This window comes from Malaclemys terrapin, chromosome 12 (genome assembly GCF_027887155.1).
Source record: "Malaclemys terrapin pileata isolate rMalTer1 chromosome 12, rMalTer1.hap1, whole genome shotgun sequence".
Classification (NCBI taxonomy): Eukaryota; Metazoa; Chordata; order Testudines; family Emydidae; genus Malaclemys; species Malaclemys terrapin.
Window position 1 is genome coordinate 19,609,479 of NC_071516.1, and position 132,907 is coordinate 19,742,385.

The window sequence follows — 132,907 nt, forward strand, 5'->3', positions numbered from 1 at the left end:
CATTTAGATCGCTTAAGCCTAGGGAATATCTTGAACCTGAAACTGTGTGGCTCACACAAATTCTTTACAAACATTGCTAGCCACAATCAATATCCTGCGTCTATTAAATCCTGTTTCCCGTCAATCTCATTTCAGCCAGGAATTTCTTTCAATTACTGCTGGGTTTATTTTATTTTAAACAATTCCTTGTTCTGAATTATTTAGAGGGAAATTGTTGATGATTGGGAAGTATGGATTGCATCTGGTGTGTTACTGACTTAGCCAGTTCTCTTAGGACCTTTTACAAATGTCTACTCAATCTGATTATCCTGAGTGCATTGCTTCAAAGTACCAGGAGACTATATTGGAAGTAGCATAGTGTATCATGGACAGGTGTATGAAGAATGGAGAACACAGCTTCTGCCAAAATTTATTAGAATACCACTGTCTCTTCTCTGAATGAAGGAGAGCTTCTAGGGGCACAATGGGACTTATCTATCCCTTTAGGTGTTTCAGTGAGTCAGGGATCCAGCTTTTACTAGACAAAATTATTCAACTTCCTTCTTTTTTCTGTAGCTCAATTCCAGGCTGAGGTAGATTGCCACAGCTCAGACATCCCTCATAGATGGGTGTCGTCTGTTCAAGGTCTCTCATTGGTCACCCAGCCAAGATACAGCCCACAATCGGGCTTGGTTCTTCCCGACCTCACACAACTTGTCCCTTATTTTTGGTGGTGACTCTGCCTGTTCTGAAATGTCCCTGCCACACCTTGAATTCTGGCCACATTCATCCATGGCATAAACCTAATGAGGCTGGAGGAATTGCTACAGGAAGGAGTAGTGAGGTCAATAGTTCCTTTCATGACTGCTTGGTCCAAGACAGCACAAAGGGAAACCTGGTGTGGCAGGCAGCACACAGTCTGAGTCCAGCAGCCTTGGTGAATATTTATATTTATTTATATTTATATTTAAATATTTAATATTTAAATATATTTATATTTATAAATATTTATATTTAGTACTAATGTAACCCCTCTGTATTTATTACAGCAGCGTCCTGTCTTTACACAGGCATAGGAGACATCCAGGATGAAACTGACCCTCTGCACTTACCCTGACCCCAAATAATCACAATTAGTAAAGAGCTGTAACCAACCAAATCTCCTCTCACGGTTCACAGTCACTTTTCTGATTACTAATGTCTTGCCAGATGTGGCGGCTGCTTCACTTCCTTAAGGTTCCTGGCAGAATGTGTTCCTGAAGTAAGGGTCCACACAGCTCCTGCTGTCAGTCCCGTCTACTCTGCCTCCAGCATCCTGGCCTCTGCACTTACAGTTTCTTGCTCCTTAGAATAATTTTGGTGCCTTTTCAGCTGGCCCTGTTTTTCCAGCTTCATAATTGAATAAGCCTTCTAACAGCCAACAGTGTCATACACTGGTTTCATCCCCATATACACTTATTGCTAACGTGTTTTACAAGATGTTTTTAATAAACCATTAAATTACACAATTGCATGTAGCAATCAGCTACAGATTGTTAACATGTTCATAAATGGAAACTTAACTGATTCTTAAACAAGCCGAGTTTTGAACTCCCATTTCCTGTGTCCTCAGTGTCACTACTGCAATTTCCTGGTGTGCTGCTTATTTTTAAACATGCCAGTGAAATGCGATGTCTCAACAGACCTGGTATTCATACCAGAGCCTGGAAGCTCTATCACCAGCGACTGGCAGAGCAGCTATATTTCCATTGGTAATGTTTAAAGTGAGCAGAAAGTCATTAAAACCCCAAGGTCCCTTTAATCTCTAGACACAAGTCAGGCAGCTCTTGGCTTGAGAAGCTGCTTGGAATTCTGCCCTCCAGCAATTTTATAGTTCATTTGTTATTTGATTGGTTTACAAGGTAAAGATGAAATCCCCTGTTTGGGTGGCACAAATAATGGATAATACAGAAACTTTTGGGGCAAGAAAGGACTCTTGTTGAGAGGCTTTCAATAGAGATACTTGAAATGAAAATTGATCAAAACACCAGATTTGTGATTGGTGCACCCTGGCTCACAGGGTCACATTGTTTGCTCTTTGTGAATTTTCAGGTGACTGCCGGGTACATGTGAATGTATGTGTGAATCCCAAAAGCTCCACAAATGATTCCCCTGAGAAATCTTTTTGAAATTTCATTGCTCGTTATTCTGCTGCTTATGAGTTTCAGTCATCCAGACAGAACGCAGGATCAATACCATGTGATGAGGGAGACCAATCACACACCATGACAGTGGATATCGAGTATTTGTAGTGAAGAGTTGGCATCTGTAAGTGATTCTGGTAACCACTCAGGCCCTGCTTGCGACAACTCCGCTAGCTCAGCACCACATGGGGAAAAAGGGACATCTAGTGCTCCCTGAACTGTGAGTCTAGGCACGTGTATACAATACATACCCGCTCACCCAGAGAGGAGTGGGGAGTGGCTCCATTACCCATCCATGATATGGCCAGCAGAGCTGCGCTGTTACAAGCAGGGAGGGGAAGTTGTACCCTTTTGAGGGCTACAGTAAATTACTTTTCCCCATAGAGCAAGGGTGGCAAGCAAGGAAAGAACTGGGTCCATAATTCCTTCATTTGTTATTTTTGACAGAATCCAGGAGTGTGCTAAGCACTTTGCAGAACAACAAACAAACAAAAACAAGCTCCCAGAGCATAAATTGCTAACAAATGGATGTGATTAGGGAGGGACAGGCAGTTGAGGATGCAGGGAGGAAGGGTACCACCCACTGTTGGAGAGAAGCTACTGAACTAGATGAACCAGGGGTCTGATCCAGTTTGGCAATATCCAGTTTGGCAATATCTCCCTTACAGTAAAATGAACACATGGTAACTGCTGTGACCCAAGAACCTCTTACTGCCAACCGGCAAGGGGGTTACAGGAATATCTTGATTCTGGGATGTACATTCTGGTTCACCAAAGAACGTTATGTGAAGTCTTAAATGAAAGCTGGGGTCACTCTGGTCACTCATATCATTGTGAAATGTATGTACTGATACTATGTAAGGAATTATCTTTACCTCCGGGCAATATGGTTTTAAAGTCTATATCAAGGCAGGGTGAAAACCAGGTTGTCCTCCAAACAGGAGGTAAGAAGCGTATGTCTCTCTCTGTCAGAATATAAATTAAGCATGATAAGCTAACACAATGGATGTCAGTTTACATACAAAGTCAGAAGTTAGCAAAGAGATGTGAAGTCAACAGTGAAGGAGTACCCAGGAAAAACAAACCATAGGTGGCTATCCTGGCTGTGTGCAAAAATAATAAGGTTTGGGGATATATCTATGAGGCAAAGAAGACACCCCATCATCCTGCACCTAGGAAGTAAACAGGCAGTGTATTTACCAGTCATGAAAACAAGATCTCAGCCAACCTGGACTGAAAAGCTGCAGAAGAAAGATATGCGTCTGATGAAGTGGGTATTCACCCACGAAAGCTTATGCTCCAATACGTCTGTTAGTCTATAAGGTGCCATAGGATTCTTTGTTGCTTTTTACAGATCCAGACTAACATGGCTACCCCTCTGACACTAGAAGAAAGATAGTGAGCCTGTGAGAAAAAACTTCTTTAGACAGGAGGTTAACCTGTTAAGTTTTGTCTCTAGAAAGTGTTTTATGATTTTGTTGCATACATAACCATTTGTTTCCAATATTCTTATTCATTATCAATTGAATCTTTGATAATAAACTTCATATTGGTTTTCACTATAACTATATCTAAGTGCTGTGATATTAAACAGAGTGCTGATCCTGAGCTGAATCATACAACTTGGTGTGTACACTGCTCCTTTGGGGACAGCAGACCTAGGATTTTTGTGAGTGTTCAGTGGATAAGGGCACTGGATGCTACATGGGAATGCTTTAAAGGGACTCAGGGACAGGGGTGCACCTATTGTTAACCTGCAAGGCAAAGTAAGGACTGGCTGGCATGCTTTGGGTGTCCCTAAACCTCTGATTGCCAGAAGCTGGAACTAGACAACAGGGGATGGATCACTCGATAATTGTCCTGTTCTGTTCATTGCCTCTGAAGCATCAGACACTGCCCACTGTCAGAAGACAGGATACAGATCTAGTTGGACCATTGGTCTGGCCCAGTATGGCCGTTCTTATGTTCTGGTGAGAAAGAATGGACTGTTCATTATTTTAAGGTGCAACTGGCAAATAAATTGTTTCAGCAGCAAGAGACATCCACAGGGATGCTGGTAAACTAGTCAGAAGATTAGATGGTCTATAGTTGAGGTGTCCTCCTTAAATGAGACATTGTGTTATGCAAGACAGATCTGAAATATCAGAGTCCAGTGCAGGATCTGTTGCATCACATTTAAACCTCAGCTAGGCAAAACTCTGGAGAACATAACTCACAGGAATAATTCTGCATTGGGTGGTGGGATGGACTACACGGGAAAAGAGATGTATTCATCATTTACTCCTATGATTCACCATCAGCAGAAAGCTAGTGGGTCCAAGTCTGGATATGGCAATTTCCTGCAGTATGAGATGCAAAATACAGTTCCATCAGCTGCTGTGGGTTAATTTCCCTCAAGGCAAAGCTTACAGGGCATTAACCCTGATTTTGTGGTGGCATTTAGGCAGTTTTAATTTGCGTGGGAAAGGAAGTTGATGACCTTCAGCTCACAAAAGAGGATGTTGGTGAAGGGCACCTGTCTGGTCAAAAAATAAATTATTGTCAGGAGGGAATTAAAATAATTGAGATGCAGGAGGCTATTGATGGTGACTCTCAAAGATTTCACTGGTAAATGGAGTATCACAAGTAAATGGATGTAATTTTACACCAGGCAGACAGTGCCGGAGACCTGTCACACTGGTTGACAAATTTCACATAATCACCATCAATTCAACTATCAATGAAAATCTAAAAACAATTCAGCTCTGAATTGACATTGCATGAATCAGTGGGAGGATTCTGAGTGGATTCTGTTGCTAGCTAAATTGAATACCACTCTCAGCTGGCCCAAGCTGTCAGTCTAGTATCTCCTTTCTTTGTTTTTAGGGGTTTGTTCTTTTCGATACAAGAAAGTATCAAATAAATGCGCAAAAAGAAATGTTTTAAGAATACTGATAATGAGCCATGAAACATAGCAAAGGGAACCCCCTCTCTGGAAAGGCCCTGGCTTGGTAAAGATGGTTGCTCTCCCTTGTCTTGCTACCAGCACATAATCTACTGTAGGCATTTAGAGTACCTGTAACCATACTTTCTGCTCTGGTCTCTCTTTCTGCATTGGTCCTTTCCCTTTTCCCCCTAGTTACTCTCATTATCCTTCCCCAGAATTTAAGCAAGAGCTATTCAAGAGAAACACAAAAGAGGGCCTGGTGACTGGTGTTGAAAACACAAATCCTGCATGGCTACCTGCTCGGAAGTTCTAAAACCCACAGCCCACCTGCGTGTACGTCCTGTCTTCTCTCGCATGGCATTGCAATGGCTCCTGCCCTTAGGCTGTAAACCCTGTGGGACAGGGGCCCACTAGCAGTTATGTGCTGAGCTGCTACGGTACAGCAGCACATACACTTTTGGAAGGCCACTGCTCCCAGCGATCAGATTATACTCAGGTAGGTGCAAGGCAAAACGTCATCTTGTGGCTTCGTAAGAGGCAATTAGCTGGGATAACGGCACAAGACTGAAATTCCCAGCCACGTTCCTGAGCTCCATAGAGTTACTCCATTGCTGTTCAGCTTTTATTAAAGCCAGCATGCTAGGCATTAAAGCACAGGCTAAAAAAGGAGATTTCTATCCGTCTGGGGCAGCAATTGCCTCATTCTGCCACTCCCGGCAAGGGGAAATGACAAGAAAGAGCTGAGATGCATTTGAAATGCTCTTCCTTTCTGTTTGCTAGTTACATCCGCCACTGTCTGACTGTGCTATGGTTCTCTTTGCTGACACACCTGGAACATAGCATCAGGAGAAGTCTTCCTACAGAGTCTGCCCCCTATCAATTAGCAGTGAGCTTGACATTCCTCTTGATTTCCTTTATAAGGGCAGAGATCTGACATCAGCTCCTCCAATACATTTTATGCATGACTCTCGTGGCCACCTCTTTGATCTCTTAACCCCACCTCTCCCTCTCATTACACCCGTAACCCCTCTGTGCTATCCAGTTGGTTTAACCCCAACCAGTCTCATGCAGCATTTAGTCGCAACTCAGGCATGGGTATTGTGGAGATAGGAGCCATAGAAGTAGACAAACTGAATTACCTGGTGTTGACCTTAACACCCCTCCTTTTTAAAACAGCTGCTCCACTGGACACCTGCCCTACGTATTTCTGTATTTTATCAGCACTGAGCTCAGACTGATGTTCTGTGGTGCAGGGAGTCTGTTTTCTCTTTATCTGTACAGAGCACAGCTTACTTATGATGCTCTAAAAATGAATAAAATAATCCTAGGGGTTCTCTTTTTCTTTTTAATGGGAGAAACAGATATTTGTACCATCTGATCCCTGTTTGCAAAACAAATAGAAAAGCAACCAAAAGGCAGAGGTTGCAGGAGATGGAAAGGTGCACAGATTGAAGGCCAGAAAGGGCCATGCCAATCACCTAGTCTGATCTTGTGCATACCACATCCACTGAACCTCACCCAGTCAACTCTGCATCAAACCCATAAGTTATGTCTGAGCTACAGCATGACTTTTAGAAAGATCCCATGTCTTGCTCTAAACAAAGATGAGACTAGGCCTTTTAGAAGTCGCATTTAGGAAAAGGCAGAATCTCTAGGAGACTAATATCAAAAGGCATGTACCAATATGCACAAGCAGGCCAGAGCAAAAACCTCTGTAGGAAATTACATTGCAGAGAGCAGGAAAGCAATCTGTCTTGCTAAACCAGGGATGCTTTGACCACAGACTGCTAGTGTTTTGTACCCAGAATCTGGCACTCGCTTTTACATAAGCAGGCATCCCCCCTCCCTATTGTGGCTGTTTGGGAGAATGGTGTTTCCTGGACAACCACTACACTCTAAAGTATTAGTGTGCCCTGGGGTAGTCCATACAGTAGTGTTTTCTTGCTGCAGCAGCAGCTTTTGGGTCATGGCTGCAAAGGCCCAGCAGCCACACCCGCAGACTCAGGTTGGGTGGCTTGGTAATAGGGTGACCAGATGTCCTGATTTTATAGGGACAGTCCCGATATTCAGGGCTTTTTCTTATATAGGTGCCTATTACCCCCCACCCCCGTCCCGATTTTTCACATTTGCTATCTGGTCACCCTACTTGGTAACGTTTGAGAACTCTTAATGCAGACCGTGGAGGGAAAAGGCTCTCTGCAGCCAGCACCCAAACAAATAAGAGAGGAGCAAATTCCTTCTTCCAGCCACATTCCATCCACCAGTCTTGGGAAGTTCAGCTCAAATGTTAGTTGAGTCACATGACCAGGAGGAAAGTAATAGAGGGAGATAAATGAGATGCAAAGTTGATCAAGAGCAAAATACTCAGGGAGAGAAATATTCTAGTGTCAATACCCCACATAATGGGCATCCCTGATGCCAGCCTACCTTTCAGGGAACTCCTTCCCCCACTACTCCATACAAGTTTTCCTTTAATGACAGGAAAACATGTACTCTGGTGTTTTCCCTCTTTAAATTCATAGGCTTAAGTGATCGGGGAAAGGTTTATCTCTAGAGCTGCTTTTACAAACTTCAAAAAAGTAGCTTAATGGGGGAGGGGAGGGGAGAAAAAGGGATGTGTGAAAAACCTCAGCCTCTCCAATCTCATTGTCCCTACAACAATGCTGACCAGCTGCATCCATCCTCCACCACAGAAAACACCCCCCTACCTACCTACAGCATCTTCTAGTCACAGCCCCCAGCTCTGGTTTATATTTCCTCTTGGAGAAGTTGGGGCTAAGTCACACTCCTGTCTGGCAGTCCTGCAGCTGAGCCATTAACATTGATTAGTAGTAGATTGCAGGCAGCCAGGTGGCTTCATTCTCCTGCAATTCTGGAAGCTTTTTCAAAGCACTTGTTTGGAGAAGGGTTTTAACCCCAACCCTGCCAGTTCCTGCAGAGGGTTCATTCATTCTAATCTAGGGAGCTTTTCAAAATGGGCCTTTTGTACCCTGGGGTGAAGCTCACTGCTCTGCACTATGGAGCGGTCGGGTGTGCAGTGGATCTGGACATATTCTATTCTCATTCAGGCATTAAAGGAAACTCTGAAGGCAGATCAGGGGAGGAATACGCTATCAAAATCTATACATGTGGTTGAGAAGAGGATAAGAAGAAAAGAAACAAAGGGGGGGAGGGATAGCTCAGTGGTTTGAGCATTGGCCTGCTAAACCCACCATTGTGAGTTTAATCCTTGAGGGGGCCATTTAGGGATCTGGGGCAAAAATCTGTCTGGGGATTAGTCCTGCTTTGAGCAGAGGGTTGGACTAGATGACCTCTGGAGGTCCTCTTCAACCCTGATATTCTATTATTCTAATAGGGCAGACAGTTACTTATTCAGTTATATCCTAGGGCCCTAGAGTAGCTATGAGATGTACAAATGGCAGGATCATGCCCAAAGATACCATGTGAAATACTGTTCAAGTCAATTGGGCCATAACCTGGATGTGGAACCACTGCTTGGGAATTCCAGTCTTTCAGCAGCAGGCTTCCCCTTTCATATTGCTCATCCCTGCAGTGGTTCTCATCACTGGATCCTCGTTTGCACACTTCCCTTTCAAAAAGATCTGCTTATGTGTGTGCAAATACTAGCAATCTCCTCATTTACCAGGATAGGCTCTCAGATTTACATGACAAGAGGTAAGCCCAGCAGTGCACACCGCAACTATCTAAAATAATAATATCAAGTTCTCATCAGTATATCTCAAAGTGCTTTGCAAAGGAAAGCAAGCATCATTATTCCCATTTTACAGATAGGGAAACTGAGGCACATATATGTTAAGTGACTTAGCCAAGGTCACCCAGCAGGCCAGTGGCAGGGTCAAGGATAGACTGTGGTACTCCTGCATCCCAGGCCAGTGCTCTATCTACTAGGCAATACTGCCTCTCGCTTTACCTGTTGTATGACTGGGCTTGTAGATTTTACAGGGGAATTTTGAATTGTCTTAGGACAAAACTTGACATTTGCCTCAAGAGAAGTCCTACTAACTCATCCGAGGAGTTGCCTGAATTTTTCTCCACCCAGGCAGGCTCCTCAGTTAAGGTTTGTTAGTTCTTTCTGAACCCTGCTTTGAAATAGTTACAGCCTCTCATCAAACTCTGCAGTCTCTAATCGCTGCTGTAAAGTGGACCAGAGACGGTTTGACATCTGTTTTGCAGCACCTACCCATGCATGTGTCAAATAGTGTCCACTACCATACACACTCCCCGTTGCTGATCTAAGGCCTGGATCCACAAAGGTATGGAGGCATCTAAGTCCCATGTTTGCTCAAGTAAAATTCCCATTGAAGTCAGTAGGCGTTCTGCCTGTGTAAGGTCTATGTGAAGATTGGAGTGTACGGCCCCAAAGTAGTTTTGATGTGCACCAATTCCTTCTGAACATTGCTACTGGACCTTGGTGCCATCAAGGTAATTACCTCCCCGGTGTTCCAGGCTGGCAGGCGAGGAGAATGTCCTCCGTTCTAAATATCTAGTATAAAAATGTCCAGGACTTGGCTTAGTTAATGCATGAGCCAGCAATATTATTGCTCTCTAGCTACAGAACAGCCAGCCAGCCAAGAGAGCAAACGTTAAATAAGCAGCTGTCAGAAAAATATTGGTGAAGATGCAATTGAGATGAGGCCAGGATGAATCAGTGTTTGTCAAGTAGGTGCAACTGAGCCAGTAGGGGGCGTGTTATATTAAAGCATCGGGTGGGGCGGAGGTAGTTATCAGAAAACATGGAAGCTAAAATAAATTCATAAAACTATGCTTAAAATTTTGGTAGTTTCCCTTTAAATTGGAGGGAGGAAGAGCTCTTGGTACTAACCATACTCCCTGCAATAGGAGCAAATCATCACAGCTCTTGTTTAACTCTATGGTCGAGGCATCTGCTTTGGGTGTTCAGGGCTCATCCTGGCAAACCTTTCCTCCCACAAGCTCGTCCCCCGGGACCTTGCCCCACTGACCTTATTGGGGCTGGTCGCTTACAGCAAGCTTGGCAAGATTGGGCAGTTAGTAACTTCGAGAGGAATCGATAACAGAATCAAGTCAGAGTTATTCAGGGTTCAAAGCTGGTATGTTTTTTAACCTTTCCTCCTGCAGGTAAAGATCCCAAGATCAATCTGCCTAAGAAATGAAGCCGGTAATCATGATGCATTTTAACTACTGGATTAACTTCCTTGTTAATCAGCTATTCCATGTTCACGGTACTTCTTGGAAATGGGTCGGGCACACTCCTTCCCTCTCGTATAACAGATAGGACATTCTCTCACCATTTTTTGCTCTCCCCATAGAGATCTGCCTTCATTCTCTGTTAATTGTTTCACTCTACAACAGTAATACATTTATCTTAGAGCTCGATCCTACAAACCCTTCTCAATGTGATTACTTGCCCTTGTTTCATATCCCTGCAGCCAAATCATCCGATTTTTGGGTCTTTTTCTTATATAGGCTCTTATTACTCCCTACCCCATTCCCGATTTTTCACAGTTGCTGTCTGGTCACCCTAGCTAGGCTGAATTTGGCCTATGGTGCCCATAACCTCAATAGAGATTCCAAACCGCTGCCATCCAGGATCTGCAGGCAGAGAGCCGAAAGGCAAATACTGCTGAGATCCTCTTTGTGGGACTCAGACTGCAAATTTAATAGCTCTCCTTGGTCCATTTAAAATCCCATTAAATTAGGCACCATTAACAGAGACATAGCCACAAATCAGGAACAAACACCCTCATAAAGAGCAGGGAACGCATTATTAAAAATAAGTAACAATACAGTTCAATTATAATGCTCAGGCTCCGTAAGGCTGTGCTGGAGATCTGAATAACTGGACAGCCACTAAGCTTTGTCGTGGGGGAAGAGTGGATGAACCTCAAGTTCAATAATAAAGTAAAATATGGCTCATTTGAAATTATCTGGTCCCAGATTGCTTCTCTGAGCTAATTAGTTTAGAGACACAATCTGGGAGCAAATGAAATAGCTGCAGTTTAAGGAGCAGCCACTAAGCTTGGGAGGCGTAAACCTGTTGAGAGAAGATGGTCCCAGCCATTTAATGTAATCAATCAAACATTATTTGTTTAATTTGCAATCCCGATTTTGAAAGGACTCCTGGGGAGCTTTCAATCAGCATATACACCTTGGCACCCTTGTCCTCTGATTTTGAGTGCTCAGCGGTAGCTCTTCAGCACATTTTTTAATCAAAGCATTCAATTTCACAAGTATATTTAAATATGTCATGCGTCAAACCATGTGTATATATAGGAGCCCTTCTAATACAGAGTAATTTAATAAAGGAGCTGAATAGTTTTTCTGAGCCCTCCAGCTGCATGAGCAACACTCCCCAACACTGAGCTCAAGAGGCTGTTTTTACTCCGGTAACGTTCAGGCTGGCTGATCTGTTTGAGCAATGGCTGGCTACACAGAACCACAGTTGGAGAATCACCTTCCTAGGAGAGCTGCAGAGGGAAGATGTCACAGCATCAGCCTCCCTTGCAGCTATGTTGCTGTCTGACTGCACAAGCAAGTGGCTGCCCTGGGTCTCGAGCCCCCACCCCAGGGTGTGTGTGCATGTTGTACCCCCATCAGAGTAGGAAGCACACTCCCCTGGCGCACGTGGGCATTGTGCCACCTTGAGGTTACCTGTCCACACCTTTGCTGTGTCACTGAGATGGCAGGAGTGAGTATTTAGTAGCCACTGTTTGCTCTGGCCATACTCCTATGGAAATCTCGTTTCTATGGGCCTGAGCTGGAGCCCACTGATGTCAGGGTGTGTCTTTCCATTAGCTTTAAAGAGCTTTGGACCAGCCATGTATGGACTGGCCTGATGCAGCCTGTATATCATGCATTGCAGCAGAGCACCTGAATTTCTGACTGCCTCCGGCATATGGCTTGGCTCCTGACTTTAAGACTGCATCACTGTTGTGCAGTTTGTTTCCTGGACAGGGTTGTTCCCCTGGCAGCTTAAAGGCAGCTAGAGAAGCGGAGTCCATGGAGCTTGTATTGCTTCCACCATCACAATATCTGAATGTCTCTTCCCACCTCCTTTCCAGAGGGAGGAAGCACTTATCTCTAGCCCCAGACATCAGCCAGGGCTCGGCTCGCGTTCACCAACATTTCCTTGAGTCATGCGCACACATGGTGCCTTGTTCCTTGTGTTAGCTAGTTGGGAAATGGAAGCATGAGGTGATGCTTTAAAGAAATGAACCCCCACCTCATGGTAATCTCACCCCTCTGCTCTTTTCTTTCTATCCCTTGGGCCATTGACTCCCTTTCCTTGCTGCCTTTGGGCCCAGTTCTCCCCCCTGTATGTTGAGTAGCACGTTCCCTTGGGAGTAGTCCCATTCATTCATAACCCAGGCTCTTATGGAATCCGTAGAGTGACCTCCAAGTCAGGTACATACTACTCGGTGTAAATTATGGTGGCAGAATCAGGTCCTTTGAGTCTCAGTGGGGCTGAGCTGGGTAGTTAGGAACACAGGAACTGCCAGACTGGATCAGATCCAAGGTCCATCCAGCCCAGTGTACTGCCTGAGACAGTGGCCAACACCACCTGTTTCAGAGGAAGGTGTGAGAATCCCCCAGTGCGCAGATATGGACTAATCAAAGTTGACCCTGCTGGGGGCCAAGGAGGGAGGATCTCCAGCGGTCAAGGTCTGCATTCAACTTTAGAGGGCTGAATAGTGTGAGGGGTTGTTATAGATACGAGCATCTCTCGTCAACGCTGTCTGATATACAGGCAAGGATAAAAAGCACCTGTAGGATGCCCTGCACTGTCTTACATCAGCGGCATGTTCACAGGTATTTTTATTGACCCTCTGGACGGAAACTCCATATCAAAGTAGCAGCTCCATGGTGCCTTTGGCCAGCCAGCGTATCATGTTAATGAGGCTTCCCACTTATAGCTGTTTTTCTAAGTACACGATTTCTTTTAATATCCACTCCACAAGTTGTGCGCCAACTGTGCTGTTGCTATAGAGACAGGGGAAAGGACAAACACTTTACCGCTTCTCGTTATTTCTCTGAAAGGGAAGGGATGTTGCCATTAGCAGTGAAGCACTTTAGACAGAGTAATAGGTTCTCCAAGCATCTCAGAGCAATACTTTTAAGGAAAGTTTTATGTTCCATTTTGTAGTGGAATAAACACTTATGCCCTTGCTTTCTATTGTACTCTTATGATTAGCCCTGCTTCTACCCAGCAACAGTTCCCAGTTGCTTTACAACAAACATGAATTTCAAACGGTGAGGGAAAGGTTAGGGTTGTGCATGAATAGCCAGCCGTCTGGATAAATAGCTGTGTCAGAGCCTGAGTCTTTAGACTATGTGGGAAGCTGTCAGCATCTGAAAAAGTTGGTCCAATAAAAGATATAACCTCACCCACCTTGTCTCTGGAAAAAAGAATCAGTTCAGAAGGAGATGTCTGTCCATCTGTCTGTCTTTGCAGACATGAGGCAGAGGCTGTTCCAAAGAAATAAGATAAGGGCAACTCCATCCACCTCTGCTAGGGACTCCAGACACCCCTAAAATCCTCATGATCAATGGCATCAAAAGCTGCTGTCAGATCTAAAAGAATCAACATGGGCTGTCTCCATCCCTCATTAGCAAGAGATCAGCAACCAAAGCAGGCAGTGATGTCTCAGTTCAGAGTAGCAGCCGTGTTAGTCTGTATCTGCAAAAAGAACAGGAGTACTTGTGGCACCTTAGAGACTAACAAATGTATTTGAGCATAAGCTTTCGTGGGCTACAGCCCACTTCATTGGATGCATAGAATGGAACACACAGAAAGAAGATATTTATACATACAGAGAACATGAAAATGTGTGAGTAGCCATACCAACTGTAAGAGGCCAATCAATAGAGATGAGGTATCATCAGCAGGAGAGAGAAAAAAACCTTTGAAGTGGTAATCGAGGTGACCCATAGAAGGTGTGAGGATATTTTAACATGGGGAAATAGATTCAATTAGTGTAATGACCCAACCATTCCCAGTCTCTGTTCAAACCTAAGTTAATTGTATCTAATTTGCATATTAATTCAAGTTCAGCAGTCTCTCTTTGGAGTCTGTTTTTGAAGTTTTTTTGTTGCAAAATTGCCACCTTCAAGTCTGTCACTGAGTGAGTGGTTAGAGAGGCTGAAGTGTTCTCCCACTGGTTTTTGAATGTTATGATTCCTGATGTCAGATTTGTGTCCATTTATTCTTTTGCGTAGAGACTGTCCGGTTTGGCCAATGTATATGGCAGAGGGGAATTGCTGGCACATGATGGCATATATCACGTTGGTAGATGTGCAGGGGAATGAGCCCCTGATAGTGTGGCTGATGTGATTAGGTCCTATGATGGTGCCACTTGAATAGATATGTGGACAGAGTTGACATCGGGCTTTGTTGCAAGGATAGGTTCCTGGATTAGTGTTTATGTTGTCTGGTGTGTGGTTGCTGGTGAGTATTTGCTTCAGGTTGGGGGGTTGTCTGTAAGCGAGGACTGGTCTGTCTCCCAAGATCTGTGAGAGTGAGGGATCATCTTTCAGGATAGGTTGTAGATCTTTGATGATGCACTGGAGAGGTTTTAGTTGGGGGCTGAAGGTGACAGCTAGTGGCGTTCTGTTATTTTCTTTGTTGGGCCTGTGATGTCTCAGATCACTCACTACCCAGGCCTGAAAACCTGATTGACTGAAGTCAAGGAACTTTAGCTGAGGTGCAGCCAGGCTCTTGGGAACACCTTTGGGGAACAGTATCACCAGGGCATAGAGGAGGAGGGGGAAGGGGAAGAGAAGTGATGGGGATTCTAGGCCTAGACCAAGCTCAGGGTTCAGTGGATGCAAGGATGTGGGACACCCAGCAATGCAAACACTCACCGACTGATACCATCTGTTATTTAAAATAAAAAGCGTTTATCTCAGACAGGCAGTGGCAGGGATTTGCTACACTTCTCAGACACAGAAATAGATCAAATTCAGACAGCTGCTCTCAGTGCCAAGCCCCTTCCGAATGCCTCATAAGTTCTAGCCTGCAGCTAGTCCTTAGTCCATCAAAGGATTTAATTTGTCAGCCCTGGGCATCTGTGAGGGGTTTTGCTCATGCTGGAATGCACATATTCGCACGTCGCCCATGGCTGCTGTTTGTAGTGCAGAGATCAGATGGGGGCGGGGCTGTCAAATTGAAGGGGATGAGCTCTTTCAACAGCCATAGCAAAGCAGCAGGTATCACCACAAGGAGCACTTCCCTTCTCCCCACCACATGGACCCCGGAGGATATGGCTGAAAGAGCAAAGCAATCCATCCATTTCATATTTACTGTTATTCTTTGCGTTACGGTGGCATTGAAAGGTCCCAGCCGAGATGAAGGCCCCCTATGTGCTAAGCACTGTACATACACATGGTAAGAGACAGTCCCTGCCTAGTGCTGCATTTCTCTACCAGGGAAAGCTAACAGGGGAATAAGGTGTACCCAGATTTGAATGTATGGCTCTGGGGAGTCTAGGTTTTCTGAAACTGATACATAGGTCACAAAGCCATCCCATCTGCCTCTCCAGCTGCCTGCCTGATTCTAGCAGGTCTGACCAGTACCACTGCACACTGGCCCACTCTGATCTTGCTGCAGGCACACTTGTTCCCCCACAGATCGACTGCTCGCATGCTGGCAGCCCTGCACTGGCAACTGGAGGGTTGGCACCTCCAAGGTAAGTTGATGTCAAGCCAGGACTCCCTTGGTGGCTGATTATTGTGTTGTAGCATCCATGGGGTCATCTGTTCCCAACCCTAGTCCATAGCAAGGGGTGTGAAAGCAACATTTGCTATTTCTCTCTTCTCCTTGCGGCTGCAATCCTCACCCCTTCCACCCCGATGCATTTGCAGGAATTTGATGCATGCTCCAGTTGGCTCCTGTGGCTTCTCCTGCTCCCTCCTCCCTCACATGCAGCGGGAGTTCTGTTGTTCCAACTAGTTGCTCCTGCTGGGGATCTCTGGGCATATGCCTGACGCCAGGGCTGTCAGCTCTGAAGGTCTCCAGGGGCTCCTTATAAAGTCATTAGATGGGGCCAGAAATAGCTTATTCTGTTTATAAGTTAAATCCAAGAGGAAAAAAACCTTAGATAAACATGCACTGAGTTGCCAAATGGAACGAGGACCATGATGGAATCTCAGGGCTGAATCCTGCTCTGTGCTGGGCAGGTGGGAGAGGTGGGAGCCCTCTTCCCTTTTTCCTCTCCACCCTCCATCCACAAGAGAGTGCTAGGAAGGGAAGCTGGCTCTCTGGCCCCCTGAAGCACCATGGACTTGTGAAGGAAGGCGTGGCCTGTTGGCTAGATGGCATGGCCAGGCCCTTGGCTGGCCAATGCTCATGTTGCAGCTGGCAGCACATTAGCAAGGGAGACATCCTGCTCCTTTACAAAACAAGCGCAACATGCACTTCCCCTATGCCCTTGCCAGCCTGCCCTGGGCCAGCAATCACCTCCCTGCACAAAAGTCTGTCTCTGGGAACATTCAAAGACAAAGAAACAAAAACATGATCCATCTCCTGCCTTGTCTTCATTCTGTCCCTCCATCCCCCTGGCCTGTCCACCTCCTCCTGCATGAGATTTCTCTGGACACAGTGAGCTGAGCTGTGTGCTGACTCCCTATCTCTGAGCAAGTGGTGCCTAGCAGAGCTGGGTGAAATGCTTCAGTTTCCCTTACAGGGGTTTGTGCAAATTATTCTCTGTGAGTTTGTTCCACCTGGGTTTGCAGCAGGATTCTCTTTTCCTCCCCCTCTTTTCATCACCCATCCCTGGCTCATGTCCACTGAAGTTTTACACTGTGTCACAGACCCAAAAAACGCAATCAAAACTGCCAAGATTCCCCAGGATTCATGTAGCAGCCAGAAACGGGTAGGATGGAGAATTTCACCTGGTTTGGTGGGGATGTGAAACTAGCCATCAGCCCCAAAGGCCAATCTTTTGACAAACCCTGCCTGGTCTGTATTAAAGTTTATAACAGAACAGGAATTCAGGTGGGGTTCACATAGTTTTATTATAAACATTCCATAGAAACAAAGAGACAATAGGCCCAGGCCATCTCATAGACTCATAGACATTAAGGTCAGAAGGGACCATTATGATCATCTGGTCTGACCCCCTGCATGCTGCAGGCCGCAAGACCCTTCCCTGGACTCTACCGTTGAAGTCCCCAATCCTGTGTTTTAGTGACTTCAATCGGCTGAGACCCTCCTGCTAGTGATCCCTGCCCCATGCTGCGGAGGAAGGCGAAAAACCTCCAGAGGCTCAGCCAATCTACCCTGGAGGAAAATTCCTTCCCGACCCCAAATATGGCGATCAGTAATACCCCGAGCATATAGGCAAGAGTCTCTAGCCTGACCCTTGTTGGCCATTATGCTGTTCATGTACCATTGCTTGGTTTTCCTTGGCTACTATGTTTTATCATTAAACCATTCCCTCCATAAACTCATCCAACTTAATCTTAAAACCAGACAGGTCCGTCGCCCCCACCGTTTCCCTCGGAAGGCCGTTCCAATATTTCACCCCTCTGATGGTCAGAAACCTTCGTCTAATTTCAAGCCTAAACTTCCCCCCGGCCAGTTTGTATCCATTCGTTCTCGTGTCCACATTAGTACTAGTCAGTAACCTCTCTCTGACAGGGGTCAATGCCAGATGCTTCAGAGGAAGATACAAGAAGCCCAGACATGGATGTTTATGGAATAACTTGCCCATGTGGGTAAACAGCTCCAGGGCTTAAACTCAAGAGGAAGGACTGAATGCCTGGGACTGAACGACGCTCAGGTCAGTTTGTTTGCAGAGGTCCAAGAGCTGTTCCATGGGGCACACTGAACAGCCATTGCCTGCACTGCTCAGTGTGTGGAAGGAGCCCTGGCTTCCATGTGCTGGCTGATCCCTAGGTTGCTGCTGTGATTGAAGATTCAGGGCAAGTCTACACTACAAAATTAAGTTGACCTAAGTTACATCGACGTCCAGCCACCGCAGGAATTACATCGCTTTTGCATGTCCACACTACACTCCTTGTGTCAGCGGTGCACGGCCGCACCGGGAGCACGTGCACGGATTTAACTGTCAGCGTGGAGCATTGTGGGATGGCCTCGGAAAGGCAGGACCAGTTGATGTAAGCAGCGCAGTGTCTACCTGGCACTGCGTCGACCTAGCTACATCGACCTAAGTGCTACACCTCTCACTGAGGTGCAGTTAGTAAGTCAGTGTCATGGGCGAGTTACATTGGTGGGAGCGACATTTTAGGGTAGACACTTACAGAGTTAGGTTGACTCAAGCTACCTTATGTTGACCTAATTCTATAGCATAGACCAGGCCTGAAAAATCAAGATGGCAAATCTCTCTCTCTCCACAGTCTATATCCTTAGTAAGTATTTTAAGCTTTTTAAACAGTGGCACTCATCACTTGTGTCCAGTCTGCATAGCTCTGCTGCACTGAGCTGTCTGGCTGGCACAATCCACCCTATTTCCATGCCTACAGGCCCTGCAACTGGCAGCTTCTTTAACTGCAGCATTTCGGATGGAACTGGGCCAGGGTCACTTTACAGCTGCAGAGCCCTTCGTTATCCACTTCTCAACACACCTTGACTTTGCAAGCCAGAAGGCATTCCAAACTCTCTTGGGAACATCCTCACTGGAAGGGAAGGGCATCGGGATAGCTCCTCTGTGCAGTGCAGCCTTAAAGCTTTGATTTTTAGCTGAAACAAAATCACTACAGTGGTTCAGCTAGTACATATAGAGAATATGATAGATGGGCCCAATCCTGCCCCACTCAGACAAAACACCTCAGTGACTTCAATGAATCAGCACAGTTTAGTGGAGAGCAGAATTTGGCCCCTTGTAAACGGAGGTGTTTGTCTGCAAGGAGCAGCCCTCGCTGTTTTGCTGGCCAGGGCAGAAAAATGTTTCTTGCACCCCCACTCTCAAAAGCTCCCCCCCCCAACAAAGATTGGGTGGTACAATGCCCCTCCCCCTGGAAGTTTCTGAGTGGTACAGTGGCCCCCTGTTCACCTGCCCCTAGGATTTCTTTGTCTGCGTGTTACTGTTGGGGTAGTGGTGTTTGTGCTTGAATCTGTGTGTGTACCATGAGCATTACAGAATAGGGGACTGATTCGCCACTGCACGGCACCTTGGTAAAAAAATCAGAAGTATCTAAGTGACTTAGGAGCTCAGGCACTTAGCACCAGATTTTTAAAGGGATTTAGGCACCCAACGAGGCAGATAGGTGGAGAGTGAGCTTTTCAAAAGCAACCTAAGCAGGTTATGCACCTAACATGTACATCTCTGTAAGCAGCATCTGTTTGAGTTTTGTTGATACCAGGGCTGGGTAAGATCTGAACAAAGTGTTTCACCTGGAGTATGTCAATACCCTTTTGAGCTTTCTTTCTTTCCTGGGTGTTCTGTTGAGGTTAAGGTTGTTGACAGGCACATGCATGGAAACAGCAACTCTTATATGAATACCACAGAACATTCATAGACTACAAATTCCTACTTGCAAGAGTTCCAACTGGAAACTGATTCTACGAATTACATTCATCAAGTCAGGGAGCAGAGACAGGTCATGTGACCTACTTGTCCAATCATAACATTAATCTGCCACATTAATCTGCCAGTGGTAAACGACTAATGGCTGTTAGTCTATTGGTGAATAAGTGAAGTACTAGAGAGTGTCAAAAAATGGAATTTTGTGTCCTGTGGGAAATTCTGAGATTTTAAAATTTGGTTTCATCCCAAATTGGGACAAATGTCAAAATCTGGAAATTTTTTGCTAAACAAAATATTCTGAACTGTTTTGGTTCAACCTTATCGAAATGTTTCATTTCAATGTTATCATCTAGAATATTATATTATATTATATTATATTATATTATATTATATTATATTATATTATATTATATTATACATGTTTTGATCATTTCCTACCCAAAGTTTCAATGAAATCAATACATTCCCACTAAATGTTTCAATTTCATCAAATCAGCATTTTCCGACAGGGGGTTGATTTCGGCCAGCTCAATAAAGTACCTTGCTATGATTTTCTATACGGTCTGCTGCCTATAGAGGGCACTAACTCCATGTTTGTTCCCTCATTCTCTTTATTGTCCCCTCTGAGTAAAGAGCTCACTTGCAGAATAAGAATTGTTTGCATTTCAGCTAGGAAGAAGAAGTTGGTTGTTTTAGACATGCATGTTGGAGGAGAAGGCACTGGCTTGTGGCTGCTGAAGCTCAAATGCAGCTAGAAATTCCACTAAAGAACTGATTCAATAAAACGAGTAGAGATGGAAACAGGGCAGCAAAAAGGCCTTTTCTGTGAGCTTTAGACATGTTCAGAATCTCTTGCCGTGCAGCCCCAAGACATACAAAGCTCAGAGCCGAAGGTGGGCATTGCCAAAGTTCCTTTGACTCTGCTGAAAGCCCTGCTTAATGAAGCAACAAAACTACTGGGCCGCCACCACCATTCCCAACACTGTCACCTCAAGCCTGGGTGGAACTGTCAGGATGGGAAGTGACTTTTCCCCAGGAAGTTCCAGTCATGGTGATCAGAAGACAAATTCCCAGCCAATTACAGCATCGCTAGCCTCGTCAGCTAGGTCAGCCACCAAGCAGCTGGTCAGACTTTTGGTCTCAAGCAGTTCAAGGTGAAAGGCGAAGTTCTAGGGGTTGTGGCCCATCACCCAGGGTATGTCTATACTACCCGCCGGATCCACGGGGAGGGTTCGATGTATCGGGGATCGATTTATCGCATCTCGTCTAGACGCGATAAATCGATCCCCGAATCGATGCCCGTACTCCACCTCAGCAGGAGGAGTAAGTGGAGTTGATGGGGGAACCACGGCGGTCGACTCGCCGCCGTGAGGATGGCCAGGTAAGTCGAACTAAGATACTTCGACTTCAGCTACGTGAATAGCGTAGCTGAAGTTGCGTATCTTAGTTGGACCCCCCCTCCTCCCCCCACTAGTGTAGCCCAGGCTCAGTCCTGCAGGGTCACTGCTCACTGAAGGACAAGGCTGAGTAAAAACAAAGGTGAGGAGAATGCAGATGAGATGGCTGGCAACTTAAATCGCTTCCTGGCAGAGAGACCTTTCCAAACATGTATGGGCGGGAGAGGCAGGGCTGGGGGGTGTAGCTGGTTTGGGATAGGGAATTAGTAGCATGTTTATAAAAGGATTGAAGGCAAACAAGAAAAAGAAAAAAAGAAAAACCTGCCAGAGGCAGGGCCGTCCTTAGGATTTATGAGGCCCTCTGCAGTATTATTAAACTGGTGCCCCTATGCCCGACGGCTCGCGTGTGTATTTTAGATAAGGGTGGACTTTTGAAGGATTTATTTTAAAAACTATATGTCTGAAGATCCAAGCATTTAAGGCTAAAGATCAATACTCAGATTGTGCATCTAAAAATCTATGCAAGACTCACCAGGCTTCAGCAGCCAGCTGTGATGGGAGCCTGCAGGAAGGGTCAGAACAGGGATGGGAAGAGGAGGGAGGGTGAACACTAAGACCCAGAGGTGCCCCAAATTTTTGGGTGTCCTAAGCAGCTGCGTATGCTGCATATGCCTAAGGACGGCACTGCAATTTGAGTTACGTGAATAGCGTAACTCAAGTCGACATAGCTTAGATCAGTGGTTCTCAAAGCCGGTCCGCCACTTGTTCCGGGTAAGCCGGGTGGGCCGGGCCGGTTTGTTTACCTGCCGTGTCCGCAGGTTCGGTCGATTGTGGCTCCCACTGGCCGCGGTTCGCCGCACCAGGCCACCAATGGGGGCTGCGGGAAGCAGCGTGGGCCAAGCAATGAGTTAGTTGCCAGGAGTACAGCGATGGTGTGGACAAAAACAGCAGCCATCTTGTGCTGAGAAATAGCTCACATGCACCCGAGGCATGGGAACTTGTTAGGTTTTGTGAGAGAGGGAACATTGGCTAGGACACTGGGTTTATCCTGATTCTTTCCAATAATTGCGGTGAAAGCTTTTTCTTCCAGAAAGCCAATGGGAAAGAAGCAGAATCCCTGTAGCAGCCCCACTCCTGGCTAGCCTGGAGCAAGCAAGTGGATCTCGGTTTCTCTACAATGCAGAGTATTAGCCGCATACCCAGTGGGGATGCCTCCGAAAGCCAGTGGGACTGGTTATGAAAAACATCTTCTTCAGGCCTTTTATGCAGCTGGAAACGAGACAGAAAAGACTCCTGTGTCTGCTGAAGCTTTGATGTTACCCAACTTTACTGCGCAACAAGAACTGAGCATGGCAAATTCCTGGTTTAATCTCTGATTCCTGGGTGTGGGGAGAGTATGCTTTGTCTGGATTTTTTATCCTGACAATTTAAGAGACTGATTTCTAGAGCGGCCAGGAGGGGCTTTGGGGAGGCAGGGCAAGGCAGACATTCCTCTGTGCTCAGTCACCTTGGAGATGAGCTGTTGGCACCCAAAGCAACATAATCTCCCTGAGATGGGCACAATGAGCTCTGCTGGAGGCTACCCTTGACGACCATTTGAGGACAACACCTACTGCAGCACATGACCGTTCAGTTAGGGCCTGAGCCAGCTCCCATAGAAGTCAATGGGAGTAATTCCATTGGCTTCACTGGGAGCTGGGCCAGGCTCTTCAATAGCCATCTGCTAGGGTTACCATATGTCCGGATTTTCCCGGACATGTCCGGCTTTTTGGGCCTCAAATCCCCGTCCGGGGAGAAATCCCAAAAAGCCGGACATGTCCGGGAAAATAGGGAGGGAGGGCCCGGCGGTGCGGGGCCGGGGGCCGGCGTGGTGCTCGGCAGGGGCTGGGGCCAGGGGTGAGGGGCCGGGGGCCGGCGCGGTGCTGGGCTGGGGGCCGGCGTGGGCACTCGGCCGGGGGCGCGGGCACTCGGCTGGGGGCCAGGGCCAGGGGCGCGGTGCTCGGCCGGGGGCACGGGCACTTGGCTGGGGGCCGGCGCAGTGCTCGGCCAGGGCCGGGGGCCGGCGCAGTGCTCGGCCGGGGGCCGGGGGCGCGGGCACTTGGCCGGGGGCTGGTGCGGTGCTCGGCCGGGGCCGGGGCCGGGGCTGGGGGCGCGGTTCTTGGCCGGGGGCCAGGAGCCGGGAGCCGGGGACCAGGGCCCGGGAGCCGGGGGCCGGAGCCGGCGCAATGCTCGGCCAGAGCTGGGGCCGGGGGCGCGGGCACTTGGCCACGGGCCAGCGCCTCAGGGCCTGAGCCGGGCGGGAGACGCCGGGGCCAGAGCCTCATGGCCTGGGCCGGCCGGCCACCAAAGGGAGCCGCTCAGCCAGGGGGGCTGGACTGGGCCGCGCCGCCCCCCGCCCCAGCCCCAGCTTACCTGTTGCCTCCCTGTTTCAGGCTTCCCGCGAACATTTGATTCGCGGGAAGCAGGGGAGGGGGAGGAGCAGGGGGCGGAGCGTTCAGGGGAGGGGGCAGAGTTGGGGCGGGGCTGGGGGCGGGGAAGGGGCAGAGTTGGGGCGGGGTCAGGGCCCCGTGGAGTGTCCTCCTTTTTAAAAATTAAAATATGGTAACCCTACATCTGCACCATATTATCCTGTTCTCCAGAGAACTGGCCTGCGATTCACTGCAGCATGGAAGCCAAGGGGGTTGATTTTTCCTTGCACTAATGCCTGTTTATGCCACTCTGGTGGCAGGCCCATTCCTTGGAAAAATGCCCTCTGCATAAGGGACCTCTCTTCTGGCACCGAGCTGCCAGAGTAGCCCTACATCAGCCCAGCCCTAGCCTGCGGTGTAAGGGGCATGTCAGGGAGGGAGGGGGCAGGTTTAATAAGATAAATAATAAATATTCATTGTTTCCCATGGCCCTTATACCACAGCTCAACTGACGTGAAGGACCATGTCTGCCCCAGCTCCGTTCCTGTGCTTAGTTCAGGGAGTAAGTGACTGGGACTGAGGGCCGAGGAGTGGATACTGCTATGTAAGCCCCTCAATGGATTGGTCCCAAGAAAGACCAGCTGACCTCCATAGACCCTGTCATGACAGCTGAGGTCAGCTGTTGCATTCCCTAGGTTGGCTGCTCAGGGCAGGGCATTCTCAAAGGACAGCAGCTCTGACATTCACCCCACCTGGTCTGAGCCAGACGCTGTTGACCTTCCCGGCTCTCGCTTGCTGAACTCCTTGCTCGCCTTCTCTTCGAGGTGGCACAGTGGCATGAAGCAGCAGGGGTGAGCTTGTCCTGCAGCCCTCAGCTTCCAGGGCTAGAACCCAGCACTGTTTTCTAGCATGAAAGTCACAATTTTTACTTTTTAATTATTAGCAGTTGTATAGCAATTTTTCACTGCTTTAGTAGCAAGCTCAGTCCCCACTCCCCTGCCACCCCCATGCCCTGCCCTGGTTATGAGGAGTGGGAGCGGCTCCATTCACCAACGTGTGATTTATTAGGTGCAGTCCAACTCATATTACTGAGCCCTCCCCCAACCCTTCTCACATGGTGTGGATGAATGAGAGGTGGCTGGTTGCTCTGTTATTCCAGGGCAAATGCTCCTGAGAAGGAGAGAGAAATGATAATTTCATGCAATGTGAATGATTTCCTCTCCTCTCAATCTTAATTAGAACATCCATCCTCCCACCAGACCCCCCCACCAGCACCCCTGAGGCTTTCTGAAAGCTGCATGTGCACCTCCCTCCCTGCACAAGCTAAGCCTGTGTCCTTAAACTCAGGCGGCACGGTTACTCTGTCTCGACTGGCTGGTATCCGCGTCGGACACTCCAGAAATAGAACATGAATCTGAGGTTCCAGCTACTCTGGATTCCTCCACAGCTGTTAGCTGATCCGCCCCTGCTGGGCCCAGGAGGGCGGGGCTAAGCATTGCTCTCCTTCCTCACCCATAAATCTTCCCGCCATCTTCATGTTGATGTCATTGTTGCTTGGAGGGTTAGCAAACAATTCACAGCCATGGGGTTGTTTGGCAGATTGGGGTAAAAACCATCTCCCCAAGAGGAGCTGATATAGCGGCGAGTGCGGTGCACTGCATGGATTAGATTCATCACTGATTTGGAGATGCCTAGTAAGAGCAATGGTGATATCCTGTTGGTTATTAACAGTGCAGACTTGCCACTGGACCGAAGCCAAACCCCCAGGTCCAAATGCTCAGGACGAGGGTATGAATTCGATTAGCTCTTCCTGCTGCAGCTCAGTTCCATCTCTGTTTGCAGAGAGAGCCATGTCGGTCCCATGGCCTCACAGCACTGCACTCACTCACCCCGCCTTTCCCTGCGATTTCACCCACTGTTTCCTATGCTGCCCCTTGAATCTGTCTGTTCGGTGGCCCCTGGTGTATACGCTCAATGTCTGCCTAGCAGGTTTGGGGCTGTGTCTAACTGGACTAGGTGGGACACCTTGAGAAGTTGGCATGCCCTGGACGTGCATCACTGAGTTGCATGCCACTGGCTGAGGGTTGAAAAGCAGAACAAACACTTGGTTGCTAGGAACCAATGTGAGACTGGGCAGGGAAAGGAAGAAGCAGCTTCTCCCACTTGCTGGTAGAATCAAGGCACCACTATTCAGTGATCAGAGCAGGTTCCTGGGTTAAACGTCCAGCTTTTCCACTGATTTGGACACCTTACTCACTCTGTGCCTCAGTTTCCCCATCTGTAAAAGGCCAGGATAAGGCTCAAACGTGGCCGTCTTGCACCCAATCACACCCCTGTCTTGCAGCTGCTGGGGATGCTATGGCACTAGGGCCGGTTGTCCTAAATTGAAGACTGTCCTAAATTGTGTCCTGGTTGTCACAGCCTCTGTGGGCCTTGGAGAAGCTGGGGAATTGGTGGGGTGTAGGAATATCCTGCCCAGGCCTCCTCCTGCCCCTGGTCTGCCCCCAACTCGCCTTCACTCCCAAGCCAGTCTCTGCACAGACATATACCCTGGGACAGAGGTGTGATGCCAGCTCATGCCAAGTCCCCAGGCCTCACTGAACACTGACAAATGCATAGCTGGAACCAGTCTGGCTCCCCGGTGGGTTAGTATAGTTACAATAGATATTAGTTTTATAAGAATGTGTTCAGACTTTATGAAATGTCTGTAGGTTGCTGCATGTGTTAATCCTACTTATAATATCTGTATCCCATGCTATAAGGTAATATTTAAATGTTTGCTCTGTAACTTTAAAAATGTTTGCTAAGACTATAAAACCCCCACAGTCAGGGGAGAAGCATTTCCAAGAGTGAAATACTAGTTTACCACAAGAGGTGTCATCTCCTCCCCAACAAGAGAAGGTCTACAGACATCCAACAAGCCATTTTGGGCCTAAGACTTTGTTGATTGCTTCCCCCACACACCTGAAGAAGGCATGTGCACAAACCCTCATCCCCTCACAATCTGAACACTAGGGGAAGAGAATAAAAATTCCTGTTATGGAGAAATTGTTATTCTTATGCTGCTTGAACTCTCAGGGGTGAAGATTTCTAAGCGTAAGCAAGGGATCTACAGCTATTAAGCTTGGGTTAGCCCTCAAGGACATATAAAGCTTGCATATTATAGCAGCTATTATCATCTTTTGGTACCTAAGACTATATCTCATTTGAGTATGTATGTTTACCTGATTTAATCTTGTAAATAACCCACTTATTTCTTTTACCTAGTTAATATGTCTTTAGTTAGTTTGTTACAGGATTGGTTACAAGTGTTGTCTTTGGTTTGAGATCCTAGTATAACTGACCTGGGGTAAGTTATTGGTCCCTTGGGACTAGGAGTAACCTGAATATTGTTGTGCTTTTTGGTGTAAGGGGCCATCTATCACAGAAACAAGCTTGCTAGGATGGCAAGATAGACCGGAGTGCCCAAGAACAGTGTCTGTGACTCCATGTTAAGGCCATTAGCGTGCTATAGGAGTTCACACTTGATACTTGGTTGGTGAAATCTAATTATAGAACATAAACCCAGTTTGGGTTTGTGCCCTGTTCCTGGACAATCTGCCCTGAGGTTGGCACTCATACTCCTGAACCACTCCAGACAACGTGACAAGAGGGTGGAGGGGCAGTCTTACAACTGCTTTGTGGCTCCTTTGTGCTCACATCACCTTCACAAAGGGGCCACAGGTCACCAAGGACCCAAGCCATAGCATTATTGAGCACTTTACACTTTCTCACCACACAAATAATCACTCATTCATGTTCACAGTCCTCCGGAGTAGTACCACAGTACGATTATCCCCGTTTTACAGGTGGGAAAACGGATCCTGGAGAGGTGAAGTGACTTGCCCAGGATCACACAGAGAGTCTATGGCAGGGCCAAGAACAGAATCCAGACATTCCCATTCCAGAGCTTCTCTCCACTAGACATACTGCCTCCCTTGCATATTTGCAAAGCATGGAGGGATGCTCACATTACAGACATCTATGCAAAGTGATATTATACATGTGTGTGTGTCGGGAAATTTGCTTCACAGCATGTTCAGCTATTGAGTGGGAACATTTGCTTAATGACTAGAGTGCATGGTGTTTGGGCTGCTAATGCATCCTAAATCCTAGCAGCTAACTAGCTGTTGTTTTTAATTGCCATTACAGTGGAGGTAATTAAAGCAGTGGGTTCAGATGCTAACCTTTACTCCAATACTTTTAGAATAAATTTGTTGTTTTCTCTCCCTCTCTCGCCTTTGCTCTTTTACATTTCAAAGTCTTTCCCCTGCATTTGCTGCTCACCTTCTCTCTTTCACAAGCTTCCCCAGGGCCCTGCGGTGTGACTGCCTGTCTGGGAAAGAGATAAAGCCAAGCAACCATGAGGAACCCAAACTGCCAGGTTTTTCTTAGCAACAGTTACATGAAACATTCCACTCTTTCCTCTGTATTTCTGATCTCTTGGATGGTGCCGAGATATCAAGGTGATAGGTACCTTAATACTCTAGACAGAAAGGTTAGACAGACCATAATTGCAAGTGAATTATCCATGAGAAAGAGGGTGGGTTGGTTTGTACCGGTGCCCTGATTTTCCCTAATTCGGACAATGCCTGTTAAAGCTGAATGAGGAAGAACTTCAGGTACATTTTAAACATAGTGAATAATATTATCATAAAATGTTAACAATATTTTGCCCTTCTACAGCACCTTGACTCAGAGGCTTGCAGACTTAATACTCCCAGTACAAGCACTCATTAACTTGAGGCAATTAATGAAATACATTTCAGAGCTCCCCTGTGAAGTAGGCAAGCTTACACCCATTTTACAGAGGGGGAAACTGAGTCATGCAGCAGGTAAGGCTCCCATTTTCATAAATGGCCACTGATTTTGGTACCTCCATTTTTGGGTGGCTAACTTGAGACACCTACAGCCTGATTTTCAGAGGTGCTAAGCACCCACTGCTGGCTTCATTACAAACAAAATCATTGCCTGAAATATCTTTAGTGACTAATTAGTGCCCTAAATATGGCTATAGTGTCTTTAAGGAAGCACAGCCCCCACCTACTGTGAGGGGCTAATTCCAGGACAGTTTATTAGTATGGGATGGGCAGGCCTGTTGTGTGGTGGTAATGTTGACTACCTGAGGAACCAAAAGTAGATGGCAGTTAAGGGTAGCACTTGGCAAAAGTCTTCACTGAAGTGTCTTCACTGAAGCTGTACAGTGGTACAGCTGCAGCTGTGCGGTTGTAGCTTTTTAAGAGTAGACTTACCCTGAATTGAACACACCAGCCTTTTGTCTTGCAAATAGGGTGACCAGATGTCCCGATTTTATAGGGACAGTCCCGATATTTAGGGCTTTTTCTTATATAGGCTCCTATTACCCCCACCCCCTGTCCTGTTTTTTCAAACTTGCTGTCTGGTCACCCTACTTGCAAAACACATGACCATGGATGCCTTCCTATTGCAACCCTAAGCGTAGTCAATCTAGCAGATGAGCAGGGGTTTGCCATGAATTGGTCTATTCACCACTGGGAATGCAGGTGTGGATTCCAATAAGCTCTTTCAGAAAGGCATCTGGATAGTTCATTTTTCTTCTCATTCATTCCCCAGTTGTTTTACCCAATGTTTAATTAGTTCCCTGAGTCATTAGTTTTAAGACATGGCTATACACCATTTCCTGATGCAATTCAGCAAGGAAGCATCAGAAAAATTTTTATTAACCCATTGACAGCTCTGGAGTCTCTTCAGTCTGTATGTCACAGAGACTCCCTCCTCTTCCTTTGTAACCTAGGAAACAAAAGGATTCCAGTTTCCCTTTGGTGGACACACACACTTCCACCAGTACTTTGCAGGTATATAACATATGCTTCTGTGTATTAACATCTGTTTGTGCACCGTAGTCTAATCTCAGAATTGAAGGGGATAGCTTTGCAGATGCAAGTGCTAATATTTCTGTGTTTGCAGCTGTTGGGCTGTAGATGTTTAGCAACAAGTATGTCTGCATACAAAATTGGGCAGTGATGTGGAGTACAAGTAAGGCCCCCACTGAAAATTGACCTCTTTGTCTGTCTTTCATATGAGATGCAAGACTGAGGCGCTTTTCACGAAATGAGAAATGTGAGCAAGGCTAAATTCCAATCAGGTAATTACATTCTGCTGACCTGCTTTCTCCCTGATTGAAACTATCAAGGAGATTATTTTCCATTTCCCCTTGTAGCAACAACTGTGTGGTGAATTCTTGCTATACTTCACTCCAGAGGATTGTGAATTTCAATGGTGAGTGAATAGTCCCTATCTATATTGTGTGTAAAGCACTTCGTGATCTTTAGAATGAAAGGTGTTATACAAGACTATATATATAAACTGCTATAATTTAAAATTGCAAGTACTGCAGGTGAAATGCAACCAGAGCATATGATTTCACTAACAAGTCTTGAAGGTGCATTGATATGAAATTCTAAACTAATATCAAATCTCCGTTCCTATCTGAATTTGACCAATACAGCTGTCTAGTTGGTTGTCAGTACTAGGGTATTGACTACATCATAAAGCCCTTAAATCAACCCACAAACTGGCTTTAAGGCAGTAGTTCAGAGAGAGAAAGAAAATTACTGTTCCACTTTATCTCTTCTCTGTAAATCCAGAGAGATTATGGAGACGAAGGAGTAAACTGAGAGCCAATGGTAAATTCCAATGTAATAGAAACCAAAGCACAAAACTGTCTCAGGAAGCCAGAGAGCAAGATACTCAGGAAACCGGTTTATCGGCTTTGGGATTGTTCAGTCCCCGCGGTGCAAAGAGGGATTGATGCTCTATTTAGAGCATTCTTCAGTCACTGTCCCAGAACTATACATATGTGCCTTTGGCCCACATTTATTCCTCCCAATTCAGCAAATCACTTCAGATATGTTTACCTCCTATAAAAGCACACATATAAGTGGTTTGCTGAATGGAGTCTAGGAGCCCAGTAGCAGTGAATATGAGTAGCAATTTTAGATGTCGACTCCCACCCGTTCTGCCAATGATGCCAGCCTTCATTGCCCCTTAAAACATTTTTAAATCGGCGCTTTCGTGCTTTCTCGCATGCTGCCCGTCACGTCTCCCTATGAACATGTGGAAAGCCACCTCATTGTGCTCCTTAAAACCCTTCCAAAAAGCTCTCCTGAGCAGGGATGCCTACAAAAACTTGGCAATGGTTAGACAGCTGGTTTGCAGAGACCACTGCTTTTCTCCTGACCAGTATTGTCTTTCTGTTTCCTTGTGTTCTCCTGTCTATATGCACCAGCTGTCTCTTGTTTATACTTAGACTGTAAGCTCTTTGGGGGCAGGAACCATCATTTTGTTGTGTTTGTACAGTGCCTAGCGCAATGGCTCCTTGGTCCATGACTGAGGGTCCTAGGTGCTACCATAATACAAATCCTCTTCTTTCGTATGTGTCACAAGTCGCTATCTAGACTGATCCAGCAGTCAGATGACTGAACATCGAGAGCGGCACAAGAGTGCAGTCCACTCATCTGTCAGGTTGTGTGTGTTCAGAATAGGTACCAAGGAGCTGGATGTAGTGTCAGGACTGGGCCAAGGACAGTGCTGAAACTGAGGCCAGGGGACAGGCTGTGGGTCAGAACCTGGGTTACCCTCCATAGACAAGCCAAATCCAGATGCAGGCCAAAGGTCAAAACCAGGTTGGAGTCAGTCCAAGGGCCTCAGGGTCAAGAGCTGGGTGCGGGGCTGGAGGGGTTCAGGAGCAGGGCTGAAGTGAGTTGGAATAGGTCCTGGATACGGTTGAAGCAGGCTGGAACAAGACTGAGGTAGGATCAGGGACAGGATTGAGGGAAGGCTGTAAACCTAGGAAGTTTGTAACACCACAAGGCAGTAGGAGGGTTCCTAGCGGAGTGGTGCTATTGCACAGACTAACTCATGGTGCTGGCGGTGAGAATGAAATACCTGTACCTGGCGGGGGGAGGGGGGGGGGGGCTCATCTGATCCAGGCCCTGCCCAGGGATAGGCTGCTGCAGCATGTCTGAGGGATGAGTCACTGCAGGCTCTGATGGAGGGGGGTGAGTCATTGAAGCTGAATGAGCAGCCCAGTTCTGGCTGCAGGTTTGCCTCACACCTTCAATCGTACACTTCTCCACCACATGTATGACTGTCTGCATTGCTACCATGCAGTCAACAGGGGTGAATGAGCTTCCGTCGATCAATGTCTACGAGCCTCCATCCAGCAATACAAATAATTAATAGTAAATGAACAGCTGCAAGTGGCAGCATTAAATAATGAGAGGCTGTGAAGTAACCATCATCTTCTTAGGGTGTGGAAAGATCCTGGGGACTGGCAGCACTTGCAATATCCAGATACTTCCAATGAGCCTCTCCCTGGGACACATTCCTCCCAAAGACTCATCAGAGAGACCAATGAAGGAAGCTAAGGAATGGCCTAATACAGGCACTTCACCAAGCAGGCAGAAGTGACAGAATGGCAACAATTGCAGAATAAAGGGAGACAAACCAACAGGACTCTGTCTTTACCAAGATTATATGAACCGTGCCAAAGGCAGCGCATCGGGACTTCACAATATGCAACTGAGCATGTGAGGCCAGTGTGGGAATTCAGATGTTAGAAGTAAAGTGCTCACGACTGGCACTAGGACTGGGGATCCTGTCTTTGATAGAAATAACTCTTGTGGGGGAAAAGACATTCAGACGAGATTTTCCTTCTTTAAGCTTGTACCTTGTACAATGAATAATAATTAAGGCTGAGTGTCTGTCATGGAGATTGTAGAAGTCACGGATTTCGTGACTTTCCGTGACCTTTCTGACTTCTGCAGCAGCAGGTGCAGCTGGCTGTGGGACTCCCCGAGCAGATCAGGCAGCCCCTGGGCCAGCCACACTGGCTGCTGCTGGGGCAGTTTGGGTGGGGGAGGGGGCTCAGGGCTGGGGCAGGGTGTTGGGATGCGGGGTGATGCTTACCTCGAGGGGGGAGGGGAAGGCTCCCCGGAAGTGGCCGGCATGTTCCTGCAGCTCCTAAGCAGAGGGGCCAGGGGGCTCTGAGCGCTGCCCCTGCCCACAGGTGCCACCCCCGCAGCTCCTATTGGCGGGACCCCCCTAGCCTTTCCCACACCCCGAGGAGCTGCAGAGACATGCGGAGCCGGGTAGGGAGCCTGCCAACCCCACCAATTCTCCCCCCCCCCAGCACCAGTGGGGTTCCCGGGCCACCCCCGAGCACCTGGGGTGCCCCTGGACTACTCCCCCTCAGAACGCCCCCGGCTCAAGTTTTAGTTAGAGGTATAGAGTACAAGTCATGGACAGGTCACAGGCCGTGAATTTTTGTTTACTGCCCATGACCTATCCATGACTTTTACTAAAAATACCCATGACTAAAACATAGATCATTTGACACCACATCCATTATTATTAAGGCTGTCTTCTCACAAACTCCATTTGTGTTAGAAAAGGCTATGAAGTCTATCTGTGCAATGTGTGGCTGTGAAATCATAGGAGCATAGAAATTTAGGGCTGGAAGGGACTTTGAGAGGCCAGACCACTGTGCTGAGGCAGGACCAAGTAAACTTAGACCATTCCTGGCAGGTGTTTGTTTAACCTGTTCTTAAAATTCTCCAATGAGAGGGATTCCATAATCTCCTTTGGAAGCCTATTCCAGAGCTTAATTAGTTAGGATTTTTTCCTCATACCTAACATAAACCTCCCTTGGTGTAAATTAAGCCCATTACTTTTTGTCCTGCCTTCAGTGGACATGGAGAACAATTGATCACAGTCCTCTTTATAACAGCCCTTAACACATTTGAAGGCTGCTATCAGGTCCTCTCTCAATCTTCTTTTCTCAAGACAAAACATGCTCAGTTTTTTTTTTAATCTTTCCTCATAGGTCAGGTTTTCTAAACCTTTTATCATTTTTGTTGCTCTCCTCTGGACTCTCTCCAATTTGTCCACATCTCTCCTAAAGTGTGGCGCCCAGAATTGGACACAGTGCTCCAGCTGAGGCCTCATCAGTGCTGAGTAGAGCGGGACAATAACCTCCTGTGTCTTACACACAACACTCCTGTTGACACACCCCAGAATGATATTAACCTTTTTTGCATTTGCATCACACTGTTGACTCATATTTAGTTTGTGATCCACTGTAACCCCAGATCCATTTCAGCCTAGCCAGTTATTTCCCATTTTGTATTTGTGCATTTGATTTTTCCTTCCTCAGTGTAGTACGTTGCATTTCTCTTTACTTAATTTCATCTTGTTGATTTCAGACCAATTCTCCAATTTGTCTGTGGCTAAATGCTAGTACTTCAGAGAACTTTCTTTTTTTCTGCTCTTCGTATGAAGTGGTTGGGCTGTATAAATGTTAAATAGACATGTTCTCATGAATCATCTGTTGATTGTCCACACTGCTCTCCTGTCCCATCAATTAGATTCTCCTGTAAATATGCAAATGGTGGTGTTAGCCATCCTTGAAGACCACATACCCAACTGAATACATTAGCAGTTTAACACCCTATTAAAACCATTATCATCCACAGAGTGGTAAGAATTGAATGACAACAGAAGAACAGTGAGGTTTGAAATATTCCTGTTATGATGGAGGAGGGGAAGTGAGAATGACATAGCTGAAGAGAAAGATATATATGGTAGAGCTAATGAGAAAAACTTCAATGGTGCCATCAAAACTAAAATGTTTCATGAAATTGTGTCAATTTAGCTGAAATTTTGTTTTGGAAAAAAAATTGGAAAAAAAAAGTTCGGAAGGATTTTTCAATATTTCATTCTAAAATGACTTTTTGTTTCTTTATTTTTTCATTTTGTATGATACTATATGCTATTATAATATTAAAATAAAAAAAAAGTCAAAATGAAACATTTCGGTTGACCCAAAACAATGTAAAAATAAACCCCTTTTGCTTTGCGAAGAATTTTCGGGTTTCGTTCTGATTTGGAATGAAGCCAAATTTTGAAATGTCAAAATCCTTCATGAGATGGAATTACCATCCTCTGCACAACTCTAGTATATCTGTATCCAGAGTTATAGCAAATCAGTCTGAACATGGGTGGTTGTGGCTATGCACACACAGCATGATATGATATTTCCACTGTGTATTATTGCTGTCAAATAAATAAATATATATATATATATATATATATATATATATACATGTACACACATTTGTGAGTGTGACATTGCACCCCATATTCTTCACAGTGATATTATTATGATATGATTATGGCATAATTCTGATGTATTTTATGCAAGCTGGGTCATGTGAGATATCATTCGAAAAGTTATGATTTACTGAACATGAATTTGTATGCATGTATCATTTTTGTACCTGAAGTTAGGAATATTGACTATATATCTGTATTACAAATGTGTTTACATCTGGGGAATGCCCACTAGGCAAAAGACTCTCAGGCCTTGTCTATACTGCCACTTACAGTGCTGAAACACCCCTCTGAGTGATGCAAGTTTCAGCGCTGTAAAGTGGCAATGTAGATAGTGCTACAGTGCTGGGAGCCATGCTCCCAGCGCTTGTAGTTATTCCCCTCATGGAGGTGGCTTTATTACAGCCGCAGCAGTGCTTTAATGTCAACTGTGTAGACCAGGGGTGCCCAACGCGGTGCCCGTGGGTGCCATGGCGCCCGCCGGGGCATCCATGTGCGCCCGCCTACTGGCTGCTGGACAAGCAGCTGCCGAAATGCTGCCGAGAAGCGGCAACATCAAGAAGCCTTGATAACGCTGCTTCACGGCGGCATTTCGGCGGCGACGCCTCTTGACGTTGCTGCTTCACGGCGGCATTTTGGCGGCTGCTTGTCCGGTGGCCACGGTCCTCGGCGGCTAGTCGTCCGGCGCCCGCCCTACAGAAAAGGTTGGGGACCACTGGTGTAGACATAACCTCAATCTAGATGGCTGGCTGGGAAGGGCCCATTCAGGTTAATGAGCCATTAGGAAAACAATAGGCCTTAGAAGAAGCTTATATTCCTGAACCTGGGGAGTCTTTCTGAGGATGCTACAAACAGCCTCCGACTCATGGCCGCTGTGACACTACCAGATCAACTGGTGCCGGACTCCATCTTGGAATACCAGTGTTTTTCCACTATCTGGCGTGGGAACCAAGCTTTGAAACAAAGAGTTCCCACCATAGGCAAAAGCTATATAAGGCAGGGGAGTGACATCATCAAGGTTCTTCACTGACTCCCCACCCAAAGAGACTCTTGGCAACACCTAAGGAACAGAGAGACTGAACTGGGGGATGTGCTGGACCCAGGCTAAAGGGATTTCTAGCATGTGAATGGAACACCTGGGGATTTTAAGCTGTAAATTAGTGCAGCTTGCCCCTTAAGAATTTGCAGCCTGCTGGTATCACCACTTAGGGTGAGAATCTGCTATTCATATCCAGTCTCTTTAGTATGTTAAGCTTAGTTTGTGTGTTTTGTTTATTTGCTAGGTAATCTGCTTTGATCAGTTTGCTATCCCTTATAATCACTTAAAATCTATCTTTTGTAGTTAATAAACTTGTTTTTGCTTTGTCTAAAACCAGTGTGTTTGGAAATTATAACTCGGGGCAGAAAGCTGTTGTATATTTCCTCTCCACATTGAGGGAGGGGGTGAATTTCATGAGCTTATGCTGTACAGTTCCCTGTGCAGCGCAAGATGGTATAATTTTGGGTTTACACTCCAGCGGGGAGTGCGTGCCTGAGTAGCTGGGAGGTTCCTTAGCTGAAGCCTCCCCATGCAGAGCTGATTAGAGTGTCTGTATGTAACTGCAGCTGGGTGTGTCCCTACTTGTATGTGTGCTGGTAAAAGTGCAGGCAGGAACCTGGGAGAGGGCTCGGCAGGCTGGTCACAGCAGTACAGTGTAAAGGAAGCCCAGGCTGATGGATCGGGGGGCTAAGTGGTACTCCACTTACTTGTGCAGATCAACCATGGGGGCATGTGGTGGGTGATTAGACCTTTAAACTGTTTGCATTTGCAAGTCTCCTATGAAAAAAGGCACATGGACCTTGGGTCTCACTTTACATTCATGGTGAAGGAGGGAGAAGGGAAGGAACGGGGGTAAGAGTTAGAATGAGCTTTACAGAAATGCACAGTGGACAAGTAATAAAGCCAAGTAACTGTAACAGGGAATGGGATTCATGACCTAATTACAGGCCTGTTTCAGAGCAAAATAACCTGGATCAAGGGAGAGCTGTAAGTTTACCCTGTCTGGAGGCTATGGTGAGCTAGTCCCAGGAAGGTGTTGCTAAGATTCTGATTCCACTCAGCCATTTGGGTTGGAGAATGTACATACACAGTCACAACTGCTGCTGAGAGAAAGCCACGGGGCAAACATGGTTACTCTTATACATGAGAGGCTGCTGCCCAAAGACACCTGTAGGATAGAATCTGCTGTAGGAAACCAAGGTTCTGTACATTGGAGAGCGCAGTCTGTGCACATCTTGGCTGCAAAACATCCTTTGTGCCACCCTGTGGCAAGGAAGGAGAAGAATCCAGCTTTCAGGCCAACGATTTCAAAAGTCAAGCAGTGAGCACAGGGTTTGCCAGCGGCCAGTGTGTGTATGGGAGGAAGAGAGGTCATCTTTTCAGGGAGTTAAGGATGGAAGGTCAGCCTCAAAAGTCACCATCCAGTTACACCTTTAACATTACCCTGTGTTGTTCTGTTTGTGGTTTTAAGGGGTGATTTTTCAAAAGGCCTGAAGCCAGGCCACCTCCCGTCATGGGGGTGCAATGAATTCACACCCATCGTCTTCTGCTTGCAAAATGAATTGTGAGTGCCAATCAGACCACCTGCCCTGTGCAGTTTTTATAGCCTCTTTAGATTCAATTTAAAAGCCTACAGGCAAGCCCTAGGCATCAGGACAATGCACAAAATTCATAGTCCAGTTGGAATGATCACCCAGCAACAGAGCAGCCTTCCCATCAAATAAAGCAAATTAATCTCACTGGAAACGATGTCATGAAAGGAGCAAGTGCCCAGATTTGTTCCTTTAGGTACAAAAATGTGGGCCCCAATTACACCCACAAGAAGGGAGGTGGGGCCTCAGCTCTTCTGAAACTTTGGTCCTACAAATAAGTATCAGAGAAGCCTCCGTGTGTGTCTATGTGTGTATGTTAGATATTAGGAGAAACATCAAGGACAGTTCTGCACCAGAATAGGTTGCCCAAGGAGGCTGTGGGATCCCTTCCCATGAAGGATTTTAAGAACAAGTTAGACAAACACCTGTCAGGGATGAACTAGGTTTACTTTATTCTGCCTCAGCATGGTGGGCAGGACTAGAGAACCTCTTGAGATTCCTTCCAGCCCTACATTTCTATAGTGTGTGTGTGTGACATATTTGTACAATTGTGTGTCTGTATACCCATTGTCTGTGTGTCTCAATGTACAGGACGGGTTTGCATCTATGAGTGAATGTCCTGGGCTCATCACTGTAAAGTTGAACTTTATTGCATTTCCAAACCACAGTATATGAGTGTTCTAATTATGTTTACTGGCTCTATTCTTATTCTAGTCACTACTGTAGTTCTCATTCTAAACGTAGGAGAACACTGAGCTATATCACATCTCACTGTGTGGCAGTTGTTGGTAAAGGCTGACTTTTCAATGGTGACACGGCTGTTGAAACATATGCATGTGCACGTGGGTGTGTCTCTATGCATGGACGCATAAGACTAGCAACAAGTGGCCAGGATTTAGACAGCAGATAACTTGTTCTTCCATTGTGCACATTATGTGTATAGCCAGGACTTGTAAGGAATCCAGAAAAGGCAGCAGGAGGGGCTAGTGAAATCATCTGAGAGAGGCGAGGCACCAGAGCCCAGGTATGAAGTCTGCAAAGGTGCCAGCTCACAGCCTCCTCCCAGGGCTGCACTATCATCTGTCACCTTGACTAGGCATAGACGCTGATGGCCAGGTTTTCAAAAGTGCCCAGGTCTCCGTCGCCCATCTGAGAATGATGGGAGCTGCTGTATGCTGAGCACTGTTCAAAATCTGGCCGTAGGGTTTTAATCCCACTCACCCACTCTTACCAGGATCAGTTCCCATTAGCTATGACCTCACCATTTCCATTTAGAATTCTGTATAGCGAAACCATGCCCAAAGCCATATTCACACCCTGCTCTCGTCTCAGTGTACATTCTTGGTCTGTGTGTATCGCCCTTTAGTGTGTAATGGAATCGCTTTTCCAGCAGAGGGTTCTAGCGCTCCAAATATAAGGGAATAGGAAGACAACTGCTGCCTTTGGTTGGCATGATCACTTTCTGCCAAAGAGTTATTTTACAGCTTCTCCATTCTATACTGGAGCTGGTATTTTTGGGCTGGAATCTCTGCGGGGTATTAGGTTTGGAATCTTTCCCTTGCAGTAACATGCATATCGTCTCACAGCTTTCAGATATGTCTTGATGGGGATGAGAATCTCCTTTATTTCTCCCAAACTGTCCCCCTCCCAAACCAACAACCCGCGTTAGGCTGAACCAACCCTTCAGCTGATGAAGGCAGCGAGTGTTCTGGAGCCGGTGAATAACACTGCAGGGGAAACTGAGGGGCATGTGCGGGCCAATGGGCAGTGTAGGCTGCCTCTGTAGTGCTCCCAGGCCATCCACCCCAGTCCCCAGCCCTTCGAGTGACATTGCCGTTCTGGGCTGTACTCAAAGTTGCCCACTTTTTGAAAAGTTCTTCCTTGAAATTAAAATCGGTTCCAAAAGTACAATGACTTCCCCTCTACTGTACCTGTAGGTGTTCATAAATTGGTTACTGTAGGTTGCTCATGAGCAAAGATCTGCACACACTAGCTTGTTATTTATTGAAGGGTCTCTTCCCTGAGTGCTGAAATGTTGTACTCTTATTTGTTACAGTGTTGTGGGGTCACTCGTGAGCAGTGGGGAGCATGCCCTGCTTTGTTATTGTAGGGTCTGCGCCATAATGCTGAATTGTGTGCGCTGATTTGTTACAGTGTTGTGGGCTCACTCGTGAGCAGTGGGCAGCATGCATGGGTTTTTTTAATTGTAGAGTTCTAAATGGGAGCTGGGCTGCTGACATCAAAGTTTTTAAAAGCCAGAACTGACACGTGTTTTGAAAAAGCATTCCTTAAAAAAGCCATGAATTTTTCACACAGATGTAAGGGAACGAAGTCAGGTGTTATAAGTCAAATTCTGGGCCACACAATCCTAAGCATTCCTTTAACAAATGAGGTAAGGAAGCCACGTTACCGTGTCCTAAACACACCCTCCCCGGTCTTTGACTCTAAAAATACACAATAAATAAAGTGAGCAGATAACTGTTTATTATTGCACGTAATCCAGCAGAACTGACTTAAAATTCTGGCCGGTATTACACCGATCATGGACAGTACACATCTTGCAAAACCTGTGAAGAAGGCAGTCCTGTGAAGAATGAAATGTATCTCTATCTTTGTAAGACCTGAAAAGTTTATCAAAATATCCTAGTCATTTTTGAAGGCATGCAGTTTGAGGTAAATCTGTTACTTTGCAGCTAAAGAAACAAAAGCCCTAAGAGGCTGTCTCTCTCTCTCTCTCTCTCTGTATATATAAATATATATGTGTATATATATATATATATGCGCATGTAGCCCCTTAGGGCTTTTGTTTATAAAAGCAAATCTATCTACTTTTCTCAGAACATTACTGGGAACAAAGCACATTACTGAGTGCACATCACATGCATACAAACTGGGAGAGAAATCGCCTTAGCATTTTTTACAAGATCCGGTTTTGTGCTTAGAGATAAATGAAGATCTCTTAGATCTCTCAATCATATATGTGGTTAAAAAAAGCAACAGGCATATTGAAATGGTACAGCTGGCAACTAAGTGCCAGCAAATGGGTCATAAAATTTCAAAGCAACTGAGCCTGGTGTTTACAATACATTTATATTTAGAAAAAGAAGACAGGTTCAAAAAAGATGAATTGCTACCCCCCTGTGCTCTGTGAAAGTTCCTAAGAGATACTTCTCTGCTTTCTCAGGGCTGGAACAGACACATGGTTTCCAGACTGGGATCAAATTAATTTCTCCTCCCACAATTAATACCATGTAAGTGCTACTGTGGCAACATTCCTGAGCTAAATATAGTCACAAAATAAATGTGGTCGGGGGAGGGGGAGAAGGGGGAGAAAAGAACTATCACTCCTGTTTAGCTGAATTTTATCTTCAACAACTGATAAATTATACCTAAACTGCACAGAGGATTTTACCCCTGTGTCTCCAATCTGCATTAACCCCTGCACATTTGCCACATTGTATCTCAAATCCTTACAGATTGGCATTTGGAACTGTTTTAATTTTTCCCTTTATCCATCAGTTTTCTGCCATTCTTTTCTCTCTCTCATTTTCTCCCAGCTGGTACTGTGCTGTGGGACTTCAGGGTACATGAGGTGCATGATCTACTGTAAATACATTTTTAAAATACCTTAGAAATTGATACAAAATACATATTGATTTTAAAAAGAAAGAACTGTCCAAGCACTCAGTCTCACTAAACTGTAACTTCATCTGTGCCATCTTTATATGCTTGTATTGCTAAGGGTCAGAACATATTGTGAAGGAAATATCTCATTACAAAAGTACAGTCGGACTGTCAGTTTGTAGTTCTTTGTAAGGATTATTGCATATTGCTAAGGCCTCTATGTCTACAACACCAGAACAACGCCTAGAATTGTCCCCTCTTTATTTTATTGCTGGTTAAAGCCTATGTGCTGTGTCTTTTTCAGCCGAAGGCCCAGATACGCTGGAGTCTGACTGGATCCCTTGTTTTGTTTTCTCACAAAAATACCTGACCTCTTTCATTTTAATGGTGCTGCATACAATTGTTTGGAAAATCCATTCCCTTTTGTTGGAACAAGGCCGGAAGGCCATGCCTGCAGCCCAAGGATGAGCGAGAGAAGACACTGGACTGGAGATGCGCAATAATGGCATCTCTGTATTTGGCAGCTAGTTGCCTAGTTTAATAGCAACTTACATCAGGTTCTGAATGCAACATTTAAACTGGGGTTTGTTTGTTTGTTTGAAACAAAGGAATTCAGGCCAAATATTTCTTCATAAATTACAGCTGTGGAGTAATTTGCTGCAAAATGATCCTATCTAACTGCTGGTGTCATGGACATCTCTCAGCAATAAGACCCAGTGTGTGGGTGCTGCATAGTCCTTAAGCGGACATGGTCTCCATCTGCTAGTATTTGCCCACTCAAGTGCCCACTGATTAGCCCATCTGTCAAGCATGTACAACACAATGCAACCTGTCTACTGGTTCTTCAGCAGCAGTGTGTGTGATCCAGCTATCTGGTCTGAGGATGCTAGCTGGCTTTACACTCAGCCCAATTTCAGTTGCCCCTCAGCAGGAAATTATTATGGAAGCCAGGAGAGGAAATGCTTTTGGTTTCTTCACCTTGGATGATATTAGATTCACTGCCTTCCAACTATGGGTTCCCTCAAGGCTATGCCTTGTTAGTAAATACTTTAACTCCATTTCTGTAGCAGCAGGGGAAGCAGCCTAAGGCTTTTGCTAACAGTGGATTGATAATACTCTTGGATTTAGTGGAGTGGTTGAACATCCCCAGCTCTGGCCTGGCTGTTATGACTGTTCCTGGCTAACGTGTGCATTGTATTATCTCCTTGCGTTTACTGACATTCTCTGGGAAAATCTCTGATGCGGGGTCCCTCAAGGGAGTCAAAGAACACAGGGCACTTAAATGTACATGCTTCTACAACTACAGATAAATCCCTCTTCCGTGGCACGATCAGTGACTTTGGTGAGAACACTTTAAGGCAATGGCTAGTTCCTACAAAGGAAAGAACGAGGAAGGGTTGCAAAAATCCAGGCTTCTTTTTGTTGGACTGGAGAGTCACCCACCAACTGGGAGCAGTGATGCTAACCAGATAATCTGAAAGTTTTATTTTAAGGTTCATGTTTATGGTGCAACTCTAGGTTCTAAAGTCCTCCTCTTTGATGTTTCCATATGTCCAAGAGTTTAATCCCTGCCAAGGTCCATGGTCTACATCAATGGTAACACCTGTTACGGGCAAAGATCAATGGAAGAGTTAGTGAAGAGCAATATGTACAGCCATTCCTAGGTATGTTGTATGAGAGCATGAGGAGCTTCTGGTCAGAGGGAGTGTGCTAGGATGGCATGTCCCTTTCTGCCTGGATCCTTTATAAGGGAGGAAGCTGGGCTCAGTCCTTGAGACCGAAACACATGCTTCACATGCTGCAACTTGTCTGTGGGCAGATTTGGAATGAACTTGAAACCTGGCCGCTAAGAGCTGCTGTTTATCCTATTGCAAAAGGCAGTAAAGACTATTAGTGTATTTCCCCCCACAAGTTTCATTCACACCGTTGGAATAATGATTAATACATTAAGCTAAATAAAGCAGAGTTTAGCTGAGCTGTTTTAGCTACTGGTCGTCCCAACAGAACAGGAGCTTGAGTCAAACTTTGAATGGGCATGAGCTGAAGAAGGGCCTGTGAGCATTAGTTCAGGCTTGAGGCCAAGTCAGGACTAAGGTTAGGGTGAAAATTCAATAGTTTTCTTGCACATTTTCAGCCCAAGATGATAGAAAGCTTGTGTGAACTTATGAGAGATTTACAGTTTGGGCCTGTAGCCTCACAGGGACTGCGTGCAAGATTTTAATGCCACCAAGCCTAAGCTAAACCTTCATCCCCATTCAGTGTCCAGACCAGTCTCTGATCCCTAGTTTAACCCTAATCTGAACCAGGCTAGCTCTACCACAGCTGGAAATCTTACTCTGTAAGTCATGCTCATCTAACTGGGGTGGGGGAGGGAGGTTACAAATATATCATGTGACTTACACTCAGTCAAAACAGTTCAGATTTGAATGTTGAAAAACAAAGTCCCACCCCCATGAAAAAACAACTGACCAAGAATTCTTCAACTAATGTTTTTGATAATGAATACATTTGAGAATCCCTACTGGTTTGCAAACTAATTGCAAACACAAAAAGAGGCGACACTTATTGAATAAATTATTGGCTGTGAATTATTGGCGCAGCCGGCAAAGTTGGCCATTTTAAAAAGAAAGAAGTTGGAGTCTTTCTTTAAGGAAATATATTCAAAACAGGAGCAGGGAATTTTCTCCCACTGAACTCATTTCACTGTTTCATTTCCATGTATATGTCGATCTTACCTTGACTGAGGGGCACATCATGTCAGAAAATGTACAAATAAGATGGCCAGACCAATATTCAATAAGATGACCATGCAGATCATGATTGTGTTAGGTCCCTAAGGGAAAAAAGCCAAAGCAAAGTATTAACCGCCATGATTCAAATGCAGACATAGCTACAGTTCCCTGAGCTACCACCCAATTCAAAAGACACTTTTAAACCAATTTCTTTCAAAAATGGGTACCTAAGTCTAGACATCTAAATAACTGGCCTAATTTTCAAAAGCACTGAGTATCCAGCAGCTCTCACTCTTGTCCTTTGATTAAATCTTCTTCGCTATGTGACCAGGCTGAAAAGACCCTGGCAGTCTCTCTGGACTTGTGCAAACAACTAGTACAATTCATTTCAAGTTGTTTTTCAAAATTCCATTGCCTCTGCCACAAATTGTCCATGTTTGCAATGTTGCTGTTTTTAAGAAGAAAAACACTTTATTTTTGTTAGATTGTCTTAATTTGGGACTAGAAGAGAAAATAGCATGTTGAGAAAAGAAAAGCCATTTTCTTGTTATATTGATTTTCCGTCGTTGTTTTATTGTATTATTTGATGTTCCAACACTGCCATGGGGCTGGGCAAAAACAATTTTAATTTCCTTGTAGGTTGAGAGAGAGATGAAGCACATGCTTATTTTACACACCCACATCTGATGTGTGAAAACTATTCCAGGAATAGAGAGAGACAAAGGAACATTTTAAATACAATGTTGGACAATAATTTTCTGTGTGACAATCTCTTTTTCATCCAGAGGCAGGACTGGCTGTGAAAGTTACTTTGGGAGAAAAAACAAACAAACCCCTCTTACAAATGGCTATGGGATCCAAAAGGGAACTGGATGCATGTAAATGATTACATTGCACAAAAGCCAGAAGTTGTGGATCAATTTTGGTCCCTTTAGTGTCACGCGTGTGAATTGCATAGCTAGACTGCAGCAGCAGCTGGGGTTACAATGACCGGGGAAAGGAAGGCCATTACCTGAACTGGGGCAGGAGAAAGCAGCTGCTAACGAAAATCATCAAACTGAATGCATATTACTTTCATGCTGAAGAGTAACTGGATTCCTTCTCACTTTTATACAGTAACCTGAGGCTGTAACGATCAGTCACCCTCACATGCTTGTCATCAGGGCTGCCTCAGACTGGATCAGAATAACTTTTAAACTTCTGCCTTCAAGCCATGAGCCCAAACCACAACCCCAGATTCAACTGCCCCCAGGACTTGGGATCCTGATCTGCTGGCCAGCGCCTTCCTCTCTAGTGGGCAAACTTAAACCTGGCATCAGAACACAATCAGGAGCTTCAGGGAACATTCAGAGGGATGGGGGGAGGGATAGCTCAGTGGTTTAAGCACTGGCCTCCTAAACCCAGGGTTGTGAGTTCAATCCTTGAGGGGGCCACTTAGGGATCTGGGGCAAAATCAGTACTTGGTCCTGCTAGTGAAGGCAGGGGGCTGGACTCGATGACCTTTCAAGGTCCCTTCCAGTTCTAGGAGATGGGATATCTCCATTAAAATCCCAATTTCAGGGCAGGGGGCCTGTCCCACTATCAGGGAGGAATGACAGTCCAGTGGTTAGGGTGGTAGCCCAGAGCACAGAAAACCTGCATTCAATTCCCCACTCTGCCACAGATTTCCTGTATGACCTTGGCCAAGTCACTTAGGCCAAGATTTTCAAAAGCAACTAATGATGCTGAGTGTCTGAAATTTGGGGAGCCTAGCTTGAGATACTGGAAACAGGCCTGATTTTCAGGGGATGAGTGTTCAGCACTTCCTGAAAATGAGGGCCCTTTACATTGTCTCAGGTTGAGGCACCCCAAATTGAAGCATGTGAAATCACCAGTTACTTTTGAAACTCACAGTTGGTCTCTCTGTGCCTCAGCTCCCCATCTGTAATAACACAGAGACATTGGGAGGTTAAATATAGTAAAAAGATTGTGAGGCGCTCAGGTACTATGGCAACAAGGGCCATAAAAGTACCTTAGATAGATTATGTGGACAGGGGTTTTGTGATGTGGGCATCCATCCACTAGGCCACTATGGCGGCTTTAGACCACGGTTCGCTTGATACAGGCCACCAACCCATCTGGTGGTAACAACGGCTTTTGATTAGGAAGAGGTAAGCCAATCAGGATAAAATAAGAACCCGCCCTTTCAATCACCCAAACCTTGAGGCAGAAAGTCAAACCCAAACTTCATATGACAGTCAAAACAATTAATATTTGTAACAAAAGATTCCAAGCACCTCCTTCACCTCAGACTGGAAGCAGAACTATCTTTAAATCAGATGAGAAATACCATCTTTGTGGTATTACTGGTCCAGCTTAACCCTGCAGACACTGGGAAAGCCGCTTCTTATGAGGGTTCCAGCCTAATTTTTAGGCCGTAAAGGTTTGAAGAAGCCTCTGAAACTCTAAGTATCTAAACCTTCAGACCCTTTTGAAGTTCACCTGTTAATATTCACTGCCCAGTTGTTCCAGATACAAACCAGTGAACTGGAGGTGAAAGGTCAATTCCCAATCTCCTGAGCCATCCTGGTCGCTAGCGAAAACCTTGCATTAGGCATGGATAAAACGATCCCAGAGATCTTTCATAGTTTCATAGATTTTAAGGCCAGAAGAAACGCTGGGGCATCTGGTCTCATCTAAAGTTATATTACATTTAAATTACCTCCAGTTAACCAAGATACTGGCAAGCTGCTTCACTAGAAGTTGAACTCTCAAACCAGCCTTCCAAAATGCATGTGCAGATTTTGTACCCACACTTGCACATGCAAATTGGTGAGAGGTGTGCAACCACCCCAAGAGAATGCACAATTTCAAAGGCAGCTTTGAAAATCTGGCCCCACACGCATAAAATTCCCATTCTAATAAGGCTACCATGCAACATCACCTCTTCAAATTCATCCACTTCCTGCGTCACTGCTTCAGGGGAAGGCTCCTTCTTAGCTACCACTGCAGGTTCAGGTTTAGCCAGAGCCTTGGTCTCAGTCTTTTGCTCAGGCTTGGCTTCAGTTGCAGCTTCTGTTTTCACAGCAGCCTTGTACTCGGCTACATGGTTTTGCTTCAGCTCTTGTTTATGTTTGGGCTCTGGCGCGGCCTGCTCTGGTTTAGATTCTACTTCGGGCACTGGTTTCTCTTCAGGTGGTGGTTCCTGCTGAGTGATGGGTGTACCTCCCCTCCTCTGAAGTTCTGCTTTGTGTTCAATAGCCCTCACGTCAGTTCTTGGCTCTGGGGAGACCGACTTGGTAGGTGATTTGGGGACAGGGAATGGTTCTTCCTCAAAGTCCAAGGGGGGAGTGACTGGGGAGGTCCTCACTGCATAGCTGTGATAGCCTTGGTATAATTCAACATCAGGTTCTTGCACTATCCTCTGAAGGGGCTTGATCTCCATCTGGTCTGCTGAAGTCCTGGTATTGCTGAGCCGAATGGAGTTCTGTGAGGCAGGTCTGCTACTGGCTGCTGCCTTCTCCCCATGTGCCAACAGTGCATTGGATGGTGTGCTGGACCTACTTCCTGTGAGGCTCCCGTCTCTGCTGTGATCCCCATTCCAGTTGCCGGGGCTGAGGAAGCCATCCCTCTGTGAACTCTGCTTTGCCCGCTTTGCCTCCGGCGGCGTTCCAGCAGGACTCGGAGATGGCATTCGGGCTGGATTTTCCTTGCGGTCGTCAGAGTCTTTCTCCTGGAGCTGAGGGTTTTCTGGAGGGGTTGACGGTGGTGGTGATTTGGTTGGTGGCAGTACTGCTTCCATGTTCGCCACATTCTCGACATTCTCAATGATCTCCTGGAGCAGCTTCCTCTTCTGGTACTCAGGGCCTGGAGGAGAAGAAAGGAAGAGATGTTCAGCATCCTCTATGAGTAGTTGGTCACCTTCTGCCTGCCTCTTGGTTCTCATGAGCTAAAGGGTCTACGTGAACACATGCTTAAGGGCCCCTTCTGATTCTTGTTATCATGTGGGAACACAAGGGACCTACTTTTCTGGTGCTCCATGACCTGGCCACTGTTTTTGAGGGTGCAAGTTTGTGCCTGCATAAAACTGCATCTACATTTTTGTGTCTGCACTTCACTGCAGGTGCAAATACTACACATCAAGATGTACTACATGATTTGTAGGTACAAACAGGAAGTTAGATTCTCTCTACTAATATGCATCACAGACCCAACTTTGCACCTCCCAAACTAAATATCTGAAAATCAGGAACAGAGGGTTTTCATAATCATAGACATTATAGATGGGAAAGATCTTGTAAGTCTAGTTGGATTGGCCGGGATTGCTCTCTTCTGTTAGAAGCAGGACCTGCTCACAGACTGTAATGTCTACATTGTCACTTTGCCAAGATCCTAGCCTAGGATAAGGTAAACAAGAGAGAAAAAGTGGGTGGGGTAATATCTTTTATTGGACCAACTGTTGTTGGTGGAAGAGACAAGATTTTGAGCTATACAGAGCTCTTCTTCAGGTCAAGGTAACGTAACTCACTCTGCGTGTGCTGGATGGTTCCTGCAGGCCTCCTGCCTGTACTCGGCCATGTGCCGTTTCTGACATGGACTCTATATAAAGCACCAGGTTCAAGTAACTAAGCCTTTACCTTAAAATATTCTGAAGCCCACTTATGGGGACTGTCTAGTTCCATGGGAGACTGTCTAGGTCAATAGTTTGGATGTGACCCAGCAGGAAGATTGTGTACCACCCATACTATATTTTAAGGACAGCCCTGATTTTATGGGTTCATCCTGTGTTCTGCAAGGCCAGTCTGATACAGGCACCAGTTGGTGATTCAACACATTCCTATCTGAAACTGGCACACAGACCCTGCAGGGTTCCACTGAAAAAATAGATAATATGCAGAACGACAAGAAGGTTCTTCCCACTTAGAGAATATTATTGTATTTCATTCAAGTTCCTCCCAAACCGGCCTTTTGTTGCATTTCCCAGCAGCTAAACAGTCCTGCTGCATTTCTCCGAGTGACTTAACTAGCTGGGACTTTTACCAAAGATGACACCCCGTTCCAGGTTAAAGGATACACTAAAAAGGCCAAGAGAAGATTCTCTCCCTCTCAGTTAATAAACCTGTGAACTAAAGAAAAATCCCTGTTATTCTAGGGAGAGGGAAATAAAAATTCTCCCATACACCTTTGTAGCTCCTTTCACTCCTTTCACCCAAGAAGCAAAATATTCTTTACAAACAATCAGTATCACAATCTCAGCTCAGTCGAAACACAGTGAGGTAGCTGCTGTTCTCTCCATTACGCAGCTGGAGAAGCTGAGGCATAGAGATACAAGGTGATGTTCCCAGGTCACACAGTCAGTCACGTGAAGAGCTGGAATAGGATCCCAGAGTCCTGACTGTGAAGAGTACATACCCACTGGTTTGTACTTGACACGGCTCAGCTGTGCCTTGACTGCCGCTACTAGCATGATGACAGCAAGTGTGAGTGGAAAATCAGTGTAGACATAGCCTCAACCTCACCTTCCTGTCAGATCCCTTCACTCCCCTCCTTCTGAAACAAATGTGAATGTCTCTTACTCTTATATTCTTTGTTCTAGTCACTTGCCCTAGAAATGTGTTCCATGCATTGATTTCCCTTTGCCTAAAGAAAGGACTTTCTAACCATCTCCTGTGAAAAGAGCCAGGTTGTATTTTCTGCAATACATCTAAACTCCTAAAATCACAGTATGTTTTCAGAAGAGATTCACCACACATTGGAAACAGACACTTATCTCTATCTCTGACACTGCCCTTCAAACAGGCAGCTAAGGGAAAACTGAGACAAGGAGCAAAACAGGTCAAAACAAAAAGTCATTCCCTGGCTGGACTTCCCTGCACCTGTACAGGGAAAGCCAAATGAGTCATCCAGGCAAAAGGGCCTGCTGTGACAGCCAAGTGTGTAGATGAAGCCTGGCTCTGCAGACCTGTGCAATGTTCAGCTAAGTGACCTCTGGCACGGAGATCCTGTTCAGAACAGCAGAGCAAAGACCCATCACAATTCCACAAGGTGACTCCAGGCTTTAGATTTCACTCTGACGTCTGACCTCATCGGACTTGCTGGTGTCAACACATCTTAGATCATTGTTTGCCTATCAGTAAATCTTTGCTTCTCGGTAGCCCTGCACAAAGACTGCACAGCAAGTCCCCACCAAACAAACCTGCTTACATTTTGAAGTACAGTAGTACAATCTGGCCTCTTTAAAACAAACAACAAAACCCTACCAACCCAACATGCCCTGCACACGCTTCTCCCTGTGGGGAGATGATGAAAAAAACAAACAGCAAATAGATGCGTGGTCACATCGCTTAAAGCACTGCTGGAAGGTGCGATACCAGGGGCAGAGTGCAGGAATCTGAACAGAGTAGGGCAGAGTCGTTGGCCTATGCCAGTTGTCAAAGGGCAGCAGGCAAAGGTGAGGATGCAGGAATGGTACTTTGGCCCCTGGTCTACAGGAGGGTGGTTATTGTTACTGATATTACAGTGGTGCCTAGAGGCCCCAACTGAGACCAGGGCGGCATTGTGCTAGGTGCTGTACATACACATTGTAAGAGACGGCCGCTGCCCAAAGCACCTGCAGTATAAATAGATAAGACAGACAAAGGGTGGGAGAGGACACAGAGGCACAGAGAGAGGAAGTGATTTGCCCAAGGTCACATAGCAGTTTAGTGGCAGAGCCCTAGTGCCCTATGTAGGAGACTACATCATGTTCCCACTGGTTGCAGCTTCCTTCCTCTCCACATGGTCCCAATCCAACACCCCTGCTAAGAATCCTTCTGAGAGGTGGTGGAGAAGATGGAGTCTGTTTCGTCTAGTATAATTGCCAAAAAATCCTGCCTACACTAGAGCAAACAACCCGGATTTAATTAGAGGTGGGTGCCTAAGTGAAACATGTCTGTGGCTATTCATCTGAGTAAAAGACTCTATTCACTCTGAGTTCACGCCCTTTTGTGGTCACTTTCTGCCAGTATTTCAGCAAACAAGTGTGCTGGCCAAGACAGTGAATTTGAAGGGACTATTCAAGCATATCATTCATGTAAAGCAAATTTTACATTTGTAATCCTGACTATTCAGACCAGAAACCTGATTCCAAGAGCTCTGCTTAGCTGATCAGGGAACAGAAATACTCCAGGGGTCCAGTTTGCGTTTTGAACGTCAAATGCAACATGCTGCCTGTGACTGATCAGCAGAGCAAGAACCACTGGCAGAATTACTTGGCTTGCTTTCAGCTCCTGTTCAAGCCATGCCACCTACAACTGTCTTTGGAAGCAGCATCCCCTGTGTGGTTCTGCTGATCCTGAGAGCTTCTGGGGAACACAGAGGTATGTAGCAGAGTATGTGCTCCAAAGGAACAGGGCCTTTCAGTCTCCCTGCCGTGGACTATCTAGCCGTTCAATCTCTTTTTCTCCCTTCCTCCAAGTATTAACTGAGGTTTTGAGCCTGGCCTGGAAATTGATTGACTCCTGCTAAAAAATCAGTGGTGTGAGCAGTATGCTGCTAACTCTGGCCTGTATAGGGTGACTCCTACCAAAGGTGGGGGTAGGGGAGAAGTATAGGATTTATTTTAGCCACCCTGCCTGCACTCTCCTGTCAATCATAAAGAGACCCATTCAGGGCCATTTATTTCTGGCTGCCACTAGATTATTTGGAGGCTATTTCACCAGTTGTTCAATCTCCTCAAAATAGCGTCCAGCGGCCTCCCCACCCGCCTTGGGTTCCTCGCCTCTCAGCTGGTGCCGTCTTCTCCCTCTGAATAATTCACACAAGAAAAATCAATCTCACAAACATGCCGGCACTCCCCACCTCTCTCACTCTCCGGCGTTTGCTCAGCCTGTGCCTTGTCGCCTGCCTCTGAGTGCGACATTTCAGCGAGGCCCTTTCCCTGCAGGATTTTTGCCCCTTTTTGTTACACCCGTGATACTGGCTGGGACACTGTGCAGAATACTTACTAAAGGGCTGGTGCGATTTGCACTGGCAACGTAGGCACTCTTTTTGCACCCGTCTAAATGAACAGCACTTTGTATTTCTAACTACTTGAGTGGCACCCACAAAAGAGGGGCAGCCCTCTTGGGGTATGTCTTCACTGCACAATTACCAAGGCCCCTATCTGGGTTTTAGCCCAAACCCCCCAACTGTCCACCTCTGACCTGTGTTTGGAGGTGCTTTAAGTCTGGGCTGGTTGGCCCGGTTGAGAGTGTGGGTTAGAACCTGGGTGCTTCACTCAAGCTGGAAACTGCTCACCTTGTAGTGAGGATGCAGGCAAAATCACTCAAGTAACGACAGTCCTCCACTGCTTTCCCACGATTCCACCCAGGGAATAGACAAGTTCTCACACAATTGACATAATTAACTGGGAATGACTCCTAGAGCCTCTCAGCACAAAGAAAAAAAGGTTACCTGCCTTTCGTAACTGTTGTTCTTTGAGATGTGTTGCTCATGTCCATTCCATTCTAGGTACGTGCGCGCACATGTGCGTGAACATCAGAGATTTTTGCATTAGTGGTACCGGTAAAGCCGGCTGTAGCGCCCTCTAGATTGCCGCACTTATGCCGCGGTATATCTCTACACCCTCTTAGTTCCTTCTTGCCGACAACTCCGACCAAGGGGCAGGAGGGCGGGTAATGGAATGGACATGAGCAACACATCTCGAAGAACAACAGTTATGAAAGGTAACCATTTTTTCTTCTTCGAGTGCTTGCTCATGTCAATTCCATTCTAGGTGACTCGCAAGCAGTATCCGTGGAGGTGGGCTTGGAGTTCATCATCGTGCAGCTTGTAGTACAGCTCTGTCAAAGCTGGCAGACCTTTCAGGAATCGCCCCTGCTGGGTCAGTGCGTAGTGCAATGTGAACGTATGGACGGATGACCAGGCGGCGGCCCGACAGATCTCTTGGATCGGCACCTGTGCCAGGAAGGCCACCGAAGACGTCTGTGCTCTAGTGGAATGAACCATCACAACCACTGGTGGGGGCACTGTCACCAGCTCGTAGCACTGGTGGATGCACGCCGTGATCCAAGACAAAATTCTCTGGCCTGACACCTGGCAGCTCTTCATCCTGTCCGCGACAGCAACGAACAACTGCATAGGGAACGGCCGCATTCTATCGATGTAGAAGGCCAGCGCCCATCTGACGTCCAGTGTATGCAACCTGCGCCCCTCATCTGATGCGTGAGGCTTTGGACAGAGGACTGGTAAGTAACTGTCCTAGCCCATGTGGAACTGGGAAACAACCTTGGGCAGAAAAGCCGGATGTGGGTGCAGCTGGACCTTGTCCTTGTAGAAGACCGTATAGGGCAGCTCCGACGTGAGCGCCCTGATCTCGGACTTCCGCTGTGACGACATTATAGCGACCAAGAAGGACGCCTTCCAGTGAAGGAGCAGGAGGGAGCAGGAAGCTAGGGGTTCAAAAGGAGGGCCTGTGAGCTTCAAAGCACCAGATTCAGGTCCCACGGGGGAACCGGGTCTTGGACGTGTGGGTACAGGCGCTCTAGACCTTTCAGGAATTGTGCCATCATGGGATGGGCAAAGACAGACCTGCCCTGAAGCGGAGGGTGGAATGCAGAAATGGCCACCAGGTGAACCCTGACCGAAGACAGCGACAAGCCCTGGAGTTTTAGATGCAGCATACAGTCCAGGATGTCCTGCAACGAGGCCTCCTCAGGACAAACACACTTATCCAAGGTCCAACATGCGAAGCGTTTCCACTTGGCCACCTAGGTAGCTATGGTGGAAGGCTTCCTGCTGCCCAGCAGGACCTGTTGGACCGCTGCAGAGCATTCTCGCTCGTCCATGCTTAGACACAGAGCAGCCACGCCGTCAGGTGCGGCGACGCCAGGTTCAGGTGCAGCAGATTGCCGTGGTTCTGGGATCGCAGATCCGGACGGAGAGGTAACTGCAGCGGGTCGGCCACCGAAAGACTCAGCAGCCTGCCGAACCAGTGCTGGTAATTCTCATTGCCAAGCGGGGCAATGAGAATGACGCACACTCTGTCTTGCTTCACCTTTAGCAGGACGCTGTGGATAAGCGGCACTGGTGGAAAGGTGTACATCAGCGCTCCCGACCACGGGATCAGGAAGATGTCCAACAGGGAACCCTTGTCCCCGCCGTATATGAAGCAGAACACGTGGCACTTCCTGTTCTGCCTGGACATAAACAGGTCCACCTGGGGAGTCCCCCATCGTCGGAAGATCAGATTGACCACCTCCGGATGGAGTGACCACTCATGGCGAGAGGACAACGCCCTGCTGAGGCGATCTGTCAGGATGTTCCTGGTTCCAGGTACGTTAGCAGCCACCAGGTGGATGGCGTTCTGCACACAAAGGACCCAGAGGCTGAGCTCCGCGTGCCTGTTGATGTAGTGGGGGAGGGATAGCTTAGTGGTTTGAGCATTGGCCTGCTAATTAATACATTGCGGCCGTGTTGTCCGTGAGGACCTGCACCACCTTGCCTTTCAGGTGGGACAAAAATGCCTGATAGGCCAGGTGCACCATCTTGAGCTCCCTGACATTGATATGAAGAGCTAAGTCGTGCTGCATCCAGCGACCTTGGGTGCTGAGCTCGCCTACGTGGGCTCCGCAGCCCAGATCTGATGCGTCCGAGACCAGAGTGAGCGACAGTGATGGGGACACAAAGGGAATCTCCCGCAGCACTGACTTGGGTTCTAGCCACCAGTTCAAGAGCGAGAGGATGTGGTCCAGCACAGTGACCACTCGGTCTAGGGGATGCCTGCTGGGAACGTAGACTGTTGCTAGCCACATTTGCAGGGGTCGCAGATGAAGCCTGGCATGCCTGACCATGTATGTGCACGCTGCCATGTGGCCCATCAGCCGCAGGCAGGTGAGGGCCGTGGTGATCGGATGTCTCCTCACGTGGGCAATGAGATCCACCATGGCCTGAGAGTGTGTTTCCGGAAGGAAGGCCCGGGAATTGAGAACCACTCCGATAAACTCTATGCACTGGACCAGTGTTAACGTGCACTTTTCCGTGTTTATCAACAAGCCCAGGTCACTGCAAGTGGAGCATACCAGATCAAGGCTTCTCCGCACCTGTCCCAGAGACCTGCCCTTGATGAACCCGTCGTCAAGGTACGGAAAGATCTGGACCCCCCGGCGTCTGAGGTAAGGCGCTACTGGCGCCATGCATTTCGTGAACACCCTGGGGGCTGAGGACAGGTCGAATGGTAGCACCATGAACTGGAAGTGGCGCCCTGCAACTATGAAATACAAGAACCGTCTGTGTCCTGGGAATGTGGAGACATGGAAATAAGCATCCTTTAAGTTGAGAACGGAGTACCAGTCCCCTGGATCCAGGGAGGGGATAATGGAGGCCAGGGAGACCATGTGGAACTTCAACTTCTTGAGAGACTTGTTGAGGCCACGCAGGTCCAGGATGGGCTGAGGCTCCAGGATGGCCTTCGGGATTAGGAAGTATTGGGAGTAGAATCTTCTTTCTTCCATGTCCTGAGGAACCGCTTCCACAGCCCCCAACTGCAGAAGCTTGTCGACCTCCTGAACCAGGAGCTGCTCGTGAGAGGGATCCCTGAAGAGGGATGGGGAAGCAGGGGAGTGGGAAGGAGGGGTATTCACAAACTGCAGGGTATAGCCCCGAGCTACTATGTCCAGGACCCAGCGGTCCAAGGTAACCAGCACCATGCACAGAGGCCGAAGTACTCAGTACGGCCTGTGCAGAGGGCTCGGAAGCCGGGTGGACAGCGAACTCCATCAGGAGAGCCCTGAGGCGAATGTCCCTCTCCTTCTGGGTGTGAGGCCGAAAGTTCTTACAGATTTGGCAACGCTCCTTGATGTGTGATTCCCCCAAGGCAGCTGTTGGGGGGGTCACTCACAGGCATAGGTCTGCCACAGACCGAGCAGGGCTTAAACCTGGGAGCTCGGGGCATGCCCCACTTGGGGCGAAGTCCCCGCTGAGACCTTAACTATCAGCTAACTATGCACTTAACAACTACTAACACTAACTACAATCAAACGAAGGCCTGAAGGCATGAAGTCCAATGGGAGAAACCGCTAGCTCTTGACAAGAGAGGCGCTCTGACTGACAACCATGGCGGTAAGAAGGAACTGAGAAGGTGTGGGCTGGCAGTGCCTGATAAATCGCGGCATGAGCATGGCACTCTACAGGGCACTACAGCCAGTCCTTTGGGTACCACTGAGGCAAAAATCTCCGACAGCCTCGCACATGAGCGCATGCACACCTAGAATGGAATTGACATGAGCAAGCACTCGAAGAAGAACCACGGGATATGTCCCCAGGGATGCATGGTCAAGTGCAGAACCAGTGAGGACACAGTAACATAGGTGTAGCTTTGCTGTGGGGATTCTAACAGCCAGGATAGGCTAATCTGGGTGCTGAGACTTGCGTCCCAATCCCCCAAGCTAACTCTACAGTGAAGACATACCCTTGGGAACGTAGCTGTGTAAGTCCAGGACTCCTCTCACAAGAGCTGGGCAAATAATGGACTTTTCAGTTCACTGATAGTTCTGAAAAATCAGGACAAAAATTGTTTCAAGTCTAACCAAAAATGAAATTTTTTGGAGTTTTCAGTGAAGCAAAAAGTAAAAAAAAAAAAAAAATCATTTTGGCTTGAAAGAAATATTTTGGTTGACCCAAAATGAAATGTTTGGTTTTTAATCTGAGCAGTGCTTGTATATTTTTGCATTAAAAAAAAAAAATAAGACAGAATTGTTGCAATAAAAAGTCATTTTGACCCCAAAAACTCAAAACATTTCATTTTGAAAACATTGACGTAAAAGGTTTCGACTTTTTCAGATTTTTTTCCATCTGAACCAAACTGACAGAACTGACATAAATTTGCGAAACTTTTGCTATTGCCAAAAAGTTTCATCCAAAAATTTTTACCCAGCTCTACTTCGCACCCATAACAGAGGGGGAAGGATGCATCTACAATGAGACATCACACTGCCAGATGTGTACAACCAATCATGGCCTGAATCCGGAGGAGACAGCACTGTGAATAGAAATGACTGATGTGTCACGTGATGAGAAGTCATGGGAGTTACTGCCATGGGTTGAAACCATGCAAAAGCGAATAAATGACATTTATTTTCTCTTTTGTGTACATGTGATTTCTGGGTCTTTATTTGATCCCCATAAACTCAAGTCTGCAGATAAACTGGAGGTTGTTGTATTATTTAAAAATCACGTACTTAAAATAAAACTCAGTAAAAGAGAGAGGAACAGCCTGGCATAAGAAAGATTGACATGAAGGAATTCCATTTGTATAACACTTGGTTGGAATTTGATTGCTAGTGGGCCAGATTCTCAGTTACGCTACATTTATGCCCTTTTAAACTGGCAGAGTGGTATAAAGGGATTTGAGTGTAAATGAAAATTCAGGCCATTACAGTTTTGTTTACAGATGCATGTTTTCCTGGTAGTGTTGTATCATTTTGCTTTTCTGTACTCCACTCTCTCAATAAAACATAATTTGCATTAAAAAGAGAGAAAAGAAGGAAAACAAGAATGCTAATAAAATATTAGAAGATGCAAGAATCTGATGTAACTCTAAATTCAAAAGGCGTTTAGCTGATTCAAGCATTTGAGGTTTGAAGCAGGAATGACACGCTGTTTCAGCCTGGGGTGGGGTGGTGGGGGTGGAGGGGGGCATTTTGCAAAGAGTGCACAAATTACATCATGGAATCACCACAGATGCAAAAAAATCTAAATATATACTTAAAAAAAAAACCCACACTGGGAATTCCAATTTCCTCTTACATGCATGCTATAAATACCCTGGTGTGTGCTGGGTGAATTGTGGAACCATAAGTGACAGCTGACAGTCTCATGCTGGGATCAAATGAGCTATTGTTAACTGAAGCGTCATATGTTGGCTCACACACATGCCAACGTGTGATGGTGCTTCCCAGCTTAAAGCCAGCTACAACAGAATTGACCATGCTTTGGGTACCCAGGAAGTCCTCCCACAGAGTGATGTATCTCGGCTATTATAGCCAGGGACAACAGAAGTCTGCAGGGAATTTGGACAATATCTGTGGGGATTTTTCTCCTTCAACCTGCAGAATTTCTCTCTGTTGGAGAGGAGCAATTTTTCTTTCCTACTGTGTGTCCTGTTTTCATGTTAATACCAGAGATCAGTGTAATCCTCAAGGTATTCAAACCAAAGGAAAAGTAAGCATCACAGCCTACTGGTTAACGAAGGGGATTGGGAGTCTGGACACTTGGGTTCTATTCCCATCTCTGCTACTGATTTCCTGTATTACCTTAGGCAAATCACCAAGCCTCTTTGTAAATTCAGGCACTGAGAGGTGGAGTGACTTGCTTGAGGTAACAAAACAAGTCAGGAGAAAGATGTCAGAGTTAGGACTGCAAGTTGTCTGCACTAGCCACTAGATCTGCTCCCTCAGTCGACAAAGTCAGGTTTACAAAACGTAAGAAGAATTCATTTCCAGTTGGCTGTAGTTCGGGAAAGTTTCTGGCATTTATGACCAAGTTCTAGTAGTAAACATCACATCTATTAACTCCCTACTGCTCGATCTCAAGAAATAGCCTGCCAAGGATTTTCTTAACAGAATAATCTGCATCCGTGAGAAGAAATTAAATAGTAACGAATGATAATATTTTACAGTAGTAACTTTCTCACCGCATTTTATAGGCATTAACTAGCTAAACCTGACAACCCCCTGTCCAGTGTGGAGACACATGAAACTATGAATTCCTCTGGCAAATCTGGACCAACAAAAATCAAGGTAAAGCTCTTCAAAAGTGCAGGCCTGCATACGATGAACTGCTCCAACACCCAGTGCACAAGCAGTGGGTTATGGGAACACAATTGGGGCCCAGACAAATCTGCAGCCAGACCTATAGAAAGGGCGGGGTGAATTGGGGGGGGGGGTGCGAGCACCAATTTCTTTAATTCTTTATTTGCTTCTTTTCCTCTAAGTCATTTCTAGCCCTTGCTGACCTGGGGAGCAAAAAGCTTTTGGGAAAGTGTCTTGGGTCAATATCCCTGAGTAAACTGGCCAGTCCACATTGTACCAATGGGCTGCGTTCGACCCTCTGGGAAATCGCAAAACACTCCTCTGCTCTTCTCAGCCTCGGTACCTCTTGCACCCTCCCGCTCCCTGCTGATTGGGGCACAGCACCTGAGGATTAAGTAGAAGTTGCTCCCCCCAGCTTACCTGGCTGATAGAAGTCTGGAGACAGTTCCCTGGCCATAGTCCTGGCTACGCTCGATTCACTGTTAGCTGCCTGAGCTGCTTGCTCAGCTCCATCTGCCTTGGCTTTGGCATGGGAGGTCCTGTGAAGAAAACACCACCACGACATTAAGTATCTCCCGAAGCTATGATCAGCATGGCCCAAGCACATGGCATTGGCTACACAGAGAACACTGAAGAATTAAAAATCTGGCACCTCATTTCCCAATAATCCCTTTGACAAGTGGGCTGAAGGAGCAGTGAAAAGTTTACCAGCCAACTAGTCATTTTCCTAGGATGTTTCCTGCCACCCCTACTGCCATAAACCTGGGCACCATTACGTAGTTAAAAACAGACATGATTATTACCCATCGACAGGTGGCAAACTAGCACTGCACTAAGCTAACCCCACCTGCCAGCAAACAGAAGCCACCCAATGGAAATGAAAATCCACAGCCTATGGACAGCCAAGCAAAACGGAACAGACTGGCAAATAAGTTAGTTGCACAACTGCTTAAGCATAGTGTGTGTCCACGTGCACACCTACCTGTGCATAATAGGGTAACTGTGCTTGCAAATGTGCCTAATTAGCCAGTAATTATGCTAACAAATGGCATAGCTCTATTGCATGGCTTCCACACCTTCAACCTTGGGGACTTGGAGCAGGAGTGCCCCAGCCAATTACACCTGCTGTAGTGGGACATGGAAGGAAAGGCCCCCTCCGAGATGTGGCCTCCTTGCATTCTGTAGGATGGGATTCCATTTCCATAGCCAGGGAACACCAAGGAACACTCCTTTCCCCTACCTTTTGTCAGTTTGTTTGTATTTAAAATTATAAGTTCTTGGGGCAGGGACCATGCCCTCATGTGTGTCTTGCACAGTTTGGGCACTTATACAATGTACATGACAACAACATTATGGCCTAAGGGCCAATTGCAGCCTCAAAAGTCTCGAGTGTGGTACACAGAAAACTTCATCTTTCCTGAATAGGAGCAGGCTATGGAACTGCAGATCCCAGCATGCAACAGTGGGCAAAGTTTGGCAAGTTCTGTCCTGAGTGCCTCTCAAGTGACCATAAAAGAAACAAGAGTTCAGTCTTTCAGGCAGATTCCCCTATCCATACCAACCTCCAGAGCTGCCCTTGTAATATGAAAACCACCGCGGTGGCACAGATGTCTCCTCTTCCATACCTTGGCTTCTTGAGTCCTGTAGAGAAACATCTCCTGCTTGCTTCATAAGGCTAACTAAGTTATCTGTCTGTCTGTGATATTGCTAAGATACCTAGCATTTTGGTCCCTATGATCTTCACATGAGAAGTTAAACTAGCTTTGGAACAAAGATGCCTGTTTAGTATGAATAGGGTGACCAGATGTCCCGATAAAATCGGGACTGTCCCAATATTTAGGCATTTGTCCTGATATTTCACACTCCAGTGGGTTTTTATTATTTTTTTTTGCTCCGCCAGCGGCACTCCGTTTTTGTTTGTTTGTATGTTTCTCCGCCAGTGACCCCCTCCCTCCCATGTGTTCCGATATTTTCTTCTTCTCATCTGGTCACCCTAAGTATGAAGCTGACTTCAACAATGAAATTGAGCCTTCAGAACAGAAGAGACCAATTCTGTGCACACACAAGCCACCCTGTTCCATCCAAGGCTAAGAATACTTGTTTTCCTAACACTGTCATGAAGACCAGATTTTCAGCAGCTTCCAGAATCACACCAATCCATATTCGTGGATATGTAAATGTGCATATACAAAACCATATGTATTTGTACACATAAGGACAGTTAGATGTATGATTATCGATCTGTATGTGTAAACATGAATATTATTAATTACAAGCATTAATTCAGCCTTGCAATAATCTGTGAGCTAGTTAAGTGACATGCAGTGATCCTTTTCCCCATACTGATACACAGACCCCTTTGGGGTGAAGTACAGATGCTGTTTGATGGCACACAATGGTAGAGCAACATCTCAGAACTGGAACTGAGGAAAGATACTCTATTCTGCAAAGGGAATTTTAGATAGAATGTAATCACCAGAGTTTCAATTTAGCCAGGACACCAGGATTAATTCTCTTTCACCAAATACCCATTTACATATGCATGAGGGGGGAGGGTGTTGGCGCACACAAATATTGCTGGTGCAATAAAAGAGGCTGCTCAAATTTTGCCCCCAAGTTTCTTTACGATGAAAAGCGAGAGAACTTCCATGATTCTTGGTTGCAAAGATTATGGAAAAGAATTAAATGGCTAGCATGTTCCCAAAACTTCATGCTCAGCAATGCTGTAAAATACCTGTGAACTAGAAGGGCATTCTGACTCTTAACATGCAAATGACCACAATATACATCCCCCCTATGCTTCAGAATTCCTGTAACTGGAATCATCTCCCTTTATGTTGGAAACAGGAGTCATCCTATTGCTTACATTTATCCATCATCTTCCTTCTTAGCTTGTAAGCTGAGCTGTCTCAGATAAAAATTGTAGAAAACTGTTTTTCTGTCCAAAATTATTAGAGCTCCTGAAACATCCAGAGACACTAGCTGATGAGACAGAAGTCTGCAATTTTAAACCTCGACTGCATGCAGGAGATCACGGGAAGCTGTAAACAGAGAAAGTGTCTCCTTTTTTGGTAGCATATAATCAGTGTGATTAATTCCACTACAATCTGGGGAGGGCCTAGTGGCATATTTATGTGCTTTTCGTGCCTGGGGAATCAGGGTGGATTCACAGTGCTCAGCGCAGAGCCTGAAAGCAGCCTTCACCTTGCAGAGAGGTGCTCCTTTTAACTCTCCAAAGTAATGCTCCGGGAAAGAGTGCAGCTTGACAAACACTAACAGTTCCACTCTTGCACTTGGATCCCGGAGGGGGCAATCCAAACAGGAGTCATCCTATTGCTTACATTTACCCATCATCGTCCTTCTTAGCTTGCAAGCTGAGCTGTCTCGGGTAGTTTTCTACAATTTTTGTTTTTCTGTCCAAAATTATTTCTCGCACTTGGATCCCGGAGGGGGCAATCCAGAGAAAGAAGCCCAGGCTTTGGCTACTAAATTAGGGTGGGAATCTCAGCACTTGCCCTACAGTGTCTGAGGATGTTGTCTGCCCCATTGATCAAGTGCTTGAAGTTGCATGCTTGGGGCTAGAACGGACCACCCTTGTGTGTGTTGGTGAGCGCTCATTCCCTTGTTGTCCCATTGAAGAGGATGGGCCAGATCTTCTGTTCCTCCAGCATAGGGACAGAGAGGCTTTAAGCCACCATTGCAACTTCCACATTCCTGAGCTTCTCTTGGCCCTTGTTTTAAGTCAGAGCTGCCTCATGGCCACCCTAACTTATACTCATCATGCTGTGGCCATGTCCCCTTCCTCCCCCAACACACCCTCTATGCTGGGGGCTATGAGAGAGGCAGTGTAGAGCCATTCTGAGGTACCATGCTCCCCAGAGGCCATCTCTGCTAGGTTTACTGTCGGTAGAGTGGCATGAAGAGGCTGGAGCAGAGCACAGACTCTGGTCCAGTGGGACCACTTGTGGGAGCACGTGCTTGCCATGGCTAGGAAGGGCTGCACAAATCCAGCCCTTGTTGTGGTATCTGGCTCCTAAACCAAAGCCCAAGGTTTGTGAAGAATGGGGTATTGGGATGTTCAGTAGCAGAATGGCCAAGGGAGAGACATATGATAGAATAAGAAACAAACATTCTCAGACTGGGAGACATCAGGCAGGCACATTCCTATTTACAGCCACCTCAACTTGCCATTCTGGGGGCTAAATTGGATGGAGGGTCACCTCCCTATCATCAGGCTGCTTGCCTTTAGTATATTGCGGTATGGGCTAACATGATAGTAGGGCCTCGCCCTTAGGTGATTAACTCGAATGTACTTTTAGGGAACTAAAACAAGGAACCAGCTCTGGATGCATTAGGGCTTGTCTACACAGGAACATTGAGGATAATTAATCCAAATTAACTAAAGATCTGAATTTGAAGTGGATTAGTTAAACTGCATTAAAAACCCTGTGTGAACACCCTCATTTAAAATTAAAGTCGCCTTAATTCAGTTTAGTTTAATTCACTTCCAAAGTGAATTATGCTAAATCGAATTAAGGCCACTTTCATTCTGAATAACTGCATCCACACCGGAATTCAATGCAGTTTAACAAATCCACCTCAAATTCACACTGTTAGTTCATTCAGATTTATTTTCCTGGATGTCCCTGTGTAGACATGACCTCAGTCTCTCCCTGAAGGGCAAAGAGAGGAAGTGATTTGCCATGTGAAGAGGTACCGTCTTATTCCCTTTCTAGAGTTTGCAAATTGACAAGGCCTGAGACATAGTTGCCATCAGTCATGTCACATACTGATTTATGGTGAGGTGTGGAAGGTCAGAGCTTTCAGAGCTCCTGTCTCACTCAGCCTTGGTCAGCACAAACACCCCAAGTGGGACATTGCATGGCTCAGTTATTAGAACAAGCTATTCAAGCAGAGGATGGTGAGGGACTTGGAGCGGGTGCATACGGCTCTCTAGTGGGCGCCTGGTGCCACGTTGATACCCGAAAGTGGGCTTCCCTCCTCACTGGTGCGTGAGGAATGCACACGCTAACATGTTAGCAACAGCCAGTGCAGATACCCCAGCTCATTCCTTAATGCACCAGGATGAAACACAGCTACGGCATGGCCTGGGGGGTTGTTACACCAGACAAGACAACTCCTGATTACGCTAATCCTGTGGCAGTCCCGGTTTGGTACACAGAGGCTTCCCCTCCTCCTAATAGGCTGCTGTATCTCGTGCTTATCAGGCTGCTGCGTGGGGCTCTAGTGATGCTTCCTCTGAAGTAATACAGTTCCTACAGGCCAAGACCCAGGCCAGGCAAGAACAGTACAGTAAAGGCAGCCTGAACCATGTGACCTAGTGCAATGATCCTGTCAGTCCTCCAAGCTGAGCACGGTTGGGCTGAGTTCAGTGCTTGGATGAGGAAAGCTGCAGGGCCTGGTGATGGCGATCCAGACCTAACCCTAGCATAAGCGGGTGCAACACCTTTGAAGTCAATGGAGCAACTGCGGAGTTACACTGGCGTGAGAGCAGAGCCTAGCTACTTCCTTGAGGGGAACTGCACAGGAGTTCAGGTCTGGAAGAGAAGGAGAGCACACTACCCAACTGAAAGGGCAGCAGGTCTGTAGCTCAGCAGACTGTAGTCGCCTCACTGGGATGTGGGCGGGGCCAATCCTGACCGCAGTTATTGCAGACGGTGGAGCGAATCTGGATTTTCACCACTGTAACTGGTGATCTGCCCCCTCTACCCCCGCAGCACATAGTCTGAATTTGGGGTCCTCCAGGTGCTGCGTAAATAAGAGATATTGTTATGCTGGCGGCTGATTCCCCTCGCTTTGCGAGGCTGGCCTTTGCCTCACTCCCACTGATGTAGCATTTTCCTGCAATTCTTCTAACACCATTAGCTTGGGGCCTAGGGCTACAACAGCGGCAGCATGCTCTGGAGCTGCTGCTTAGAAACTGGCACCTTACTCGCATCATGTGTCGAGACTACGAGTCTATGATCTGCCAGGTGCTGGGAGCCTGAGCAGCTGAGTCAGCTCTCAAACCTGTGCCTATGCAACTCAAACAAGCTCTCTTCCCCACGGGCTTTTGTCCACCGCTTCAGTGTCTGATTACCCCACACAGACATCAGGACCCTGCTCCCACCTTAAGATGCTGGCTCCCTGGACTTGTGGGCTACCGTGATTTAGATAATTTATTATAGCACAGGTTCTGGGATTAGTGCCTGGGTTTTGCAGACCTTGATGGGCTTTGGAGATAAATATGTTGCATTCAGCTTCCACCGACCGCGTGCTCATAGCCAGGTGATACTGGGACTGTGGCGGTCAGGAAGGTATGAGTGGAGATTGCCACTGTTCATTACCATCTGAGGGGGACCACTAAGGATTTATTAACATGCTGGACTGGTGGGTGGGGTGGGGAGAAAAGGCACAACTCTACAGCAGAGGAGCTTGTATTCAGCCAGCTGCACTAGGATAGGAACAGGCATGCAATCAGAGTGTTTGTTGGCCAGTCAGATGCTGGTTAGTGATTCTGAATAATAACAAAACCTAGCACTTACAGAGCCCTTCTGAAATTATGAATTCTTTGTATTACCATAACACCCGGGAGCCCCAGGCATGACCAGGCCCCCATCGCGCTAGGTGCTGTACAAACACAGAACAAAAAGATGGTCCCTGTCCCAGAGAGCTTCCAATCTAGGTACAAGACAAGAGGCAACAAGTGGAGAGACAGATGGGAAAGCACCAGGAAACAACGAGACAATACTGCTCGCTCAGCACGACGGGCAATGGACTCAGCACACCAGCCGCATAACCATTGCTACATTTTTTGTAGGCATCACAGCCAAGGAGAGTTTTAAGGGGGGATTTGAAGGAGGACAAAGAAGTAGCTTTTCAGCCATAGACCTCAAAGTGCTTAAGAGGCAGCAATTTCCCCCAAGGCCAGAGCTGGTAAAAAACAGGAACACTTTTTGCAAAAAAATGTAGAAATTTGAATTTTTTCAGCCAGCTCTTTAGCTGGTCAAAAACAGGGTGAATTTTTCCTGAAAAAAGTGACGTTTTTCTACCACTCTACACAAACATCTAGTGCCACACCAGGGAGCAATTCAAGGGGCAGACAAGCAGGGCAGAGTATTTGTGTGGGAAGGAAGGTGCTGCAGGGACCTTTGAAAATTCCACTCTAAACTTACCAGTGCAGAAGTCAATAGCTCTTCTTCAAAACAGAACTACACAATACACAATACACATCTAATGTGTAACCGTAAATGGAAAGGAAGGAAAGGGCTCCTTAAAAATCATGACAGAACTCTCTGTCCCAACTAGGAAGGCAGTGATCTAGGAATGCGCCCTTGGGGACAGCCAGCAGCAACCTACATATTAGGGAGCACAGACTTCAGGTTGTAGCAGTGGAGAAGTTCTCTTCCTAATTTCAGCTTCCCAGTCGGCACAGTTAAAAATAGCTTGCATGAATTCTTTGGAAGGGGAGCACTCGTCTAAAGCAGAGGTCAGGAGGAGATGTGCATGTGATGCATGCTGCACACTGCCCATTGCCTCTGGAGTGCACTGCCCTGTATTTTAGTCCCCCTTTCTGGTGCTTTGGGGAGCTAGCATCCTACTATTGATCCAGAATCACTCTGTCCTGTATGGTGATGCTTTTTGCTACTCTTGAGCCACCAGCATGGCTTGAGATTTAGCTAGCACTCCATTTGAGAGAGTAGAAAAGCTCTAATGCTGTAATAGTTTTTGTACAAGCGCAGGGATACAGCACCATTCCTCTCTTTTCTGGCTGACTCCCAGTAGTGCTGCCGCCCAATCCATTCCTCTGATTGCTACTAAAATCCTCTGAGGGTATCGGAGCTGAAGTTGAGCCCGATCACTAACAGGTGAGCCCATAAGCCAAACCAATAAACCTGTCTTCTTGGACTGTTCTTGTGTTTTGCGCATCCACATTTCGTTGGACTGTAGATGAGATTAGAATGAGTAGAGAATACTGCAAATGCCAGAGACAGCCCGAGAGCCACATACAACCTACAGGTGCTGAGTTGACCTTGTAGCCAGAAATAGTGGAATAACTCAGATGCCTGCCCCAACTATTTCACGTTCGGTAGGGAGAGTTATTCTGTGCATGGTACAGGAAGTACAGCCCCATTCAGCACAGCTCTTACCACTCAGTGTTTTGCCTTATCAGACTGATTCAGAGACCTCCATCAGGAATGACTAACTGAGTCCCTTTTTCCTGATCATTCCAAATATCACTGGTTCAAAAATGTGACATGAATTTTCACTAATTAACATGTTCATGAAAGGCAACTTGGCTTCTGTGATCAACCCTGTTTGTTCTATTGTTACAGTCTATTCTCGACACACACCTACCCCGTTTGTTTCATCAGCTTGTTGTGTCCTGTCTCGTAAGCTCTCTGGGGCAGGACTGTCTTCTTAGTTACTAGTTTGTATGGTGCCTAGCACAATGGGGCCCTGGTCCTCTCTGGGATTCCTAAGTGCTACCGTAATACAAATAATAATATGAATGCCTGTATATTACATGCATTAATTTGACAGGTCAGATAACCCTACATATCATGCATGTAACATGTTTGTTGGCCTTTGGTTTTCAGAAAAGTTGGATGTGCAAAATGAAGATAGAATTGCACATCTAACTGAATGCACAATTGCTGCACTTGCAAGTCCAAACTCGATAACTGTATATACAAATGGCTGATTATGTTCATTTTGAGTGTGCAAGTACCTGATTTTGCATGTACAATCACTCTAACTTCACCTGCAAAGTGCAAATCTAACTCTTCTAAAAGTCTGGGTCTTGATGGCTGCTGTCCATTTAATCAATAAATGCCATATTTGGTACATTGCAGTAGTAGTGTATAGGGGCGGGAAAGATATTGTATATTTCAAATATCAAGTCTATTGCATTTTGTCCTTCCCAGGACAATGGGAGCTACAGGAAGCGGCGTGGGCTGAGGGACGTGCTGGCCACTACTTCCTGCAGCCCCCATTGGCCAGGAGTGGCGAACTGTGGCCACTGGGAGCTGCGATCGGCCAAACCTGCAGACATGGCAGGTAAACAAACCGGCCCGGCCCGCCAGGGGCTTACCCTGAACAAGTGCACCCCTAGTTTGGGAACCACTGGGCTAGATGGCAGCCTCACTATCCGCTCATCCTTTGCATATCAACCTTGTGTGTTTCGTATCCATCCAATTTAGACTGTAAACTCCTTAGGGCAGGGTTTTTGCTGATAGTTGTTAATGCTCATGCACACCAAGGGTGCTGTGTAAGTAGTAAATACAATACAATCTAGCAACTACTTAATGCAGGAAATATACTTACTGTTCTACAGCATGTCACTGTATTTTAAAAAAAGATAAAACGTAATAACCTTGAAATTACTTCGATTTCCAATATCATTTCTCAAACAACCCATTTGTGAGATGCACTGGGATTTTCACTCAGTGGTACCAGCACTCAGCTACTGAAATGATTGGCACTGTGTAAATACCTATGCTAGCTAAACAGTACCTTCTCTCCTTCCTTCTGGCATAAAGGGTAATGCCCAGACCATCTTGTTTTGGAAAAAAACATTGTTTTTTTAGGGAATGCTTTAGGAGCAAGGAATTGTTGTCAAAGTTCACTGAAATTTAACAAGCTCAGCGAGCATTAGTCTTTATGATTACCTGGCGAATTTTTAAAATACTGAAATGTTATCCTCAGCCCTAAATAGCTCAAAGCCATTTGTATCCTTCAGTGAATGATACTTCCTCACAGAACAGTTAAAGCGATATTAATCTTACAGCAGACGAGTCGGCAGCTATCGTCATCAAGGCGTCTACCAAAGGATCCCCATTCTGAGCAAGGGAAACTGGTTAGCTAAACATTCTAAGGTTTTCTAATTCTCAGTATTGCTTTCTTGCTGCTTCATTAATATACCATGTTCTTTAATGCCGCAGCTCGGGCAGCTATTGACCCAGATGAGGGGCCAACATGAGCAACTGTCTGGGAGTCAGCTGCCGTTCTCTTTCATATAGAGATGCCGCTAATGCAGATTGCAGGCCCCAACATGCAATGCCCAGAGGCAGCTCAGGATGGAACGCTGCCTACTGGGACTTGCAGGCTCCATACACCACACATATCAGAGATAAAGCCGGCTGTATTAAACAACTACATGGGCCTTGTTTGCCCTGCAAGAGTGGAGGGCCTCAGAAATATCAGTGTAAGGAATGTAACAAATGCTTTAACTCTTACTGCTGTCATCTCCTGGTCCAGGAAGAACACAGAGCCCTGAACTAGAGTTTCAGCTGGTGAAAAGCTTTTCCATTCACCCTCCAACCTGGCTGGAAAATATGTCATGACAAAGTCAGTGCAGTTCTCTGCAGACAGAAGGGTAGATTCAATCTCTCACTATTAGCTGCTGCACTTCCTTTCGCCCGATTTCTTGGCCTGCTCCCAGGCTGTTGTCTGCTGCTTTGCCTATTAGCATGAGTATATAACTTCTTTCAATCAGAGTGCACAGCCCAGCAACCCTATGATAACAAATCAGTCTGTGCAGCCCAGTGCCTGCGATCAGCCCCACAGTAATACGCCAAGGCACACTGCCCTCATGCTGTGAACAATCACTGCAAACGCTAGTGATTTAGATTGATAAATTGTATAAAAAGATGCTCATCTCATGCTCTGGACACCCCTTTTATAATTATCTTTCACAGTAAGATCAAACTGGATGATGCATTCCACCGACAAATACATCAAAGACAATAAAGCAAAACCCCTTGACAGAAGTCACAGCAATCAAGCTCTTCCAATCTTCAGCCCACTCCCTCCCTGGGATGCATTTGGGCCTAACAGCATGCACCTGAGGTTGACAAATGTGGACTATTCCATACCAAGTGCACACACACGTGTGTGAAGGGGGGTGAGGGAAATCAATTCCAAAATCAAGGATCCCACATGGAGAACACCCTGCCAGCAGTCTCCTCTTGTTCATTTCAAGTGCAGTCTGACTCAGGGAGAAAGGTGGGGTCACAGGACTAAATATAGATTCCATGAATGATGAAGGGAGCAAATTTCTCAGTGGTACCAAGATTAAATATGTTGCATTTATTAGTAAAGGTATGTTTTTCTGACTGACAGCCCTGCAAACTACTTGGGCTCAAGAGCTAATCAGGAATGGGTATTTTTACCTGAGGAAAATGTTGATTTTTCATCAAAAACAAAACCCACATATTGCTCAGTTTTTGGCAACCAAAAACCAAAAATATTTTTGGCCTAAAACTGTGAAAAACCAAAATATTTTCAGTATGGGTTTTTCTATTTTCCAATCAACAGAAAAAATTGGAAATTTTCAAGGACATCAAAAAGTTTCGGTGAAAAATGTTCCATTAAAGCAAAAGGGCAATTATTCATTGCAAATAAGCTTTGATACAAATTTTTCTACCAGCCCTTTTGGCCTCAAGGGTCAAAATTCACAGATTGTAAGTCCAGAAGGGACCATTATGATCGTTTAGTCCAACCTCCTGCATAACACAGACTGTGGAATTTCATGCAGTTCTGGGTTATCTCCCTCACAGTACCACCACCAGTCAGAAAGGTTGTGCAGTAAATATAGCCCCTCAGTGACACCTTGCCCCCTCCCCCACCCATTGTCTTTTGTGGGTTTTCCCAAGTGTCACTGATTGAAACTCAGTACACAATTCTGTTGATGATGCACATTAAAGACTAGAATCCAGTTCCCTGTCTTGTGGGTGGAGGCTCAGCAGGGCTAACTGGAATAAAAAAAGAAAAATCTCATGTTTGTCAGAAGCACAGTGGCTTTGGCTCTGCATACACACACAGCAGTTCTGTTGATCAAGAAGCTGACATTTTTACAGTCACTTTTCAGAGCGAAGCTGCATTTGGATTTTCCTGTATTTTTCCCCTTGAGATGAGGGATCTGGAAAACTGACAGGGCTGTGTGCAAATGCCTTTGGAAGATGAAATCCTTCTCAGTTTAAAAATGTGCTAGGCCAAAAATATATCAACACCTGTGGCTTTGATTCTACAGAAGCTGCGGCTAGTCTGCGTTTTAGATGAAAGCTCAGTTCTGGGGAAGATCTGAAAAGGGCAATTTGTATCAAGTGTCTTATTTACATGCATTTCTCTGGTGTTCATAACTATAGTATCTTCTCACACATCAAACATTAATACAACCCCTGTATTATCAGCCCCATTTTACACATGGGAAAACTGAGGCACACAGGAAGTATGCAGCAGACCGATCAGTAGAACCCAGTTCTCCTGACCCCCAATCCTGTACCCTAACCCCAAGACCATATGTCCTGCTCACAGCATAGGTGCATTGGAAAGAATGGTTAGGTTAACCCAAATTCTACCCTTTTATTCCCAGAATAACTATCTGTGAAAATAACCAAAGGGAATCTCACTTCTCTGCTAGGCTACCAAAGGAAAAGGAGAACAGGTGAGAGCAGCAAGGACTTTTTGTTATTCCATTTCCTTAGTACTAAAAGAGAAGTAGTGTCATTCCAGGATGACCTCTATGAGAACCCAGTTGGAGGAGAAGCCTCACTGAAATGATGAGCCTGCAGTAGACTACAAGGGATTCAGTGGAAATGGTTCTACAGGCCCTGGGCTACAATGGTGATTAAGGGAGGTAGGCTAAATGCCTTGGGGATCTAGTCCCTTTTAGAGAAGGATTTGTTCTAGCCACTAACTGTGCTACCCAACTGTTACTATTGAGAGGAGCAGGGGGAATCTCATCTGTGTGGCGTTGAAGAGCCCAGATAGAACAGAGAAGGGAAGGGATGGGAAGATACGACACAGGGTCTCCCTTTCAGAACACACCCACCCATGTCAAATGTCTGAAATCAGAGGAGCCTGGAGACCTCAGCTTCCCTCCCAGAACATTAAAGTTCTCCTATGAATATTTACTACTGCCACCAAGAGCAATGAACCCCACACACTGGGAGTCAGGACTGTGCTCATTAGGCACCAGAGAGGCAAAGTCTGGGAGCCCTGGGATGAGCACTCAGAAACTGTTAACACAAAGGGAAAGAGCTTTAGCTGCACCAATGGCAAAATATCACCCAGCCAAACTGCAAGGAACAAAATCCCCTTCAGCTACAGTCAGATGTGTAATGTTCACCCCCTGCCCACGTTAGAGAATCTGCATAAGGTCAGCTTAAGCTAGTGGTGTAGAATAGCAGGAAACACAGCAGTAACCCCCCCCCCAGCAAACCTACTTTCTGCACAAACAGTACTAGTGCACCAGCTGAAGCTTATATGAGCCTGCAGAGTCCACAAACCAGGTGAATGTGATTTCCTTAAAGGGTCTGCTCGCCATTCACCAGGTTCCCTGCGGCATCATTTACCACACACACGGAAGGGAGTTAGTGTCATGCAGCCATCCTTCCTTCCAGCCCTGAATCAAAGGCATTCTACAGGCGAGATCATAGCTAGCTCAACTATCTGAGAGCAACTGGCACCTTCCAGAAACACTGCAGTCCCTTATGGCCAATGTGAAAGGCATTGAGATGCCTAAAGATACAGACAGGCGTCTGGTGGGATTTACAACAGTGCCTAGGTGCCCAACTCCCATAAATTTCAATGGGAATTAGGCACCTAGGTGCTTTAGAAAATCCCACTGGGCACCTATCTACATCTATTGGTGCCTCAATACCTTTAAACTCTTCATCCTTATCAATGCAAGCGAGATTCAAAAAGGAGACTAGAAATCCATGATGGTCTCAGACCCTCCTTACAAAACCCATTCAAAAGAAAGAAGCAGACATTACTGTAACCTGACTAAAATATTCTGCCCTTCTTCAGAGCTGTACTGAAGAACCCTTCAGTAATGACTAGGAAACTGCACTCACAAACACTGCCGACTTCTAATCTCATCTTTGACACTGAATTCCTCTGACACCTGTGGGCTCAGTCTCCCCAGGGATACTGACACTTCCTTCACACTGAGGGGATGAAGAGAGAGCAGTTGAAGTTTCTACAGTGCTTTGACACACACGGAGCATTTTATAAGGGCTCAGTATTGGTGTCTGGGAGCCATACTGAAGAATACCAAAGTATTTCTTGTAATTTTTTCTTTAAGAAATACAACCTACTTCTGATTTAACTTCCAGCATTTTTGTAGCGACAACTGCCCTGCGCCGTCTCTGCAAACACACGAATTGTTTCCCTGGGGTTCTTGGCTAGGTGGAGGGCCACACTCTTTGGTTAAAAAAAAAAAGAAAAGCCCAAACCAGCCCCTATAATTCAGGCTCATGAAGCTCAAGTGACCAGCTGAGTAGCTCCAGGACACGAACTGTGTGATAAGGGCCACTAGATTGCTGATCTGCCACTTTGGGGGAGTAGAATTGGGTAGGGAGCTCAACAGATCCTGTTGAAATATTCCTCCTTCTCTAGTAATCCCAAATGATGCAGCCAAACTTTAACTCACGATGGCCTTGCATATTCTTTTTCCAAGTAGATTTGAGGCAAACAGTGGCCCAAACTCTAGGAGAAATGTCACTTCAGGGAGGGGAGATAGAAAAGGTAGACGTGAGAGGAAGCACCCGAGAAAAGCAGGCCAGCAGCACGTACGCCTAGCAATGCAGCCTGCGCTGTCCCGATGCCAGCAAGGTTGACCTCAGCAGAGAGTGTGACATTCACATCCATTCAACCACACAACAGCCTGGAAAAACAGAGGCAGGAGCTTTCTGCAGCCATCACACACGAGAGGGAAGGACTGCACCCACCCCAGCCAACACGGCTAATGTCCCAGCGGCAGCAGAAAATTTCAGAACACACGGTCCATGTGTGTGTCTGTACCATCCCCCCCACTCCCCAAGAGCTAAGAACTACAGCCCAATGTGTCTCAAGGCCAGGTCTGGCACAGGCAGTGACAGGACAGGTTTCCCCTGCACTGCTCCCCACCAAGTGCTCTTCATCCCTGGCCTGGAGGAACAACCTCTAAGGGTGAGAAAGGAGCGGAGTCTCCCTGGCCTATTCAGTGCTTGGCCTCTCTGCTGAGCTTTCTAAAGAAGGGACCAATTACTAGAGATAGCTGTCAAGGAAGTGGTGGAAAATGTTTCTTCAATACACATCAGAGCTCATCAGATCACATTCATCTATGTCAAAACATGCAAGGTGGCCTGGCTACTCCACCCATGACCACCGCAGCCATTCTTGTTTCCCAGCTCTAGTGACCAAACCAATGAGCGGATTCCTCTAGACGTTCCCGTGCTTGGCACCAGGCTCCATCCATGCTAGCAGGCTAATGGACTTTCCTCATGTTTTGCAGACAGACCCATTTTATGTGCATACATGAGTCAGCCTGGAAAGGAAGTTATGGTACGTGAGACTCTGAGGCACGGAAAGCAAACAGGAGCGTGGAAGTGCTCTCTTTCTCCAAAATAGACACTGTGAACTACAATAACCCACTGCGGTGCAGGCAGTAGATTCTGTGAAAGCCCCTGAGGTCTCTCTTGTCAGTGATTCCCCAGCCAAAGGCTCCCTCAGGCCATATGTCATAGGAGGCTGGTGATGGGTCAATAAGCTGAATGCTATGTCTGTTGAATGGGGTTGCCAACCCTCCAGGACAATCCTGGAGTCTGCAGGAATTAAAGATTAATCTTTAATTAAAGAGTATGTCATGTGATGAAACCTCCAGGAATATGTCCAACCAAAACTGGCAGCTTGACTGTTGAAGCCCACATGTTCAGCAAGCCTCCCTGTTCTGCTGGTGCGCCCTCCTTTGTATGCATAGCGCTTGAGTTTGCACTGGCAAACAGCACATATAGGATCATGTGTGCTAAGCAGCCCAGCTCATGGAGACAAACAGCATCATGCACAGTGCAGGCCTCTACAGCTGCAAAAGGAAGAGCATTCCTCGTTCTGCTTCATGTGAGAGAAACAAACATTTCTGGGGCTAGTGCAGCTGTAGCATGCCTATAAAAAGCCACAAACCAATGCAGTAAGGCCCCTGACTTCAGCTGGTGCTAAAATAAAGGCAGGTGGTTTGGGGATATCTGACTTTATGATGAATTAACAGGCTTTATTTAGTGTCACACCCTTTTCAAATACATGGAATGTTAATGGTATGGGAGCTGTCTCATGGTACATTGACACTTCAAGCTGGAGGTGTAATTTCCAATGGGAGGAGACCTACCTAAAAATAAAGTGTAGCCGTGGAGCAAGACCAGTTAGCTGCCCTGAGTACATACCTAGAGCCTCAGACAGGATCGTCCTTGGGGCAGCTAGCCTCTGCCACCCCTTGCGCTGTTGCTCGAGCACAACTAGCACAGGTATGTTTCCTCAAGCCGAAAACGACACCCCTAGTTCGACGTGTAGACATACACTCCCTCGGAAAAGAGAGCCTAAGCAGCTTCCCTTAACCACTGCATTCATGATCCCGGAGTCCTGAGGCGTAGCACACAGGACACAGGCGTGCGGGTCACGGGTACGTTCACATCTCCCTGCCCATATGTACAGTAACTCCCATGTGTTTGTGTCTGCTGAGCAGGGGAGATGTTCGTTCATTTGATTCCAGATCAAAGGACCCATGGACAACCTGGCTGATTAGTGGAGGCTGAACATGCTGCTGCGTGTGGGATTTGAGTTTGGCTCCACGGTTCAGTCACTTACTCTCCCCGCCCAGCATGAGCTTGGGGTGCCTTTTGCAGACCTGGAGTGACTCCCCCTCTTACTGCTTCATAGACTTCAAAGCCAGAAGCAACCATTATGGTTAGTGAGTCCGACCTCCCTACATAACACAGGCCAGAGAATTCCACCAAGTGATTCCTGCATCGAGCCCAATGACTTCTGGTTGAGCTAGATGGTATCTTTTAGAAAATGTAAAGCTTCAAGTGATGGATACTCAGGGAAGCTTTAATGGGCTCTAGCGGGGAGTGTGCATAACCCAACTTGGCAAGGAGAAGGGTTCTTCAATGGAGCAAACTAAAGGACCGGGAATGATCTCTCCCTCCTGCCTTCCCAATGTTTCTTTGCTCATACTATGGAAACGGGCTGGAATGAGAGCGTGTGCCATGATGTGACCGGTGTCTCCTCTCATGGGAGCAGCGGGGACCGGTGAGCACTGACTGCGGAACCGTAACTGGCAACAGAACTTTATTTCGGTCGACTCCTTTTTTTTTTTATTAAGGAGTCTGATCACGTTACTACGTAAATGCTGTTCCCAACTATTCTGCCTCTCTTGCAACCCTATCTGGGAGGAGTATTATATCAAATGTCCCATGTAGAACTCAGCATGGGATTCTGTCCTTAGTAAGCAGGCTCACTTTAGTTCCTCCATATTGTCTGCTTGTTACATGGATAGACCGCAGTTCTATTCATTACACATCCACTATGTGGTACCCAAGCCGGGAGTGAGCATTAAAGGCCACAAAAATCAGAACAATGCAGAAGGGCCCAGAGCCTTGTTTAAACTTGGGGAAACCTCCCTAGTACTGATGGGCCAGAACTACACTCCAGCATTGCCAACTCTTGCAATTTTATCATTAGACTCACAAGGTTTGGTTTTTTTCTCAAAGCCTATGTGAATACTTAGCTGTCATCAATATAATCCTAAAAAAGTATGTTTCTACCCTTCATGGTTGTGGAGAAGAGCTTACACCATGACCGGATTGCACGCTGAACACCCACAATCCAGAAGGGAAAGAAAATGAACCCCAAATGTACTGTTATTAAAAATCTCTTTATTTTAAAGCCAAATTCACAATATTGAGGCCCAACTAGTAAGTTTTGAATGCTTGGGGCTGGCAATACTGAACCTCCCAGATCCACACGCTCCCCGACTTTGGGGAAGTTTACATACAGATACAAACTTTGCAGTTAGCACCTGCCTATATCATAGACTGAACTGGAAGTCCATACTCCAGGACTAGGCATCAGTTTGGCTCCAAACATCACAGGTGAGGTCCAGCTCTTTGAACATTATGTATGGAGTTGCTTTGTGAAAGGCTGTGAGCCATTCCTTTTGCTGTTTGATTTCTCTAGTGGCTGGTGTAACCCTTTCAAATACCCCAGAACAGAATGGATGATGGCTCTTGAACTGTCAAAACTTTCTCAAGCCACATCCAAGTATTTTATTACTGGAACCATGAAGCTAAGATCCACCTGAGTTGGCTCAAGTTTTATTAGCTAAGAGTCACAGGCCTTGGCTGTCAGCTGTTGCATTCTCCTGTAGCTCTGATAAACCATTGCTGTGCATTCCCTTATTTAGTCAGGGACTCTCTGCTGACTCCAGTGCTTTCAGTACGTCATTTACACCATACACGACGGTCCCCTAAGGAGACGCTCATTCCTGCCTAGGTAACGTAAGTTTGAAAGGCTGAGCACTTGGAGATATAAGTAACATTGCTTAAGAAAGTGAACAGGCAGAATAGTTCAGAAAACTGATATGAGAGTTTCAGTTCACATCTCAGCAAACAAGTGAAGGGAGAGCTCAGAAGTGCCCCACAGAACACAGACAGCAAGGCTATTTAGAATTCAAAACCTTGGAGTAAACCATTTAAGTGGCAAGAAGAGAATCTCACACACAATTTTAATTGAGGCCAGGCTTTGGGAAAGAAAATCCCAGAGTGTTTTCCGGTACCCGCAACTTCATCCCATTTCTGTTATGCTATTTATACACTGCCTGGCATCTCCTTAAATTATTTCAGTGTATTCTTGACAGTTTTTCCATTATGTATTAAAAGGACAATGTGGAAGCACTTTGAATCTATGTTATAAAGCCGGGGAAAGATGTATGGTCAAATAGTAGATACCCTACTGATTTTAGATGTTGTATAGCCCAAACATAAAGCTGTGCTAATTTTGATTTGTGTTTGTCTCCAGTAAAAAATCCTGGTGCTTAGATACCTCCATGTAAGGCGCCTATAGATAAATCAGTAAAGTGTGGCGATGATTTCTTCCTGCTGTCGCATATCTGGGTTTCCTGGTGATAATAAATACTATATGTCACATGACAGCTATATTCTGGAGGATATTTGTTAACACAATATACAACTTTCAAGGCGTTCAAAAGACAGGGCCAAAGCTACAATGTACACATTTACAGAACACATGGAAGTGTCCCTTTAAAAAACGCTGCTTTCATTCCAGTTGGCTAAGAAGTGCTAGGATTTCATTTGGCACAAATGCCAAATTGCAGAGACTTGATGGGGTCACGGAGAGCTGAGCGTGACCCAGAGCGAGAAGGGGTTGCTGAATTTTCATTGTAGATCTTGGCCCTTTTAAAAGCCTTCTTAGGCAAAGAAGGAAATTCACTCTCCTTAGCAACTGTAAGGACTGCTTTGTAGCTAATGACTTGAGGGGGTCTCAGACCCCCAGCAAACCAACCAAGCCGAATCACTCAAGTCTTACCCAGATCCAGGCTCCGGTCCTCAAAAAGCAGCCAGGCTCTGTGCCTCATCTTGGGTTTTTATTTTTAAGGAGATGAAAGCTGTCCCTCAGCTGCCTGTTTTCGAAGGGATCGCTTACCCTCTGCTTGACCAGTTAGCACATAGCCTGCATTCTAGCACAGATGCCGTCAGGTAACCGCACAGACACCAGCCTTCCTAATTGCACAACTCTCAGTAGCTCTGAGTTCTTTCTGCTGACCAGAAACCACAGGAGCTTCTCCAGGAAGCAGAATGCCAGCCTGACACATAAGCCTGTCAGCAGCTGCTCGAGGCCTCATGTATTTGGGGCCTCTACTGCACAGACTCAACAAATCTCGGGCTGGCCTAAGGGGAGGGCAGATTTCCAATTGCAGCCTAGCAGCCTGGAGAGCACCTTTCACTAGGGTCACCCCAAACTGAAATACTGGCCTTAGATGCATGTGTACCATAGTTATTTCTCTCGCCTTAGTACTATGCCCCATGCAGAGGATCTCGCTCTGCCAGTTCACGGGGGAACATACGCACAGAACAAAGAAGGGAAAATCAAAGGCCACTCTTTGAATGGGCAACATTCCCTGGCACTGTGATTCCCACTTGAATGAAACATCCCAATACAGCTTCTTGCCATGTAGGCCTGTGCCTTCTTAGTTTATATAACCTGGTCATTTGCCTCTACAAGAAATTTTCTTTTCACTCCCCCTAACATGATGCTTGTCCTGTAGCCAACAGTTCTACACTGGTAATTGACAAATAACTTCCCATGTGCTATCTCAAGACCCCATTTGTCATCTTTCCTTAGCCACATTACCCGCACTGCATTATACATTTTCACTTAACGAACCCCCCAAACTAGGGTAACTGATGAATGAAGAGGGCCAGTTGGTGCACAGCAGTTAGTGAATTCATGCTGTGCCACACCGCACCAAACATCTGGGTTGCAAGCCAGCATGACGGTCAACCTAGTTTGCACTTGACACTTGGCAACATCACAAACACATTAACTGGGCTTAACTGAGAGTCTCTGCTCATTAGACTGGCTGCTGTAGGTCTTGAACAAGATACACTGGCAAAGCTGTGTGGCAGATCCAGGACTGGAAAGGCAGGGAGGCAGCCAGGTAGGAGGGCAGTGCCCTTACAAAGCTGCGAGAGGGAAGCCTGCAAATAGCCCGTCCACACTTAGCCAGTACATTCAGGGTTACACTAACATAACCTCTACAGTTTTTTACTAAAATCATGAAAAGGAAAATCAAAATTTCTGGGAATACTGCTGGATTTCTAATTTAGAAAGAACTATAATGGGACCTGTCAGGGCCAAAACAATACAGTTCTGGAAGGAAAACACACTCAACTGTGCCATATTCTGGCAGGAGATGCTCAGAAGCACATCTGAGAAAATCCACAGCCAGCAGGGGGCAGAAACTGCAACCCAGTTTCTGTTCCCTTTGAAACTGCACAGATGCTGCTACAGAGACATTTCACAGCAAGAGACATGGAAGAGGTGTGACCCAGGGGTAAAGTGGTCTATGACATGTTTGTCCCCTGATCTGTCAACGCTTGTTACATGTAGATTGTCATGCTCCAAATAAAGGTTTGGGTTTTGGTCAGAATGTGGAAGCACATTTAGGCATAGACTGTGCAGCATAGGTGTGGGTTTATCTTTCTTCACACCTCTGCAGCTTGCCTGAGCCGCCAAAGCTGCAAAGAGCGGGGTTTGGGCAGGTTCTAGCATTTTGGGTTTGTGTTTCGCTGGTTTTACCATGCCTCAAGGAACCTTTCATGGGGCCAAAAAAAAAAAAAAAAAAAAAAAAAGCGCGAGTACTGGTCTTCTCAGGATATTTCCCTTTCTGAATGGTGGAAATGCCAAGAGGAGGCCAGAACTTGCTCCTTAAATGGCTCCCTGAGGTGTAAAAAGCCAGTGAAAAATCATGATCATGTACAAATATGCAGATGCTCAGATTTATTCACGTTCCTGCAGAATCTGACTGCTTGGCCCGAGTAACCAGACCCTAATGATTCCCACATTCCCACATAAAGATGAGCACTATCCTCTAAATAGAGGAGTCATGTAGCCTTCCCAGGCAGCTAAAGACATTTCCATAAGGACCAGAAGCCAAGATACTGTTCATCAATTGGAACCAGGGTTTTGTGCTGTAAATTCTGCCCTGAGGTAAGGCCAAGCAGTTCCATTGACTTCAGTGCACTTTTATATCATGATTCAAGTGGCTCATTCTGTATTTTGATCCCCTAGCTTCACTACCCTAGAATTTGTGCATTAAAGAAACTATTTTACCACTCTGAAGCCACCTTCCCATTTCTGCTAAATTCCAATGTCGCTTCCTTCATAGTCCACAAATTTCAGCCGTTAATTTGCAGAGCCGTATGTTCCACCTTCATAACATCAGCACATTTACCCAGGCTTCCCCCAGTTTGCCTCATTGGCAAATGCCCTGCTACACTCCCAGCTGAGGGGGCTGCTGGTAGTTCCCTCCCTATAAAGGCAAGGGGCCAACTCCCCTTTCATCACACACAGTTTTGTTGGCAGTGCAACTATCCTGATAGAGTCATGAGAACGTTCTTGTCCCAGGACATGCCAAGGTCTCCTGCTTCAGCAGGTGGTCACACTAGGCATTAGGATGGAGGATTTTGGCCAGAGTGTTATGGGTCACTACTGGCTGGATAGGGAGGTTTCCCCAGGGACCAAGAGTCTCTGGGTAGCTCTGATTGGAGATGAGGGATTGGAAATTCTCTTAATACTGAAAACAATTCCTGTCTCTCGAATGGTTTCAGGATGAGCTCCAGGAGGGGATTGTCTAAGTCACCCAAACACCACGTAAGGTCCCTACATTGGTGTGGAGTCACTAGGGGGACACACAAAGGGAAAGGGAGTTGGGACAGGGCTGTAGCAAGAAGCCAGCACTAGCCCTGGCCCTGACAGGGTTCCAAGTGAGGGAGGATGGTCCAGTTGCTAGGGAGCTAGCCTAGAACTTGGCAGACCTGCATTCAAGTCCCTGCTCCAACAGACTTCCTGGGTGTCTTTGGGCAAGTCACTTAGTCTCTCTGGGCCTCAGTTCCCCGCCTGTAAAATGGGGATTATAGAACTGCCCTGCCTCACAGGAGTGCTGTGAAGATAAACACATTAGGAATTATGAGGTGCTCAGATGCTCTGGTGATGGGGGCCACATAGGCTATGTCTACACTGCACTTAAAAACTCACAGCTGGCCCTTGCCAGGTGACTGGGGCTTGGACTAAGGGGCTGTGTAATTGTCATGTAGACATTTGGACTCCGGCTCTAGAACCCTGCGAGATGGGAGGGTCCCAGGGCTCAGGTTGCAGTCTGAGCCCGCATTTCTGAATGTCTACATCAGTTAAATAGCCCCTTCGCCTGAGCCCCACAAGCTTAAGTCAGCTGGCCTGGGCCAGCCACGGGTGTCTAACTGCAGTGCAGACATACCCATAAATACCTTAGCTAGATAGATAGCTCCACCTGCGAAAGTGTACAGAAGCCCAGTGGCAAGACTGATGAGAGGAGAAACACTCTATAGTTAGAAGAAAGTGAATGATTACCTAGCACTTTATAAATATTAGTCAACTAGTTCTCATGCCCTCAGAAAGGCATTAGACTCATTTTACAGGTGGGGAAACTTAGGCAGAGAGCAAGTGTCTTCCCAAGGCCACAGAGAAAGTCAGTGGCAAGGGTAGAGCTCAAGAGTTTCTCCAGTCAACACTCCAAGCATTAGATTTTCTCTAGCCCTCAAAGCTGAGATTAAAGGAGGGGGAAGGGACACTAACAAAGAAGATGCTGTGAGTAGGGATGAATGAAGCAAAGGCAGCAATTATGGCCCCAAAGGTAAAAATTCACTGAAACTGTGACTTGATTGTGAAGTGAGCAGAAGACAAAGCTCTGCTCCCCCCCTTTCTTGAGTCACCACCCCCTCCTCGTCTGCACCCCCACCTCCGGGCTGGATCGTCTGCAAGGCCAGTCCTCCCCTTGCAGCCGCTCGAACACAAATTTGCAAACAGAACTCATTGCAGGCAGGAGTCGGAAGCCTGGCTCCCTGAGCTAACTGTCACAAGGGCAAACCCAGGCACTGCAGGGGCGAGGCTGACACTGCCAGGTACAGACTAGGGCAGCACACGAATCTTGGCAGGTTCTGATCGGCGCTTTCAGTTTAGGAAAGGACATACATTTGGTTTTAGATCGGCGCCCAGCTGGAGAAGCAGCGAAGCATGCTCAGAGGCAATCTATCCACTGGCTCACAATGTACGAGAGGGGAGGACTCATTAAGGAAAAGGGCTGTAATGCCTTATTTCCTCTGACTCAAAAGTTTCCTTAATAGGAAATGGTTTCCAAGCTGTGCTAGCGAGGATGCCGGCCCCTGTGAGAGCAATGGATGCATTCCAACCCCTGATGGAAAACACCACCGAGTCTCCTTTGGATTTGAAGTGTAAATCGTATCTACTAAAAAGGGCCTTATATAAACTGACCAGTGCTTGGGGAGCAGCTTTGCCGCTCTAACAGCATTATTTATGGCCTCGCTGCTCCTTGAATGTGCCTTTTCCAGTACGCTACAAAGCCACACAGGAACGAAGAGAGCACCAGGCCTGTCCAGATGATGTAACAGGGAGCACCTTGTGCCAAGACGAACATGGCTCAGTGCTGCTCGCGAGCTCAGACAGCAGCATGGATCTGTTATTCTGATCATCGCCGTCGCCGCAAGATACTCTTTCGAAACTTGCCGATATTTTTCTGACAGTCTCCGCACTAACCGAGCACGCTAAAAGCAGCCAAACTCAACATTCCCTCAGGAGCCTTGGTTCAAAACTTTGAGCTGAAATATTATTGGGCAAAGGATCTGCCTAGCTTCCAAGGGATGTTGATGGTTTTTAAACGGAGGCACCGTGCTGTATTTCACCAGGTATTCCTCGCACCTGCCTGGCAATGAGGCAAAGTAATCAAAAAATAATCTCCTGAGAAGCTGAACAAAGTTAAAAGGGACAAGTCAAGAAAGAACCATGAGCCACCTCCAGGCCAAACTTCCATTGATTTCAATAGCCGTTTGCCTGGGTAAGGAGTGAGTACAAATCTAGTGCCAGATCCTACCACCCACACTCGCACTGAGCAGTACATTACTCATGCCACTGAAATCAAACTGGTAACATACAAAGGAATGCTTGGGTTTTTTAAATACATAAGGCCAAATCCTTTGGTCCTTATTCACGGCTAGATTCCATCACCATTACTCACACTGAAATCAATGGGACCCCGCCAAAGTAAGCAACTACTTAGCGTAAGGGTGGCAGAACCTATCCCTCAGTAAAGACCTAAGCACCTGGCCGTGTATATTTTAATAAAATCCTCCTATTCTAGATTACCAATAACTCTTTTGATCATTAAAGCTGAACAAACTTTCAAAAATCTAAATGCCCTTTTTCACCACTGCTGCAGGTTCCCTTACACTTCACTCAGCTTGTCAGGTGAAACTAGATGGGTCAATTCCATCTTCTGTTTATAGCCCATTTCACTTTGCAGCTCTTCTCTGCCTTTGGTAGCATGCTGTTATGTTTGGGTCTCTAACAGTACAGGAAGAAAGATCAATTAAAAAACCTCCAGTTATTTTAAATGTTTGCTATTCTCTGAGGTTTTGCAAGCCCCATCTTTTTTTTTTTTTTTAAATACCAACCTAAATTTATGGCCTGAGCTACTAGCCAGTGTTGCTTTAAGCAAAGAGTCAGAAGTATTTATTTACAACCTGCAGACGTATGACAAAATATTCTAAGTGCACAGGCAAAGCAGAGAGAACCTAGCCAAAGTATTTCATATTATTACTTTCCAGCGTATCTTAAACCAGTCTGAGCTGAGAGAGCAGTTTCCAAGCTGTCAGTAGTAGAGTTTAGCTGACTTCTGCTGCATGGCCCGTGAATCCTGGTAAATCATTCAAAAACCTGGGTGAATGTAAAGAGATCGCTGGAGCAGGTCCCTGCTCTCTGGAGTGATACATGGACTAGCAGTGGAACTCATTGCACCAGTCTGCCACCTCTCACTATTCAGTATGGTTCCCAACTCAGGGACCTGCCTCCTGAGTGGTGAAATCCAAGCAGAACCTGGCTTTAGCCCTTGATATTGTTTGGCTTGTTAAAATTAGGTTACAACAATAATCTTGTTCCCCCAAATCACTACATGCCCTGAACCCTTGTGGCACTGTGATAGGGGAAGGAGTGGAAACCAGGGTACAGCACACACTTCTCAGGAAATGCTGAGATGTTCTGTTTGTAGCCCAGTGTGACCAAGTTGTGACTATGTGCCCAACAGATGGAAAGCCCTCATTAGAAGACCAACACCAGCTGCAGCAGCATTGTACATTATTGACCCCGAATCCTGCAGTGACTCTACTGTAAGATGGAATGTTTCTGTAGTGGTGGTTTTGTTGTTGGGTTTTTCTCTTCATAAAGAAGGGGTCACCCAATTGCCAAACTGTCCCTATGCAGAAGGCTGTCCTGATTTATTGTAGCCAAAACAGACTATTTTTCATTCTGCCCTAGTAATAAAAAAAAAAAAAAAATCCACCTGCTCCAATGTGTTTCACTGGGGAGTAAAGGCGCAGCCCTATGTTGTCATCTCCAAACATTTCTATAAATGCTTAAGAGTATTGGCATCTATTATGGCATCGAAGTTTCACACAGTGGACCAGATTCTCAGCTGGCATTGTCCCATTGGCTGTCAACAGAGCCATGCGAATTTACAGCTAAAGAGCAGGCCCAGCCACCCCATCCTTTTCTGTCCTGTTGAGGTTAGTGTTAGTGGCTCAGTAGCCTTCCCCCACCCGCTAGGTCCGGCCTCTGCTAGATTTGGGGGGAGGAGGGGGAACAGAGAAATCTGAAAGGTTCACGGGACTTAAGTAATTGAGCTGCGAGATGCTCAGACCATAGCCAATCTTTCTTCCTCACCCCCTCCCCAAGTCTGTCCTATCAGCTGCAAGGGTTTTAAGTGATCAGTGCAAGCAGCTCTATGCAGCAGAGAGGAAGCATGGTTTAGTGGTTAGAGCATTAATCTAGGACCCTGGAGATATGGGTTCAAGTCCCTGCTCTACCCCAGACTTTCCTGTGTGACCTTGGGCAAGTCTCTTAGTGTCTCCATCTGTGAAATGGGGATAACAGTGCTCCCCTAACGTGCAGGAGTGTAGTGAAGATATCCAGATAGTGAGATGCTAGATGCTACTGTTATGGGAGCCAAACAGACACCGAAGCTAGCTTGGCTGCATGCTCCAACATATCGCTCTGCTCTGTGAAAAGGAGGATTCCTAGCTACTCTTCTATAAAACTGCAATAACAAATATACATCACAAGCAGTAATGAAATCTGGTGTGTCTTTAGTGCCTTTGTCAGAGCCGGAGCTCCTACCTGGATACTGCAATCTCAGCCTTCTGCCGGGCGATAGCTGCGGCCCTCTGAGCTCCTTCCATGCTCCTGTCCACCTTCTGCCTGATCTTGGAGCTCTTCAGTGGTATCACCCGCTTCTTCATACCTTTGATCAGGACATTCTGCCGGTATTTGCCTTCCTCCTTCTTGCCATCTGGCAGGGTGGTGCAGCCGTAGCCGTGCCGCACGTTGTCCAGCCACTCGCCCTCGTACTTCAGGCCGCTCGACCTCTCGCTCACCCCGAAACCCGAGCGCTTGTCGTTCTTCCACTCGCCCATGTAGGACTCCGTAGTGGTGGCATCGATGTCAGACTCGAAGGGCGGGAACTCCTCCCCTTCCGCCCCTTCGCCCAAGCTGATGGTGGAGGTGGCGTCACTGGCAGCAGAGCTGATCCCGCTCTCACTCTTGAGGAAGCTGACTCGGCTCTTCTGGCTGGCCAGGGAGGTTTTGGACTCCGATTTCTTTAGTCTCCCCAGCAGAGAGCCCCGTCTGAAGAGGCCCCCTTTCTTCGGCTTGCTGGCTCCAGCATCCGCATACAGACTGAGGGCAAAGCCTCCCCGAGTGATAGTGGGTGACATGAGGATGCTTTCTGGGCTGCCCGCCGGCGAGTCCTGCTGTGGCAAGGTGCCGTTGCTGTGCTCGCTACGGAGGGAAGACAGAGAGGTTCGGAGAGGGGAGCGGACCACAGACGCCATGCCGTATGGGACGCTCTGACGGACGCCGTATCCGTGGCGCATGCCATTGGTGAACTGGCCCTGGTACGTTCCTAAAGGCAAGAACAAGGAGCTCGTTAAGCATGACACTTGTTTTCCAAACCGATGCCTCGATACAAAGAACGTGCACAGCAAATCAAACCACCGCAAGACATAACAGTTGCCCTCGTGCCTGTGCACCAGCTGCTGCCCTCTGCTGGAAGGGAAAGGTCAGAGCTGCACAAGTGATTCACATTATTGTATTGCATACGGTGAAAATGACTAATGTTGTATACAGCGAACGTGCTCTCCCCAGGGACCAGCCACACATTGGGCTGCCCAGCAGAGGTGGGAAGTTAACTGAAGGTTGGGAAGAAGGATGATCTTGTGGCTGAGGCACTGGGGTCAGTTTTTGGTTCTTCCCGTGAGTCCTTGAGCAAGTCACTCAGCCTGAGTTCCTCATCTGAATAGTGGAGATAACGACACCCTCCTACTTCACAGGGGTGTTGAGAGGCTAATTACATGAAAAGATTGTGAGGTGCTCAGATACTAATATGGTTGGGCCCAAAGAAGCATCTAAATAGACCAAAACTGTCCTCGAAATGCTGGGGAGAGACTCTAGGAGACAACTCTAAAAGCGTCTGACTTGGAGAGCAATTTCTGCAGCCCTTGAATACGCTGCCCTTCACTGTTCCCAGAACAAAGCTCATAACCTATTGTTACGATGGATAAAGCTCCGAGCTTTAGGGATAGGTAGAAAAGAGAGGCAGCCACACCTCAGAAGCCCTCCAGCACTGACCCAAGGCTGGGATGTTTGCAGGGTACCTCCTCCCTTCCCCTCACCCCTTTGAAGGATTTGCATTACACTACGCTTCCCTCTGGTTGAGGAAAGCTGAGGGTGACTCCCTCAGCATCCCCATGTGGAAGGGGACAGAATGGGGCTCATCAAGAATTACACCAAGGGCTCCCTTCCAGGGCCAGTTCCAGGGTTTTGGGCCATCGCGATCTGTAGCGACAATTCGGCAGAAGGTCCTTCGCTCTGAGCGGGAGTGAGGGACCGTCTGCCGAATAGCTGGACCTGCCGCCCCTCTCTGGAGTGGCCGCCCCAAGCACCTGCTTGCCAAGCTGGTGCCTGGAGCCAGCCCTGCTCCCTTCCCAGTCAGGAATGAGCAGGCTGCCTCCATAGCACGCCCAGCTTCTGCTGGCCTGGGAGGCCCGTTTCCCCAAAGCAGCTCTCTGCTTGGCAATGCTATGTGATTAGACGCCTGACCCAAAGCCTATTGAAATCAGACTCCCCTTAGTTTCAGTGGGCTTTGGATCAGGTTGCTAGGTGCTCTTACTAGACAACCAGGGAGGCCCTTACTTGTGGTCCCTTCATTTACAAAGCTCTGGATACATTCAACCCAAAACGATTCCGCTGGGGAGTTAAAATGTCCCTCCTGTAGCGGCCTCCCAGTCAGTTTTCCTCCAGCCATTTGAAAAGATGCCCTCAGATGTGCAGAGTTCAAAAGGCTGCCAGGAGCCAGCCATTCAGAGCGGAAGTGACTTGGCAATTCATCAGCAGGCGGGGCTGCAGTGGCGGGAACACAGTGTGGACTGCAGCCGTCCCTCACTCATTACCTCAGTGTAGAGTCAAACTGCCCCTTAGATAAGCTACTGTCATTGAATCAGAGACATGTAGGGCTGGAAGTGATCTCTTGAGGTCACTAGCTCATCCCCCCACACTGAGGCAGGGTATATACCTAGCCCCTCCCTGACAGATGTTTGTCTAACCTGTTCTTCAAAACCTATAGGGATGGGGATTCCACAGCCTCCCTAGGTATCCTGTTCCAGAGCTTACCTATCCTTCTAGTCAGAAAGTTCCTCGAATGTCAAACCTAAATCACCCTTGCAGTGAACTAAGCCAATTTACTTCTCGTGCTGCCCTTGGCAGATATGAAGAACCACTGATCACCATCCTCTTTGTAATGATCTTTTCCATATTTGAAGATGGTTATGTCCCCCCCACCAACGGTCTCTTCTCTAGACTTTGGGGAAGTCTCTTCTGCTCCTGTGCCACAGTTCTCATCGCTGTAAAACAGAGACAATAATCCTGCCTTCTGTCCTGATGTGAGTGAAGCTTAATTTCCTAATGTCAAGCTCCACCCTCGGGAGGGCACTAGAGAAGGGTAGCATGGGCTACAGGGAAAACCTTTGCTTTTTGTGTTGGGGGCAGGAATATCATTGTGGAGCCTCAATACAGAGCGATCGGAAAGAAGCAGTTTCACTGCTGCGGCTGCTTTGGAGGTTTCCCAAGGGGGAGCCCGTTTCCTGCCCGGCCAATACCCCAGAATGCTAATTCTGCTCACACCAGAATCCCTCTCTCCCTGGATTTCCCTCACTCTGTTGATACGGTTGCCTCAGTAACTGGCAATCCACCAAAAACAAAAGCAGCATTCAGCTCTGTCTCCATTTGTCACTGAGAGTTCGGAATGGGTCATCCCTTTCCAAACCACAGTGCAGAACACAGTCCCCCGCACCATTAGAGTGACCAGATAGCAACTGTGAAAAATCAGGACAGGGGGTGGGGGGTAATAGGCAACTATATAAGATAAAGTCCCAAATATCGGGACTGTCCCTATAAAATCAGGACATCTGGTCACCCTACGCACCATGCTGCCCTCGATCAGCAGATGAAAGGTGCTAGGGGAGTGCAGATGTTAAATACCATTGCAAAGCATGACCACTCGCTCCTCCTAAGGGCTCAGTTTCTCACAGGCAAATGGCCAGCTGTGTCGGGGACAGTTTTATCAGCATCTGTTCTAAATGGGCCACTTTCCATGAAATTGGGACAAGATACAGTGTCAGGGATTTACTGGCAGGTAGCAGAGTACGGTCACCCTTAGAGAAGCAAACCCTACACAGAGAAGGACACAGAAAGCATCCTCCCTGCCGTAGCATCAGTTACTGCATGATCCTCTGCAGAGGGTGCAACCACTACTTAGCTAACTAGCATCAGGTGAGGATGGTGACAGCATGTGTGTCAATTCCATTCACTTTCCCTCCCTCCCCTCTCCAGCTCTCATCCAAAGGGAAAGATCAGCCTGGTTCCAAGAAATTAAATTCCACAATCTATTAGTCAACCCCAGGATAGTCCTGCCCAGGAGATGGTTTCTGATTCCTTCTTTGGCAATAATGGGAGTGAATATTTTACAGTCTCCCTGGCCAGTTCCGCCAAATAATCTTTACTCCCAAGCTGCCGGTTTCATTGAAATCCTCTTTGAGCCTGTCAGCAGGGTGCTAACTTACACACTCCAACAGGGAACAGAAGAGGTGCCCAGGTGCAGCAGCAGCACAAATCCTTCCCCGTGTGCCTCTCTCCAGCTATCTAGGTTCTCACATTGTACTCCTCAGCATAGTGCCTGAACACCTCAACCCTGAGCTAGGAGAACCACAAAGCGGGCGGGGGGGGGGGGAGGGAAGGGGAATCCAAACTTCACTTGGCATTTGGTTTCTCTGTTGAGGCCGCTAAACAAAGGGCTCAGTTAGAGCGAAGAGTTGGGGTGTGAAGTGGCCACCTGCCGAACGGGAACAACCTACCATGGCAAAATTCTCTTCATGCTGTTTCCTACCATGGTTTGGAGAAACTGCTTTAGAAAAGAGACAACATGGTCTGGTGGGTCGGGCATGGATTGGGAGTCAAGAGACCTGGTTTCCATTCCCTGCTCGGCCACTCACCAGCTGCGGGGGCTTGGGCCCCTCTGTAAAATGGTGACAATGATCCTTTATCAAGTTTTATTACTCATCTATAAATAAGTTCACATTCTGTATATGGATGGCCCTTGAACTCAACCACTTTGTCTCTGCTTGTGCTGGGGTTGCAGCCTGAAAGCGGAGCTGACACATAATATGGAATGACATTAGAGACCTTTCTGTAGGACATTAGTGACCTTCAGCCTCTTTCAATGCCTTAAGGATAGCAGACTCCATCCAACATTGGTTCAATATTAACGAGCTTGAAACAGAATTCTAGCAAGTCGCTGAGGCCCAGAGAGTTTAAGCGACTCCCCCAGGGTCACACAGTGAGTCCGTGGCAGAGGCAGAACATGAACACCTCCTGCCTCTGCCACTGACAAGATCCCCTGTCTACAACTGTGCCCTGACCACTAGGCAATGCTACCTCCCAGCCACATTCTGTAAGCACCCGTCCACACTGGAGGGGCAGGATTTTTAAAAGCTCAATTATGTGCCCATCTCCTACTGACTGTCAAGGAGATGTGTGCCTAACTCCTATAGGCACTTTTGAAAATCCCACTCTGGGTCTTTAAGTGTGTTCACTGAATCATTTTAGAGCTGGTTTAGAATGGTTCAGCCCGCTCGATTTACATCTAGACTGGCCAGCCAGTGATTCTACACTCAGTTTAAGCTGGTTTTGGTGCTGACCACGCTTCCCAGCCCACTCTTGTTAAAGATGAATTTGTTTCAAACAGTTAAGCTCACGTGGCTAAATGCCTCTTGTAAATGGGGCCTGAGCACAAACCCCAGACCGAGCAGGCAGAGAAGATAAGGCACTGAAAGTCCTTGACTGAGCTCACAGCATGTTTTTGGACAAACTGATTCCCTGTAAAGTGCCTGGAGCCAGCTTTGTGTTTTTCCATGTCACTTCCTAAACCATGATTTATAGCCGCTCTCGGAGCTTCCACCCTCTTACCCAGCAAAAGCCATAAAACAAACTCCAGAGCCTCCTGGGCAACTGCTGAGAGTAGTTAGAAAGCCTGAGGTGGCCACTGCTGTGTAGCACTGAATAATGAAGTCAGTGAGCAGCAGAAAGACAACTTAGTCCTGCACCAGCCAGCCTGTCACATAGCAAAGGACAGCATATGGGGATCAGTCCAGGAGACAGAGATGCCCATATCCTCTTCCTAGCAAGATCCCCAATCAGTGCAAGGGGAGCAGGGAGAAAGCCAGGGAAAGGAGTGTTGACAAGATGGAATCAATGTTAGGGTCAACTTTTACTCACAGCTCACGAGCCTGTAAAAGACACAATTCTCCTCTCACACTAGTGAGAAACAGAAGCAGATTTCATTGCAGTCAGTGGAATTACAGTGGCAAAAAAGCAATGTTATAGGAGAAGGATGCCCAGCAGTTAGCCCAGGCCACACAGAAAAGGAGGTGCGGTCAACCATGAGTAGGGGTGAAAGGGATACAGCACTGAGTCACCTAGTGACCTTGTTACTTACCTCGCTGTAAATAACTACCTTTGTGACTGTGAAGACAAAGCCAACGTGGACCTAGCTAACACGTATGTAAAGGCTAGTCTGGGTATTTGCCAAATGTGTGTTCCAGGCTAACGTTAGGGTCAGCCTATGGTAAGCCACGAACACCTGGAGCCTGGCAATCAATTAACAAGGTATAAAACTATAGTGAAGACATGCCCTAAAAAATGAGGCAATGTCTTAACTAGGGGGGAAGTTTGTAATTTTAATCCATGATAACCAACATAGAAAAATCTTAGTGTAGACAAGATAAGCGTGGTTTTAACATATGTTAGTGGGACTCCTCTTTAGGGTTTAAACTGACAAACTAACGTGCCAGAACTACAACTGCCTTCTCAACATTAGGATTTTAACACATGGAAGCTACTCTGGGTTAAAAATGCACCGACCGTTTATTTTCCTAGTGTAGACATGTGCAGAGTGTGCAGACAGGATTTTGTCCTGGTTTAACTAAATTGGTTTAAAAACACACCTTGCACTAAATTGCAGCAAGTTTGTACAGAGCCAAGCCCTTGGCTAATTAGTATGTGTAAAGCCTTTTAAATTCCCTGGATAAAAGGAGCTGTAAAATGGAAATATGTAACTATTTATTTGGAATCATTAATACATGTGGGATTAGAACCATGTACAAATCAGCCATCTTCCACTTTGTGAAGATCGAAGCTGGTTGCAGATTTTTTAAAAGTTAAAAAAATTAATTACAAATAGGGGTGGGTTGGAGGTGGGGGTGTGGACAAAGTGTGTAAATTTTTTCCTAGATATTTTCCCCCTATTCTGGCCAGCTTTAGTGAAATCCACATTCAGAAATACCTATCTGTCTGCACGCCCCCCACCAACAGCTTTCCTCCAAGGAAATCACAATATTATTCCCTCTGCCTGGGCTGAGTGGAGGATTTGTACCTGACCAGGTTAGACATTTTAATGGGAAAACTTCCTCTCCTCTTCCTTCACCTTTAAAAAAAATAATCAAATACACTTTTTTTTTTTTTTTTTTAAATGGTCACAGTAACAGATCCCGGCCTCTGAAATCTCCCATTTGCTTTCCCCCAAAATCGGAGGCAATAGAACAAAAGTGCAGCAGTTTGGAGACCCCTGAAAATGTGAATCTTGTCCTTGATGGGGCAAAAGCCTTGAGTACTCTCATTAGAGTCAGAATCATAGAAATGTAGGGCTGGAAGTGATCTCTTGAGGCCACTAGTTAAGAGTCAGAAGCTTGGTGCTGGTAACCAGGGATTTAGAGCTGGCAACAGCTAAAAAAAACCTAAAAGTCTTCAAAGCGGTTTTGAAAAATGCTGCTTAATGGCATAATCTTCTTGGTATGAAAAACTGTCTAGAGTTGGAACAGTAGATTCCCCAGAGGTGAGTGGAGGCAGAAGGGAAAGGAACAGAGACCTGAGCTGGAAATCACAGCTGAATAAAGGCACAGCCCTGCTGCAGTCAGCCTGGCCTCTTTCCTCAGATCCACAGAGCTGGGATAATTCACACCCACTAGTATGAATGTGGAGCATCTCATTCCACAGCACAGAACAGGCATGCCTCTCTCCACTGCTCCCTTGAGAAATACAACTGTTCACAGGACCAAGGGTGGCCGCAGGAGAGGAGCAATGAAAGGAGACACACAGCTGTGTTCTGTCCAGCCTGGCTAAAAACACCCACTCATCACTGAGCTGGAGAGAAAGCAATGGCCCTCTCCTGCCAAGGCCCATCAGGACAAGCCCAATGATGCAAAGCAGGGAAAGGAATGTACAGAGGCAAGTGGGAGTGGGTAAACAGAATCAGATTTCCTTTAGTTCTTCTTAATGGCTTGTATAAATTTGTGAACCTGAATAGGGCACTGGCCAGAATGAGATCTGGTGCAGGCAGCTATTGAAGTCTCCACCAGCAGAGCTTCGCCAATGCATCTTAGCCCTGACATACGGTAACCCCTGCTACTCCAGTCCTGAGCCCCACACAGATCCACCCTGACCCTCAGCTACCCCAGGTACTGCAGCCCTGGGCCCCAAAATCTCAGTCAACATGCAGTGTATTTTGTGATGTGGAAAACCCTGTATTTAGGACTAGGATGGGCCACAGCCTCGCTTTCCCTTGTGACTGAAGTCAAAGCTGGAACACACAGATCTGCAGAGGTGAAAGGCCAAAATGTTAATTTGCAGAGTCACTCAATCGCCAAGAACTTCCCATTGGTATTAATTCCCACGTTAGCAGGGCCAGGGCAGAGGGCTGATAGATGAAGTAACAGGGTGGATGGAGAGATGTGTAGATTGGAAAGAAAAACAACAAAAAGCCAAAAATGCCCCTTTATGTCATCATCAGTGGAAAGCTTTGCTGTTTTTTTAATGACAAGAAATCCTATAAAATGCCCGCCTCCACTCTTTCACAAAAGATACCATACCTGGCTCTTAGTAACTCCTGTTAGGAGGCACGTATGGGAGTCCGGCTGGTTTCTGTGTTTTTGCTGTGTTTCTAGAGATTTCTGGGTCTGCTCCTAAATGGAGCTGACCCTTTCTATTTATATACGCACAAGATGGGAAGGATCAAGTTGCAGAGCGGATTAATCATTGTCTCTGGAGACCTCAGTCTCAATCACTCTGATTCACAAATGGATTGTGTGTGCCCTCCGCTTAGGTCAGATAATATATCACACCTTCCATAAGTAGCTGTGGTCAATTAGTACAGAGGCAGGATGATCCACAGGTCATTGATGGGCTCAAAGGCCCAGGTTGAAATTTGAGTGTCACATAGTGTCTCTCACTTCATGAACCAGGGTCCATTCTTCAGGAGACACCAGCCTCTTCCCTTTCCACACTGGGCATAAGGAAAGAAACCTCTCATTGTAGTTTTAAAGAGCTTACTTGCCAGCTTACTGGCAACAGCCAAAGTAGTATCCCTAATTCTTACAGTCATAAAGTTTCATGCACAGATACCATGATGATAGACATGTTAGAAATACTTCGTGTGATGGACAGACAGATTAAATAGACACGCAAGTAAAACAAACTAATGAGTGAGGATTGATTTAAAAACAGTGCATAACTAAAAAGCATCAATTTGGGGGCCAAATTCAGCCTTGGTAAAGCTCCGCTGGAAAGACAACCTGGGCTAGAGGACAGGAAACTGGACCCTGAATAGGGTGACTGGGAGTCTGTTCCCACCTCTGCTACTGACTTGCTGCATGACCCTGGGTGAATCACTTATCCTCAGTTAAAGAGTGATGCTTTCTTTGTAAAGCACTTTAAGATCTATGGAGGCACTGTATTATATAAGCCCTGTTATTGTTATTTTTGGGGTCAACGAAGTTACACTAGGGCTGAGTTTTGCCCAAACTTCCAAGTCCCTTAGCTGTCTCTGAGGACTGCAGCTCAGAAGCAGTAGGAAGCGTGAAGAATTCCATATACATTTGCTATCTATTGTCTGCACTTGGCAATACTCAGAACTAGCAGCAAAATCATGGTTACTCCCTCAGTGCCAACTCTAGAGAAATCCTCCTCTAAGCTTCAGTCCCCTCTCAGCTTGATTACTGCTGCTAATTTCCTCTTTGATGGCTTCCACATGGCTCAGGTGCTCAGACTCCAGAATATGCACAGCCCTACTGCTGCTCACCATCTGGTACACATGAAGAAACACGGCTATATCACTCCTCTCCTTGGTTCCCTTTCCAGGTTCCCCATTCACTTCAGGGTCCAAAAAATTGCCCTCCCTGTTTTTAAAACTCTGCACAGACTCACCTTGGCCAACCCCATAGACCTTCTCTCTTTTCTTCTCCAGCCTCCTCCTCTCAGCGCATAATTTCACCACTGTTGGTGCAAGAACCTTCTTCTCTGCAGCTCTAATCAGCTGCAACAGCCCTTCTGTACCTCTTCACCTCACTGAGTCTTCAGCTCATTTCATAGCTCACCTGAAACTCGCCTCATCATTTCTTTTCACCTCTCCCACTGGTCTCATGACAACTGAATTTAATTATTTTCCCATGAGATGAATTTATACCAGTGCTTTCTCCCAGCTCCCCAGAAACAGTCATGCACTATTTAATACTGTTTTCAGGCCACAGCTTGAACAAAAGACATTTTAAAAAGTTATACAATCATTGTATTGCAAAACAGGGGTTGAAGACCAGATTTTTACATTAGCAGCTTCTTCTGTGTGGTTTAGTATGATCAAACAAACACCCAGAGCCCCTCCAGACACCCCCAACTCTTCCTTGCACAAAAAATGATGGGGTTTGGAAATAATGTCAGAGACTGAAGCTCAAGCAATCGTTCACTCAATGCTGTAACATGCTTAGCTCATTCACACACACAGGGCATTCCCTATCCTAGATCACCTTCCCCTTTACCTATAAAGCACTATTCTCTTAAAGGGCTCCAGTCTCACTCTTTGTCAACAGAACTATATCATGATGTCTTGAGTTAACCACATTTAAAAAAACCCAAACATTCATGTTCTTATATGTGTTACGGATACATTCGGTGGCATGGTTCCTAATGAGTCTGGGTTCTGCTTTAATGTTGAACCAGACCCAATGAGTGTAAGTGACACTACTCCAGGGGAAATTCTGTGCCACTGTGCACACGCAGAATTCATGTCCCCCGCAGGTCTTTCCTCTCCCCCCCCGCACAGAAAATGGATTCTGCTGGGGAGGCACTGCAATTACACCTTTCATTCACCAAGGGCTGCTGTGGCACCAGAAGAGAGGGCAATTGGCTCAGGTCCGGAGCAGCCAGCCACGGAGAAGGAGGGGTCAGAGGCTGCATCCCTCAAAGTGCCCTGCCCATGGGCCCAGGTGAGGAGGCACAGATATGGGGGGAATGGACAGGATGGGGCACACAGGGCTCCTGGGGAGTCACATAGACTGGGGTTCAGAAGGGCTAATGGTGGGAGACTGGTGTGGGGACACAGGAGCTAATGGGGTGACAGCATAGACCCCAGGGCTGAATAGGAGTGGGAGTGCAGGACCACATGGGGACAGGGAGGAGGAGGTGGCTGAGTGGGCATGCAGGGACACATGGGGACAGGGGGGAGGGAGGTGCAGGGACACATGGGAATAGGGGGAGGAGGGGTAGCTGAGTGGGGAGGCAGGGACACACAGGGATGGGGGGAGTGCAGGGATACACAGGGAAGGGAGCAGATGCGCCTGACTGAATGGGAGATGCGAGGGGGTCAGCCAGGATCTGCATGGGAGAGGCTCCCCACCAACTCCCTAACAATCCCTTTGCCCCTCCTCCCACAAAAAACCCTGTTCCACACTTCTCCCACCCACACCCAGCAACCCTCCAGGTTCACTCCCAGGCTCCTTCCCAGCAATTACTTGCCACTCCCTCAGCTCCTCCATTACTCCTGACTCCCCCAAGCCTTTGAACTGCTTTTGAGGGGAAATCCATTTCTGTATTGTAGTGTACATGAATTATTACTCAAAGTTCTGTATTAATATGCCTAGTATGTTATTTATCAAAAAACATTTCCTGAATCTTTTCTGTTGTCTGTACTGTTACAGACATACTTGCTGACAGGTATTTTGAAATAAATGACCAGAATAATTGAAACTGGCATGATTACATTGTGTTTTGACAAATAAAATATGCAGAATTTTAAAATATTGTGCACAGAATTAATTTTTTGGCCCAGAACTCCCCCGGAGTAAAAGTGAGCACTATTGCCAATAGAGGGGTTTTTTACATGCAAGAGTAGGGAAGTGTTCAACTCCAAGTTTTGTGCCTGCCTAGATGCCCTTCTTTTGTAGTGCTAATGTGAGCTGTTGAATATCTTTTTAATATATGGAGATATACCTATCTCATAGAGCTGGAAGGGACCCTGAAAGGTCATTGAGTCCAGCCCTCTGCCTTCACTAGCAGGACCAAGTACTGATTTTGTCCCAGATCCCTAAGTGGCCCCCTCAAGGACTGAACTCATAACCCTGGGCTTAGCAGGCCAGTGCTCAAACCACTGAGCTATCCCTCCCCACAAAGGTAGCTGTATTTCACTGGTGGATGAAGCAATCAATGGGTATGGTTTAAGGCAGTTTGACATCCTTCAGAATGAAAGGTGTTATATAAATGAAAGATAGTAGCTGGACAACAGCTGTATTAGTGTGTCATTACACTAAACATATATATACTTTACAAATGACCTAAAGATCCTCATGTCAATAGTTCAATTCATTACAAACACATAGTTTAGTCCCTGCTCTCTTTTATCACTGTATAGTAAACTGCATTGGATTATTTAACAAATCACATAGCCGGAAGATAGAAGAAGGATGAAGTTTAAAAAACTGGACAAATGAAATTGGTCACCTCTAATCTGCAGCTTTAACTGCAACTTCATGTGCCATAAGTGTAAGAAATTCACCACTTGCTTAAAGTTAGGCATGTGCTTAAGTAACTTGCTGAATAAGGGCACATTAAAGCAAAGCCCTGGAAAGCCAATACTGTAGCTTGAACTCTCCTATTATTCTAAGGGGTTCTCACAACAATTTTTTTTTCCTCACCAACAAAACTCTTGCTGGTGGCCACTCAGACAATTTTTCCTAAAATGCTTAATTAACTTTAGGAAAAACAAATAAATATGCACATATATGTGTCCCAATCATTGTAATTTATGTATGTTGGGGTTTTTGCAGACTCAATAATAAAAATAATGTACAGTTGTCTCTATTCTTTACTGGTCCGAAACAGAATAGAAACTCAAATAAGGTGCTTTGCGTGTTTTGCTTTTTTGGTTGAATATTTTTTTTTTTTTTAAGACTTGCTAGCTAGTAAGTCTGCTACTGTGAAAAGCAATATTTGTAAATATCATTTTCACAGCAGACTTACTTAACCCCAGAAAGCTGGGTGACCAATTAAACCCTGGATGGGGAGTTGGCTAGGGCGGCTGGGATACCAGGGGTGATGTGGGGGCTTGAGGTGGCAGTGGGAGTCGGGGCAATGGAGGGCAGGGGTGAGCCCGGAACCTGGGGTCCCGCTGCATGGCTGGAGACTGGAAGAGGCAGGAAGGGCTGGGGTGACGTGCGGGGGGTGAGCCTGGGACCGGATCTCTGGGGCCGGAACCCAAAGCCCTGTGGCAGGGGGCCAGAGCCTTATGCCACACGGCCAGCAACTGCCACCCACCACGCCAGGGCTGAAGCCCAAGCAGCACCACCCCTGGGAAGATGGAGAACTCACACTGGTCACCTGATCCTACAGTGGTTGTGCCTTCAGAAGGGGGCATGGACCAGCACCTGCTGGTGACACTGGGAGAGGGATTGCTGCTTTGCCCCTCCCCGAATCGGCACCCACGAGGCTGTGCCCGCAAGAAAAGCCCTTTGTGGCCGCAGTTGAGAAACGCTGTAAATGTGATATGCCTTTTTATTATGAAGAGATACATTTCTCAAATGATTTTTCCTCATAAATAATTGGCATTGTGGGTCCTGAATAATAATAATGAAGTGCAATCCTCAGGAATATATCCGTGAGTACTCCCCTCCCCCACAAATCACCCTCTTGACTAGCCATACGAAACATGGCAGCACGCACTGTTCCACTATTGAAGAGTTGCAGAATTACTTGCACAGGATTCCTGTGATGTTGCATTATGATTGTTCATCAGTTTCAGAAGCTTCCCACCTCATCTAATTAATTTTTTTCTTTACCGTTCAGAGCATTTGCAAAATGTCTGACGAATACTTGTATACTGAGTGCCTCTGTGCGTGAACATGGGCTGAGATTTTCAAGGTCTAGGGGATTTATACTAGTGGGAGATAGGTGACTAAATTCTCTAGACAGCTTTGATAAACATTCGGGTTGAGTTTTAGTCATACACATGTTCGGTGCATTCATGCAATTTGGTATTTAATAAATAGACACAGAACATCAAAATGCTGTAGATGATACAGAGATGTATAAGGCGAAAACATTCACAATTCTTTTCCCAATGAGAATTAATTCTTATTACTTTATAGATTGCTGTAGTCCTGGGCCCATAATTCTTCAGAGGTCTCATAATATAATCCAGTCTTTCACTAGCCTCACGCTATAGAAAATAAAGTTTGGAGAAAAAAAAAATCTATAATCAAGACATTTGAGGAAGTTTTTCACATAGAAAGCATAGTCATCCAGAAGCTTTACAATTATTTGAGGTCTGTCTCATTTTTCTGGTGTATGGAAAAGGGAATGTGTGTACATTACTGAGTGTTGCAAGCTTCCAAGGGGCAGCCAGACTATAGAAATTAGGGCCTAAATGCGAGTAGATTAAAAAGATGTCACACACAAAGCTCGATCACACACAGAAGTATATAAAAATATATGGTAGAGGTAGAATGTTCTAGTAAAGTGCCTTGATTTCTCCTCCCCAGCTTTTGCTATTGGTGATCTGACTTGAACTCCCTCTCTCCTGGGATGATTTACAGTCTCTGGATTTACAGGTCAAATATCACGTTGCTCACTGACCTGACCCCAACTGGCCCCTCCAGTGTCATCCTTACCTCCATCTGCGTAAGTCTCAGTGCCATAACCGTCCTGCAGCCCGTTATTCCAGGTGCCTTCGTACTTTGCTCCACTGCTCATGCTCTGCCTTGTCCCATAGCGTCCCTTAAAGCCATGGGTCCATTCGCCTTTGTAAAGCCACCGTCCTTTAGTCTCGATCCCCAAACCGTGCCTCTTGCCTTGCGACCAGTAGCCTTCATAGGTGTTGCCACTGGGCCACGTGTATATGCCCACCACTTCAAAACCATAGTTCCACGAACCCGAGTACTCCCCTTGGCCCTTGGGACCAGTGCAGATGCCATGGCCATGGGCTTTCCCCCCTTCCCAGCCCCCACAATACGCTCCTCCATCATCAAAATCAAACCTTCCTCCACTCATGGTGCCATCGAAACTCAGCAAGCCGGAATCTCCACTTTGCTCCTTTCTTCCTTCCTCTTTCTTTCCCTCTTTTCTTCCTACTTAGCTGGACTGTTTTTCATAAGCGAAAATTTGGGGAGTTTAAAATGTTGCCACATTTCCAAATTAAACATGCTCAAAGCAAGGTGCTGCGCCAAGGGGATGATTGCCTTGTGCTGCCCAGCCAGAGGATAGAGGGAGGGAGGGAGGGATTTGGGAAGAGATCCTGTCTTGGAGAAGGATCTGGTGAGGACACTGCAAACACTGTGAACGCCACAGGGACCTTTCTGCAACCCAGCACCCACCTGCCACCTAGGGGACTGGACAATCAAGCATGGACCATGCTGTGGGACTGGGGCAGACTAGGGGGAGAGGGATAAAACTCTCAGTTGCAAGATCTGACTTGTATCTCTGCAGGCTTCGCGTTTCCCAGACAGTGCATTGGGGAAGCGTCCGGCCCCTTTAAGAGGCTCTTCAGGAAAGGGCGGGGGGGGCCCGGGCTTCTCTGGGGGGGTCCCCCTTTCCTGATCATACCCGCCCAGGCTGCTATGCCCCACGGCTCCTGCTGCTGCTCCGGCTGCCTGCAGAGTCCCTCCCTCCTCAGAGTCCCATTGTGTGTGTGTCTGTCTCTCCTTCGCAGCCCCTTCCCCCTTCCCTCTCTCCTCCTCCTGCGGTAGAAAGGTCAGCACTGCCCTAACAAGGCCATCGGATCCCAGGAGCTGCTCCCAAAATAAACCCCCACAGGCCCAGCCCCTGCTCCAGGGCCCTTTTATGAAGGAGGAAAGAGACACCCCCCCACCCCCTTGGGCAGGAATCCAGAAAGAGGGGAGGGGAGAAGCTGGGAAAGTAAGTGCCTGCTTAAAAATAGACCCTGGGAAGTAGCTAGGGGAGGTGCGTGTGAGAGGGGGGAGAGCTTCTGCTAGTTACTTTGGCATTTTTCCTCCATTGCACAGAGATCTGCTCAGTGGCTGGGGCATGTTTCCTGATTTGGGGCAGGGAGGAACTGGAGGATGTAGGGGGCAGGACATGGACAGATGACTACAGGTTTGCTCTCAGAACACAGTCATCCCACAACAATGGCTAGGACTGGGGGGGGGGGGGGGAGAGCAAAGGACCACCACGTCCCCCAAAAAGTCAGTTCTGAGGTCCCAGCTGCTGCTGTCCTGCTTCCATCCTTATGGGGAGCAGAAACACCACAGTCAAGGCAAAAAGCTCATATAAAGCTAGTGTTTGAGGCAGCGCTGTCCCCCCCAACATGTGTCTGCAAACTGCTCGCACGCCTTCCCCGCTCACTGAAGCAAAAGGATAACAGCTTTCTAAATATCCCCTCCCCTCCCTTTTCCAGCACAGTTGAAGAGCAAGAACTAGACTCAGACCAGTCCCACAATTCTCAGGATAGGAGGCAGCCTTACAAGACCTCTGGCTGCCTCTCCTGCTAAGCTGGACACCATAGGACCTTTACCATCTGCAGGGAAGTGGCTCAGGTTTCCGTTACCTGCCAATTTCACCCATCCAGTCTTTGCTCTCCAGTAACACCATTCCTTCCACCAAAGTTTGACATAGTTACGTGAATGGGGCAGAGGCCACATTGAACGGGCAGTTGTGTTCAGGTGACAAAAACTTTGGGGAATGAGATGAAGTATGCTGCATGAAGCACTAAAATTTTAAATTAAAGCCCATTTATTCACTCACAGGCAGTACTGGGGAGAGGGGGGCAAAAGGAAGACAAGAATATACACATTAAAGTGAAACCCCAAGAAAGGTTTTGAGTTACAAACATTATTTGAAATTATGCTCATCTCCATCACTCATGCCAAGGGGTGTCAGTTGCCCTGCTGACAATGCAGTGTCTTGTCACCAATAGTACAGGTGTAATTGAGCACTGCACTTTCCCATTTTCATGCTGTGATGCGTAGTACGAGCCAGGGTTCTCTTAAGCCTGTCTGCATTGAAAAAAATCTAGTTTATTCAAGCCACTAGTGTAGATGTGTTTAAACCAGTTTTGCTTGTATCTGTAATTTACAGAATTAAACTAAACAGATTTAAGTAAGGTTTAAAAGCAGTTGAGGTGGATCTAGACTGGGAGGGTTTGCACATTTTTACATCAATTTTAAATCTCTTTTAGCTAGCCAGTGCATGTTTTCAAATATAGACAAGCTCTCAATGAACAAACAACTGTAAATGCATGCGAAGCATCTGCTGAAATTAAGTTTGCACAGAAGACGCATTCATCTCCAAAGAGAGGTTGCTGGCTGCCCCAATGTTCCCTACCTACTTCAGATGGGCCATAGACCTACTTTTAAAAAATAAATAAATCACATGTCTGGAGGTGTTTAGCACATAACTCCCATCTTCAAATACAAGACTGATGAGTACACAGGAACGAGAGGGGGAAGTTATCGCAGCATGTCACACTGATCCAAATCTTTCCCTCCTTCAACCTGTCCCATACTCCAAGGAGATGCCTAGCAAGGCTATAAAAGGATGATGTGCTATTTAGTGACCACCATATTACTAGGAGCAGGAAACAATGGCAGCTATGGAGCCAACTTGTGATACTGCTGGGACATTATGCACCCCTATTAAGAGGTAAAGTATTGCAGTAGGAACTCCAGAGTTCTAAGCCCCACTCTACCCTGATTTGTTGTATGGGTCCAGGCACGCTGCAACATCTTGTCTCATCTGTAAAATTAAGACAGCCCATTGCATGGTTGTACAGCTTTACAACTGATGCTATCTTTATGGGCTTCAGTTTTTAGAACTGCAAAAGTACATGTAACATGGTGCCTAAATGCAGCTCCACATGCAAATACACCTAGCCATTTGCACATGCACGCACAACAAAGTTAAGCACAACAGTCACTTAGGCTAATCTTGTTCTAGAAGAAAACACAGCACCAGCTTTAAAGCACACTTTTGGCCAAGGATCTTCCCTTATCCAGCCATTCAGGTTCTTAGAGACGTCATTCAAACAAGGGAACTAGCGACAAAATTCTATTGTACATAGTTTCTTATATTGCACTTATCACCATAATATCTAAGCATCATATCTGAGGCTCAGAAATGCCAGGTGCAGAACTGTCAACCCCAAGCATTCAAACATCATTAGTTAGACCTCAAGTTATAAGACTGGCTTAAAAATAAGATTCTAAAACAGTAAGTGTTGGGTTCTTTCACTATCTTCTGGGTTGAGCCTTTAGGGTACAGACAGGTCACATTTTCAACTCACTCTGCTCAGAGGGGTAGATTTTTTTTTTTTTTAAATAAGAACGGAGATTCTCATGTAGCCATTTTACTCCAGGTGCTGGGACTTTAAAAGAAACAAAATATTGCAAGACTTGTGATAAAATTGAAGAGTTAACAACACTGAAGTGTCTTCAAGTACATCTCATGCTGTTCTAGAAGAGCAGAGTTTATTATTCCTATCTGGTTTACCACCAATGATGTTAATGCCTTAAAACAGGGCAAGTTCAAGACCATGAAAGTTATTTACATTATAAACTGCAACACTATTCCACAACAAAACTGTAATCAAAATTATATTCAAATATGCATTTTAAGCACCACTTGGCTGTAGGACTCCTAAATGACTGAACTGAGGCACTACTTAGAAAGTTTAGGGTGAGTATCAGCCAGTGGGTCTATATTGTCATGGACATGGAGTCAAGGTGACATCTAGTGGCCAGACATGGATTACCAACTTGTTTAGATGCTTTTCCTTCCCTAACCATCAACAGTTCATACACAACTACTGTACAGTTTTCCTTTAGGGTCCCTACTAGATATTGCTTTGTGCTGCAGGATTCACTCATCAAATTCAGGACAAAGTAATTGACTGTACCAGCTCCACCACACTGCACTTCATGTACTGCAGAACAGGGCAATCAAAATATTACCCCTAAGTCTATGGGACTCCAATGAGAAAACAAAATAGTGGAATGGTAATTGGGCCCTCCTCCCTATAAAAGGTATTACTCCCATTCCCCAGATGTAATACCTACAGTATGAATTAGAAGATGAGCAATGCAATGAGCTGGTACTGGCATATTTTATATATATAGGAAAAAAACAAAAGAATGAGCAATTGGGGGAGAAAATGAAATTTTGGAGTTTACAATTCTAGTTCTATTCCTGCAGCAGACCTCCACATACAAGGAAATGGAGCTACTTCACATTCAAATATATGTGACAAATCTTATTACGTTATCTGAATGCAGGGAAATTGAAGGGGAAAATGGACCCAGAACAGCCTGCCTATTTAGCATTTCTTAATGTCAGAAGTCCTAATTAGTTTGGGATCATCGAATCGGTCTTAATAGTGAGGCCACTTCACTAGGATAGATTATAACACTGATAGACAATGATCATCCTAGGTCATTAAGCCATATCAAGCTGCAGATAATGGGGCAGGGATGACATTGTTAATAACCAGAGGTGCCAATGGAATTTAGCAAGGAAGTGTTTCTCCTAAATTCTTCTGGTCTCTCACACGAGGCACAGAACTACAAAAGTATCAGCAATTGATAACACTGGTTCATGCCCTCCCCACAAGGGTCATTTCAGTACCTGGCAGTATACTCCCTTGCACCTCTCCACTGCTAAACCTAGAACAGGAGACAGCTGTTGGTGCTGCTTTGACGTGATCACATGCAGATTTGAGCTGCAGGTGCTCTTCTGTGCAGGGAGATATGCACTACAGGCAGTGGAGAACTGTACATGTATCCATCAGCACTCTGCCTCACGACAAGACAAGGATCACACTACCAATATTTTTATGTTTTAGTAAATGGATTGCCAGAAGGGAGGGAAAGGAGAACACATGGATGCAGTAGGAAGGCCCAAGATGTCCCGGCTTGGCAATTGACCAAGTGTTAGTTGAAGCCTGCAGGTCTGTTATGTCTCAATTATGTCAAAAATGTGTCTCAAGGGGCTGGTCTACACTGCCACTTAAATCGATGTAAGTGACATCACTCAGGGATGTGTAAAAAAAAATCCCACCGAGTGACACAGCTTACATTGACCTAACGTGGGGTCTACACTGCGCTACTTTGGTGGGAGATGCTCTCCTGCCGACTTACCTTCCGCCTCTCGGAAAGGGGAAGTACTGAAACAGGAGAGCGCTCTGCCATTGACTTATTGTGTCTTTACCAGACCTGCTAAATCGATGCCGCTGGATCAATCACAGCAGCGCCTATCTAGCATACCAGTGTAGACAAGCCCTCAGAAATGAGCAATTGCAGGGAGGACAAGTTTGGGTATTTTTGTCTAACAATAATCAGGATTACAGTGGGGAAGGATGTGCAGACAAAAGCACACTGAAGAAGTTGGCAAATGCTATTTTTGGTCTTTTGATGCACTTTTTAAAAAACAAACTGCAAAGGAGTCAACTCACCTCATCAATTGCTTTTCCTTTAGCTATTAAATGAGGAACAATTACATTCAAGACCCAAAGCCATCTACTTCTGCTGCAGCAGACAAAGGTAGAAGCCCTGATTACCTGAATTATTTCTGATTAGGAAGCCTAATGTGATAATACCTCTTGCAATGTGTTAATACTAGCACCTGATACTATACTAACGTGGAGAATAGGAGAGCTGTAAAGAAAAGAAAAGGGAAGAAAAGGTCAGAGAGTATGAAGAGAAAGTTTATCCTGCTAGAAACAAAACTGCTCTTTAATCATAAAAAAAAACAAACATTGCACCCCCCCAGAAAAGCAAAAATTCAGGCACCTGGAAAGAATTAGAGCAATGGATATAAAGTTTAAGGAAAAAATGGGGCATGACCCCCACTTTTAAAGTGTTCCCATAATTTGGTGCTATACAGCCCCACTTGACAAGTTTCCAAAGCTAACCCTGAATCCATAACTGCCTGCATATGAGTTGCAATCAAACGTCAAAAAGGTACCTCAGATGAGCTAAGATGCAGCACCAGGCTTCCCAAATAAAGAGGTCTGATCCCATATAATGCTTTCTATGGACCGGTCTGTGCAATAACCCAGAACTGCAGGGTTGTTTTTTTTTTAAATAAGACCTTTAATCAATGCAGAATTTCCCAAGTTCTCTTTTCCATAAGCAGATATGGGAAGAGACAGTTCTTTAACCAAACCAACCACCATTCTAGGGTTAGAGCTGTCACGTTTCTAAATTAAGGTGTTTTGTCTGGTTTAAATAACAAAAGTTAGCTGAGATGCAATGAAGTGTTTTTATTGCAAGCATGGTAAGCAGGGAGTGGATTGCTTCTCATGTGGAGCGTGACTGAGGGCAGATTTCAATCAAACCCTTTCTCTAAAGCCCATTGATGTCAGGTGTACATCATTTCTGCCATGTGAGACATTTTCTTGGGAATATACAAGTAATATTCCATGTATCCTGAAAGGTCTTCAATAGTCACATCATCCACATAGGCCCTTGCTTGCTCAGAGCAAGATCGTGGAGAGCTTGAGGGAGTTCTTGATGGCAAAGGCTGGGAGTGGTCCTCAACAACTGTTCTTTCCGGTGACAATGGGATGGTGTTCTGCAAGCCGGAGAATTTGTACACTTCCATGTCTTGCCACTGCTTACTCTGACAGGCCTTGTCCATGCATGCACATGGCTTACTCTCGTTTTGTTTGGACACTGACTGGAAGTCAGAAAGATCTGTGGTCTTTAGACTTGCTTTGGACATCAGAGAAACAGCAACAGAAGAGTCTTCCTGTTTGTTCTCTTGCACTGGCTCTGCAACAGAAGCCCCCGAATGCTCAGCACCAACTCCCTTGTGGCCAGCACCATCAAGAACAGGACTGGATTGTTCATTTGCACAGAATTCCTTTGGGATTGGCACCCCTAGCCCGGTGCTGTTGTCCGGAGTGTCAATCTGGCTCTTGTGTACCAGATGGCTGCACACAGAAGGCGTTTTTGAACTGCAGTGGATAAATTTAGGAGGATGAAGGATTGGAGACTTAGAACGCCTCCGACGCTGGGTTCTCACTGCCCCTCTTGAAGGTTTCCTCATAGACCTAGCAGTAGAAGATACACAAGTGAGTGTTTACTCTATAACCAGGAGCAAGTACTATTTTCTTTCTGTGAATCAGAGTAGGAAAATTTAAAAAGCAAACTCCTCCACTGTACAGTAGAGCCTCCGAGTCACGAGCTTCTCAGGAATGGAAGTTGTTTGTAACTCTGAAATGTTCGTAATTCGGAATAAAACATTATGGTTGTTCTTTCAAAAGTTTACAACTGAACATTGACTTAATACATCTTTTAAACTTTACTATGCAGAAGAAAAACACTGCTTTTAACCATCTTAATTTAAATGAAACAGTTTCCTTACCTTGTCAAAGCTTTTTTAAACTTTCCTTTTTTTTTTTTTGAGTAGTTTATGTTTAATACACTACTGTACTGTATTTGCAACAACAACGAGTCTGGTGGCACCTTAAAGACTAACAGATTTATTTGGGCATAAGCTTTCGTGGGTAAAAAAACCCACTTCTTCAGATGCATGTACTCTATTTGCTTTTTTTTTTTTGGGGGGGGGGGGGGGGGCTGCCTGATTGTGTACTTCTGGTTCCAAATGAGGTGTGTGGTTGCCCCGTCAGTCCATAACTCCGGTGTTCATAACTCTGAGGTTCTACTGTATTTATATTACATTTTAATGAGTGTCAGTAGCATCCACTGAGCTTTACAGAACAGGTACACAAGATTGTACGAACTAACTCAGACAGACATGATACCAGTTCTGGTAAACTAAGGTGTGGAGCTAGCACCTGAGAGATCAATGTAAGAGAAAGAATAAACGTGGTTTTAAGGAGGATTCTGAAAGAGGTGAGGGAGGGTACTTAGCACATGGGATGAAAGAACAACACAGAGGCCACATGAAAATAGTAGCGATTCAAGAATAAGAGTACTTGTGGCACCTTAGAGACTAACAAATATGCATCCGAAGAAGTGGGTTGTAGTCCACGAAAGCTTATGCTCTAATAAATTTGTTAGTCTCTACGGTGCCACAAGTACTCCTGTTCTTTTTGAGGATACAGACTAACACGGCTGCTACTCTGAAACCTGTCATGATTCAAGAATGTTTTAACAGCAATTTGAAAATGTAAAGTGCTGCATAAGCGCTAAGCATTAAGGAAGCAAAAGGCAAAAGATTCAGAGATAGAGGTACCTTAGAGGTGTCTCTACGGTATGATGCCAAATGATCCTGCAAGAAAGGACTCATGACTTAAAATGACTCATTTCCAAGTACAGCAGCTTGCTGGATAGGTTTACACGGCTCCTGTTCCTAATGCTGATGCAACTGCAGCATTCAGAACTTCACCCACAGCTCAGAGGTGTTTCACTTTGTGTATTTAGAAACAGAACACCAATGGCATGGGAGTGAGGGGAAAGGGATGACAGGCATGTTTGTTTTAAAAGGGAAACTAAAAAATGTAAAATTTTTGTGAACAAGTCTATTTAGAATCCAAAACCAGTAACAGAATTCGGTAATTAGATTTAAAATAATTCCAGTTCATTTACATTTAAAAAACAGTTCAGTCAGTCCCAGGCTGCCCTCTGCTTACCCATGCCAGGCTTCTTTAGATGTGCACACATTCTTAGATTTGGTTTCGTCTGTAGCTGTTCTAACCAGTGCTCTTGGAATTGTACCCTCACCCACAGGAAGAGAAGCAGTGGACCTGAAAGAGGAACATAAATACAGTGCCATTAACTGAAGAGAATGAGAAAGATATATGTCAAAATACTGTGGAGAGGCTATGAATTTTCTCTCTCAAAAAACACATTCTTCTGTAACCAGAAATGCCTTAAGCAAAACGTTTGTAAATGGTCTCCTAAAAGCTTCATTGAAGCACCAAACCAGGAAAGACAAAGTGTTAAAAATTCACAGTGAATTTTCATAATGAACCACCAATATGTGAACATACATCAATTAAGTAAGCATATGATGGTATTGTAGTAACCTGTGTCCTTCCTCACCCTATTACACTCATCTGTTATATCACATTATGTTTAATTTTGAAGTCTAAGCTTTGCCAGGCATGGATCATGGTTTTTCATTTGTCCTGTTACGTTCTTAACACACCTTTTGGCACTAAAATTAATAAATATTAAATAAGATGAGAACTGTTCCAGTCAGCCTTATTTACCAAACCATATCTTGTTGCAAGCTGTTATCCAAAACAATACCTGCAATTACCCATTAACAGGGGGCAAGAAAACACCAATAAATATACAATAGAGAATAATGTATATGAGCCAATAAGTCTTTGCTATAGCTACATTCTATAAAAATGCTCAGATATCACACAGTTATAAAATGGGTTAAGTGTGGGCAAACAGCATTACAACCATGTTCAGGCAGGTGAAAACTATTTTAAAAGCAGATTACTAACAGTGGAATGGACAGGGGCTTGTATAATCCAGTTTCTGTCTGAAGCTTATGTGTTGCTGCTCATTGCTGAAGACCAGAAGGAAGTAAAGTTGGATTTAACCACAGCATAGCTCCCATGACCAATGAATGAATGCTTAAAACCCATGTTTTCTGAATCCACTAAGTGTACAAATGGATTAGTTTTCTACCGAGAGGTTTTCAGTATGAAGAATCTCAAAGCACTTTACAGATTGGTTGAACGTCAATCAACTATCAAGGTGAAATGCAGCAGCTCTCAAACAGTGTACAACACTACTGTACTAGTAGGAGACATGAAACATCTTACATGTCTGTGAGCTTTTATTAACTCAAGTCTACTTCAGCACCATTCCTTGCATATTACTAAAATACTTAGGCCCCTAATGCAAAAATCTGAGTTTCTTTAAGTGCAGGGAAAATCTCCCCACAAAGTAGAATCTGAAGACTCTGTATGATTTGGAATTTATGAAATAATAAGCCTGCTCCATTACCCTTTCTTGTTGGATGACTTCCACTTGATCCTCTGCAAAAGAGAGCCAGTTGCTAAAATAACATATCCAATGTAACTTGATGTAGAGTCCAGAATAGGAAAGCCAAGTGTACTTCAAAAAAATTAAGTATGGAAGTCCAATGTGATTAGCAAAAACACCAAACTTAAGATCTTTAGAAGCAATATTATAAGTGTCCTTATATGGAGGAGGGTTCTGGAAAAATAGGACCAATGCACATTTGAACAGCTTTCAGTGAAACTGTCTGCACAGAATATTCAAACTAAAATGGACTGAGAGTAAGTAAAGGAAAGATCCTAGAATGGGCACAACCACCTACAAGTAATACAGACTGAAGATGTCTCAGATAGGTCAATTTCAAGAATACCCTGAATAAGCATTTCTAAGGGCAAGAGACACAGAGGCATGTTCCATAGCATAATAGGGGCTGAAGAAGCATTATTACATCTGAATATAAAAAATCGGGATAAACAAGTCTAGGATAGGGATGACTGGGGCTGTTTGACTTCTGCCTTACGCACTTGATGGTGTGGGAAGAATGATGAATGTAACTGAACAAAATCTTAACAGTTAGAAGAAAAATCAACCTGAGTAACAGGGTAGAAAGAAGATTCTGTGGGTGAAAGGACAAAAAACTGCTGGTGTCAATTACACTTATGTGAAAATTGGTGGGTGTGTGCGCGCGTGTGTGAGAGAGTGAGAAAAGGATGTCCATGGAGTTTCTCTGAATTTTGATTAAATGCTTAGGAGCATTATACGGATACAATTTTTAACAAATACTTGGAATGGCAGCTGTTTAGCTACTAGCTTTTAAATTAGACCTTCACACTGCAACTCTAAGCTATACACAACAGCCTTAAATGGAATTTTTCCTAGAGAAACAGACTCCAGAAAATACCTAATTTTTTAGAGCCACAAAAAAAAAAAAAAAGTCTTAAAGCCAGTCTTTCCTAAATATAAACATTCCTTTGATATAAACAGACTGTTTAACTGGAACCACACTAGTCCTTGTGTACAGGGAAAATGTTAGCTACAAGAAACTCTTCTCCCTATTGTAGGTTTGGCCAACAGAGCTGAAAGGTTACAGTACATTACATTCTCAGAGCCTTGGCTTAAATAGAATTTGAAGATCTACTGGCTTCCCGAGCCCACATTTTTAAGGCTGCCCACAGTCTGTACACAACTACAATTGTGTACGCAGTTACTCAAAGGCCAAGTGCAAATCAGGCTTGAAACTCTGAAAGTTTAGGCCCATGTCTATCAACCTTCTGGAAAGTCCTGACAAGTCAGGTCAGGAAAGCATACTTCCTCCTCTCCCACTAACTCAAAAGACTGTTCATACAGTTTCATACTGAATTGCTCATTCAACTCTCATGACAGAAACCAATTAATCTGGAAGAGAAAATGGGCAGTAATGGACAAGGAGGAGAAGGTGAAGCATGAGGTCAGGTAAGAGTATAGCAGTGGGGAAAACAAATGACAGTGCGATAGCTGAAGGCACTGAAGAGATGGGTTCTGAACTGCATTTTAAAAGGGAGTAGGGAATCACAATGAAGCAGAAGGACCAGGGCACACCCAAAGTAGTCAGTGGAGGGGCAGTAAGGCTTTATAAGAAGAAAAAATGGCTCATTTAATGTAAAGACCAGTAGGGCCTGAACTAAAACGGCTTTAAGATGAAGACTACATATTGGCAACCTAAACTATTTAGCTCACTTGACAGATGTAAAGCAGCGCTGAGCTGCTGCCATGACATTTGAGACTAGTAGGAATTTATGATGTAGTAACCTCCACTTAGTAACAGCAGTGAATCACCCTTCCCATTCATCACCACTGTGTCCTCCAGTTTCCATATATCCAATCCATTTATCATTCATCTTTACTCATAAGGCACTTTGGTGGAATGTCCGAGTATTATACAGCTCCAAGAAGCAGTGTTTGTACAAGGACTTGGATATTTTAAGTTTACCGAAGTGGCCTTATCCTTATGTATTTTGGTCCTCTCCCAAACATGGGAAATGAGGATACTAGGTATGTTTTACTGTACTGCACTCGCAAAGAAAACTCCATGTGGACATTATGTTTGTAAAACTATTGTTATAATAATTCACTCCTAAGTACTTTGAAATGAGGGTAATACCAACATTTATATAGACAGAAAAACTTAGGTACAGAGAGCTAAAGTGAATCAGGTAGGGTAATACAGTGACTGTCACAGTCAGGACCAGAATGCAAGATGAGAATATATAGGTGTGTGACATTTCTCATAGGATTATTTTCAGGCTCTTTAGTCAGTTGCAAATGTTTGATTTTTGAGATTAGGAATCATTTAATCTGATTAAAAGGAGCCAGCACCCAACTTCAGATTTTAAATGAGATAGAACTAATTAGTTAAAAATCAAAACAGAAATCATTGGATTAAATATGCTTGGTATGTGCAGCGTGTTCATTTATTTATGATGCTCCTTAAGTGTCAAAGTAGAACATCACAAATCCATCCCAAACCCCATTTTCAGGGAGTTGTAATAGTCCAGAGTATCCTTTCAGGTTGAGGGTTGACACTGTGGATTTCAGCCAACCAGGGAATTATTTTGCAACACTTGCACTAAATTGGTTCAGACTGGAGGTGGAGGTTTCCTGTGAAATGAAATTCAGTCCTTACACTCTGTCCTGGGCTCAGGACAGTTGACACGTAGAAAAGACCAAGATATAAACATTCAGAAAGAAACTCCTTTTTCTACTGTAACCGCTATGAACACAGACCAGTCAAATGGAGACTGAAGGTGGGAGAGATCACATCATCTCATAGAGCTCACTTTACTGGAAAAGAGTTGAAGCATATTGGAGAGAGGGGCATGTGCAGGGAAGGGGTTTGTCACAGATTTCTAGTGAGCCTGGTCAATTGTATTGAAAGACCCTGAATATACTGGGGCTCTGCCAGGCTTCCAGTGTCACCCTAACCATCTTGAAACTGAGGCCTTGTCTATACTTGGATTTTAACCACCTGTTCAGTTGCTTTGGTGCAAATAGCTTATACAGGAGTTATTTACACCAGCCCAGTTTACATTGTTTTCAAAAAAAAGGAAGGCTGCATCACTGCAAATCATGCTGCTCTGATGTAAACTGTACCTACATTAGGCATTTGCACTGGTGCAGCTACACCAGTGGCTCAAATTCCAAAGTAGACCAGGTTTGAGAGTTGAGACTTGATAATTGTATAGAATGTTCTTTTATGAAGTAGGAAAGGGTTGCCATTGTGAGAATTAAAAGTAGATGGACAGATTCTTTGTACTCTAGTATCGTGGAGCAGTGAATCAAGTACTGCATATCAGATCACCCCAGTAAGGAGAAGATGTACACAACATCCTCCCTTTCAGTGTTTTTGTTATAAAAATGGTCATTCCTGGACACCAGAGTCCAATGGTGGCAATGCTGGATTCCTACATCACCTCACCAGTATCTTCAATACTGATGTGGAAAGACCATCTAACTCAAGGGGGGTAAGAAGGGAGTCCATCTCCATGGTTCAATTCAATGGTTGGCCTGGCTGCCAGTATTGCCAATAAATACTAGTTACATTAGCAGCATTCTAATAATGTGTACGTGTCCTCTGATAACCAGGGCTCAGCCCAAATTCATTTAATATGGCAACCAATTGACAGCTATCAAATAGTAGCCATTTTTGGTCACTGCTAGCCCATGTTGGACTTGAACCAGCAACTTAGATGGGAAGTGATCTGTATCGCATTTACTAATCCCCTCAGCTAAACCGCCCTCTGATTACAAACTTAAGAAAAAAAAAAAAGACTTCAATTTGTTGTGCTACAGTTAAGCCTTCCACTACCTAATCATTTGGTATCTACCTCAAACCCTTCAGATTTGTAGAGTGGTTCCCTAGCAATTCACCAGTCATATAGTTTCTCATTACCTCATTATATGCTTGCTTACCCTGCTGCATCAACTCTTAGCTTTTTGAAAGCTGTCTGAAGACTTTCCTCTTCTCCATCCTTAGCTTCTGTTTTCATCCTTGGCACTGTGGGTGCTGACAGAGTTACCTTATGGTGCTGAAAGCAGAAAGTGAGTGTTTGAAAATAAAATGGAGACAACTAGCACTGTGTTCAAAACTTTACTATAATGACCCATCATTATCATAACTCAAATAAATTCTGAGCAGTAAATTGTAGCATACACGCAGCCCTGGTCACTATACTAAGACACTTCCATGAGATGATTCAGAAAGAGGAGCAGGAAGATATGAAAGAATGATAGAGCCATCATCATGTGTAACAGCTCAGGCAAATAAAAACCTTTACAGTAAAATAATTTGGTATCAATTCTGAGCCAAGTGGGGGCAAGGGATGGGATAGATCTCTTCAATGAAGGAGATTCCTATACTTAGTTCCAAAACTCCACTCCAGAAGCAGAAGAGCAAACAAGGAGGGCCAGTACCACCACACCAATCAACTTTCTGTGGGCCACTGTTGGTAGTTTGAGAACCGCTGCCCTATAGTACAGTCTTTGGGGTTTTGTCCTGTTTTATAAAAGTAAATTGATTTGGTTTCCACTATTTCCTTTGAAGACTACTCCACAAACCAGAGGTATGTCTACATTACAGCAGCACAGCTATGGAGCTACAGCTGTGCTAGTGTAGTGCTATAATGTAGATGCTTCCTACACCCAATAGAAGAGGGTTTTCTGTTTATGTAGTTAATACATCCCTCAGAGAGGGTAGCTAGGTTGACGATATAATTTTTCCATTGACCAAGCTGCATCTACATTGAGGGTTAAGGTCAACCTAACTACAGTGCTCAGGGCGGAAAACTTTTCACAGCCCTGTGCAACACAGATAGGTTGATCTAATTTTTAAGTGCAGACCAAGCCTAGATCCCAGTCTCAAAAAGTTCTATCAGGTTTTCAGGCTGAATTTACCCTTTCTTAATTTCAGTTTTTTGACCCTTGTTATATCCAAGCATTTCATACTAATTATCTCCTCTTTGATGTTTAAGGCCCAAAAACTATTTCTAAACTTGTGTCCCTTACTTCTCGTGCAACTAGCTGTCAGTTGGCCTAGCTGAACGTCAATCCTTACCGCCTCTCAATCATTTTAACAATCTCTGTTGCTTTTCTCCAGCTCCTTCCAATAGGTCAATATTTTACTGGTTCCAATAGGTCAATAGGTCAAAGCCCTGGCTGGGATGATTTAGCTGGGAATTGGTCCTGCTTTGAGCAGGGGGTTGGACTAGATGACCTCTTGAGGTCCCTTCCAACTCTGATATTCTATGATTCTATGAATATTTTACTGGTAATCAGTTGCCCAAAGGCAAATTAGTAATTGTTCTAGTGCTTTCATCAGTTTAAAACAAGCTTTTAACACCTGGTGTTTAAACTGAAGTTTTCTTGATTGGTAAAGGAGTACTAGACCAGTAAGTATAGTTAAAATGATTCTTTTAATTTGTAAGAACTCCATATACTCCCACGGGTGAGTCCTCATACACAGACATTGTCTCCCAACTCCTTATGAAGCTGTTCTTTGATATGACAGATATAAATGGAATATTGCTCACTACAGAGCTGAGTTCTCGTCACTAGAGAGATAGATGCCTAAGAGCAACAGATATCAACTACCATAATAAGGCTAATTAATAATAGCTATTAAATCAAGCTACTAGTACAATACTACTTATATTGGTATTTGAATAATACATTTGCTAAATTAATTCCAACTCTTTGATATGCTGGAAGAGAGAATACATTTAGATGAAAGAGGGCTGCAGCTACATAGTCACACATTCTCAAAAGACAAAATGAAACAAGTAAATATGAAGAGTAAATTCTGCTACCTGAGAATCTCATTTCTACCTGCCCCCTCCCACCCCCTCAGATCTCCCAGCTGGTGTGTCCGCTGCTTGCTCTGCAATGACTTCATTCAGACATATTCCTTAGCTGCCAGTTGGGTGCCATTATGACACATCCAGAAAGATGGATGTGTCATAATGTGTTTGATGCACATACTATGAACTGAGTCAGGCAGCAAGTAAACACCAGGGACAGTGGTTGAATACAATACTGGTCACCGTGATGTTCATCTGAGCAGACAAATGAAAAAAGATTAACAAAAAACAGGCTGGCTTATGGTACACTCTTAATTGGGTACTGTTACCACTTTACCTGGATGTGTTTACTCAAGCTCCATTCCCATTGATGAAACAATTTCTGTCATAAATACAGTGTGGGGACCTGCCTCCATAAAATTATTCTTCTCTGTCCCAAAGAAAAGTTCTCCTTAAAAACAGCTTATACTTTCTTGTCAATTTTAGACTGATACCAAGTTAAACTTGAAGCTATGCCAAAACACTTCATATCACAGCAGCCTGAGAAGCGTAGCAGCAGTTGGCTGTAGCAAGGGAATGGAGCAAAAAATTTTTAAAAATCTTAGTAAAAGATTTTTAATACAGTGACAGTTTTAGTTTGGGTGGAATTTTTACAGGATGTGAGCCTATTGCTTTTATTCACTAGCAAAACACAAAACAGTACTGAGCAAAATTAGACTGATTGTGAACTTATGCATTTTATGATAAACTGTTAAATTCATCCTAAGTCCTTCAAAAGCTGTCCAGATTATTGATGATCTCTCAGAAGACTAATCATGAGGAAAAAAGTTTTGGAGATTTAAAACTAGCTAATGCCTGCCAAAATTATATTCTTGTTTTACCTGTCTTCATACTATATAATCTCAATCCATTTCTGTTCTATTGCCTTTAGAAAGAGACTTAAATACTTCTAAAAACCTACTTTTGCAAATAGCAATCACAGGGAACTCACCACCAGGCAAAAGGCTGGACTGTATGAATATCACTGTGCAAACACAGTCATTCTATTTCAGTGGGGTTTTTTTTACCTTTTTTCATTTGCAGATCCCTAAAAAAATTCAAATGGAGCTGCAGAACCACTAGGAAAGCTTAGGCATACTCTGTGGACCCCAGGGTCCTTGGACCAGAGGTTGAAAACCACTGTTCTATTGCATTTGGAGACCAGTCTCTGAAAAGCCTCATGGGGACACTGGACACGAAAAGGTAAGGCGTTTGTAAGTGAATAAAACGGAAACGAGACATCAGTTCGTCCGTCCCCTGAGATACAGAGTCTAGCCCGGCCTGAAGGAGGCTCAGACACTTAGGAACATCAGCGTTACCTCTAGGGCCAGGAGCTGCCATGAGAGCCCAGCGGGAATTTTTAATTTAGCGCTTTTTAAACCTGACTCGTTCACCGCCCTTGGCCGGCAGCACCCGACGGGAGCTCGGTGACTGAGGTCCCAGCCATACCCCCGGCTCCGGCCCAGCCCTGGGCTCCCAGCCCGGCGCGATGTGTCGTCCCCCGCAACGGGGACCGGGCTGCCCGGCCGCGGTGACTCAGCACCCACAGCCACGGTCACCCGGAGGAAGCCGAGAGCTGGGGCCAGATGGGGGCCACCGCTCGGTCAGGGCGGGGAGGAACCGAGCTTGGCGGCTCCCGCTGGCTGGGGACTGCGCTGTCCCGCCGCACGGACACAGCCCGCTGGCCCGGGGGAAGGGCAGAGCCGCTGCCCGAGAAGGGGGCACCTAGCGGGGAGGACGGGCCGGGCAAAGGGGGAGTGGGTGTCCCGCCCAACGCACTTACCGCGCTCAGCCCCACAGGGAAGGAGCCGCCGCCGCCGCCCCGAGACCCAGCGGCTTCTTCCGGGGCGGGAGTCCCCGTTCGGGTCGAATAACCCGGATGGGAAAACCCTCAGCCCCAGGAAGGGGACGGTAGCTGGCTGGTTGCACGCATGCGCCCTCCGGGAACGCTGGGCACAGAAACACAAATAGCGCATGTGCGGCCTCCTCCCCCGCACGATAGTTCTGCAGCGGGCGCAGCTGCGCATGCGCCTCGGCAATCTTTGCTCCTCGCGTGCGCTGACGTCAGTTCCTGTTGTTTTTATCCCCTTTCGGCGAGCGAGTTGGAGGCCCTCTGGTGAGTGACGCAGCTGGGCGGGGAGGGCCTGTCTTGCTTCCCCCCCTCCCCGCTCTCCATGCCCCTTCTCGTGGAAGAAGGATCGGGGCCGCGCAACCCCGGAAGGCCCGGAGGTGACCCGGCGGGGTCTCGTCCGGGGCATAGGGCCGCGCTGGCTGTGAGGGGAGCCCGCCTGAGCTCTGCTGCTGCCGCTCAGGGTCTCCCAGCGGGCAAGCATCGCACGCGTGAGGAGGAGGGGTCAGGGAACGGTGTCCCCTCCGTCCACAGCTCATCTGGCCTGCTTGTATTGGCCGAGCCAGGGCCCTGGCCCCCGTGTGCTCGGCGCTGTAGGCACACCGCTAAACGGCGGCCGCCCCCTGCCTCGGAGAGCTGCTCTGCCCTTCGGTTCGCCCAGTGAACCTGGCAGCAGCGCGCTCTGTGCCCACCCGCGCTCTGGCATCGCCCCCTCCCGAGCCAGGCCCCTCTGCGGGTTGCGCGGCTCATTCCTCTCCAGCGCAAGGAGAGACAAATGCAGAGAACAAGGGGCGCGGGGAGCTCCGGGCCAGGATCGAAGGGTCTGTGCAAGTGAGGCTTGAGCTACACACAGGGGTTTTGCAGTGTAACCCTCGGCCAGGGCTCTGGTTTTTCATGAAAATAATTATGTGGGTACAAGCCCTAGTGTAGACACACCTATGCCAGTATAATGTTACCTTATACGATACAGGTTATTCCCCTTCATATATGTGACTTGGGGCATGTCTTCACTGGCAACGTTAAAGCGCTGCTGTTGCAACGCTTTAACGTGGCTTGCGGCACCAGTACTGGTAGAGAGCTTTCCCAGCGCTCTAAAAAGAACATCTCCACGAGGGGTGTAGCTCCCAGTGCTGGTGCACTGTCCACACTGGCACTCTACAGCGCTGAAACTTGCAGTGCTCAGGGCGGTGTTTTTTCACATTCCTGAGCAAGAAAGTTGCAGCGCTGTAAAGTGCCAGTGTAGACAAGCCCTAAGCTTATACCACACCACTGTAAGCACGTTTGTACTGATATAACTGTGAGGATTGTACTGCTTTATCTATCCTGGCTTTGTTAAAGCAGTACCACTTTTCTGTGTAGCAAGACCTGAGTCAAATTTGAAACAAAACGTGTATGTGTAGGTGGGTGGGAAATAAAATCACACTTTTCAGAGAAGGCTGTGTGGAAGAGTCATTGTGGGACTCAATGTTTATGTTTCAATGACTCCTAGTCAAGTGTGGCCTTTTGTACTTGTAAAGTGAGTGTTGGGGTGGATGTTTCCTGCGTGCCAGTGCCACAAACTCATCCAGGACTGAGTCAAATCAAATTGCAGGTTATGGAGATTAAATTATGCCTTCACAGGCATCAGTGTAGCATCATTACCTTGAGTTGTCTTTCATGGTTTTACATACCCTGAGGACAGAAATTGAGCAATGTGGTTAACAATTTGTTGATGCTGGAGCTCCCAGAATAGGATCTCTTTTCCTCTCCCAGAGCTGCACAGAGCTAACTGAAGTAAACAGTAATAAAAATGTGTTTTTGATAGAAAACTAAGCATGACTGAATACACACAGATCTATAGGGTAAGAAAATGGCATTTTATAGAGTTATCGTTTAGAGAAGAATCACACTTCACATTGTGTTATTTTCTATTTGGCTATGAATATTTTTATCACACCTTTCTACTTTGCAGATATATACAACATGATATGATGGTGCTCAGATACCATGGTGATTAAACTGTAAAAAACCTAGATAGATACAATGGAAACCCAGCAACACAACAGGTGCACATGTTGAGAACACTCCCCTTGAATACATTGGGGATGACAGGCTGAAGGACAGCGCAGCTGTCCAAAAAGCATGGTCGTTAGCATTGTATGGCATGCAAAGGTTTATTGTATCTGTTAAATGTAATATATTTACAACTGCTTATTAAATTGAAATAGTTGAGTTTTCACTACAGAAAGTGTCAAGTTGTTGTTGCCTACCTTCCTGTCTAGTCCAGATCTGAAGGTACATTGCACACCTTTAAAAGGCTTAAATAGCCTTTGGGATGCTGTTAAATCAGGGCAGAAAGAGAGTGGCAGCACCTTGCTCCAAGCCAGGAATTTATAAGCAGAGAGTACGACTGAGGCATTTTTGTCCTGGTTCAGCTCTGAGGTGACTAACTTTGTCTTTCTACTTCCACCCTGATTTGTTGTCTCTCCTTTTTCCTGCATGTCTTTTTGCCGTTTAGCCAGTTCTGTATGTGCACTATGAACAGCAGAGGGAAATGTACCCAAGCAATTTGTAAGTTTCACTTTGCAGCCTATGATGCACATAGAGCAGTGTTTCCCAAATGGTGGGTCCCAACAAAGTTCTAAATGGGTTGTGAACCTGGTGCAGAGGGGAGATTCGTAGGTGGAGGGTTGGAAAGTGAGCCCACCCTGCACTCACCCCAAAACTCTCTCTCGGGGTGGGCCCAGTTCCTTGCTCCAGGGATTGTAACCTAATGTTTGGGGTTGCGTTGCATTGTTACTCGGGGGTGGCTTGGCCAAACCTGAATGGCACCGCAATCCTATGCACCAGATCACAACACCCAGAGTGGGTAACTGTCAGGAGCATCTACCGGTATGTGAGTGCAGGGTGGGCTTGCTCTCCAACCTCCTTCCCCCAGGCCTCTCCTCCACACTAGGCTAAGATTCGGGTTGTGGGGCCAAGGCAGAGGGTGCTGGTGTGGGTGGTTGGTGCCCCCCAGCAGGGTGAGGTGGCCTCCCATTTTGCCCCTCCTCCCCCCAAATATGACCCCTGAGTCAGTTGCAAAAAAAGACTAAATGCAGTTGGTGGGTCACCTGAGTAAAAAGTTTGGGAACCACTGACATAGAGCATGAAAGAATAGATATTGGAGAACATAGCTCATGTCTGAGGACCCAGATCAAGGTGCTGGTCCTTCTGCTGCAGTGGAAGGAAATGATCCCTTGATATTAGCTCTTAGACCTATGGGAGAGCTCTCCAGTAGCAGTGGGGCAGTGTACAGAAGAGAAAATCCACCTAGGACAACAGATAGCAGTGAATTCTTAATAGCAAGCATTATGATCAGCCAGTTTCTCAAAAGCGAGCACTATGCTCAGCCACCTCCTTAAGATTCAGACACCAAAATGCTTTCATTTGTTCTCTATAATCTTTATAGCCCAGGACTGATGGGATAGATGTACACAGAGGTACTTTCTTCCAATGTGGGCTTTATTGTCTTCTGCTCCTAGTCCAAGCTAGGTGTGGCAGGGATCAAGTTGCAAGAGCAATATACAACACTACCAACTGTTTAATGGTAAATATTTCTACATTCTGTCCTTCCATATAATTATGCTGTTTATGCCCAACACTTCAATTCCTATTATTGGGGCCCAACCAATTTCACAGCCATGAGAAAAACACGTAATGGACCATGAAATAAGCCCAACCCTGTGAAATCAGATTTCCCAGAAATAAACCGGGCAGTGGAGGGACAAGACTTGTACTTCCCCTGCACGGCTGTTATCGGAGGGAGATCAGATCTACCTCCACAGGCAGCGCAGAAGTGAGTACCCCCTTCACTTCTGCGCTGCAGCAGCCCTAGAGCTGGGCTCCAGGCTGCCACCCCCCCACGGCTCCTGCCAGTGCTCGGGGCACCCAGGTTGGGGGCTGCTGCCACCTGTGACTCCTGCCCAGGTGTGGGGCAGCCGGGCTGAGGGCTGCTCCCCCATCCCGTGGCTCTTGCCTGGGCTCAGAGACCTGGGCTGGGGGCTGCCACCCCCAGACAGCTCCAGCCCAGCTCAGAGCTGCCCCCCTTTCTCTCCCCCCCCAATGGCTCCTGCCCAGGCTCTAGGCACTCAAGCGCAGGGCTGCTGTCCCCCCGCCAGTGGCTCCCGCCGGGGCTGGGGGCACCCAGGCTCCAGCCGGGACTTGGTGCTTCCACCCCCTGCGGTTCCAGCCCCCACAGCTCCTGTCAGGCTTAGGGCTGCCTCCAGCCCCCCATGGCTCCTGCCCGGGCTTGGGGACCTGGGATGGGGGCTGCCACCCCGCACGGCTCCAGCTGGGACTTGGAGCTTTTGCCCTCCACAGCTCCTGCCTGGGATCCAGGCTGCCCAGGCTTGGGGCTTCTGCCCCCACTCCTAGCTCCTGCCTGGGCTCAGGGCTTCCGCCCTGTGGCTCCTGCCAGGGCTGGGGCACCCATTTTTCAAATTGACCCGGGGCCCATGCATTAATCCATCACTAGCCTTGACTAGCAGCTAGGAATGCCCGGTTGGAGTGCTTCCAGCAACACTAGGGAGATCGGACCTACCTCCACCTCCGGGAGCCTCCTCCAGCTGTAGGAAACTCTGCAGCACAGAAGTGAGAATGGCAATCCTGTTACCCTTCTAGAACAGTTTTGGGACCCCCACACAATCCCCTTTTGGATCCGGATCCCTGGGGTTACAACACTGTGACATTTCAGATGTAAACACCTGCAATCATGAAATTTACCTTTTTTTTTTTTTAAAGACATCCCCCCCCCCCCGTGCCCCCCTCCACCCCCTCCCCCGTGGCAGTGAAATTGACCTAGTTGAAGCCTGAGTTTGGTAGGGCTCTACCTGTTATTTATATCTCCTTGTCTAGGCTAAGTGTGGCCTATCTAAAGTAACAGGTTACAAAAGCAGTACAACTCAATTAACTGTTTAGTCTCTAAATCCTACACTCCTGTCTGTGGTGTAGCCCTATAGACTGAAATGAACTCTTCTCTGTATGATTTCAAGCAGATAACATATATACTTTTTATAGGCTTCACTTCTCTTACTCTTTCTCGGTAGCTCCTCTTTAGCTTATTGACACAAAGGTTCCTCCGTGAGTTGGTTCAGCATGCTGACCAGAAACTACTCAGGAGGGCTGATTGAGGTCAGTGTCCCTTTTGTCAATGGCAAGTGCTTAAGTGAAATTGAAATGGCAGTGTTACTGTTTTATAAACTAATACCAACTGCCAAAGTACATCTTGTGTTAAAACGGCGTGTAGGGACTTGGCAAGACTTAGATTGTAATTCTTCAGGGCAGAGGTTGTGTCTTCCTCTGTGTTGTGAACAATGCTGAGGACACAGTTCATGGTGAATATATAATATTAATGGAATGGTTTTACTCTGAAGGCAATGGGACTGACATTAGAGGAATGAGTCACCATGTTGTGTTTCATTTCAGTTGTGTGGAGTTTTATTCAGAGACTATTACGTCTTTAGTTCCCAACATCAAATCACAATTTGTATATTTTTCAGTGTACACTTCCATGGCCCAATCAGTATTACTCTGACAGCTCATCAATGGACTCAGAAGATAAAGACAGAGAGGAAGAGAGTCTGCAGACAGCTTTCAAAAAGCTAAGAGTAGATGCAGCAGGGTAAGTGAGCTTGTAGAAAAGTAGCTCAGTTTGTCAAGTTTTAATAAAATGAAAAACACTTTGTACTTCCATTGTTCAATGCTTTAGAGGCATTACCTAAGTCTCCAATCTCCCCTCAGGTAAGTAAGGGACATAAGAGTCATTTAAATGACCACTGCAATGTAGTTACCTCTGGGGTGGAAACACATGTTTAATCACAGGGTTTGTATGTATAGATGGCTCATTAGACTTCTGACTGGCTATTTGCATTTACTGCAGTTGAGAGAGTTAGGCAAACAAGGCATTTCTGGTAATGGAATTGTATGCTTGCAGTTCTGAAAAACAGGGCCTAGAGTCCTATAGAGGAGTTGCCTTGCATTTCATTTCTGTCTGAGAGGAATAATGGATAGGTAGCCTCTTCACTTCTCTTGCCACATCTCCCTTCCTTCCCACTGGCTCCTTGGTCTCCTGCTATAGACATCCTGTCCTCAGTTTTCAGTGAAACCATAAGTCTCTGTTTAGCAATGAACCTGTGACAATAGAAATTGGAACGTGGATTTACATCCCATTACCATTAACGTAGCCTTCTGAGAGGAGCAGGGCGCAACATCAATGTGGAGACACTTTGAGACACATGTTGTGGCACTGTCTTAATGTAGCATTTTTCCTCTTACTCAGATCTACCGCATCTCTGTCTGTGGATGAGGGAACAAGTCTGAGAGCACCGATAAGAACAGCTATGGATGGAACCAAACCTCAACCTGTCTGTGCCAAAGAGACTTGGCATGGGTAAAACACATTGTTAACTGAAACTGTATATTTATTCCTTGTTAATTAGAGATGATGAAAACATGCATAACATCATTTCAGACAGGGATTGCTTGTTTAATTAAGCAGCTGAGCCATATTATTTCCCCCTTTTTTTGTTTATAGAAACCTTAACTTAGAGTTCATCTTGATTCTTTTTAATAGCCTTTTAACAAACCCTTGAAGCAAATCCTGTTTGATTGTCTCCCTTCAAGAGATACTAGTATACATATGTGTCACAGTTACTGGGCTAACTGCACCTCTGATCACTCCTGATGTTTTTGAGTAATATCATCCTTCAGCTCTCAGTTATCTAGCTGCTACCTGGCTCTGAGTCGAACTGTGTGATTCTTCCATTCTCAGACCAGGCTTCAGGTATCAGTCCCCTGGTACTAACTGATTACCTCAGCAGATCTGATATATTTTCAGACCCTGGAATTCTGTTCCCTCTGGGGCAATGACAGAGGTAAGCAGTGACCAAACAGCCTCCTTAAAGCAAAATATTAGTTATTTAGCACAAAAGCGTTTCATAGAAAACAGATCTTAAAAAATATAGGACAGACTGTACGTATATCTAGCTGTGCCCCTTAAGGCTTACCACTTCTTAGCTCTGTGAAGGACCAGTTCCTTCAGACTCCTCCACAGAGCCTGTTCGGGACAGCTTGTCTCCTTAGACAGATGCTGACCAGAGACAACCCTCTCCATCTTCCCACGAATCAAAATACTTCCTAACTGTTTGTAGCCCTTTGATCTGGGAGGTTTGCAACTTGATGAAAACAGAGGCGACAGGATCCCTGATCCTAACACCATGGCTCATTGTCTTTCAAGTATGTACCTAGATGTTCTTATCTGGGAAGCCATTGTTTTGCTTCCCTGTTTGTTCTTCCTACAGCCCCTATTGAAGCCAAGCATTATGGTGTGCAATAAACATTCCACTACCCCAGTAAAAGTTTATACTCTCTCAATAACGAGGTTACATATCAATACATTTCTGCTCCTACAGTATTTATAACAATATTCCATATCAACTCTTCTGTCATCATATCAATTACATCCTCCTGAGTATCAGTATCTGTGACAATTGTCATCTCAGTCCTTTCCTCTCCTTTCTTCCACCCATATCCTTACGTGTCCTGGATGATCATTTTGTAATTCAATATAAATGAAATAAAACCCAGCATCAGTTCCTTTCTCCTGAGTCTGTTGCTGCTTCCCTCAACAGCAACTTCAAAACCTCCTCAGCTTGGTGTTTTCAGTTACAAAAACAATCTTACAGCAGGAAAGCATCCTTCCTCTGGGGTATCAGCTCACTCACAATCCTTCTTACAATCCTCTCTAGATCCTGTTCTCCCACTTTCTTCTGCTTCCAGCATAATCTAGGGTGGAAGGAAGGTCAGTTCTCTCTCCCCATTCCCTTTTATTTAAACACACAAGAGTTTAATCACCAAAACACTGGCATTTGTAGCTATTGTGAATGTGCATTCTGAATATCTCTTGTCAATTCTCTTCTGTGATTTAGTCTGCTGAGGGTATTCAGATACCAGTGGCGTGCTGGGTTTTTCTGTAGCTGTACAGATAATCATCATTCAGGTCGGATACTTGACACTGTCTTGCTGTACGTGAGGTCCTGTTTTGGAAAGCATTAGGCTCCGGAATTGAGTTCTGAGTAACCTAATTGTTCATATTTTGTTCACTAACAGGTGTGTGAGGAAGCTCTCCAGGGGGTCGTCAAGAACCCAGCGTCGCAGGCGTTCCAAGTCTCCTGTCCTGCATCCTCCCAAGTTTACCTACTGCAGTATGAAAGCATCTTCTGCCCGCAGCCAGTTGAAACACAAAAGCCAGCCAGACACTTCAAAGAGTAATATCAGCTCAGACATTTGTGTTGCAGAAGGACCGTGTACAGGGGACAAGTATGATTCCTGCTTTGATGCCAGTGATTGCAGAAGAGCCAGAAATGAACCTTTGGGAGCTTCCACAATTGAACAGCCTGTGGAGAATTCAAGAGAGAATTCTGCTGCTGTTTCTTCGTCCTTTGAAACCAACCTGGATTCTAGCCAGCCTTCAGATTTCCAGTCATTATCTGTGCTCAGCGATAGCAAGCAGTGTCCTTGCGAGGGCAAGGAATGCCAGTGCAGACAGTGGCAAGACATGGAAGTGTACTCTTTTTCTGGCTTACGGAGCGTCCTGTCAGAATGTGAAAAGGCAGTGCTAGAAGTCCATTCCCAGTCTCTGCAGAACAAATCGCCCTCTGGTGTGGCTTCATCAGGTTCTCCCCGATCTTGTTCTGAGCAAGCTCGAGCCTTCGTGGACGATGTGACAATTGAAGATCTTTCAGGATACATGGAATATTACTTATATATTCCCAAGAAAATGTCCCACATGGCAGAAATGATGTACACTTGACTATAAGGAATCTATGGAGAATCATGGGCTGGAAATTCAGTAGTAATGAGTGGATGACGTGCTCCCTCAGAGCCAGGGGTGGGAATTTGGCCATTCTCATTGCTGTGTATTTGATCAAATGTTTCTTTGCACCATACAGTATAGTTTTTTAATAAAGTGAAAAACAGACAATAGCCTCTGAGCTTAGTGTTTTAAAAGAATGCATTAAACTCTGCAAAGCTCAAAGAATTCATTGTAGATCAAATAAACGCCCTCTGTTCTTTGGTCTGTGCTGTGGACATTTGAGCTGCCTGTACTGCTTGCGCTATATGTCTTAGAAGAATAGCCTTTTATGATTGAATCAGGGGATTTGTGGTGTTTGGGAGATCCTTTCTCGTTTTAACTGCAACATACTTAAGACAAAGTAGGGCCCAGTAACTTAAAGAAACAATATGTAGCTAGGGCTCTGTCTTAAACCAGCCTACTTGTGTGGGAAGGATAAGTAAATAATCTGTGTGTTGGGCAGGTGTCTTTCATTGCTGAATCTGAGTGTTGCATAGATGGTTCCACTTGAAGCAAATTTTGAAGGCTTCTTCCTCACAGCTATGTTTAGAAGTGCAGACTGTAGTAGAGCATGTTTCTGCACCCTATATAATAATAATATTCGCTCTTTCATAGCACTGTTCATCTGTACATGTTAAAGCGCTTCGCAAAGGAGGTAAGTATTGTGTATTTTATAGATGGGGAAATTGAGGCAGAGAAAAGGGAAGTGACTTGCTCAAGGTCACAGTGCAGGCCCATAGCAGAGCTGGCAATAACCCAGATCTGAATCCCAGTCCACTAGGCCACACTGCGTTTGTAGGAGAAAATCAGCACCTGTGTACATCCACTTACGGGTTTTTCCTCATTGGTTGTTTCTGGGCCAGTGTTGCCATAGGCAGAGAGTCTGGAATGGGGCAGAGAGACTATAAACACATCATACAAACTAGATGATGAAGGGCAATAACACTGAAGCTGAATGAAAATTTTCTGTCAAAACATTCTGTTGGCAGAAAATGGCACTTTTGACTAAACTGAAATTTTCACCAAAAAACACACTTGAAAACTGAAGGGTCTCTGTTTTTACATTTGTCAAAAATCAAAACCTTTGGGGGGTTTTTAAAATTACCAAATGACACCCCCTCCCCCCCCCCCATTCCATTTTCATCTACTTTTTTTCACAGGGCAAATAATTTCCCAAGGCTCGCTCCGCACTGAGCACCAGCTACAGGCCTGTGATAGAAGGGCCAACGGCCTGCATGCGCCCTGCCAAGCACTATTGCAATCTCTACTTGTAAACCTCAAGATCAGTGGGTAGCAGGTTTGAGGGCTACTGCAGTTTCTTTACAAATAGGTTGTAGCAGGGGTATGTGTCTGTACTTTCATTCTGTGCTGCAGAACCTCAGTGAGAATTCCCCGATAAAATCTGCATACATCTGGAGTTCAGGCTGAGTATAGATCAGTAATTTATGGGTAAGTATATTACAGGGATATTGTAATTATCCCCAAAACAAGCATTGCAAATCCAGGAAGTTCAGAGTTAATGCTTTTAAAAGAAATCTAAACATGCTGCAGTCTGGAAACACACAGCTAAGGCACCTAAAGAACCATAACTTTCCCCGTGGTGATTTATTTTATTTAGCATGTGCATAATCCTCTAGCCAAGCGATGGCATTTTCAGTGGCGTGATGCAGTTCTTCTAGGCCACCGCTGAACCTAGTCAGCAGGCATTCATCAACAATGCGTCATCGTCTGTGTTGCGCACATCATCTGTGTTGCACCGCAGCTCCAAGCGTCAGCTTGAACCAACAGGTTCTACCTCTAATGATGCCATGCAATAACTATACGACTATTATTAATGCATAGTAGTGTTTGTAGTCCCAGATTAGATTAAACTGATTTTTAGACAAATTCATTTTGTTGACTTTTCTCCCTCATCATGTCACTAGAAGGCACAATTAAGGTTATTTGGGTGCCTTACCTGTGCATTCCATTCCTTAACACGGTTTGGGTTTCTTTTAAGTTTAGCCTTAACTCTGAATCTTTTGGGCTTTCTGATAATTACAAAATCCCTGTCATGTTGTTACCTTTTAATTCCAGCTCAATGTTTTTATCTGGGGATTCCTTTGTATTGCTTTTTATTAAAAAGTTTCATACATGAACCCTAAAGAAATGCAAAGAGAATGTTAAGGCTATTGATAGCTTCAATCTTTTTTTTTCTTTTAACTTTTAGGGCCAGATTCCAGCAGGAGGCTCTTTCTGCTTTTACCCTACTCTGGAGCAGCACAAACCAGCCAGAGTGTACTGGCCAGTTTCCCCCAGCTCCTGGCCTCCACATTCCCCTGTACGGGCACCCAAGTTTCCCTCATGTCCCCTGCGTTGCTCTGCGCATACCCACACCCATTTTCTCACTCTCTCCCTCCCACATCCCCCTGCAAACCACATTACTCAATATCCTCTTCCTGTGGCTTTCTCCTACCCATATACACACTCCCCACCCTCTCACGCCCTCCCCAGTCTGTCCCTTTCCTTCCTTTTGAGTAAATCTGTCACAGGTGGTGGTTTTTTAGGATTAATGATTTTTAACCCATTCTTCAAAAAAGAACATTTCTCAGCAGGGGGCCAATGGAGAATGTTCATCTACAGAGAATTCCGTGAAGAAATGTCCTCTGCCATTTCCTGTTCTCAAGGGGAGTGAGACTGCAACGCTGTCATTAGCAAAGATACGCTCTTATAAAATGGTGACTGCCTGCCATTGAGAGAGGTGCCCAAGATGTTAACAAACCCATATTATAAAGCATCCATGTGACGTGTTTTCTCGGCTATGCCTGTATTCCCCTTGAAACTGGTATTCATTGTCTGTGACCCATAGCAAACAAACATCAAACAGAAGCCCACTCTCCATGTACCAGCGGGAGCACTGAGAACTGGCCCAGCCATTCCATTTTCCCTGACAATGAGAGCTCCATTGTTACTGTGTTTGGTGAAAGGGACTCCCAGGTCACCTTGGGCCAGTGGCTCCTGCTAAGCACTCCAGTGGTGCTTGTAGACCAACTGCAATTGAGCAATGACCTTGCTGCTAGGAAGATGTACAGGAACTGGGGGGAGCCTGGACTGACAGGCTGATACTATGATAATTTGGCATCAAACTCAAACATTGTAAATGCAGCAGATGGCACCAATCATAGCAGATTTCTCAGCACACAGCATGGATCAAGTCCTGATGCTATTTGATCCGGGCTGGGGAAGAAATGTAGGAAAGAGTGGAACTCAAACCATTCCAAGAAACATCCTAAAGTACTAAGAACCTTGGAGTTTTATTTGAACTCTGGAACTTAGCTCTGCAAAACAGGTGGAAATAGCACGAAAGCAGGTTCTCCAATGAAGTTTCCTGTGTGTCCTGAGTTAGATGGAATTGTTCACAGCTTGACTATTTCAGCCTGGTTCACCTCAAGTCCATCCAGAATACTGCTGCTAAGATCATCATCATGGCTTGTCTCTCTGATCACATCAGTCCCTTCGTTGGCTCCCTCTTTATCTCAGCCTAACTAATAACTCATGGTGGTGTCAGCTGCTGCCTTCGATCTGCGAGCATCCCCTGGCTGCCTTGCCCACCATTCAACTTCTTCATTAAACACCATCCTGCTTTCTTCCATGCTGCCTGGGGAAAACTCCTGAATATAATTCATAGGCCTCACCTCTACCGTAGTGCCTACAAAACCCTGTTGGTTGGTCGTGACTAGACAAGGCAAGTGAGGAGTTGCGACGGCCCCTCTTCCCCTTCCTTCATTTTGGTGCTCTCTTATTCTTACAAGCTCTTCCATTCCTGCTGCTCCTCACTTTTCCTCTAGCCACAGCTCAAAATCATTACAAAACAAGCAGCTAACAAAGCTGGGCCAATTCTTCACCGTGTTCATTTGCTTCATGTTACTTTCACAGAATGTAGAGTGCTGCAAGACAAAGGCATCAAATAAGTTAACTCTTGCCAGCCTCAGCAATGGCTCCATTTGAGTGTGGTGCAGAAGGGCAGCTGGGTTCACTGAATTATTTTGCTCCTCAAAGGGGGAGGGATGAATTCCACTCTCAGAATAGGTTAGATAACATCTGGCAGGTATAGTTAATCCTGCCCTGGCCTGGGGGTCATGGACTTCACTAGACAACCTCCTGAGCCCTATGTTTATGATTCTGTAGGATACATGTTGGCACTCACTGGCTCAGGCCAGCTGGAAAAACCACAGCAGCTGATTCCCACCATTTTTTTTTTTTAAGTTGGGCCATGTTTCTGTGTTTATGAAGTCCTGGATTCAACCTTTCACCCACTTTTCAATCTCACTCCTAATCTCCTAGCTAGCGAGCCCACAGTAGTTCAACCTTTTGCATGCCTGCAGTTTGATGCTTTCCATTTTTCCAGTCATCACCTTTCAGACACTAACAAATTCACTTCGCAATAGCTGTTAGGGAAGATCAGTCTCACCCCCATTTTACAGATGGGGAAACTGATGACAGGAGAGGGAGGGAAGGGAACTTTCTCAAGGTCACACAATGTCAGCATCAGAGCCCAGCAATCCTGCCTCTCAATCCTTTGCTTGGTTTGTTAGGCCACACACTGTCTGACTGCCAGCCAAGTACACACTCTCAAAGGATGTGAATATCTGCAGGATTCAGAAAGATACAGATACTGTCATTTTTATTCCTGACTGCACAATATATAGTATAAAATCAAATAGTCCACTAGATGGTGCTTGCTGGACAATGATCTGGTCTGATAGGTTTATACTGAGTGGCTCCCCTTCTCGTCTCTTGTTCTAAGCCCAAAACAGCGGCACCATTTGATTATGTACTTTGTCAGTGACAGTTATTCATATAAAGGGATCTGGAAAGATGCTTTAAGGGCAATGAAAAGACCGCTTGTGCCTGGAGGATAGAAAATGCTAAATGCAAGACTAGGATGAGCTGGGGAAGGTGGCAATGCCTTTCTTTGCACTTCAGACTGTGCTTCTGTGTAAGCTGCAGATCAGGAGTGCACAAAGTTTGTGACAAAGAGGGCCACATCAGCAACTTGCCAGCTCCCTAAAGGCAGGCCTAAGTTTGTATTTATATACACCTCTACCTCGATATAACGCTGTCCTCGGGAGCCAAAAAATCTTACCACGTTATAGGTGAAACCGCGTTATATCAAACTTGCTTTGATCTGCCGGAGTGCACAGCCCCCCCCCCCCCCCCCCCCCCCGAGCACTGCTTTACCGCGTTATATCCGAATTTGTGTTATCTCAGGTCACATTATATCGGGGTAGAGGTGTACCTGTAATACAGCATGCCCAGCCTCAAGGCTGCGGGCTGGATCTCTCTTGGCAGTTGAGTAGAAATTGACTGCTGCTTGAGTTTCCCTGTCATAAACGCTAGAGATGAACAGCTGTTTCTGTTAAGTCTTCCCAGGCTGCGCTGAGGCCGCTGGCTGCACTTTGCAAGCCCTTGCTATAGAGAGAGAATCTCTTCCGTGATTGTTTCATGAGACTGAAGAGGATAAAGGAGCAAGGGCAGCAATAGCCCTTCCTAACCCCCAGCTCTTCCCTCTTGTGGGACACAATGCACTGCGAAATGCTGATTCATTTTAACTCTTTTAACCTCCCCCAATAAATGTTTTTTAAAAGAAATCTGGCTCATTTAAAAATCTATTTGTGGAGGCCAGACCCACCTTGCACGTCACCCCATAGACAATGCCTGTGGGGAATGAGGTGGGGAGCTCCTGTTAAATGCTCTAAAGCAGGGGCACATTTCACCAAATGTCTCAGTCCCCCTCCAGCCACCCGTCACCCCAGAGGGTTAGTTCTACATTTGTAGCATTAGGGGCAAAGTCAGGGGATCAAAAGAAGCTGGAGATGGGAAAGCCCCATGGGGACCAGTCTCTGAAAATGCCCTAGCAAAATGTGCAGGTCTGTCCTTCCATGCATTCCAAGCCTAGCCCTTGTGCACACAAACCAGCAGCTAGACACAATTTGTTACAAGGTTTTCACATGTGCAAACGTGCACCAGCACATTTTACACGTGCATCTTGTGTGGGCACAGATTTAGTTCCCCTCAGTGATTGAGCTCATCCTCCCAGCCCATCCAGGATTTATTTTATTTTCCCAGACTTTAGTCAGTCTAATCTTAAGTGGTGCTTCTAGCATTTTTCTTGGGAGACTGTTTCAGTGGTACAGATGACAGAGCACACTGTCAGGAAGCGTTGCTAGATATGAAGCCAAATAGTGAGGCATATAGGCCCTGATTCCAGAACTCTGTGTTTGTTATCATGTGAATGTGCACAACCAATCTGTATCCCCACATACAGTGAAAGTACTCAAAGTCAAAATAATTGCACCTACAGAAGGCCCTTAGATGTCTAGCCGGACATTGACATGAGCATTGACTCTAACTGCATGCACAATTACAATAATTGCATATGAAAGGCATGTTCCCAATTCTGGAAATTTGAGCCATCACTTCTGTAAATAATTGTAACCCACATTTGTGAGCTCTTTGGGGCAA

The 132,907-nt window shown here is 45.9% G+C and overlaps 3 protein-coding genes and 1 long non-coding RNA gene across 7 annotated transcripts; 2 read left to right on the forward strand and 2 right to left on the reverse strand.

Moving 5' to 3' along the window:
- Positions 1 to 39,662: 39,662 nt before the first annotated feature.
- Positions 39,663 to 100,639, reverse strand: JPH2 (junctophilin 2). Its single transcript, XM_054045906.1, has 6 exons — positions 99,526 to 100,639; positions 85,106 to 85,889; positions 58,745 to 58,863; positions 46,480 to 47,402; positions 43,560 to 43,657; positions 39,663 to 42,427 (listed from the first exon to the last, which is right to left on the reverse strand). Exons 1-5 carry the CDS (start codon positions 99,902 to 99,904, stop codon positions 43,577 to 43,579), a joined length of 2,286 nt encoding a protein of 761 aa, XP_053901881.1. The 5' UTR covers positions 99,905 to 100,639; the 3' UTR covers positions 39,663 to 42,427; positions 43,560 to 43,576.
- LOC128846664 (uncharacterized) lies at positions 50,660 to 56,653 on the forward strand. The gene is made up of 2 exons (XR_008446806.1): positions 50,660 to 50,893; positions 56,449 to 56,653. It is a non-coding gene; the product is annotated as an uncharacterized LOC128846664 (long non-coding RNA).
- A 5,465-nt stretch (positions 100,640 to 106,104) lies between the features above and the next one.
- OSER1 (oxidative stress responsive serine rich 1) lies at positions 106,105 to 117,568 on the reverse strand. 2 transcript variants are annotated; one of them, XM_054045594.1, is made up of 4 exons: positions 117,466 to 117,568; positions 113,761 to 113,876; positions 108,462 to 108,575; positions 106,105 to 106,916 (listed from the first exon to the last, which is right to left on the reverse strand). In XM_054045594.1, the coding sequence occupies exons 2-4, from the start codon at positions 113,835 to 113,837 to the stop codon at positions 106,223 to 106,225; spliced, it is 885 nt and encodes a 294-aa protein (XP_053901569.1). In that variant the 5' UTR covers positions 113,838 to 113,876; positions 117,466 to 117,568; the 3' UTR covers positions 106,105 to 106,222. The 2 variants fall into 2 exon arrangements, with proteins under 2 accessions (XP_053901569.1, XP_053901570.1); XM_054045595.1 differs by lacking the exon at positions 117,466 to 117,568 and having other exon boundaries at positions 113,741 to 113,826.
- A 142-nt stretch (positions 117,569 to 117,710) lies between these two features.
- LOC128846470 (oxidative stress-responsive serine-rich protein 1-like) lies at positions 117,711 to 126,532 on the forward strand. 3 transcript variants are annotated; one of them, XM_054045597.1, is made up of 5 exons: positions 118,714 to 120,081; positions 120,962 to 121,099; positions 123,051 to 123,172; positions 123,830 to 123,940; positions 125,659 to 126,532. In XM_054045597.1, exons 2-5 carry the CDS (start codon positions 121,097 to 121,099, stop codon positions 126,359 to 126,361), a joined length of 939 nt encoding a protein of 312 aa, XP_053901572.1. In that variant the 5' UTR covers positions 118,714 to 120,081; positions 120,962 to 121,096; the 3' UTR covers positions 126,362 to 126,532. The 3 variants fall into 3 exon arrangements, with proteins under 3 accessions (XP_053901573.1, XP_053901572.1, XP_053901571.1); XM_054045598.1 differs by lacking the exons at positions 118,714 to 120,081; positions 120,962 to 121,099 and adding an exon at positions 117,711 to 117,798; XM_054045596.1 differs by lacking the exons at positions 118,714 to 120,081; positions 120,962 to 121,099 and adding an exon at positions 122,598 to 122,682.
- Positions 126,533 to 132,907: the final 6,375 nt, after the last annotated feature.

Excerpts from the sequence above, each read along its gene's own strand:
- LOC128846470 (XM_054045596.1), top strand. The coding sequence starts at position 122,647 with ATGCTGACCAGAAACTACTCAGGAGGGCTGATTGAG. Across the intron at positions 122,683-123,050 it reads ACTCAGGAGGGCTGATTGAG|TGTACACTTCCATGGCCCAA; the intron begins GTCAGTGTCCCT and ends TATATTTTTCAG. Across the intron at positions 123,173-123,829 it reads CTAAGAGTAGATGCAGCAGG|ATCTACCGCATCTCTGTCTG; the intron begins GTAAGTGAGCTT and ends CCTCTTACTCAG.
- OSER1 (XM_054045594.1), bottom strand. The coding sequence starts at position 113,837 with ATGAAAACAGAAGCTAAGGATGGAGAAGAGGAAAGTCTTCAGACAGCT. Across the intron at positions 108,576-113,760 it reads CTAAGAGTTGATGCAGCAGG|GTCCACTGCTTCTCTTCCTG; the intron begins GTAAGCAAGCAT and ends TTCCTCTTTCAG. Across the intron at positions 106,917-108,461 it reads TCTAAAGAAGCCTGGCATGG|GTCTATGAGGAAACCTTCAA; the intron begins GTAAGCAGAGGG and ends TTCTACTGCTAG.
- JPH2 (XM_054045906.1), bottom strand. The coding sequence starts at position 99,904 with ATGAGTGGAGGAAGGTTTGATTTTGATGATGGAGGAGCGTATTGTGGG. Across the intron at positions 85,890-99,525 it reads TGAGACTTACGCAGATGGAG|GAACGTACCAGGGCCAGTTC; the intron begins GTAAGGATGACA and ends TCTTGCCTTTAG. Across the intron at positions 43,658-46,479 it reads AAGTGGATGAATTTGAAGAG|GGACCTAACACAATCATGAT; the intron begins GTGATGTTGCAT and ends TTTTTCCCTTAG.